Consider the following 118,803-nt stretch of genomic DNA (forward strand, 5'->3'; position numbering starts at 1 on the left):
AAAAGGCATTGATCCCCCTGCAGATTTGTCTTGACTGTTGGGTTGGAAGACAGTATAGATTAGGACAGGCATAAGACAGAGCACGAACCTGAGGTCATCCTTTGGGTTTTCTTACTAGGAGCTAGATCATCAGGTAGGGAAGATCAGAAAGGGACTGGTGGGTGGTAGCTGCAGGGTTATCAGGCACTTCACCAGTAGGGCAGAGACACAGCTGAAGGTGGGAGGACAGGCAGAATGGGAATCGTCTGGAGCTCAGCTGGAAGAGGGCTGGGGCACACGAGCCAGGAGGATAGTGGTGGATGGAGCTTGGGAAGATAGGTATAGAGGAAAGGAAATGGAAACAACATCTGGACAGCACAACCTTACACCTGCCATCAGTCACTGGAGCAGGTGGCTGAAAGGATGTCGGAGAGACTGCTGAAGTCTTCCCTTGCCCTTTAATTCTGGCAGGCCTCCCTGGTGAGACATGGTCTGAATGTACCAGGCTGAGCAGTGGCGCTGGACTGTCCTGGGTCTCTTCTGACCATACCACAAATGCCATTCCTGTTTGAGGTGTGCTTGAATATGCCCAGGGCAGGGCTGCATTATCAGCTGGCAGCACCTGGGGTATAGGGTATAGGGTCTTCAGGACAAATACACTGAGCCCTTTGGTAGCCCCTGGATAGGGGACCCAAACACTCACCTCATGACCCTGTCCCAACCAGTATCTGTCCTTTCCTTTTTGTCTTTCAGCTTCTGCCTCCCCTTTTCAGCCTCAGACTCCCACTGCCTGGAAAAACCTCTGGACAAGTGCAAACCTGTCAGAGAGGAAGGCTTGGACCTGCTGGATGGACACAAGGTGGGAGGGCAGGGGAAGGCTGAAGAGTGACCTGCCAGGGAAGAGGAGAGCACTCGCTGTCCAGCCTGAGACAGTTCCTTTTCGGTTATCTAGGCAGACATCTGAACAAATGGATATGTGTTCACTGAGAGTGCACTGAGGTCTGTCAACCTTTTTGTGACCCCCACAGGCTCTGTGGTGGCTAGCTGAAAGCTTTACTCAGAAGAAGATGCTTCTTCTGCCACTGCTGTAGCTAGCCAGTATCTAGTTGTACCAGCACATTGTCTCACACTTGCCTTAGTGAGGACATATGAGGCCCTCGAGGCGGAGGGTGGCTGGGAAAGTGAGAGCCCTTCCCCAAGCTGTGTATAGTGAAGGTGAGCAGTGACCATGAGGAGCTGTGGGCACCCACTAACCTGAAAGAGCTGGCTGCCAGACTCCCTTCCCCTCCTCTGTGCTGTCCCACACCCGGAGAGCAGGCCCATGCCCAAGAGCACCGACGTCTAGATCCAGTGATGGGATGAGTGTGTGTCACTGCCCATGCAGGCTGGGAGCTATGTGTGCTGCATCCAGCACAGGAGAGCGTGCAGAGATCAACCTGTCTGTGCTGGTGTTGATGGGAGAGCAGTGTCCCAGGGTGACCTAATGGGTAACCCGTCTCTGCTCAGGAAATGGAAGAGCTGAAGGCTCTGTCTGGATGTATTGTCCTGTTCATGAAAATATCCACGTGTCCTTGCAGTGATGAAAGCCAAGTGCAGGCTGAGATGCACTGGCAGACCACGGCCAGCAGGAAAAAGGATGGGATTATTCCCTCTACCCAGCACTGGCAAGGCCACATCTGGATCCTGTGATCATATGGGACCCCCATAACAAGAGATACATCCATCAAGTGGAAGTCGTCCAGTGCAGGGCCACGGCGATGGTGGGGCTGCAGGCCAGGGCAAACGACGAGAGGAAGCAGGAGCTGGGCTTGTTCAGCCAGCAGATGGGAAGGTGAAGGTGATCCCGCTGCATCTTTCACTGCCCAGAAGGGTTACAGAAATGATGGGGATGGTCTCCGCTCAGAGGGGCACAGTGAAAACATCAGAGACAGTAGCACAAGTTGTAACATAGGAAATCCCAACTGCACATACCAAAACAGTCCTTCCCCTCACTGTTGGTGCAGCCCTGAGGCAGGGCCCTGAGCAGTGGGGGATCTCCATTTTCGGAGATCGCCCAGACTGGCCAGGACGTGGCCCTGAGTAACATGCTGTAGCTGCAGCATTGGCTCTGCTGTGAGCGACGGTTGGACCAGAGACCTTCACCCAGGGGTGCTTCCAGCCTGAACCTGCCTGTGTTTTTATCTTTTTTTGTGCTAGACTGACAGAGAGATGCCTTCGGGCAGAAAAAACGGTGTCTCCCTCCAAGGTCCCTCTGCAGAAAGGAGGTGTGCAGAAGTTAGTCTGTCCAGGGGAGAAAGGCAAAAGGTTTCTCACAAGCACTACACAGCTCTCCGCTGTGAAGAAATTCAAGACAAACCTGCAGGGTCTTAGATAGGTGTTATACATTCAGCATGTGTCCCACTAAATTTGGAGGGGATTTAGGCACCTGCTCCAGGTGCTTAAATTTTTTCTCCTCATGAAAAAATGCACAGAGCTAAGTGCTCATCTTGGGACAAAGTGAATCCCAGCCTTGCTCCAGGCTGTCACTGTTGTACCCCTCTTGCAGGGGGTGCAGGGGAGACTTTTTTGCTGATCTGGGAAGATCCAAAATAATTGGGTTGGGACTGAAGGTCAAGTCTGAGTCACGGAATCCTGTTTTACTACCACTAAAAAAAATCAGTGGGGAAGAATTGTTTTCATGGTGGCTATTTCCGTTCAGTGCTCCTGTTTCCCAGCCAGTGGTGATTACTGCATTAGCAAGACAGCAGGCTATGTACAGTGCAGCCAAGTGACTGCATCAGTCATACAAGGACAAGGCTGTTTGCTCAGCTTTTATAACTGAGAAATAATTCAGGTCATAATGAATTACTGTTATGCAATGCCTTCAGCATAGACTGGCTCCATGACATGTATAATTGTGTTTCTGCCCAAACCTCCTCCAACATCACACTGTAATCAGGGTCACTCCTCTATAGTCTCTTCATAGTTGACAAAAATAGTTAGTGTTTAATCAAAGAGCCTTTGCAGATGGCCCTAGGAGTCCAGTTGACAAGCACAGGCCCAAAGAAAGCTTCACAACTCCGGTCACAAGGAGTTTTTTCAGATAGAAGAGAGACTGCAACAGTGTGTTTCAGCTGGCCCCCCATTCCCCCCGCCAGGAAAGTGCTTGCCTGGGGCACTGGCATTTCTACGTGGAAGACAAGGGTGGAAGTAGTTTGATTCATAGCGTCACGGATTCATAGTATTGAGGTGAAGGGACTTCTGGAAGTCTCACGTCCAGCCTTCCACTCAGAGTAGGGTTATCATCAGCACTGGATCAGATCAGTTCACGAATGAGTAATGTTTAAAAGGAGAAAAGAAAGAAAAAGAGAAGAAAAGCTGTATCTTTGGTCTACTGACCTCAAGAATCCTTTCCCAAGCCACTAACCTTGCCAAAACAGAGAATAGCAAATTGTTTTTGAGTGGCTTTTTAAAGCCTATAATTATTCAGCAACAAACTTCTATTTCATAAAACTTGCTGCTCTCATCAGGCAACATCCCAGTGGGAGGCAGGAACTGGTAAAGGCTCAGGGCTGTGTCCTCCGCTCAGCCTCCGGCCCTTTGCCAAGCAAGCCTTCCCAGCTGAGAGCCCCTAAAATCTGCTAATTACAGGCACAAAGAAGTAGTCTGGGTGAGGCCTGGGGTCCAGCCATGACCTGTCCGTGGCAGTTAATAGCAAATGGTGCAGGGGACCCCAAAACCCTGGAGAATCTGCCTCCATCTTTGGACTCACCACAGAAATTTGTCAGGGGCGAAGCCAAGGTTGGGTATCCGTACATATATGTTTCTGTCAGTGGTAACAGTCAAAACACTTCTTATCTGTGAAGCAACCTATGTCCTTATCTATGTACTATGTCCCAACCTAGTGTTAGGTCCTAATCTCCTAGGTTTTCCTCTTGGAAAAGAGTCCGTTACATTCTAGAAAAATCTGTGTCCATTGATCGTATTACAATCAAAGCTTCTTACCCATTGCTCAAAGTCTGTCCCCGTATGCTTAAGTTATGAAGGGGAGAGAAAAGTTCCTAATGCATCTTCTCTAGCATTATTTTCTACTTGTAGCCTATAGATGACTCCACAGGAAGAACTGGATAAGAACGAGACTTTTTTCTTTTTTTTTTTTTTGACAAAACAAGCATCAAAGCTCCCATCACATTGCAGTTCTTATGGCCTACCTCCTTCCAGATCAAAACCAATACATCTAAAGACTAAAATCAGTGCTGGTACAGAGAAAAACGTTTCTTCTTTCCCTCTCCTCCCCTCCCAGCACGCCAGTACAGTCTTCAAGGGTCTTCTGTTGCTTCCAAAGACAAAAACATCTTTCTGCTAAAAAACACACGGTTTGGGTTTCTGAATGAATCACCCTGGCACAAGACAAAAAAAAAAAGGCTTTAAATAACAGAAAATTACAAGGTAATATCAAATGGAATGATTAACTTTGCAAAACTCTTATCTCCACAGTCTTCGCCAAGCTATCACAGGTCTCTCCTTAAAAAAAGAATAAGAAACTTAGCTTTCCTTCCCACATCCCTAAGGAGCAGTAATATATCCTGCTCCTTCCCCACAGACGAACATCGAGACTCTTCTCTCCTGGGCTAATCACTCCTGTTTTCCAGCCTGCTTACACCCCCAGGGAGTTGCCCGCTGAGTGACCCAAGGGCTGCTAGCCCAGCTCTTTGCATGAGCGTGGCCGCTGCTCAGCCGCCTCTCCCCAGATATGTCTCAGCTCCCAGGCGCTGCAAGCAGCCTCGTCCCACTGCACTGTGGGACAGTCTTTCCCTACCAATGACCATGCATGTCTCTGTGAAGGGGCATCTGGAGGCAACTATGACCTTCCCATCCAGTTCAGCAGGTCTGGGCTTGTTGTGCCTTTTATGCCGCAGCAAACACTGCCAGGTTTCCTTCTAGGAAAGTTTGTTCCCTTCTCCTGCCTCCGCAAACCAATGTCAGTGAGTCCATCTCACTTCCACGCACAAGAGTGTCCAGTGTCACAGCCTCTTCTGGTAGCAGGAATGTAAGTTTTTCCAGCGTTCCCACCCTGGGAAGAGTCAGTGCCTCCAGCAGCATCCCTACCTTGGGCAGCAAGTTAACTAGCAAGTTAACTACTACTCTGCGTGAAATTTCTTCCTTTCATTCTTCTTCCCCTTGAACAAAAGCTCTTCCAGATTTTCTATAGTTCTCTTCAGCTGCCCAGCCAAAACCCCTCAGGAACACGAGTACTCACATCTTCATGTCATACACAGGGATACTGGTGCTAATAGGAACTGCATGCTGCAGAATAGCTCTGCTCCCAGAATCCTTTCCCTTTGAAATGAGGCTGATGGTTTCAGCTCACCTCACAGCTACACATCCCATGTGCAGCATGGTGGTGCTTCCAGAGGAGCAATTCATCCATGCTGGCTGCTGGGGAACTCCAGCCCTCCCAGGAGCTGGAGCATGCAGAAGTTGGAGCTCATGTGACTCCTCATGGCTAGCCTCATCAGCCCTTCCTGCTGTTGCCTACCGGAACAAGTGGCCTTCCAGCCTTGTGCAGTGATTGGTGACACTTCTTCCTTTCCCGAGAAAACAAATCAAGCAGGACCTAAACCCATGTCAGGGCTCGTTGGAGCGGGTTTTCAATTATAAAGCAGCAGTCTCTGCTGCCTGTGCTACAATTGCAGTGGTTTTCTAATCAAAATTTAGGAGGCATGATTCAAACCTCTTTAACCTTTTAAGCTCCCTACAAAGACACGAGGAACGTTCTTGTCATACGGGAGAGAGAAGCTATGAAGTACTTTCAAAGAAACTGCATAAAAAAGGAACCTATCTATAAGCACTGTGGAAAGTGCCTCTGGGCTCAGCATTCAGGTTCCTTAAGGCAGAGCCAAGCTCTGCTGTCACCTACATATGGGAGACACATCTCCAAGCCCTTTTGCTGCCTGACATAATTCAGGCTCAGGTTTCAAGGGGAAATGAGCTAAGAGCAAGGCTCAAGACCATTGCGGCATGCCTCTGGTGGAACACCGAGACGGTTGTGGTAGTCGCCCTAAGCCAAGCAATGCTCTCTTTATGGAATAGTCATTTGGGCGAAGAAAGAGAAAGCTACAGCCCTTTTCTGCTCTGGCGTGGTGGGGCCATCTCAGAGAGAGAGGCCAAAGTCTGGACCTCTTCTCCTTGTTCCCACTCTCTGCCATCCTGTACGAGAAGAGGATGCTGTATCTCCTAAGTTTTGATGGGAAAATTCAGTGCTGTTCGTCTGTCAGGAACCTGAGCTCTGCTCTGCCTCAGTATAGGTCTGGGCAAATCGGAAAATGCAGCCTCATTACACACCGATTGCTTTGGAGAGCTGCTGTGAGATGCAATTAGCCATCATCTGCATGATGTTACATTCAAAGGGCTCTGAACTATCAAATACCCTATCCTGTGAAGAATCACAGCTTTTCTGCCCTTCAGTCACTGAATCACCCAATATCTCAGATGAAATAGAGCCTTGTTCTCCTTATGCCACGTTCTCCTTGCACCATGGCTTTCACACCTGCAATGTAGGTCCAAGAACAGTAAAATTTTCCCCTTCCCCAGCAGACTGTGGAAATAAAAACACTCAGAGTGAGGCAATTTATTGCTGAACTCTCAGCAAGACCAGCTCATGCTCAGACAGAGGCTGTAAATATGCAAAGGCCATGCTCAGGAAAGTGAGGACACTACTAAAGGTGAAGAACTACTTCACCTTTAAATCCTGGCCCTATGTTCATGCAATAACAGATGTGTCCACAGCACATGTGAAGTGAAGCCATGCCAAATCCATCATTTTTTTAAGCAGGTGCTTGGCTCCCTTTTTGTATCACATTTTTGTATCAGAAGCTCTATTCCAGCAGCACACAGAGGATCCCAGTAGACCTGGGTCTCCATGAACTAGATCTGTCCAGATGAAGGAGAAAATACAACTCATCCTACGTAGAGTCACCTCAGTCGAGAGAACAGCTTTGATTTAAATTAACAGTACACAGTATTAGCTCTGTGAGGATACATGTTCCTTTGTTTGGACACATGACAAGTTATTACTCTAATGATATTTTCAATCACTAATTTTCTCTTGAGCTGAAATGGAACAGAAACCTTTTTTCCCCTAAATGATGACAGCTGATGTCTATCCGTGCACAATGGTTGGAGTGCATCCAGAACTGCCCTGCAACTCAGAAACCTCTCCAACTACTCTCTACTGCCTCCAAGAACCATTAATTCTACCTGCTGACAGTGAAAAGAGATGGACTCTAGCATTTGGCGGCTTTGATGGTGGATTTTTTTTTTTCCAAGCTGCACACTGGCAGCATATCTGAGTCCAGATCAGAAGGTTTTGTGTTCAAGCCGTAGAGGGGTCAATGTGTCTTTAATGCAATTACTTTGTGATCCAAAATAGGACTGCATATAGCTCAGAGAAAGTTCAATTGTTTTCAGTCAGCTTTGCTTCTTTAAAATTGCTGAAAAATCCCAAGTCTGGAGAGGCTGCCAATCTGCAGTAGCATTCCCAGGAATACATTGCTTCCACCCAGTCACGCTTCCCCCCAGCAACTCCCATGGGCTTTGGCTCAGTGCTGGTCCTAATCCCTTTTCAGTCATGTGCAGCACAGAGAAGCAGGTTTTAGCTGTCTTATGCAACCTTTATTCCTCCAAATTGGCCCCCAGAGTGATGGAAGACGGTGGAGCTGTTCCAACAGGACAGGCAAAATTGTCTTTCCGCCATAAGGAAGAGGATGGCTGGATCATCAACAGGTTTACCTAATCTAAAGAAGTGCAGCTGTTCTCTGCAGCAGAGCTTTTCCCCACTGTGCTTCCTCTCTTCTCCTCCATCCTCCCCATTGCCCCACCAGGACACTGCAATCTCACATCTCTCTCTCTGTACACAGCTATCACTTGTAACCAAAACAGATAGTTTTAATCAAGTGAAAAAAGGAAGGGATGAAAAGCAGATAAAACTGTGGAGCCCAAGCCTGTGTTATTGCTTCTCAGCATGAGACCTGCCCGCTCCAAGATACTAGAAGTATTCAGTGAGAAGAAGGCAATGTCATTGTCACCTCCTAAGGGCAGGGCAAATGGTTTGCCTCTGCTGGCCTTCAAAGCCAGCAATTATATGTAAGTGAAGCCAAGGTACAGCTGCTAGGAAAGCAGGCAGGCCCTTTGAAGGAGGACGGCACCTTTGACAGTGAGGTGAAATGGCAGCTGAGCGCTGTCGGAGCATCTCGATACCCTGGCTGGGCTGGGCTGCCTGTGGCCCCCACTGGGTCCACCAGCACAGCAGCCGCGCTTGGTTTGAGATGCAGCTCGAGCGAGGGCTTTGTGACAGCGCTGCCAGTGGTGACACATCCACAGTCAATTTCCTGGGGACGCTCTCAAAGAGCCTTTGACTGGAAATGGCTTTGGCAGAGGCAAGGGAGGGCTCACCTGCTGGGAGAGGACTATAGGCCCTTTTGAAATCCCAGCAGCTGCCAAAGCTGTAAGTCTGGGCACCTGGTGGGAGAAAGAATGGGAGATGGGGAGCCTTTGAATGCAAGGCCACTTAGTAACAGAAGGCATGTGCCAAGACTGCAAAATAAGAAAGGAAATGGCTCTTTGGAGTTTACTAAATATTTGACGGAGACTTTTTTTTCCCCCTTCAGCTATTCTGTCCCACTCATGTGAATAACAACGCAAGCTACAAAGCTGGGGGACCCCAGAAATACACAAACAATTGGGCAGTGAAAAGGGCAAAGAGTTAACTGGAGTGTGGAAGCCGTCGATTAAGCAGAGCAAAAGCAAAGGCCCCAGCAGGAAGCGCACATTTGGATGCAAGGTTGCAAAAGCGTCTGCAGGCGGATGTCCTCAGGCAACGAGTTTATATGATGGATCACTGGGAGGGCAACAGCAAAAGATTACAGCCTTTTGCATTTGCAGCTTAGGACTGCTGGCAATTTTTCGGGCAGCCTTCATTCCCAGTCCATTGTGTTTCTCATGGCAACCCAATTCATGTCAGCTTTCTATAGTGCAGCCTGTGTATGAAGGCTCGGAAGGTTTTTGTATGAAATGGAGAAATGGTCATGAGGGATTCAGGTGGTTAAATGCTGGTGGGATAAGGGTGATGCTTTACACCATCAAGCTTGAATAAAATTAATCTGAGATCATTCTGTTTGATTTTATTAACACCTAGTGTACCACAAATTCCATTTAAAAGGAGGCTCCAAAGTATGGGATCAAAGCTTCAAGATCAACAACAGACCAGGGACTTTAAACATTTGCGCACCCATCATTTTATGTACTGACGTTTCAGCACACACTTAAGCGCTTTAAGTAGGGTCTACGTCCAGTTACAATCTAGCCATAGGTTTTTATTCCTTGCCAAAGGGTCTCCTCCTAGAAACAGGGTGCCACATTTCAGTGCAGCTGAGGCCTTCATCTGTAGCTGGGTGATGCTCTGCTTATTTCTCTTGCTGCTCTCTTCAGCCAGTGTCTGTGGAGAAATCTGACACTGGAACTGGAGACAAGCAGAGAAGCGGCTCTAGTGGCAAGGGAGCTGAGTGTTGAGTTGAGGCTGCCATCATACGAAAACTGTAGTGGTTATCTCACTGCAACGTGAACCCATACAACGAGACCATAGCTGTAATGAGCCGGGTTTTGTGCATCCCAGCGGGAAGTGAGCCTCTCCAGAAGTGCTGGCAGAGGGAGCTGACTCATCCCCAGCAGGAAGAGGTTTTGTGTTTCTGGTTCCTACTGCCCTGCAGACCCGGTGTCCGGCCCAGGAGAAGTGTTACGTCTGCTGGCCGTTCTTCCAGACTAGGCTCATGGGATTTCACAGGATAAAGACCTTGCCCCTGAACATCTTTATAACTGCTGGGACTGTAGTATCATTGCCTGTTAGTTAACTAGATGACCTTAAAGGCAAGTTCAAGGAGATAAGTGGTTACAGAATGTCTGTAAAACCAAGATATAATCAGAGGGACACAGCAGAAGGATCAAAGGCCACAGCACAAGATGCAATGAGGGAAAATTTGGTTGGACCTAACAAAACCATCCTTCCACATGCAAGTGGTGCCACCCTAGGACAGGACCCCGAGCAGTGGGGGATCTCCATCCTCAGGGATTGGCCAGACACATCTGGACACAGACGTAAGGAACCTGCTGTAGCTTTGACATTGGCCCTGCTGTGAGCTGGGTCAGACTGAAGACTCTCAGCTGGTGTATCTCCAGTCTGAGCCTGGCTGGGATTCTTTGAATCTCGTAATTTATTGCCTTTTTTTAATAGCTAGTTTTATTTTGGTGTAGATGAAACCATGTTGGTGTAGACGGGCTTTCTCTTGTTGCAGTGCATTACTCACTTATTCTTACTCTCTTACTCACGAGTATAGCATTGCTGCGGATGATCACCACAGATGCTATGTAAGAACACATATTCTTCTGCAGAGCTGTCGTTGGGGGATATCTGAAACGTGAAGCTAAATCCAGACATTCAGTCTGACTTTGGTACTGGCAAACTTGGCTGAAGAAATACATGTGCCAGTGAAAAAAAACACACAGTTCTACAATCAGAGGCATTAGTAACTCATCTGAGACCTATCACAATACTACTTTGCATCTCTGGGGTTCAATTAGCACCAGACCAGCACGCACCCTACCCTAAAGCAATCTGCTGCACCTTACGCCTTCCAAGTTTACCCTGTTCACGTTGTTCCCAGCCAGCTGTACAGAAAAAAAAAGGGGGTTAATCACAAGACAAAACTCATGTCACTTGTGAGATTTGAAAAAACAAAACAAAACAAAACACTACGGGTAAAATAAAGCGCCATGATTCCAGCCTGTGATTCATAAAATGTTTTCAGTTTTCATTTCTTGGCCAAAGACTGATGCAAGTTTGAACATGGTCTTCAGAATAGGCATTCTTAAGGCAGCAATGCACAAACAGGACATATCAGTTGTATCTGTGCACATGGCATCAGGCAACTCTGTTAAAATTGCAAGTCCTCTGCATGCAGGGTGTTCAAACTAAGCTGATATTCAGTGCCAGCTGTCAAGCAGTCATTTACCAGTCTAAGTAGAGGAAAAGCCTCTAGAAAATTCAACCTTGCCTAAGGGAAGCCTCAGCTGATCTCTGTGAAGACCTTGCGGATGCACAGATGACCCTCAGCATTTGAGGCGCACTGAAATTTGCAAGCCCACTGCCCCGGAGGTTTTCAACCCTTCATGGAAATGCACTTCCCAGAGTTCAAGAAGGTTTCCACCAATTCAAAAATCCAAGCTTTTTTAAGAGTGGGAAATGCCAAGTCGGGGCAAATGGCATCGTTTTTCTGGGACACCACATCATTGACCCCAGCAACCGTCCAGTAGAAGATTTTCTAAGAGCATTTCCTGATGATCATGAACTAAAGTCCAGACTCAAAATGCAATCTTCCTGCGATGCCTTGGCTTCTACCTCAGCTTCCCCCAACAAACCAGGAATTACTCAGCCTGCTGGAACTTTTAGGAGTGATGTGGATGTGCAGTTGCCAAAAAAGCAGATGATTCAGGAATGTCAATAATTTACTGGTATCAATAACGAGGCTGTCTACAGCAATGAACAGCTTGAACAGCTTGGTAATTATGGACCATGTGGCTTTTGCAAAGCTAGTCTCAGTCACTTTGCATATGAGTTTAAACATTTCTGCCCTACACTTCAGGATAGTGCATTTTACAACTTCACACTTGAAGACAATGTTTTCTTTCACACCACACGCTGCAGGTGACAGCTGATTAATCACCAGAATTGGAGCTTGACCCTCGGTTATACTGAAAAATGCCTTTTCTGTTCATGTGGGGAGCCAAAATGTCATAGAGAGCATGGATATGTTTTGATGCAGGAAGAATCCACTAAGCAGAGTTCAACCCATGTAAAAGCTGGACTCACCAGCATTTTGCAAATGGGGAAAAAAAGGAGGTTAAAATATCTAGTCAATATTTCTGATACTAGGAAATAGCCATGGTTACACAGAGAGTGTGAATCCAGTAGAGCATGACAAGAAGGAGCTCACCTTGAAACTTTTGCAGATGTTTCTATTTGTACAAACTAGGATTAAAAAAATATGTTCAAATTAATCCCTCACCAAACAAATAAAAATTCTGTACTACACTGTCAGTCCAGTTTAGGTCTCTCACCCATCTTGGATTATAAAGCACTTTTCCACCGCAGAGGACAGCCAATAACATGTTGTCTGCAACTTTTGGAAATAGATTCATCCCTTTCTGAGAGGTGATGAAAACACTGCTGAGAATCAGCGATTGTTTCTTCACATCTGGCCTATTTCAGCCTTTTCCTTCTGACTTAACATCTGTGCAAAGTTAAACAGTGCCTTCAAAGACTTTATCTTTGCAAGATGGGGCAATCCTTGATAATATTGCTGGACCGTCATGCCCAAAGAATCCATAAATCACCTGAACGAATATAGCAGGGAGCTTGTAAGGAGACATGACCAACACAGCCAAAGCCTTTAAGGTCCAAAGAGCCTTGTTGTCTGCTCTGCTGCAGAGTGATTTCTGCTACAAGATTACAAAACTAGTAGATTGCAAAAATAGTTAAACTCAGAAATCCCACCTAGAACAGCAGGTGGGCCGGATAGAAGACACAAGAGATGGTGACTGGTATACCATCCTTGTCCCCAAAATGTATGCTGTTTTTTGTTTCTGATTTTCCCAGCTGCCAGAATCTGATTTTATTTATTTTCAGCCAATAAAGTTACATCATTTTGTCTAGTACCAGCAATCCTTTCCCCTTGTAAGTTAATATTCACTGGGAGTGATAGACTTTTGGTTTGTTTGCGATACACTAAATAGATAGATCACCTGAAGTCCCTTGCTTTAAGGTAATTTTTTCCTTCATTCAGAAGTCTGAAACACGGTGATTTTGCTTTTGCTATAGAAAATTTGGGGAGGAATTGCAGACATTTGGGTGGAAGGGAATTAGAAACAGGGGTGGCTGCACCAGGTGTGACCTACTCCTAACCTGCTGCTCACAGCTGGGTTTGAAACATGCTGCAGGGATAGCAGCTTCTGAAAGAGGGATTTTTCTTCAAATGAGGCATTTCAACACCTCTGCTGGGATTCTGACTTGCCCAGTCTCCCAGAAGAGTAAACACACACTTAGTTCACACTTTCTTTCCCCTGCAAAAAAACCTTCAGTGCCAGCCTTTCGCAGCAGTTGTTACGATGCCTGCAAAGCAATTTTCACCATGAAAGCGGTGCCGTTGGTTTTTCTAGCTCATTAACCCAGCTGCACTGCCATGAACTTGTGAATGTCCCGGTGCTTAAGGGATGGTGGAGATCAGAGAGAAAGAAGAGAAATCCTTTTCCTTCTCCCCCCCCCCCAAAAAAAAATCTGTCAATTAACTCTGCCCATTCCACAAATCCCTCCCCGTTTCTGAAACAGTGGCCACTGCTCATGAAAAGGGAACGCACGGCCTGTTTATTTCAGGCGTTTTTGCATTCTTCTCACCTATTATGCAGCAGGCATGGGAGGAATCCCAAACTACTATTTCCCAGCAGCTGAGCCCACGTATTTGTTCTGGTCCCTCTCTGGGGTAACAAAAGGGGACTTCTAACCACACAGGCATCTGTCACAGCACCAGCGAGGAAAGAAAGCTTTATGACTTTCTTATGGAGATTCCTCCCGTGCGAATGTGGATGCTTGAAGAGAAAGCAGCACCACGCACTGGGTGTCTCACAAACTTCTCTGCTCTGTGTGTACACAGAAGGCTCACCATCCTGCTCAGTCAAATTGCTTTAGAGACTTCCCAATGTCCCTTCCACTAGTGTTGCTGTGATGCCATGATTCATGTGCACAAAACAGTAGAGATCATATTGCCTACAGCAGAAAGAAGAAGCAAAGGACATGTCACTGCAGCCAACATGTAACTTTGTTTGGATGTGCATGTGGTTTGTGGTCTGTGTGAGGAACATCTCACCTCTGTCCCCATCCCAAGGTGTATTCACAGGGCCCAGTGAGGACATTGCAAATCCTTCATGAATTTCACTATACAGAGGTCTCCCGAGCCTGCAGTGTTCTCTAACTGCAAATAATCCACTTCTCATTGCCTGTCTGGTGAAATTCCTCTCTAGCAACATGTCCTGATTTTAGCTTTTTGGTATTTTCCTGATACTGGTACTCCTGCAGCAGTAACAGTCTTGCAGTCCTTCTCTTCTATGTCTTCCCTGGGCCCCTTTCCTGCTGCTTGTAAATAATGTCCTTTTAGACACATTCCCTTCTTGAATGCTAGTCATTCATATCTGTCCAGAATGCCTACAAGCAGACATCCACAACAACAATTATAACATGGAACAACTCTGTTTCCCCAGGGTGCCCTGGCTTTCTGCTTGTGGAGAGCAAAGCCTTGCTACAAAGATCCAATATTGAGTCTGAAATACAGAGAAACAGTAGGGTTGGTTCTTGTCCTTGACCTTGAGGAGAAGATAAAGCTCTCCCTGGAGGACCCTGAGACCATCTGGAGGACCCTGAGACCATCTGAAATCACTGGGACCTTGAAGCACTGTCTGATTGATTCTTGACTTTGTCATCTTGGCCGAACAGACGGTTCTGGTGCATCTCTACACATTTGGTACAGGGAGAGAGGAGCCATCATACACCTCTTTGGCAACATGTGCACTTGGGACAGTTCTCCCACCTCCACAGCAGGCATCAACATAATTAACTTTGCTACTATGCTATGCACGGACTTCCCTCTTGCGTTTCCCTCTCCTGAGACCATCTCATCCTTCCACTCATCCTACAATGACTGATGCTGTTCCTCTTCCTGAATTCATTTCTCTTGCTGTTGCTCTTGCTCCTTTTTCTGCTTCTGCTCCCAGCAATCCTTCTGCTCTGGCTTTGGGCTCGCTGCCAGTTCTGCCACTGTCCATGTTTTCTGGGGCAGCCATCACCCCTGTGACCACCAGCGTTCCTCCTTTTTTTGTTGCTCCCACTTTTGTCAGTTCCTGCTCTTGTTCTTGCTCCTGCTCACTGGGTGACTGGAAATCTCCGACAATAGGCTAAAGTTCTAAAAATCTCCTGAGCAGCCTTTCTAGATGGAGGATTGGATAGGTCCAGGGAAATCCCAGTGTGTGTTAGTCCCAACCCCACCAGGTCTGTACCTGCCCTGTCTCCAGGGTGGCATTTAACTGCACCCAGAGGTGGTTCTTCTGGAGGGGAATCTCCAGTATAACCTCTGCCTGCTTTAGGAGACTGCCTCTGCCTCTGCCATCCCTCCTCCACTTCTTTGTTCCCCACCATACACAGTTAGGTAGAGAGTCTGGGCTTTTTCCCGGGCAGGGGCTTTGGGTGTAGTTCCAGCTGTATCTTCACAGGAAATGGTGCCTGGATGCCCAAAGTGAAAGGGGTTTCCAGGTAGTGCGGTTGAATAGCAACAGAGTTTACTGCTGCAGTCGGGAATAGTGTGATAGATGTGCTGTGACAGCCTTGTCAGAGGACTGCTTGTGTTAGGACAAGTTACAGGACAGTTTGTGCACTTCCAAACCACCCAGGGAAGTTGGCCAAACTCAGAGGCATAACTCTGGGATTTTGCTAGCAGGACTCAAAACATGAGTTTCTAGGCTGACAATAGGCCATTTTCTATCAGCACGGGTTGGACCTGCGGCTCTTCTTTCCCTGATTCTAACCCCATCAGATAACATACTGCAACCCTCTTTCGTCCCTGTCCCTTCAGCCGTGATGGCTTGTACCCATCTCTCCATGCTCCTACATGGATCATACCAGACAGTACAGGTCCTCCTTCAGAACAAGCCTGGCTTACCATAGCATCCGGCAGCACTGGTGGAAGGGACCTCGGGGGGTCACCAGACCAATCTCTCCCGCAGAGCTGGACTGTTGCCAACATCAGATCAGGGCAGCCTGAACCAGTGCTGTTGACTTTGTCTAACTGAATCTTGAAATGGCTCAAGGATGGAGATCCTTCACCTCTCTGGTGGTCTGTCTTGAGGACGCAACATCTTGCAAGCGCCAAAGCTTTGATAGGAATGATCAGAAGTAGTTGAATAATAACACTGATGGATACTTGCTTTCACAAATCAAAGGGAAGTAATTATTTTGCTCAGAGTTCTGGAGCCCTACAGATCTTTGCCAACTCTCCAAGGTAGGCTGCAACCCTCAAAACTTTGTGGAACTCAGTAGAAATTAATATTCACCAAAGATTCTGATGAGAGGTTACATTTCTTATTTGTCTTCCTAATCCTCATGCCTTACGAGTTTACACCACTGACAACTGACAAATCCAGAAATAGGAAACGTGTGACCTGCTGCAGGCAACTCACCAGCAGTAGCCGTCTGTGTAAGTTAGTGTCACTTATAAATAATTAGCCCATAACAGATCATTTGACAAGCTCTAATTGTAAGGTACAATTACAAGGTCCATTGTCCTCCTCCAGAAACAATAAGGTCTGTCTTATACTGCAGCATCCATAACCCTGAAAGCTCCAGCAATTTGAATTAAGGAAGATCAGTACTGAGAACACAGAAAGGACCTGGTTTCCCAGACGAGGGCTGGGTGGAGATACTTTGGCGAGAAATTTCAGTCTCCTTTTCCCAGTACAGAATTGTCCTGAGAGGCGCTTGCAGGAGGGGTGCAGGCATGTCACAAGCACACTGGAAATAACAGGCACTGCCCCGGACCGTCTCTCCTCTCTTTTTTCTCCTTAGCTAGCTGTCAAGCTTTTACCAAGGTTTCTCTGGGTCCAGCAGAGGCCTGAGATGTCCTCAGAGAGCTCTGTACAAGTGGGGCTGCCATTTGTCCAAGCAGCCACACTCTCATACCACAGACCTGCCTGGAAGGACATGCATAAATGAAGCATCTGGGAAAATCAGATGGAATTTCAGTAGTGCCAGGAAAGGGTGGACCGTTGAAAAACACATTACACCCTGTATCTTATCAAGACAGAGCTCATTAGAGAGCACAGACCAAAACAGCTGAGAAGAGACAGGGTGCTCTGTGGTCCAGTACTGCCTGTCCAGGCTCTGAGGGGAGGCTAAGAAAACCGGCACCAGCTGGGGATGAAGGAAAAGTCCCAGCAGGTTGGGAGGGGGAAGTCCCAGCTCATGAGAGGAGGAAGAGAGGGACATTTTCACACACTCAACTAAATGCTGCTTGGAAGGGACTTCTGGAGGTCTGGAGCCCAACCTCCCCTTTGAGATTTTGTCTGCATGTACCCCTAAATACCAAAATTATTTAAAATGGAACAGTTTTCATTCCTTCCCTTGGTGTACCTGCTGGTCTCTGGGGGCAGTGAGCAGAAGGCATGCATTTCTGGCGTCCCTGGGGGAACTCACCGGTTCATCCGGCTGCAACAGGGAGGATGCCAACTTATCACTCGTTGCATGGCGCATGAGGTATTTGCTTCTCAGCTTGGGTAGGATGGCATGCCCAGAAGCTGCTTGGGGAAGACAGAGCTACTGGGATGAAGTGAGAAGCCAGCTGTATCCCAGAGAAGCAGGAATCTACCACCTGAGTGAGGAGCTTTGCCAGCGAAGGATGGACATGAGGCTAAACACTTTAGGGACAGAGGGGATGGACAGCTCTTCTTGGCAGCAACAGGTAATATGACAAGGGGCAACATCCACAGATTGCAGCCTGGTGCATTCAGGTTGGACATGGGGAAACACTTCTTCCCCCAGAGGGAGAGCAGACCTGGGAGGACAGATCACCAGGGAGGTGTGGCATCTCTGTCCTGTGAGGTGGCAGGGCTCAGCTGTGCCAAATCACAGCTGCCCTTACCCAGTGCTGGTGATAGCCCTACTTGAAGTGAGAGTAACCTCCCGAGGTCCCTTCTCATCAAGACCTCTTAGGTTTGCTGAAATTCTATTTAATGCTGCCCTGAACAATCAGAAAATTCAAGCAACACTGAGATTTCCTGAGCACAGCCAACAGAATTAATATACTGGTCGTGACTGTCTGAAATTCTGCCCTGGGAACACTATATGTAGGCATATAGCACCATTGTTTTGCCTTGAAGGGGAAAATGGGTGCTGAACTGCCTTTAAAGTGCTCAGGAACAAGCTATGTTGGGGCACATGTTACTAAATGCAGATCCTATAAGAGGACTGACTTCTCTCTGAGAGAGCAGTTGGCCATGAATAATACATCCTGGCTCTCTAAAATCTAAGAATCCTAGCCCTCTCTTTTTATTCCTTTAAAGAAGCTAAAGTCTGTTTCTTACCTCCTACTCACTAAGAGGACAAATACCTTCTTCTTGGGTCTTACCCAAGGTTGTTTGCTTGTCTGTGGTAAGTGGGAGGTAAGTAGCACTCTTCTTTCCTTCCCAGACCAAAAAAGTTTCAAGGAGGACATAGGAACCTGCTGTGCATCCACCCTGTGAATATACTCAAAGCTACTGAGGGACCCTCTTTGCCCTCCAGGATGTCAGAAACAGACAGACTCCACTATGAAGAAAAGTAGATGTGGAGGCTGCAACAGTGATTTCCCCCTAGCTGAAAAAAGTGGAGAGGATAGTTTGAAGCATGGAGCATCACCAAACAGACATGAGGAATGCACAGTAATCTGGTCTTCACAGTCAGCCACAGGAAAGCTACTGCTAATCCTAACGTTGCCGGGTCGTGCCTACACTGTGCTCTTTTTGGTGCATCTGCTTGTCTGGATTTAAGGCTGGGAGGATTAAAATATACATTTACTAAAAAAAGGGCAAAGGTTAGGGGAGCGAAAGATTCCAAGGCATGTCTCCAGTTTGCAAAAAGCCAGATGGTTTATCGTACAGCAGGAGCTGTGGGAATGTGTTGCTCTGAGTACCAGAATGCCAGTGGTTTCTGATACAATGCCCCACAACGCGAATCTCCAAATACAGCACAGTCCACGGCAGAGCTGCTGCCCTCAGAGGGCTCTTTTTGGCAGAGAGCATGCCGCTGCTGTGCAGACTGGGGAGTCACTCTGAATCAGAGGATCCACTCGGCGCACACTGCCGTCACAACAGGCGCCTTTGGTTGAGAACGGGGGATACTGCAGGATGCCACCCTGTGCTACAAGGGTGTGAAAAGCACACAAAGTCCTCAGAGGCTCTCTCCTGTGCACCTCGATGCTGAGCAGAGCAAGGGAAGAGCTAGGATCTCTGATCTCTGCAGGGAAAGCAGCCATTATGCTTCACAGTGGGACCGATGAGAACAGGAGCTCAGAGGTCCCTGGAGACTTCTGGTCAGAGTGGGTAATCAGCACTTGAGAATGATAGAGTGGATGAAAGCAGCTAAGTCATATTTACCACTGGGAAAATGAGACTTTCCCACAGTCTCTGTGCTGTACTCACAAGAAACTGAGCTTTGTAATAAATAACTTACTCCACTCCCCAAACAACCTTCACAGCATCAACTTTCCGTCATCTACAAGGCTCAAAACAAAACAATACTGAATAAACCTGGGGAAAGTGTCTCTTCCGGGTTCCCTTTATTCCAGTGTTATTTGGTCTGGATTATGTAAGAAGAGACAGGCTTCAATACTGCCCTGGACGTTATTTTATTAAGAACGATCAGCTGCAATCCTTATATGCAGAAATTCAAATACTTTGTGGCTAAATGTACCCTCTTGCCAATTTGATTTACTGGAACATGTTATTGTCACTGTTCATTTGTGACTGGTAAAGAAATAATATCCGAGGAGCCACGAGCCAATCTAACATGAGTCACTGATCAGACTGTCTTTATACTTCAGCTACGGTTGGACATTATTCCTGTCATCTCTTAAAGGATAGCACCCAGGATCCAGAAGTGGCCATTATTGAAGAATATGAAGAATTTTGGGCAATGGAAGATGCAGCCGGATCCCCCTTCCCCTTCTCATCTCCTGGCTGAACGAGCCCAAGTCCTGCATCCTTTCCTGGGCTCCAGCCCCACTGACTCCCTGGACTTGCTCCAGTTTGTTGATGTCTCTCTTGTACTGGGGCCCCAAAACTGGGTAAAGATCTGGGTGTGGCCTAAATATGTGGCCAGCGGTGATGAGCTTTAGCACTCAGGCGGAGATTCACAGACAAGTTAATCAGAGCTCTATCACTTCAGGTAGCAAATTCGACACAGCCCGAACGTACTGTTTGCAACAATCAGCGCTAGTATGCAGCTTTAATGCATACGGCAGTGAAGGGGCAGAAAACAGCTCCTCAAAATGTGAGCAAGCCTGAAGGAAATAGAAATAAGGCAGCCGTCATGCATGCAAACCAGATGTTTATTTACCTCTGCAGAAAGCAGAAACCAAACAAGTATTCACAGTTACTGTGTTCAGCTCATTCCCCTAATGTTCCTGTGTCCTGGATCCCCCTGTTACACCACTTACACATCAGGTCTTCTGGCCAGACAGGGATGTCTGAGGCTTTAGTAGTTCTGAAGTGGGCTTACAGGAAATCAGCCAAATAAATCCAGCCCATGATAAATAAAACCTCAGGCTGAACCAAGAGCAAGCAGATGGCCCGTGTATAGACCATAGTCAAAACAGTCTTGCAAAGCATGATTCATCTGTATCTTGGGAAAATAAATCCATATATCTGTAGCCTCCACCTAGAAAAGCTACAAGACTCAGTTTTTTGTTCCTGAATTCCCCAGACAGACAAGACAGAAAAAGGACTTCAGCTCACCTATTGCAGATGGCATTGTGTACTTCCCCCAGACCACAGCTGATCAGAAACATCTATCCAAAGGGACTGGAAACACTACTAAAAAATGCTTCTAAGCCTAATCAGCCATAGTAGCCTGGAAAAATGCAGCAGGAATAGGCATAGGGCAGCATTGCCATATGGTGTTTCATAATGTGACTCCTGTTCATTTCAGTAGCGTTAAATGCCAGGAGACAAAGTTTCATAATCTTGAGAAGGAAACATTAATTAAAAGGGACCACAATATAAGTTTATGAAATACCTAGTAACTGGCAAAAAGGGGCATGAGTCCCTGCCTTAGAGCTCCAGGCTAAAAGATCCCAAGGTGGCACTGTACTCGTCCTCTAGCTCATGAAGTCTGCCATGTATCTCAAGGCCACTGATTGCTCTGACTGACCTAAGCCAACTGAAAGAGCTCTCTGAAGGCCAGATAGCCCCAGTGGCACTGATGGAGAGGAGCAACTTGGAGACCAAGAACAGCCCTAGGGCCTCTTTCCATTGAAGACCCACTCTCCAGGAGCACCCTCTGTCCCCCAGTGCAGGCCAAGATGAATCCCACCACAGCTGGAGATGGTGCCTGGGAGCACAAACTGCCAAGGTCATACAAGATCACACTGTGGTGACCTGCAGGAACCAAGCCGAGCCTAGAAATCTTCGTTTACTACAAAGTCCATGAGGAAAAAAAGGAAACTCCAGGTTTCCTTTGGGGAAATGGAGTTTTGGCCCCATTTCATTGTAGGGCAAGTGTTTACCTTACTAAGGGTAGAGAAACCCGTGCAGCAGTTGAGCTGGTAGGATGCTAACAAGGAGTGCCTCTTTCTGGTGGATGGGGAGCTCTTGTGACCATCAGACATTTGCCAGATCAAAAACTTTGTTCTGAAACACCACAGCTGCCTCTTGGGAGGCAAAGGGAAGCTCCCTCAGAGGTTTCACCTCTTAGGTGAGAGGGGAAGGCAGGTAGCATCCTCAGTAGTTCCCTGGCCAGAAGCCAGGGATGATTTTGTCCTTTGTTTTTCTACTTTATTCAAGTGAAGACAAAAGTTTCCAGATGGAAACTTAGAATATAAACGTATAAGGGAGAATATCGTTCTTCCTTCTTAGAGGAACTGAATGTGATCTTTACACGGCAGCGTGCCGTCGTCTGCAGGCAGCTGGCTTCAGTGACTCTGTGGTTGCTTACAATTTCCAGCTATTCCAGCAGAAAAAAACTCACTGGGGTTTCCAGTTTTTGAAACTATTTTTTGCTTATTTCCTGACTCTGCTGCTAGGAAAGCCTCAGGATAGCCCCAGTGGCAACGGCATAGGAACGCCAGAGGATGTACAAGGTGGTCTTCTTTATTCTGTACCATGGCTGGTCTTCTAAGGGACCCATATGGAAGGTTTCCCAGGTTTCCCAGGTAAAGGCTGTTTTTTGGAGCCTATCTATGTCCCATGCTTGCCTCTGTTACGCTGTTATCTTCCCAGTTGTTCTTCGAGCAGACTGGAGAGATCTGGTTGGTGTTTAACATTTGTGAGAAAATTGATGCTTCCCTCATGTAGCTATTAAATATCTCAAATTACAGCTCTGTTACAAACTGCATTACTCTGATTTACAAACTACTCTGATTTACATACTCTGATTTACAAACTGCACTGGAAATCACGGTAACACCCCATATTTCTGAACAGGTAGGTGACGCAAACCCTTGCACTGATGCCTGCTCAATCATCCCTGTGCCTAGAGTGGATGAAACAGGGTATGAGAGAAGATATCAAGAGGTGTCACAGTTAGGCTTCTTCAGTCACAAAGCTGGAGGGTATCTGTAAAAATTGACAATGAATGGAAAGACACTTGGGAAAGCTTTGTTCATTTTAGAAAGGAAGTAAATCCAAAGGATGCAGCAACAGAAGTAAACACTACAGCCTTCTATAGCGTATTGTCCATTCCTGCAAACAAATCACACCTCGACTCCGTGAACTAATTTCCACTCATTATTTATTGCGTGCAGTAGTGCAAGCAATTTCCACAGGGAGGATTCCTCTGAAGGTGGAAATACTTTCCCCTGAAAGGCTGGATGAGTTGTGGCAAGTTGAGAAGCTGATACTTCAAAGCAGGGTAGGTAATTTTGGGGTAATAAGAGGACACAAGATGTCCTTGGCCAACCAAGAGCTACTAAGAGGAAACTACCAAACTGTAATTTGGGGATGGTCACAAACATCCAAATTCTGACATTTCATGGCTTACTTGTGTGATATTACAGCTCATCCATGTGCCTAGTTCATCCTCCTGCTGCCAATCCCCACCATTTGTCTGCAATTGCACTGCTCATTTCTGTTTTGAAAGGGAAGGTTTGCGTGGGTTGTTATCTTCCAACAACTTGACCACAACAGTACTGTCCACACAAAGCAGCTGGCTGCTTCCTCTCCCCATACTTCTATATCCTGTCACAGTGAAGCTCAGGCCATGGCCAGGACGGCAGAATCAATTTGACGCTGTGGAGCAGGATCCAGATTCAATCAGCTGGTACAAAAATGGAGACGGAGTCTGGCCTCTGTGTACTGTGCACCTTAGTGTCTACTCACTCCAGGCTTACACCCACCACCCCTGGTCTCCAAGAGGTATCCCAGGGAAGGACCCATTGCACCTTTGATGATCACCGGGTGGTTAATAAGTATGAAGTCATGCTGCCCTTGCAGGACAGGTGGATATGTTTGTGTGCAGTGCCAAACAGCTACCACCTAGGGGATGTGGAGAAGAAAAGGATCTTCACAGAATCACAGAACCCTAAAGTTAGAGAATAATTGCACGTAGGAAGGAACCTCTAGGGATTGTTTGGTCCAAACTCCCAGTCACAGCAGGATCAACTACAGCCGGTTGCTCAGGCTCTTGTCCTGACAAGCTTTGAATATTCCCCAGGATGGAGATCCCACCCTGGTATCCTGGTCCAGTGTTTGACCACCCTCAGGGTAAAAAAAAATTTCCTTATACCTAATCAGAACTTGTCCCTGCGGCTACCTGTTGTCTCCTGTCCTATCCCCACACACCTTCACAAAGGTTCTGCTTCCATATACACCTTCCCATTAGGTAGTTTCTGCTTCCATATACACCTTCCCATCAGGTAGTTGTATGCAGCAATAACATATCCCCCATCTCACTCTTCTCTTCTCCCGGCCAAACAGGCCCAGTTCTTCCTTTTACATCCTGAGCTCCAGGTCCCTAGCCAGCTTGGTGATCTCTGCTAGACTCAGTCCAGTATGCCAATGACTTTCTTGTGATTGAAAGCATCAAACTGAATGCAGTACTCCAGATGCAGTCTCACAAATGACAAAGAGAGGAGAACCCCCTTCCTAGACCTGCTGGCAGCAGTCCTACCGATAGCACAGAGAACAAAGTCAGCTTTCTTCGCCTCAAGAGCACGTTGCTAACTCCTATTCAGCTTGTTGTTTACCATCTGCCAGGGCCCTGAGGGTACTAATTGGCCCTAACTGCCTAACTAGGCTCACCTGGGACCCCACCCGCTTCCTCTGTCCATGGATCCCGGAGCTGCATTTAAACTCAGTCCTGGGCCTTCCCTCCCTACCTGATCTATGCTGTAGGGTGCCCATCTTCAGTTCTGTCTCCTGGGTGGCCCTCATGCCTGTGCTGTAACGTTCTCTCCAGTCCTGTTGCCAGCCCAATCTCCTGCTGGACCTGGTTAGTGAGGGCACTGCCTGTGCTGGGTCACCCTCAGCTCCCAGCTCATCCTCCTTCAAGAAGCTGCCCTGCTCTTGCTGCTCCCTGACAGCACAACCTCCAGCTCCTCTTCTACAAAGTTGTTTTCTAGCCTCCCAGCCCATTGTACCTCATAAAGATGCTTGGCCAAAAATTGCAGCAGATAACTACACTCACAAAAGAGTGATGCTGTTTATGGGATTAAGGCCCTGTTGGGGGTCAAAAGATAGGACAGTTCTGAAAACATCAAAGCCACAAGGCTTTCAGACACTTGAAGGATGAAAGGCATGAGTAGTTATCTTCTATGCAAATATCAGCAGAGCATCCAGTGGAACAAAGCCTGGCTTCTCAGCTGGCCCCCAAGCAGTACCATGAGTGACTGAAGTGTGAGTCGATGCTTGTGCTAGCAACTAGTTTTAGCTGATAAAAACATAGATACTCCTTCCCTTACAATGGCCTTGCTTAAATAAAAGATGATAAAGACTAGGTAACCTTGGCCTGGTTCTCATATTTAAAAGGCAACTCCACGCAGCTGCAAACCAAGTGTCCTCACTGCTTGACAGGTGGGGAAACTGTGCCCAGCTCTGTTCCTTTCCAGTTGTTCAGCCCTCATCCGTTGCCACTTCTCTACCAGCTGAAACTCTTGCTCCTCTTCTGTTCTTCAGTGGTGTTTTGGGTTTTTTAGCGTTTTAACCCTGGGACTAAGGAAAGACCCTGTACATAACTTTGTGGCATCTCTGCAGTGACAGAGACCTGTGAGCATGCAGAGGTTCTGGAACAGAAAAGGACCATACGGACTTCCTTCACCACCTTCAGGAAATGAGATGTTGCTATTCCTACAACAACCTAGGCCATACAGCCTCTTGCCTTGCCCACGTGCTCCCAGCTCCCATGCATAGCAAGACCCCAGGTGGCACCCAGTGCCCATATGTGCTCCTCCAGCAAGGTAAGCGGCACTCCAGCCACTGATGCTGTGGCACAAACCACGAGCATGACACAACAGCAGTTGTTGTTAGAGCACTTCTTGGGAGAGGATGGGGACTGACCAGGTGAGCTGCAGCTCTGCTGAGAAGGACCCCAGGCCACAGTGGACACCATGCTGAACGTGAAGCGACAGTCAGCCCTGTGAAGGCAGCCCACAGCCTGAGCTACATTAGGAGTGGGCTACACCTGCAATACTATATCCAGGTCTGGCTCCCAGTTCAAGAGGGATGTGGAGACCTTGGCAAGGCCTCTTGGAGGCTGCCAAGCTGGTGGAGGCCTGGACCCCCAGGGAGGGGTTTCAGAGCTTGGCTATGCAAAGCCACGGTCGCCCGGATGGTGACTCCTGCTGTGAGCAGGAGATGGAGTAGAGACCTGCAGAATCCTCTTCCACTAGCACTGCGGTGAGCTTATGCTGAGAACCTGCTTACCCATGCAGCTCCCTTCTCCTTGATGGGCCAGCTGCCCTGTGAAGGATTCCCAGCCTCTAAGAAACCAGTTCCTTCCACGGCTGGGCGGAGTGCAAGACAGGCCAGGAAGGTAAGCTGGCCCTGAACTAGGAGATGAGCTCTACTAACAGGCCTGAACCAGGCGCACATAGCGAGGAAGAGGAAGATGCCTGATGAAGACTTGAGCTTTCTATCATGGAGAAGACCACCTACTGCTATCCTCAGCATGGGCTCATTCATGCACTGGCATGTTCTGTCCCTCCCTTACAAATCTCTTTTTCTGGCCGATATCCCTCCAGATGGAGGCCAGAAAGGAGCCAAGCCACCCTCACCGCTGGGGGGCCTGTTGGCTGGGGCCACCAATACCATTTTTTAGGGGGACAGGGGCTATATCTGTCTACAGGGCCTGAGTGTGACAGATGAAGTTGGGGGTGTGGAGGGGTATTTGTGTGTGAGGGATGCAGGGAGAGCACAGCCGGGTGTGGGAGTGCAGCGGGGTGCGGGTGTGTGTACAGGGAGGGCGAGGGAGGGTATTTGTGCAGAGCCTGGCAGGGTGTGGAGACACCGGGGTGCCTACACCCAGCCCAGGGATAGGAGTGTGGATATGAGGAGAGGGTGTGAGGAAAGAGCCCAGGGTGTGCTTGAGTGTGTGGGTAAAGTGCAAGTCTGGGTGTGTTTATATTGTCTGCATGTGTCGGAAGATCCTAGGGATTTGTGGGTGAGCGGTCAGGGACTGTGTACAGCCCAGCTGCGGTTTTGTGTGTGCAGTGCAGCAGGGTGTGCGTGTCTGTGCGCAGGGGTGTGTGTGTATAGGGCAGGGGTGTGTATATGTGCACGGGTGAGCGCGTGCATGGGGGTAAGGGGTGGGTGTGCACATAGAGGGTGTGCGTGGAGGGTAGGGGTGTTGGTGGGTGCACGCAGGGACAGCGATGTGTGTGCATGGGACTGTTTGAGTACGTGGGGGGTGTGCAGGGATGTGGGTGTGTGGGTACCTGAGAGTTTGTGGGTATGGGTGAGTGTGTGCAAGCGAGGGTGTGAGGGGATGCAGGTGTGTGTGCATGGGGTACAAGAGTGGGGGGGGGGTTGTGCATGGAGTAGAGGGGTAGGTGTGGGGGGTTGTGCATGGGGTACAGGAGTGTGGGCGCATGGGTAGTGAATGGGATACAGAGGAATGTGTGTGTGCACGGGGTACAGGGGTGTGGGGGGGTTGTGCATGGGGTACAGGGGTATGGGGCATTTGCATGGGGTACAGGGGTGTGGGCGCATGGGTAGTGAATGGGATACAGAGGTATATGTGTGTGCATGGGGTATGGAGGTGTGGGGGGGGTTGTGCATGGGGTACAGGGGTGTGGGGGAGTTGTGCATAGGGCGCAGGGGCGGGGGGGGTTGTGCAGGGGCGGGGGGGGTCATACACGGGGTCCAGGGGCGGGGGGGGGTTGTGCAGGGGCAGGGGGGGGGTCGTACACGGGGTCCAGGGGCGGGGGGGGGGGTTGTACAGGGGCGGGGGGGGTCGTACACGGGGTCCAGGGGCAGGGGGGGTTGTGCAGGGCCGGGGGGGGTCGTACACGGGGTCCAGGGGCGGGGGGGGGGGTTGTACAGGGGCGGGGGGGGTCGTACACGGGGTCCAGGGGTGGGGGGGGGGTTGTACAGGGGCGGGGGGGGGGGGTCGTACACGGGGTCCAGGGGTGGGGGGGGGTCTTGCAGGGACGGGGGGGGGTCGTACACGGGGTCCAGGGGTGGGGGGGGGTTGTACAGGGCCGGGGGGGGGGTCTTGCAGGGGCGAGGGGGGGGGACCGTCCGCGCGCAGCGGGAGCGCGAAGGGAACCGCTCCCCCCCCCGGCCCCGCGGACCTTGGTGCAGCCGCTCGGTCAGGCGGCGGCCAATGGGGGCGCCAGGGCGGGGCGCGTCACGGGCTGCCGGAGCTCCGATTGGCGGGCGGCCCATGAAAGCGCCGCGGCGCAACTTTTAGTGCCGGGAAAGTGGGGCGGCGGCGGCGGACGGTGGGTCCGGGCAATGGAGGCCGCCGCCGCCAGCAGCGGGCGGGCAGCCGGCCCGCGCCGCCGCCTCGCCCGGCCATGAGCGCAGCCCCGCCGCCGCCGTCGCCGCCGCCGGACGGGGCCGCGCCGGGGCCTGGGCCGCCGCTGCCCTTCAGCGTGGAGTCCCTGCTGGTGGCGGAGCCGGCGGCCGCCGCCGCGCCGGGGCCGCCGGCGGGAGGGGAGCGGGAGGCGGGGCGGCGGAGCCCGGCGGGCTGCCCGCTGCGGCAGCACCGGCACAACCGCAAGCCGCGGACGCCGTTCAGCGCGGCGCAGCTGCTGGCGCTGGAGGGGCGCTTCGGGCGGCAGCGGTACCTGTCGCTGGCGGAGCGCGCCGAGGTGGCGGCGGCGCTGCGCCTCTCGGAGACGCAGGTGAAGATCTGGTTCCAGAACCGGCGCGCCAAGGCCAAGCGGCTGCGGGAGGCCGAGCTGGAGCGCCTCAAGCTGCCGCCCTGCCCGCCGCCCGCCGCCGCGCCGCCCGCCCTCGCCTACCGCCTCTTCTACCTGGCCTAGCCCCAGCCCGGGCCTCCAGCCCGCTCCCGTCCCCGCCCGGCGGTCCCGTCCCTTCGCTCGCTCTGTGCTTCCCTCCCTCCATCCCTCAAATGCACGTCTCCCTCCATCTGGACACTCGCTCATCCCTCCGCTCCATCCAGTCCCTTGCTCCTTCCTTCCTGCCTGTCTTTCCAGCCCTCTCTTCCCCAACCCACCTCGTCCATACCTTCTCCCATCCCTCCGTCCTGGCAGAAGATGCTCCTCGGTGCCCTGGCGTCCCTGTTTGGTTGAGTGCAAGGCTGCTCCTGGATGTCTTCCTTCCCTTTGAAACCGAAGTGCGTTCCCCAAGCTGGAAGGCTCCCGGCGGCTGTCGAGGGGAAGGGCTGCGCGGTGCTCGGGCCGGGCTGCAAGGAAGAGCGAGCGGTGACAGCCTGGCGAAGACAGTGGCATGCCCCAAGCGGGGCCGATGACTGACACGGGGGCTTTCGCAGGTCCGTCCTCCCCGGGAGCTCTGCACTGCTGTACGCTTGGATTTACAAACCCTAAGTGTAAAAACTCTCTGGCGTATGTAAAAACTTGTCTTTCCCTAGGCCGGGTCGCAGCTCTCCGGTGCGTCTGCCAGGGAGACGGCTGCAAGAAGCAGCTCTCCCCCTGTGGAGGTGCAGCACAGCCCACGCGAAGCAGCGATCGCAGCACCCAAGCCAGTGATCCTCACTCAGGGAACTGAGGCGACTGGGCAAGCGCTCCGCATCGGAAAAATACAATTTCGCAGCAAAGAAAGAGCCTCGCACTTCTCACAAATGCTGATCCATGTGCTAAACGTGGCTCCTTTCCCTCTTTGCCAAGAAGGACTAAACATGGGGCCCCCTATCCCCGCTCAGCTGCCGTCAGGCAAGCAGCAGTTCTGGCTAGCATGTGGGCCAGCGTCCCCCACGTAAATCTGGGTGCAGGAGCAATAGGGACACTGCTGCATGTTAAAAGCTGTGAGCTTTCTCTATAGGGTGAGGAGTGAGGATTAAAGCTGGACGAACTGGCTGACTTTCAAAATGATAACAGAATGAAGCATTTTAAAATGCACACGGAAATTTCCTGCACCCCTATAAAAATTACAGCCAGCTCCTATTTGCAAGGGTTTTTTTTTCCAAGCCCTTACATGCTTTGTTAGGTTTTTGGGACGGGAAGGAGGGAAGCAATTACAGATCCTAAACTTCTTCGATGAATGCTGTACCATCAACCACCCTTCCCCCCCACCCCCAAAATGCTTCTCCAGATCCACACACGACCGCTTGCGATTCCCTTCTCGTCTTTATGGACAAGTCTCTAAGTGCCCCCATTTAATGGGATTTCAAGGACTGGCCACAGAGTGCTTATGCTGGCTCTGTGGTCTGCAGTGTGGGATGTGAGCAAAAGGGTATGTGTTTCAAACTGCATGTTTTTTGTTTTTTTTTTTTCTCCCAGTGGGACAAGTCTAAACAAGAAGGAATAGACAAAGGGGCAAAATAACCTTCGTGATTACCTGGTTTTGGGGGTATTTGGGGCAAAGGGTGGTCCAATGTGTGTGTCCAACTCCACTTCATCCTCGTAGCATCATTTAAACTGTCTGCAAAACAATTCATTTTTGAGGTCTTTTTATTTATTCACCTACTGGGAAATCACTTTAACTCAGCTTGGAACTGTGTTGCAAGGCCAGGTATGCTTTCCCTGGCCTTGGCAAACCTTTTACCTGTGGTTCCTGAGTGGTTGCTGGGCTGTGGAGCAAACTTTGGTGACGTGGAAAGGGTTGGAATTAGGGACCAACGGTTTTACTCTAAGGGGTTTTTTTTTTTTGTTTATGGTTCCAAATAGTTTCCATACAGTCAGCACGTTTCATCTTTGACCTTCTTGAATCCGTTTTTTCCCCAAAGAGGCAAAATGAAAAAAAACTTTTGTAACTTCAGCTCCAGCATTGCAAGACAGTTGATTTGTTCTCACCTCCGTGTTGCTGTGCCCTGCTGCAGTCCTAAACAAAGATCCTGCTCTTTTTGCTAGTGATTCATGCAAAGAAGTTGCAGAGATCAGCAGCTGTCAACAGGGCTATTCTCACCGGCATCTTTTAAAAATTCTCCCAGAAAATAGAGGACTGACTTAATTAAGGGCATTGTAATAACTGAGGCAGTAAGTGTTGTACCTGCTGATCCTGGGGTTTGCAGATATAGTGCTAGTCAGTAAATTTAAGGCAAGACCTCTGCAGATCTATATCTTGTAGGTTGTAGGAATTAAACGGTTTTGTTTGTGTGCGTGCTCTTACTCAGGAGCAGCACTGCCCTAAGCTACTGTAACAGCAGGAGGTTGTTGCAGCCCTTCTCAAATGCTGTGCCTCACAAATACATTCCTCTGTATTTTATTTTAATTCTTCCCTACGCAAGCAGAGCTGGCAGGAAAGTGTAACACCATCACACCCGACTAGGTGGTGGAGTTGGGGTTTCGAGTTGGGTGAAGCTTTTGCAAACACTTCACAGGGGTTATCTGTATTAATCTCTCACCTGGTCTGGGGGAAAAGACAGCTGCTACCTAAGCACAAGTGCAAGGTCTTACCACAGGGAGAGAAATACACTCTATTTCCCTCTGTGTTATCCCTGCTACATTTTTGGCAGTGATTCATAGCAAGTTATTCACAAACCATCTGCACGATTCCTGTGCTTGTCTGGAGTTCGTAATATCATTTACCATTTCCAAGCTCAAGCAAGATATGAGCGTCTAGAAAGCTGATGTTGCCCAGAGCAGTACTGGCACTGATAAGACATAAAAACTTACAGCATGAAGGCAAATACATTTATTTGTAGTTTGATTTCAGGGAGGATCAAAGAGAGTGATGCATCTCATGACAGATAAATGTAAGCATGGCTCTGCCTTGAGATCTTGTTGAAGGGATGCAGTACAGAGACATGGCGGTAGCAATGCAGTTCCCAAGATATTTTTTGTAACCCAAACTGCTGCAGCTGCACAATCCCTGTCCTCCCTTTTCCGCTTTTTCTTTATGGAGTGAATCCTTGCACGCAGCTGCAAATACTCCAGCTTGGCCACAGTGCCGTCACTAATTTTTGCTGGCCGCAACCGCTGGCGTCATTTCATCTTGTGCAAATCTGCTGTGTTGACCTTCAGACTTTCTTCTTTGGGCCTTTAAATCCTCGGGTGGCGCCTTGTCCAAAACAAATTGTGGATGGGATCCTAGAAGGGGAGGCACCATTTAATACACATTTTTGAGGTCTTTCTTTGTGTATCAGTAGAGGTTCTGCTACGTCAATTCAATTAATAGGAATAACCACACTTTAAAAGACAAAGCTGGTTTAGTCCAAAATGCAAAACGACAGTTGCTGCTTTATACAGAAAGCATTTGCAGACATTTTGCTTAATGGGGACACAGTCAGCGTATCATTTGTAAGGAGGAGGGAGATCCGAAGATAACTTTCACGTCCTCTCTTCAAATATCTATTAGTTCTCCAGGCCTGATTCCCCAACAAATCTCTAGCTCTTCCAAACATAAAAATAACTTTCAGAAGGCAAACAGGTTGGGGATATTGGGGATAACCCGCTTGCGTGAACGAACACAGCTACACAGGCACAGAGTCTGAGAAAAATACAACCCTGATTAGGCATGCATGTCGTTTACATGACTTGATCCCAGCTGAACAAGTTGTTGGAGCTAAGGGAAATAAGCCATCTTTCGGGGGAATTCATCTCAGTAGAGAAATGATGGTTTGATAAAGCAAGACTTACAGCACAGGGCTGAGTTGCAGCCAGTGCTACAAAGCCTTACAGAAATGTTCACTCGTTATCTGCTTGAGCCAGTGTTAAGCACTGCGGGAGCTCTCTAATATACGTGTTGCCAGCAGGAAGGTCTGGTTGCATACAGATTCATTTGGGCATGCTTTCAGCGTGCTTATATCCAGCCCCGTGCCCCCTGGGAAGAGGAAGGATACCTTCCTGGGAAGAGGAAGGTATCATAAGAACATAAGGTATAAATCACCAAAATGTAATTTGAGAAATATGGGAAATATTGTTCTGCTTTTACATCTGTTTGGCACTTTTCGTTTATATTCTGGGGGCTTCTCCTCTCTTTACAACCATGCGAGGGTAAGATGTCACAAAATATAAGTCATCAGACAGTTGTGATTTTTTTGCGGAGGTGTATCATTGTAAAAGGGCAGAAGAGCAGATGTAACAGTGACAGCATGGCCTTTCAGTAACAAATTTTTCTTATGATCTGTAGTATCATGCCAAATTCATCAGTTTCTCTCTCGTTTATCAGCTGTTATTCCTGAAAAAGCAGTGAAATTTAAAATGTCATCTTGGCAGCTGCTTAGCATCTTCTTAACCCCACTGACAATTAGAGGGACAGTTATTTGTTGGACGGATCAGCCCCAATGCGCTACCATCAAAAGCGGAACCAATCAGCTGTAGCACTAGCACGTTCAGACATGGCTTCACAGCTCCTTACAGAGCTGTGGAACAGCAGCATTCACCTCATTTTAAGGAGGTAAAGCGAAGCATTGATGAAAGCAGGAGGGAGTTGAGGGCAGAACCGCGCTGCTGCCAGGATGCCACTGGGTTACTGACGCAGCAAACCAGGGGCCACGGCATAACGGCAAACCCAAAACAGAGCTATCCCTTTGCTAACTGGAAGAGTTAAGCAAAACCGTATAAAACTTTACAATGAAAGACCATTAAAACAGTTAATAAAAATATACCGATCCAAGTGCTGGGAAGAGGACGGCACAGTCTGTCTCAATGATGAATTGATTAGAATGCTATCTTGTGTCTTATTCAGGTTTTACAGCATAAGAGTTTTTTCAAAGGTAGGGAAATGCAATTTAGTTTCAACTTTTTGTAAAGATTTTATTAAAAAAAAAAACCAACAACAATGCTCATCTGGCCTTGCAAAAAATAAAATTCAGAGTAGGACGTTCATCTGCTTTATTTATATCTCATCCCATGAACATGCATGGGAGCACAGAAAGTTACAGTGAAATGCACCAGCTCAACCGGCAGTCAACTAAGATGGGAAAATGAAACCAGAAAAGACGTTTGCATAGGTATTTTAGGGCTCTGACCCCAACAAATTTCATGTCTTCAGGACCCACGCCATTCGACAATACTACAGGAAGAGATCGCAGCCTAGCAGAGTTACGGAAACAGCCTGTTGACAAGGCTTTCACAGCGCACACATGCTCTTTTCTTCCTTACACTTTCCTCATCCTGCAACAATGCCCGGTATGGTTGCAAGGACCACAGAAATGCTTTTCTGAACTCAGGTCCTTGAGCTTCTTAGTCATAAATCCGTTTGCTACTGGCAAAGCAATAAATGCTCAAATTGCAGCTTGCCAGGATTAATAAAACAAACACTCCTCATAATAACTAAGCCTTTCCTTTGAGACTTGGCAATTGCTGAGCCTGGTATTTTTGCATAGATGCAGGTTAAGTGAGAAATCGTGGGTTAGAAAATTCATCCGCTTCATGAAAAGGGCTTTAAAAACATACAAGAAATACTACCTCTTTATGTCTTCAACTCAGAAACACACTGAGCCACGGTACACTAGGTATTTCAAAATGCAATTAAGATGACACAGTCCCAGCCCCAGAAATTTTTGCCTGTGAGAGCAAACGGTACAAACCTGGATTTATAGAGTCGTTTCTCTGGTACCAAGGGGGCTGGGTTGGGTGCGGGCAGAGGGATCTCCACGTTCTCACTGGGGCCTATTTCCATGGAATCTGCTTGCAGTTGCTCCAAAGTCTCCACACTCACATCCATTGGCACCCCTGCATCCTGTTTCATGGGAGATCTCTCGTGCTTGGTGCCACTGCAGAGATAAAATTTTATATCCTCTCTCAGTAGCTGCCACGTGAGCTCAGAGCAAAGGAAATGAAAGGTATTTAATCAGGAAGCTACGAAACAAGTCGAGGCACACTTAGGGGAGTTATCGCAAGAAGGAGGCACAAAAATCCAGCTGCGCAGGCTGCCAGGAGCAGCCAGAATGCCTCTGGAGAGCTAGGTGACAGGGCTTGGATGAGCTCCTACTAGAGGATTCAGGGTCACTGCTTTATAGCACATGGCTTAGTCCATCCTTTTTTTTCTTATATCCATAAAGTATAACTCATACATGTGCTTGAGTGCCAGGACAGGACTTTCTTTCAGCTGATGTCATGCCACAGCTAAAGGTGAACATTAGCTTTTAATCCCTGGCTAACAGAGTGGCAGTAACTGCAGTACACAGTTTCTTTCTTTCCTAAACGTGGAGCCATTGTAAGCAGGGCCAGCTGCCTGCTAATGCAAAGTCTTTGACCAACTCTCTCCATCTCTGCCCATATCCGTCTCGAGTAAACTGAAGTGTCTGGAGCAGAACAAATTTAACCTTTTGTTGCCGAACCTGCCCCAGGAATATCACGCCGTGATGTCATGACAGTGATGCACAGCCTGAGTCTGCTTCTGTAACCAGCTGTTTCCTTATCCAGAGCAGCATTACGTCACTTCTTACCATAGAAACACAGAAAGATTTAGGTTGGAAAGGACCTCTGAAGATCTCTGGCCGGCCCCCCCCGCTCCAGACAGGGTTCACAGCTAGACCAGGATAACAAGGCAAGCTTTGAAAGTCTCCGCAGACCCAGTCCCCTGTCCCTCTGTGCATCTGTCCCAGGGCTGCACCACACTGCTAGGCAAGGGATTTTCTTTCTCTCTCCACCCTATCACTCAGCTTACCAATAAAGGTGTTAAACAGTATCCCTTCCTATATTAATTCTTGCAGTGAAAAACAGCGCTTGGAATGAGTGGCCAAATCGGAAAGCCATATACCAAACTTACAAAGCCTCCCTCTGCTCTACTCCTGCTTTTGGAGGATGGGAATATTGCAAAGGACTAGGGAGAAAAGCAGAATGCACGCAGAAAATGATGCGGAGAGGTGCTGGGCTTTGTGTTTAGACTTGAGACAGCATGAGGGGAGCAGAGCCTGCAGCTGCACGGGAGAGAGACTACTTCAGCACTAACATATGGTTTATCATTGCTGTTAAAAGATGTTCTCGTTCACCTGCTTTTACGAATGGCATAAAAATTTCCCTTCTGGCTCCTGAGCAGCCTCTTAAGGTGTAAACTTGTTTACTTTGGAAAGGGAATCAAACAGCAAAGCATAACATCTCTAAAAACATTAAGGGAAAATCAGCTGCACTACTGCAATTCTGCAGTTACCTTTTAACTTTTTTTGGTCTATCAAATCGAAAGTCTGCAGGATAAAGGTGAACGGTGACCAAGTGATCCTTTCTGTCTTTGCTGCTCTTGAACTTCTCTGCGCAGCCTTCTACTAAGCACTTGTACTGAAAAGCAGGAAAAAAGAAAAATGACTGGGAAAGGTGAGCGGTGTCAGCTGGCTGCATGGGTGTGCTGCTCCACTGCACAACCCAAGATCGGGGCAGGGGCGCGGCCGGAGCGTTTTAGTGGGTCCCCCAGCATTTGCTTGCAAACGTCAGGAGAGAGAGTCCTCTCCCTCATAAGGTCTCAATGGAGCAAAACTAAAAGCTGGATTAATAAAACTACTCGGCTAGGACCTTACTAGCCAGCATCCAGCCGTGCACAGAATAAAAATCGCCATTTATATGTGGCAAATCAATCTCCAGACCGGTGGTGTCAGTCCAGAAGGATGCCAGCCCGTGCCATACCCACTGGGATGTGATCTGACACTGCAACCACGAGCAAAGGGCTGTTTTGTGAACGGAAGGCTGGGGTACAGTCCCACTTTGCCATGACTAGCGGTTCCCTCGATCTTTGCTTCCTCCCAGTGGGACATGAGCCGCACTTGCCCACTGCACAGTAGGCTGGAGAGCCTTACTGGTTTCAAGTGCACATGGGAAGATCTGGCAGTCACAAAGACTGCAACGCCAATCTGCCTGCACATCTGCAATTATTTTTCGGCGTCTCTTAACTGCACATTAAAAATCAGAAGTGGCTGTACCAACCAGGGGGCTATCGCTAAGGAAAAAAAGGCAAAAATTGGATATTGCAAGTCCTCAGACAGCACATGCCTCCCGTTTGTTTGTGACTCACCATGTTCTGTTTCTCTGCCATTATCTGGAAGAGCGAGTCGTGCCACTCCAAGATGTGAATATCCAAGAGATGCCCGGATGGAAAAGAGCGCTTACAGAAGGAGCAGACATTCCTGTGCAGCGTGTTGTAGTGGTGCTCGTAGCCCTCCAAGGTATCGAAGACCTGGCAGCACCCAGAGATGTGACAACAGAATTCAGACACCCTGCAGGGAGATGAGGACCATCACGCTATGTTAAATGCCATCCCCAATATATAAACCAGTGCTTCAATTTAACTTGCATATAATTAACACTTCCCTTTAGGTGACTTTACTTACTTGCGGCTTTTTTTTTCTTTTTGTCAAGAATAATAAATTAAGTGATATGTAAATAACAATAAATTAAATCAATGATTAAGATCATAGTGGTCTTTTTAAAACTCTTCTGCAACACTTTCCTGCCTTCTCCCTCTTAACTCGTTTCTGCTTCTCTGCCCTGACAGTCAATGCACAACAGGACTGTGAAACGCCCCAGCCCAGCATCTTTATAACTAACAGGAACGGGCAGGATTCACACAGCGTCTCTGTGATGGCATCTTCTCGCTGGAAAGGAGACTCTGTATGACTCCAGTTGAAAACTAACAAACCATTTGCTAATTAGAAAGACGCTGTGATAGTTTGCACGCGCTGTCTCGCTCACTTGGCTCTTTCTGCCACCTCTGCAACGCTCGTAAGGACATCTTGGAGGTACAGATGTCTGTGAACGTCTCCATCCTAGGAGAGGAAAGAGAGAAAGAGGTTACGGCCAGACAACAACAACCCGCATCCACAAAGGAAAAGGCAAGGGTTTTTACTGAGGACTGAGCTGTCAAAAGCGATGTAACGACGGCGTTACAAGAAACTCAGGGGACCGGCAGATTCTGATTTATTCCGCTTCGCTGAGGGGCTTCCCCTAAGCCCAACCTCTTCTCTCTTCCGGGGGCGGCCTGAGGCCTTGACTCGGCCACGCTTGCCCTGCTGCGTCCCTCGCTGCACCGCCCGGGCAAGGCGCCCATCACAGCCGGAACAGCCGCGGCCGACGCAGGCCGCTCGGGGAAGCGGGCGCGGCCGTTACCTCCAGCAGCGGGTGGTGGCGGCGCAGGCGGAGGCGGCGCGGGGCGAAGGCGAAGGGCGGGCGCGGCGGGGCGCGGGGCGCGGCGGGCGGCGGCGGCGGCGGCGGCGGCGGCGGCGGGCGGGCGGCGGAGGACGGCGGCGCCGCGCCCAGGCGGCCGCGCAGCTCGGCCGGCAGCAGCATGGAGCCCGCTGGCGCCGCCCTCCGCGCATGCGCGCACTCCGCGCTTCCGGGCCGCGGCGCCGGCGCTTCCGGGCGGGCGGGCGTGCAGGTGGGAGCGGGCGCGGCGGCGGCGGCGGCGGCGAGGCGAGGCGAGGCGAGGCGAGGCGAGGCGGCCTGCCCCCCCCCCCCCCCCCGGGAGCTGTCCGTGCCGGTGAGTGCCCGGCCCGGCCCGGCGCGGGGGACCGGGAGCGGCGAGGCGGCGCGGGTGGGGGCTGCCAGGCCAGGCCAGGCGTCGTTTCTCAGCGGTTTTCCGTTATTTATTTTCCGTTATTTTCCGTTACCGCCGCGCGGGCCTGCGCCTCTGGCGCTTTCGCTGCGCCCCTCTGAGCAGGGTCCGGCCCCGACGTCTCTGTAACCGCTTTGGGCAGCGGCAGATGCAGCTAGACTGCCCTTTGCCTCCTCGTCTCCTGGCCGGAGATCGTTTTGCGGCGCGCCGCAGCACAGGGGCCCCTTTTGCCGCCGGTGTTTTTTGGCAGTCGCGGTGATAGGATGCCCTGTGCTTTCATCCCGTTCACACGTGATGCCGCCACGGTGAGCGCTTGCTATCCTGGGCACCGTTCACAGGGACCTTGACGGGCTGGAGAATTAAGCGCGAGGGAACGTTAGAAAAAGGAGCGCAGGCCCAACGTTGCATTACCTGCGCCGGGGACAGGAGAACCCAAGCAATTGCAGAGGCTGCGGGATGGCCGGCAAGAAGGCAGCTTTGTAGAAAGGGACCTGGTGGACGGCGACGTGAACAAATCGGCAGCGGGCCCTTGCAGCAGCGAAGGCCGGTTCTTGGCCTGTGAGGAAGAGCATAGCCCAGCAGGTCAACTAAAGTAGGTGTTACAGTCTGCCTGGCCCCTGCGAGGCCACATCTGAAACATCACGGCCAGTCTGGGGGGACCCTCCACGTGAGCGAAATGTAAAGAAACTAGGCAGGGGCCACTACGAGGCTGGAAGCCACGATGTACGAGGAGAGGCTGTGGGAACTGGGCTTGTTCAGCCAGGAGACGAGAAGGCAAAGTGGGATCCAACGGCATCTTCCACCGCTAAAGCAGTTAGAGAAGACATAGCCAGATTTTGCTCAGAAGTGCACAGCGAATGTGCAAGTTGCAAGAGCCCAAGCTGCGACAAAGGAAATTCCGGTTGGATTAGGAAAAGATGTTTCCCTGTGTGGATGCAATCTCCGTCTTTGGAGATATTAAAACTTGGATTGGACAAGGCCCTGGGCAACCTGCTTTCATTTGACTTTGTTTTGGGTGGAGAGTTGGACCAAGACTTGCGGAGGTTCCTTTCAGCCTAAATGGTTCTGTGATTTTGTTTTTTACCATGAAAGCAGTGCAAACCGAAACTGTGTCTAGATGCTTGGCGTTCTGCATATGTATGGCTTGAAACATTAAACTGCTTTGCATGATGCCTCACTCTGTTTCCTCTGCAGCCATCATTTAAGTAACTTTGCGGAATTCAGTTCGTCTGTTAATGAAACGAGTAGTAGAATATAAAGACACATAAGCTCGGAAAACTGCTTGCAGATAACTTCAGAGGCAGCAGCACAGATGGGCTGCTGAAGCCAGTAATTCCAGCTGTGTCTGCACGAATCAAAGGTTCTTATGAAGACGCAGCTTTTGTAACTTTTCCACCACTGTGACTTCCAGGATGAAATTTCTCTCTGCTGGTATACCTGCACTTAAGTTAGCATTTGTGCCATTATAGTTAGACCAGACAGGATGACAAAGTTTTTTGTTTTGTTTACTTTCTTGTCTTCAAACAAAGAAACGTGTGTTTCTTTGTTCCAGTCAAATGTTTTAGCAAACCTTGTAGGCTTATAAAGCATATAGGAAATGTTACTTGTATGTGTACGCTTTCATGTTTAACAGTATAATCATGACGTATTGCCTTTGTTTCTGCATCCTGTGGAGTTCATAACCTTAGGTGGAAGTATGAGCGAGTTCCGCATACACCACGATGTCAATGAGTTGTTAAGCCTGCTACGTGTTCATGGAGGCGAAGGAGCCGAAGTATACATAGATCTTCTGCAGAAGAATCGAACACCTTATGTTACCACAACTGTCTCCACACACAGTGCTAAGGTGAGTGCTACTGTACTGTAATCATAGTTTAGATGTGTTTCAGATCTAATGGGAAAGCTGGTAGGACTCCTGAAGCACCTTGCTTCCTTTGCAATTGTTGATAGAAATTCCATTGGCTCTCAGAGCACAATCATCTCTAAAGAGGAGTTAAAGCTAAACATTCCTCAGTGTGATTTCTCTTGGCTAGTGATGTGAACTACCTTTTGCATACTCTTTACAAGTGCTGAGATAACTTATTTCGTGCCCTCTTTTATGAGATAACTTGTCTTCTGCAAGTATAGAGCTGGGCACATGTCGGGGGTAACAGTTGACTTTGAATTTTTTCTGAGAATGATGGTGAAGTCCTGTTGACATTGGTAGGAAAGGGGTAATCGGATCTGGAGCCTCAATCTTGCGTATAAAGTAAAAGCATTATCTCAGGAAGAAGGTACATTCCTTGACTCTTAGAAAGACTGGTAGAAGAACGTGAGGAAGATTGTTAAAACTGCAGGAAAAAGCTAAAACAAAAGCCTTATATTGTGACTACAAGAGTTGTTTCAAGTTTTAATCAGAAGGGCCAAGGTTTAGAGAAGAATAAAGCAAATGAAAAACAGAAGATATGTATGAAATAATATGGTGTGACCAATACCTGACTTTTTTTCTGAATATCACCTAGTTTTAGGGATTTGAAGCCTAAAACTTGCCACGACCAAGAATACTTCTGGGGTCATAAGACTGCTTTTCATTGTCATCTTGAAAGTCAGTTCATCAGTCAAGTTGTAAACAACAGAAAGTCTGAAAGTTCAGATGTTTGTAGCCTGGACTGCATGTTTTCCCTAGCTCCAGTCTTATGTATCATTTATGCTGACAGCTACAGATCATAACATTGTAAAAAGATTTAGGCCGGAGGCACACCTGGAGGTCTCCAGTCCAATCCGTGCTCACAGCAAGGCCAAAGGAACAGCTACATCAGGCTGCTCAGTTAAGTTTTGAATATCTCCAAGAGGTTCCTTGATCTCTCTGGGCCCTGTTCCGTGGCAGCACTGCTCACATGGGGAAGGACTGTTTCCTTAGAGCCAGCTGGGATTTCCCGTGTTGCAACTTGTGCTGGTGCTTTTGCTGTACCCCTCTGAGCAGAGCGGGCCTTGTTATCTCTGTAACCCCTTGGGCAATGGAAGATGCAGTAGCATCCCCCTTCACCTTCTCATGTCCCAGCTGAACCAGCCCAGCTCCTACAACCCTCTCCTTGTATGCCCTGGCCTCCAGCCCCACCATTGCTGTGGCTCCGCACTGGACTCACTCCAGTTCGTGGATGTCTCTCTTGTAGTGAGGGCCCCAAACTGGATCCAGATGTGGCCTCAGCCATGCCAAATAGAGGGGAATAATCCCTTAATAATGTTGCTGATGGGAAGTTATATTGCTTCAAACTGAGCAGGTACAAAGTGCGTCCTGCTCCAGCTCTTGTTTCAGTTTCTTCCTCTTTTCTCTCCTGCAATTCCTTGTCCACAACTGAAGTGCTAGGACCCCCCATTATATTGTCTCCTCCACCAGCGTAATTATTAGTGGGAGACAAGTGCTGCATCATTCAGTCCAAAACCTATTTCCAGAAGTATTTTGGCAGCAGCAGCCTGCAAGTTGTCACCTTCTTTGCACAGTGCTCCTCTCCTGAATGATGTGGTAATAATAGTATATTAAACATTTAATATTAACCTGGTGTCTTATAGGTAAAAATAGCAGAATTTTCTCGAACTCCTGAAGATTTTTTAAAGAAGTACGATGAGCTGAAGTCTAAAAATACAAGACATCTAGATTCCTTGGTATATCTACTGTCAAAGCTCACAGAAGACAAAGAGGTTTGTTTCTGGATTAGAAATGAATCTGTTCTAGATATTCAGTAGTAGCAATAATGCAGTGACTTTAAGTACGGCACATTTTATGATGACAGCGTTCAGTGAAACACGTTGAAATCAACAGAAGACAACCAGTTATAATTAAAACACTAGTGCGAATTATATGGCTGAGGTTGTACTAAGACGTTCTTTTTAATCCTTTGGTTTCAGCTTCTTGTGAGGTTGGGAGGGGAAATCTGCATAGGAGATGAATTTGCAGATACTTTGGCTTATGTAAGGGTGAAAAAACATGGAACTAGCACCAAGGAAATAGCTTGAGATGAATTTTTAAGTAATGTGACAAAGTTCAGGTTGTTTAAACCTGGCATTTATATGTTTTACATACTTAGACGTATGTAGCATTCTGAGGAAACAAAAATCATGAAACCATGTTAATTTACAATGGTGCCTTCTTCGTGTTTCCAGTTGTTAAAACCAACTCACAAAGTACTTGAATATTAAAAGTGAAGGGAAAAGTACAGCCATAACCTCAAGAGGAGCTGAAAGAGAGGGGAGAACCTTTAACCTCTAACAGTATAGCTGCTTTTGCTACATTTTATGTCTGATTCAGTGTTGGGAAGGGTCTGCAGCACGTGCTCCTTTCTTGCCGAATTGAGAAGGGCTGTGGTCAGCCCAGTGGAAAGGTTAGATTTTGTTGATCCTGACACCGTCATAACCACGGGAATTTAAAAACTGTGGTGTGTGTGACCTGTAAGAAGTAACTTGCTCACTCCTTCAAGCACCATCACAATGGAACACATTTGATGGTACGTTGATTTGGGGTTTCTGTCTTCTTCCTTCTTCATTTCTAAAGAAAAAAAGGGATTTAAGTAAAAAACGTGCCTTGTCACTGCATATTTAATGCTCAAATCAATATTTAATGCCTTAAATCAAATTGGGAGTTAAGGTTGACAACAAGCAGCAGGAATCGTTCTGTGTAATTAAGCTGTGGATCGCCTTGCCCCAGGGCGCTGTTGCTTCTAAAATTTCATGTGGGTTCAGAAAAAACACCTGGACAAATTTGTGGTACAAAATTTGAAGGATGTTAACTGCAAAGAGAAGTCACTGAGCTATAGATTACTGGAAAGTAGAAAAGTATTCGGCAGAAGTAGTGTTTCACACTTCATCTGCTTTTATACTCCTCTCGATATAAGCCACTGTAGGATGCAGGAGACTGGAACAGAAAGACCTTGGGTCTGACTCAGTGTAACCATTCTCATGATCTTATGTCTTTTGCTTTAGTTTGTTCTGTGTTCTGTTCAGTGTTCACAAAATCTGTTCTTTTTCATGTATGCACAGACACTCCAGTACTTGCAACAGAATGCTAAAGAAAGGGCAGAACTTGCAGCAAATGCAGCAGTCAGTGGTAGCACAAATTTTTCCATTCCCTCATCTACTTCCAAGATATCCCTGCAGGAGCTTGAGGAGCTACGCAAGCAGCTAGGCAGCGTCACAGCCAGCTCCAGTGTACAGCAGGTACTGTCTCTTGTATAGCCTTGGGCACAAGATCTTTCTCTGCTGCTCGTGAATATAGCCGTGCTCTTAACTTTTATCCTCTTGTGCAATTATAAATGTTCTTATCTGCACAAATAATGTAAATCTAAGCTAACTCTCAGATTTGATATTTTTGAGTTATATTAAATCTTTGTCTATTCAAAATTGAAGTGACCTTTTCTATTTAGGTGAATTAAGGCAAGCCAAGTTTAGGCCACTGCGGTTCTAATTGGTGGGGGTTAATTAATTCCATTTTCCCCTTTCAAATGACTGCTTTAAGCTGCGCTGACGTTTCCTCTTCTGCTTGTAGCTGTGCTTGCTCAGGAGTTCAGCAGTCGTCGTGGCTTGTCCTCATTCTCACTAGAATTTCTGCTCTCTGATACATGGTTAAAATGTGTCACGTAATCATTCTCTAAGTGAAGGCAACCATTCCCTCTGTTTAGCTGTTTACACAAACGTTCTTGAAACAAATGCTGCAAAATAATTCTAGTTAAAGTCAAGAAGGAGGAAAAAAGTCATCTAAAAGTTTAGGTAAAACCGAATCATTGCACAAAACAGATTTAGAAAACATTTTTTTCTTTATTTATTTCAGTATCAATGGGCAGGGAGGAGTGGAAAGGGATGAGTATTACTTAAATACAAGCTTCCATTTTTCTGTAGTCATTTGTATAAATAACCATACCTAGCTACCTTGGGTCATTTTGGCTGCAGAAGATAATAGGAGCAGTTGTCTGGACAGTTACATGGACACAGCTGAAAGAGTAATAGAGAGAGGGGGCTTAGAGGTCCATAATGAGCAACCGGACAATATGCACAAATACTTCCATTTAGAATTTTGAAACTTAACTTCATCCCAGAGGCTTGCTCCTGTTCCCCATTCTGATGACTGGTCAATAAAGTCTATCAAAGGACAGACCTCCAGGCTCCGAATGTGACTGACTGTCTCTGGAGATGTAGGCCTACTTGTGAATACTCAGAAATCATGTGTTGGGGTCTTCTCAATCTGCAGTGTCTGTTGTAGCAGCTCTATATCCTCATTCAGTGGAGGCCTTTCTATCTCTGGACAGGTTCCATGCACTGTCCTGTCCAAGTTGGTGAGGTGTGTGTCTTACTCAGCTGCCCACCCTACAGAACTTTCTACCCTATCGGGCCACGTGGCAGCATTCACATTCATGATGTATCACATCAAACTTTGCTGTTGAGGTCTCCAGCTGCGGCTGTATATGGTTTATTGCCCATGCCAACTCCCCAGCAGATGTGTAGTTATGTTCAGTCTGCAGAGATCTTTCTGTCTCATTGGCTGAGCAGAACTAACACCTGTTAGGGAGTGGCCTTCCGTCCCTGGTAAGGACAGTAGATGAATCTGTCACCAAGCAGGAAGTTTGCTGGAGTGATCACATCACTTCAGGCCATGAATGGCTAGAGAAATGGATTCTCCATGTTCAGTGTTTTGAGACACAGAATCACAGAATAGTTGAGGTTAGAAGGCACCTCTGGAGATCATCTAGTCCAATCCCCCTGCTCAGGCTGCGTCCTCTAGAGCACATTGCCCAGGATTGCGTCCAGGCAGGTTTTGACTATCTCCAGGGAACGAGACTCCACCACCTCTCTGGGCAACCTGTTCCAATGCTCTGTCACCCTCCCAGGAAAGAAGTTTTTCCTCAAGTTCAGACGGAACCTCCTGTGTTCCAGTTTGTGCCCGTTGCCTCTTGTCCTGTCACTGGGCACCACGGAGAAGAGTCTGACCCCATCCTCTCTACACCCTCCCTTCAGATACTTGTACACGTTGATCAAATAACTTCTCAGTCTTCTCTTCTCCAGGCTGAACAGGCGCAGCTCTCTCAGCCTTTCTCCAGCCCTCTAATCATCTTGGTAGCCCTCCGCTGGACTCTCTCCAGGAGTGCCATGTCTCTCTTGTCCTGGGGAGCCCAGAACTGGACACAGGACTGCAGGTGAGGCCTCCCCAGGGCTGAGGAGAGGGGCAGGATCACCTCCCTCCACCTGCTGGCAACACTCTGCCTAATGCACCCCAGGAGACCCTTGGCCTTCCTGGCCACAAGGGCACACTGCTGCCTCATGGTCAGCTTGTTGTCCACCAGCAGTCCCAGGTCCTTCTTGGCAGAGCTACTTTCCTGCAGGTCAACCCCCAGCCTGTCCTGGTGCATGGGGTTATTCCTGCCTAGGTGCAGGACCCTGCACTTGCCTTTGTTGAACTTCAGGAGGTTCCTCTCGGCCCAGCTCTCCAGCCTGTAAAAGGCCCCTCTGAGTGACAGCACAGTCTTCTGGTGTGTCAGCCACTCCCCCCAGTTTAGTATCATCAGCAAACTTGCTGAGGGTGCACTCTGCCTGGAGGACACTCACTGGAGGACCAGGTGATCGATGACTCCATTGAACAAGACTGGACCCAGGACTGACCCCTGGGGGACACCGCTAGCTACAGGCCTCCAAGTTGACTCTGCACCACTGTCCACTCATCCAACCCACACTTCCTGAGCTTACCTGGGAGGATGTGATGGGAGACAGTGTCCAAAGCCTTGCTGAAGCCCAGGTAGACAACATGCACTGCTCTGCCCTCATCTACCCAGCCAGTCATCGCATCCTAGGAGGCTATCAGCTTGGTCAAGCATGATTTCCCTTTGGTGAAGCCATGCTGACTACTCCTGATCACCTTCTTGTCCTCCAGATGCTTAGTGAGGACCTTCAGGAGGAGCCGTTTCATCACCTTTCCAGGGCTGGAGGGGAGGCTGAGAGGCCTGTAGTTTCCTGGCTCCTCCTTCTTGCCCTTTTGGAAGACTGGGGTGACATTGGCTTTCTTCCAGGCCTCAGGCCCCTCTCCTGATCTCCAGGACCTTTCCAAGATGATGGAGAGTGGCCTAACAAACACCTACAGGGCTTGTCAGCATGAAGGACTGTGTATGTGTGTGATGAGGGAGAGTTGAACTTCTAAGTGGAGAGAGACCAGTGCCTCCTCCTTTGTCAGGCAGTGATAAAACTGGCCATGTTCCACATACACTATGAAATAAATGTTTCCGCGAGTCGTCTGCCTAACTCATCCAAATCCTTCACCGCTGATCTAAGTCAAGTGGTTGATGTAGATCGTGAAAGGAAGATAAATTTGCAGTAGGATAACTGATCTCTTTATTACAATTTGTGTGCAGACTTTCTCAAGGAAGAAAGAAAAGTGTGTTCCCTGGCACATGTAGTTCAAATAGATAAGTTGATTTCCCATCCATACTTCTCCTTTGAGTCACAGATACCGTTCTGTGACTGAGAGGAACTGAAATGGAAAAGCAAGCACTCTATTATAAATTTGCTGTGCACTGAACAGAAAGAAGGGAGGAGCAAAAGCATGTTTTATTTTCACTGTTGACCACCTCTCAGCCTTAGTTTACTGTGCTGGCTGGATTCTACAGATACTGCTCACTGGCTATCTTCTATTGTTTCATTAAAAAGATTTGTGCCTCCATGCTTTTCCATTTGTACTTTCTTCAGGCCTAGAGCTTGAGAGCGGGACCTCTGAGAAAAGGCCATAAAGGCCTGGCACTCAGGCCATTGAGTCAGTGTGGCCATATCAGATCACATGTCTTGTTGCAGAGTTTCTACTACAGCTGTTTCCCAAGAGGTCTCTCTCTAGGAGGTAATAGTTGCCATTGCACTTACCATTAGCTCTATAAGACAACAGTCAGACTGGTAAAGTTGCTTTCCCAGTGCTATCCTAGCCATCTGTGACTCCAGTACACCCACTATTACAATTAAGTTTCACCAGTCTGACTGGAATTTAGTTAACTCATTTCTCCAGCACCTGCCAAAATCATTCCAACTACATCTCCTTTCTAGAAGCCTGGTTGTGTACTGGCAGAGTCTCTGGAATGATCCTTGTCACCATAATTGATACTGAAGGATGCGAGCATCTCCCTTGAGCTTCTGTATTTGTGATCCTCATGGCAGTATCTTCACCTGGCCTGGAGGATAAGTGCTAGTGTTTCCACGGATTTTTAGCAGCGCTGGTAGAAGGAACTTCTAGGGGTTTCTAGTCCAGCCTCCTGCTCGCAGCAGAACTGTCACCCACCCTGTGGCTTTGCCCATCTGAGTGAGGCCTGAGGCAGCCCAGGGCAGAGATGCCTCACTTCCCTGGCCTGTCCCACAGGTGCTTCCGGCTCCAGAGAAGACTTGTTTCCTCTTGTCCAGTCTGAATATCCCAAGGTGCAGCTTGAGTCTGTTGCCTCTTGTATCACCTGTCACTGCAGACAAGAGTTAGGCTCCATCTATCATCTTGGTACTTGCTGTTTCCATAGTCACATGCTGTTCCTAGATCACCCCTGCACCTTCTCTTGGCCAGACCCAGCAAAGCCCAGCTCTCTCCACCTCTCCTCACTGGCTTTGTGCTCTGGGTTCGGTATAAATCCACTTGTTGTCTGCCCTCCTTGGCACCAAGGCTGTGGCGCAGAGACACCGCATTCACTGACTCCGTTGACATTCACTGAGCGCAACGATGAGCTCTTTCTCTCTGTTGATGGATGTGGGCACTGTCATTGCTTAAGATACCAATGCCTTCATCGGCCTGACAGTGGCAAACTGCCATCTTATCATGTAGGCTTTTAAGCAGCTGGCTGACACCTGAGGGCCAAGTTTTCAATCCTAGAAGTTTTATCCAGGCTGTCATTGAATCCTGTACTGACTAAATTTTCGGTTGCAGAGAGGAGGTGATTCATGCCCTTGAGACATGTGCCTTATCGCCAATGCCAGAAGTGCTTGGCCACCTGCATTGTGATTACTCATCCAGTGATCGCTCGCTGCTTGGAGTTGCTTCTTTTGTGTACTGAGGAGGACATTGGGCTGGTTTTGGCCCAAAAATCACTGAAATGCTGAAATGGTAAAACTTACATACTCCCTTTCACATAGCGGTATCCTTAATAGCCCATACTGTCTCAACGTTTTTAAACTCTGCCGGTTAACAAATTCACACTGGAGCTAGTTAAACTCCAGTAGAAGATCCCTGCCTCTTGTCATCCAAGAGAATCACTAGGAAATCAGGGTCCCTAAAAATGAGAATTTCCTCTATGAGCTATGTCAGCTGTATTGGTGAAAGCTCAATCCTGCAGGTTTGTGATAAGACCTTTATGTATCTAGTTGTGGGAGAAAGGGTATGTTATTTGCTTCACACTGTTAGTTTGGAAATTGGAGCCCCTGACAAGCTGCAGGACAAAATCTTTTGCTAACTTTTTCCCTGCTGGTAGCTAGCATGATATTTCTATCTTTTTCTCAAAAGCACAGCTGGTTTCAGGAACGCGTTGCTCAGTTGCAGTAGATGTGACCAGTATGACTTCTCTATCTGTCACTTTAAAGCAGAGATCCCTGGCTGAGCTACTGTATCATTTGAGGATTTTGGATGAGTAAGGAAGAGTCAGTTGCTGGATTAAGAAGGCTGTGGGTCCCTTTCAGGGATTCTCGTTGATCCTTTTCATGATCACTGAAAGGAATAAGCCTCAGCTCCTGCCTTTCTGTTAGGGGCTACAGCCACAGCCCGATCACACTGCAGCCCGTAGACTGTGAGCTCACAGGGACAGAAGTTCCAGCACGCCTGGGTCACAGCACGCTGTGACACTTTGTCGAGAACCTCTGCACATTCAGTCTGAGTGAAGGTGAAAGGATCTGATTTCCTTTCAGCTGTTGGAGATGGGAATTTCTTCATGTCTCTGGACCTCCGAGATGCAGCTTTCATATAGTGCATTTCACTGAACTAGCTCTGTTTTGTAGCGCAGTCTTCAATTCAAACACCATGTCAAGATCTTACCTATCTCTGTTAGATTGTATGGTCTCCCATACTTAACATGATACCTCAAAAGGTTTTGGACTTAGATGTTTTCAGTCTCCTGTCTCGTAGGTGTGAACTATTCGTGGAGATGTTGTGATTGTGAGATCTATCCAATTGTTGAGGAGTTTTTCGTGCAACCTCCTTGCCATTTGGAAAGGTGTGATAGTGGCTGCCCTTCTCCTGAGGAGAGGCATGTTCATGCAGCTGTGTTCAGAGGAGCAGCACAATTGGGAGAGCTTCCTTTTCAGGTCTTCCTTTAATGGCCTCAATGAAGGTCATCAAATGAGCTTCTTAATGAAGCACAAGGTGGTACAGAAAATTCACATGATGTTTTCATCCTGTAGCCAATGCCTGTGAGTCCAGATCACGATGGACAAATCAACCGCTGTATATCGCGTCAACAAACAGATGAGTATTTTTCCCACTATAGAGGTTTAAGATTTTTTTTTTAAGGAGCCCTAAACTCGACACCTCTGAGTCGAAGCTCATGTCAGGCCATGAGTGTGGGTGCCTCTCTGATTTAAGGACCTTATACCAGTATTCTGCTGGCATTCAGGCTGCGACAGAGGTGCCCAAAACTGGTGTTGCTTTGGACAGCAGTTCCACAACTGATGCTTGTTTGGAGGATTTTAAGACCAAACTGTGCACAGTTCTGAGAATATGGAACGTGGTTGGGGTCAGCCATAGCGTGAATAAACTCACACAGAAGAGCACCATCCTTTAAGATGCAATACTCGCATGTACGCTCGCTTCCTTCCTACACGCCTCTCTCCTCTGGGACATATGAGGAGAAAGTAAAATGACCCTGTGCATATCTGATTCCACGTACACATCTATGGAGCTTAGAGAATGACATTCATAAGCGTGTCTCCCATGCTTGTGCGCTTGTGGCTGTGGTTGTTCGTGTAGATTATAGCTCTCATGGGCCTCTGCTGCCTGGTAATTAACCTTATACTCCATTTATTTTACTGACTGAGACCCAGAGCCATTTGGTTTTTTGAGAGCTCACTTCATTCACTGACTCCTATTCAGAGTAAAAACCACAGTCATCTTCCAGCTATCTTTGGGTGGATTATCTGGGTTACATTTCACATGCATCTACACGATAGACACTGTGTAGAAACTGAGTTCAGGGATGTTTGTTAGCTTGTCTGCAAGCGCGTTTTGCATGAGGTTTTACTGCTGCTGCTTCTAGAAGTATTTGCTGGCTTTAATATGGTACTCTTCGTAAACTATGAAGCCTTCCTAAATTGAAGCTTGCTGCTTAGTTCTTGTGAATGTCCCCATTCGGCTCTTGTATGTGTCCTGTAGCACCTAGACTGCTGGGGAGGATTGCAGAAAGGCATTGTTTGATGTATCCCCCAAACCATTTTTTTAGGTAAAGGAAGGACAACTACGTAAAAAAACCAGTGAGCTCTGCAGCACTGGGACCAATAGACTAGATGGTACTAGAAGATCAAATCCTATACCGTGCTACTAAAAGACCAGCAATTCCACTTTCTGTTCTCAAGTGATCAGTTTACAGTCAATTTCCGTTTAAAACCCCAAAAATTTCAATTTGGACTTCCAAAGATGTCTGTATTTTTCCCTCTTTCTTTCTCTCTCTTTTTCCAACAGCCTCTTGAGGTTACACGAAAAATGCTCCGAGATAAACAAAACAAGAAGAATTCTGGTCAGCCCATTCCAGTATTTCCATCGTGGGTGTATGAGAGACCTGCACTTATTGGTGATTTCCTAATTGGCACCAGTTTAAGCACTGACACAACGGTACCTATAGGTATGTGATGCACAGGGAAAATTGCAGTAATGTTTCATTTTTTGTACTTGTTCAGAACTGGCATTTGGATTTCATCATACTCCCGAGGAAAGTAAAATTTGGCTCCTTGGATTCTGCAGAAGTAGTGCAGGGCTCAGAAAAAAAAAAGCCTTGTTATTTTCTTCCCAGTTTCTTCTGTAAAGAATTCCAGCCCGATATCCATCCGTGAGATCTAATGTGTATTTTGAGTTTCTCCGTCCTTTTCCTGTCTTGAGTCATAGCCTTCATAAAGCCCTACTGTAGGAGTATCACATCTGTCTCCTCAGCTAAAAAATCTGTAGTAGTACCTGCCAAAAGAGCATTCATCAATCCAGCCTGCTTCTTTGCAGCTGGTTTGTAGTTGATTGCACCATTCAGAGAGTCTATAGCTCGACGTTCAGCTGTCGCATTTGCTGGGCTAATGTTGCTTTGTTTCTGTACTTGAGTTGTATTCTTTGTATTTGCAATATTTCAGCGGAGGAAAAATATGGGAAATTGTTGAGACAAGATTGGATCTCTTCAGATCTAGTATAAATGAGCCCATTTCGATGGAAGGATGAGCCGTGTACAAGCAGTGGGTGACGTTCCCTTGGTCACAGATGTTGGAGGTATAACCCTCTCTGCTTGGTTTACTTCCAATACAAATGAACAAAGGATTCTGTTCTCCTAGAAAGCAAGGCAGATGATTTTGAAATTGACCCTAACTCAGGTTTATTTCTCTGTATCTCGGTTCAGCTTTGCATAATCTTCTTTTGAATGATGGTATGTCTTCCTTTCAAGTTTCAGGCACTAGATCAAAAGGGAGTGAATGGAAGTGCTATGGCATGTTCAGATTGTGTTCTTTTTTTGTCCTCTCTTTTCAAATAGGTACTTTACCGTTAGCATCCCAAGAATCCATGATTGTGGAGGACTTGCTATACGTTTTGATTGGTGTGGATGGAAGATACATCACAGCACAGCCTCTCATAGGCAGGCAGAACCGAGCATTTTTAGTCGATCCGAACTTGGACTTGTCCATCAAAGAGCTGGTGACCAGGATTCTTCCTGTAGCAGCAAGTTACTCTGCTGTCACCAGGTACCCAGCTGACATTTTTTCATATAGGAGGATATTCTCTTCTCAGCATTGTGATGTAGAATGGAGCTAGAGAATCTGTCATTTGTGCATGTGGTAGCTTCAAAGCTTAATTTAAATCTGTTGGGATATCAAATAAAAATGACAATTCTTCAAAATGGTTATGGTTATGGTTCTTGTTGCTGGCTTTCTCCTCTGTGCTGCCAGTTCATTTTTGTGTTCACCTCACCTTTGTTTTCTCCAAGCTGTGTCTTGGTACATTAAGGCAAGTGGCAAATAGGATCTGTCTGTTTATTCTGGCTTATAGCTTCCTATTCTGCTGTGGTTTTCTTCTTGTTTCCTGCTTTTTGCTTTCCTCTGGGTGTCCAGGGCTGAAACAACTTTCATGTATGCTGCAGAGCAAGAGGACTTACTACTCCTTAGGGGCTGGTACTGTGAGGCGCACCTCACTAACAGCAGATACTTGTAATATAGATGTATGCATCTGATCTAAACTCCCTAAAAGGTCAGCAAAAAGACAGAAGCATTTTTAGGAAATGACTTGTCTAATCTTTTACCTGTGTTCCTCCAGATGAGATGAACTGTATTCAGCAGCATCTGTCTCTTTCCACTAATACAGATGAAACCATCTAAATCTAATCAGGTGAAGCCCCTCTGTGGCATATTGAGTAGTGAAGCTAGCAGTAGTTCTCCAGCAGCTGGATCTACCACATTGCTTCCTTTTGAGATCTTTTCCTGTCCTCTAATATGTTGCATATGCAAAGGCAATCAGCTTGCAAAACCTGACTCGGACTTTTTGTTTACTGGTTTTGCAAATAATTCAAGATGCCCTGTGATTTGAGAGGAAGCATTTTCATGTAGCTTTCAAAACTAGGAAATGCAATGATAAGAAATAGGCAGGGAGACAGAGAGCAAATATGGCACCTGAAACTCCTTTAGAAGGCTGGTGTGCTTTCCAATACATGGTTGTACTCTCAAGGCTTATGCAATATCCTAAAGATAAAGTTCCTGAAAACTATAGAAATTGCCTAACCCAAAAGAGTTTCCATTTTTCATTTTGCAGGTTTGTAGAGGAAAAGTCTTCCTTTGAGTATGGACAGGTAAATCACGCTTTGGCTGCGGCTATGCGGACCCTAATCAAAGAATACATGATACTTATTACCCAGCTGGAACATCTTCAGAGACAGGGTCTTCTGTCACTGCAGAAACTCTGGTTTTATATCCAACCCACAATGAGGACCCTGGAGATTCTTGCCTCACTTGGTAAGTTCCAAAAACACAGTCGTTACATTTTGGCGGGTGCGTGACAGGAGCTTCTGAACACTTTATGGAGTAGTCATTCAGACAGGGCATGCATCAGTTTCATTTTGTGTTGTATTAAAGAAGAAAGCCAAGGGAAATTGTACTTGTCAGGGCACTGCTCTAAGAGAGTTCACATGTACTTTATCACACTGTCTGTGTGTGTGTGTGTGTGTGTGTGTGTGTGTGTGTGTGTACACACCACGCTACGTCAGACTGGAAATGTTTCCTTTTGCAGTGTCTATAGACAGCAAACTGCTTCCTTCCTCCCACATACAGATGATTTCCATTAGTGTCCGCTCTGTTAACCAGCAAGAGAGAACATGAGGAAGCTGGTTCTGTCAGGAGATATTGAAGCCTTGGAGATTAGAAATTACCAATGAGATATAGCTCAGTGATTCATCTTAGTGCCTTCAGTGATCTTGCAGATTATTTCACCAAGTCTGAGATTCTGGATCATGAGTCCAAAGTCCAGTCCACTGTTCTGGGGGATTTTTTCCTCAAGCAGGAATAGTCAAAATGAACTTATTTGACATCAAGGAGCATCACAAGTTCTCATTGAGATTAGGCAGCAGCTTGGGATCCCTGAGATCTCGTGTCTTCCTGTAGTCAGCAGACTTCCGCCATATATTTTTCTTCCAATCCCTTTGTTTCCATAGAATCTCTTCACATTTCAGAGAGAGCGCTGGTGATTTGGATTTGTTCTAACCTGTCTGTGGCAGTGCTGATTCCAGGATCTCCTTCACTGTCTGTTCAGTATCTGAGTATTCTGACTCTTCTGGATCTGCTGTCTTCAGAATCTGGCTAAGTCCTTCAGCGTGCTCTCAAGTTCATCATTTTTCAGTATAGATGACAGATGATTCTTGGTAATGGACCAGTCGCACTCCCTTGTGTTGTAAATTGTTCTTGCCAGTAACTAGAAGGTGTCTGCTAGATTCGCCCTTCCTCTAGCTGTATGAAAATCTATCTGGCAGCTGTGTCAGCTCGCTATCCTGCAGTTGTTCAGATTTCTGTTTTCATATCCCACTGTTGATAAGTTATTGACAGGAATTGATTCAGTGGAGACGTACATGAATACAGTGTACAGGGGGATTTAAATTTGTTTGTAATGAGTCAGCTGCTGGATTCTTACCCCTTTCTTTTTTCGATTTCCTTGTAGCTGTCATGTCAGCCAGAAGAGTTGGGGGAGATTGAGACATCTGTCTCTATATATTGTCTTCCTCAAAGATAGGTTATCCTGCAGATTTGCATAAGCATGTGCTACAGATGGTGTAGAGTACATCTTGCCAAGAAATAAAACTTCCATTACCTGCTCTCAGAATCTTCATTTTCTAGGGATGAATTTGTCCTTCAACCCCTTGTCATGAGGAAAGTCTGTCCTTTTCACCTTCTCAGTCCAGGCCTTTCAGATCAGTTATTTCTGCTGCTGCTACCTCTGCTCAGCTTCTTTCCAAATGCATCTCCAGCTGTGTGTGGATGTATGATTGAAAAAAGATTCAAGTAGAAGGAAAATCTGGAAGCCTCTAGTTGAACTCCTTGATCACAGCAGAGCCAACACTGCATCTACTGCAGTTTGCTCAGGGCCGTGTCCAGGTGAGCCTGAGCAATCCTCAAGGCCACCACTCTGGGCCCTGCCCCATGGCTTCACCACCCTTGTTGTGAGGTTTTTTCCTTTATCTCCAACTGGAGTTTCCCTTGTAACTTTTGCCTCTTGCATCTTGTACCCTATCTTGCATTGTGCTCCTCCAAGAGGAGTCTCATACCATCTTCTCTAGAACCATCCATTAGATGGCAGAAGAATGCTATTAGATACCCCTCTGCTTCACTTTTTTTTCTCACGGCTAACAAGCCCAGCTCCCTCCGGCTGTGCTTGTATTCCCTGGACACCAGCCCCACATCTTAAGTAGCCTCTGCTGAACTCTCTCCATTCTGACAACGTCTCTTTTGTATTGGGGTTCCCAAACTGAACACAGTGTTCCAAGAGCAGTCTCACCAGTGCTGAGTAGAGGTGAATACATTGTGGATCATTTCAATTTTCATTTCAGGATGTTTCAGGATGTTTGTGTAGTGGAATGGCCTTGTACCTTCATCACAGTGTGCTCTCCCTACGGGAGGGATCTACAGCTGACTTCAAAATTTGTGACATAAGGTGGTCAGCTAATCAACTGCTAGCTTCATTACTTTTACCTGCATAGCCTGTGCGATTAATCTATGCGTTTAAATGAAGAGCTCTAAAATACATCTATATTTTTAAATTTTAGCTACTTCTGTGGATAAAGGTGAGTGTATGGGAGGATCAACTCTGAGCTTACTCCATGACAAGACTTTCAATTACACGGGAGACAGCCAGGCCCAGGAGCTGTGTCTGTACTTAACCAAGGCAGCCAGCGTGCCTTATTTTGAAATTTTGGAAAAGTGGATATATCGAGGCATCATTAATGATCCATACAGGTAAAGAACAGTTAAGGATTTATTTTTCGTTTTGGCTTAAACTCTTTAGTGTACATATCCTCTGTAGAATCTGCATAGCCTAGCAGGCCTGGACTAGGCAGCAGTATATAGGTGAAGCAACGTTGCCAGGAAGGGGAGCTGTTGGAGCGTGCTTAACTGCCTTTCTTATTTGACTCATTGGTCATACATTCAGAGGTGTTGTCACTTGCTTTATTTGTCCAAATTAAAGGAAATTATATGCAAAAGTCCAAAACACAACTGTTCAGATACCTAATCCACTCCAATTCCACCTTCCCATGCTTTATGTGCATTCCCCTCTAACATCCTCATCCGTGTCAGGACGGAAGTGAGACCTGTTCTCATAGAGCATGAGTGCACTAACTCACTGGCTCTATGCTAAATGTAATCCACTAACAGAATAATCTGATAGGAACTAATGACACTCTCTGAAAGAGTTTCTTCATTTTTATAGAATAATTTAAAGCATTTTTCTGTGTTTAATAGATTATGCAGCATTTCTGTTTCCCCCATTTTCAGAACCCTATGCAGGGGGAGGAAACTGAAGTTAAAATAGTTAGAAAGAATTCCCTCCTGATGGAGAGAAGGCAAAGAAAGGCCATCTTCCTCACCTGTGCGCTGACAGCTGGATATTTAGACTTGGTTTGCGGGCCCTATAAAATTCTGTAGTGATGGATTGCAGATTAACACAAACATTGAATAATACTTCTCCTGTTACTACAAAGACAGGCTAATTTCAGTTTGAATGTATCTTCTTGAAACCTTATTTCTGATAGATCATATTACCAGTTGACAGGTTAAAAGTAATCCTCATTGTACCAATTCCTGCCTCTCAACACATGCTTTAACTGTTCAGTGAGTTCATGGTGGAAGAACATGAGTTGCAGAAAGAGAAGATTCAGGAAGACTATAATGACAAGTATTGGGATCAAAGATATACTGTTGTTCAGCAACAGATTCCCTCATTCTTGCAGAAGATGGCGGACAAAATCCTAAGCACAGGTAGGTGAAAATATGTTTCTGATGTAAGAACAATCTGAGGTAAGTGTTGTCATTCTTTATGTAAAGACTCGGCAAATGTTATCGTTGTTTGCCAATTTATGGGGTTGTCCAGCTGCAACTTCTCAGGAGAACAGAAAAATCAGATTAAAAGAAAAACCAAATCCTGTAAGTAAAACAAAATGTGGGAAAGGAGTCCAACAGGAAGGAGAATTTTATGTGTTACTGCTCTGTGTTTCATGGGTACAGCTAGCTAGATGGAGCTGCGTGACTGATGTTTGAACATGCTGAGTTTTAATTTGGACACTTGAATGAAACATGCCACCTGATGGTTACCATTTTTATTTGTCAAAAGTACTATCGGGTAGCTGCTTCTGAAATGCTACCGGATTTTTGAAGTTTCCAGATAGCTGCAAAGGTGTTTTACCCCCCCTGGAAACAAAACCATTTCTAAATGACTCTTTAAGCCTGACTTTAGGAGCGTAAGTTAAAATCCCATCTTTTCTTAAAAGACATCTAAATCCTTTCCAGCTTTCGGTACAACTTACTGTAAACATTTCTAAATATCTCTTCTGCTTGAAAACAGTGAACTGAAAGTTTTCCTGTCGGAGAGATGCGCCGTTGGTATGCAGTTGGTATGAATATGGGTCATTCTTTCTTTTTGCTTCTAGGGAAATATTTAAATGTTGTGCGAGAATGTGGACGTGATGTTACCTGCCCTGTGGCTAAAGAGGTCATCTATACTTTAAAAGAGAGAGCGTATGTGGAACAAATAGAAAAAGCATATAACTATGCTAGCAAAGTTCTTCTGGATTTCCTAATGGAGGAGAAAGAGCTGGTGGCTCACCTGAGGTTTGATTTATGTTACTAAATTTATGTTTAATAGTTAGGTTCTAATAGTGAACATAAGATTTTAAGGTTAGCTTTTTTCTCCATGGGATATTATTATTGAGTTATCTCCGTTTCCATTAGAAATGTTGGCCGGCAAAAAATAAGGTTTGGTTTTTTTGCTGAGGAAAAAAATAGTGTAGAATCATAGAAATATTGGGTGAAAGGGACATCAGTTTCCCTATGTAAATCAAGCTTTTAGTTTGTTATTATCTTCAGAAAATGGTAAAAAAAAGGGAACCTAAATATCCAGAACACCAAGACAGCAGCAAATAGGTAGAAAATTGCAATTGATAGCTGTCTATAAGGTAGTTTGCAAGTGGGCTGTGACCTGGTACTAGAGATTCTGCTTCAAACCAGTCACACACGGTGTGAAAGAAAGTGATCTGAGCTTCATGGAACAAACTTTCTAAGGAACTTGCAAGAGAAGATGCCTGTTGGGAGACATAAGCTGTAACAGTAATGGCAACTGAAGTGAATGTGGCTAGCAGGCCGAGCGAGGTGGCTTTGGGCCTGCTTTTTGCTAGGCCTGAAGAAGTTGTAGCCACAACAGAAGTATCTGCTCCAAAACTGGGAACACAGTAGTTCCAGCTGAGCTAGTGGGATAACAGGCTGAATGGAGGAGTTGAATAGAGGCTGTGGGAAAATCTGAAGATCCGTGTTTCACTCCTTTGAAACTGATACCTGCCTTCCTAGCCTGTGCAAGCCACCAGACATGTCCTGTTTCATAACAGGTCATGAAAGCCACCTGAGACATGCCAATCATTAAGAAGATTCTATGTAGCCTGTATCTGTCATCTCTCCAAACACCCTTTCCTTTAATAGGACTATTGAAAGGATACTGGTTTCCAAGTTCTAACAGCGTCTGCCCTCTGCTGGGCGTGGGTAGCACAGTATAGTTTCAGCTTAAGCTGTTGCTCAGCCTCTCCAGCTGGGATTGATGTCTATGACCTCCTTACCTTAGAAATAGGCTTCTCTGCTGGATCTTTCAGCAGCTGTCCTATATATATATATCGTCTGTTGGGGGGCAGCAGCTGGTTGAGCTTCCAGTGAGTTTTGAAGATTGAGATGGTATGGCTGTGATGAAATCACAGAGAAATGTGACAGATAACCACTTCTGATCAGTAAAATGAGAGTATTGACTCTCTCCCTTCAATACCTATTTCACACCATCACAGAAATCTTGGTTGGAAGGGGTCTTTGCAGGTCTCTAGTTTGATCTCCTGCTTGAAATGTGATTATTGCCAACACTACTAGATCAGGTTTTTATTTAGGTTCTCACTGAGTGACCAGAGGCTTTGGGATGTGTCCACAGCAAGTATCTTGCTTCCCTGCCTGTCTTCTCTCCTCAGTTAACCACTGACATTGTCGGAACTTCCTTGTGGCTGCGGAAACTATCTTCGTTCAAGAGAGTAATGACAGGGAAACTGAGGGGCTGAGCGCTATCCCAACCTAGCAGTGATCAGCAGTCTGCAACCACTTAGTTTTATGGCTGCGCTGATCTCATTTTTGCTCTGAAAACTGCAGGTATCATTTGTGATCTTTGACCAGATGCTATTTTCATCCTTCAACTTTTCTGCGAGCTGTTTCAAGCTCCTGGTCCACTGCAGTTCACTCTACTTCATGCCAACTGAAGACTGAAGTTGACACAGCATGTTGCAGCAAAAGTCAACACAGATACCTGGGATACTTCAAAAATCAATACAGATACTTGTTCATTCACAAGAGACCAAGATCCTACTCTGAACTGGCAACTGCCTCTTGGGTGGACCTTTGCTCCTTGGGAGTTGCTTTATTGTTCAGGATAGCAGTATGATCCTTTGCTCAGCAGTGCAGTGCGTGTTTTTTTTTTTCTTAAGGTACATTTTTAAAGGAAAAAAAGAACAGCAGCAGCCCTGATCTGACTGCGCGAAAGCATCCTGACTTTGAGATTATGGAGGAAGAGGGGGCATGTATAAAAGATTAGGATCCAAATGGGTTATTTATCCTGTGTGTTTTGTGTAAAGAGAGGAATATTTTGTGATCAAAACCAGCAGGCTGGCTGGATTGATTGCTTTTGTTCCTGTAGGTTTAGTATTATGCATGGATACACTTGGTCTTTAAATACTTAATGAATTGTCTCTTCATTTTATGGAGCAGATCTATAAAGCACTATTTCCTGATGGATCAAGGGGACTTTTTTGTTCACTTCATGGATCTCACAGAAGAGGAACTTAAGAAGCCCGTAGACGACATTATACCTACTAGGCTAGAGGCTTTGCTTGAATTAGCCCTGCGAATGAGCACAGCCAACACAGATCCTTTCAAGGACGATTTAAAGGTAAGAGTACGTGCAAGCAGAATATAATTGAATTTGAGCAAAAGGCCTGCTATGTATTGGGAAAATCTGTGTGCCTTTAAGAACTTTCTGAAAGTGCACTGAGAGAAAACAGAGCTGATGACCGTGCTTCTGTAGATCTTCTCTGGGTAAGCTTTTTCATCCAGGTTAGCAACTGGAAGCACACATGCTGGACAAGGGGCTGCATTTTCTTGGTGATATCTGAACACAGAGAAGATGCTTTTGGGTGACATCAGGATGAGATGGAAGCAGTAGCGTGTCCATCATGCTTATTCTCACCTTGGATATCCTCTTCAGAGTACAAGAAAATACCTGATTAGAGGTCCTGCCCATTAGTAATTACTGCAGCTCAGCTGAAAGCCAAGCAAAATGGTCTTCTGCTCCAGTATTTTATGGATATGAAGCTGCCCAGAAGCTATGCCGGGGGAATGTGAGATCTCAATAGACCTGATAGAGGCTGAGGGAAAGGGAAAGCAGTCAGCTGAGTGGTACGTCGCATGCTGGCAGTTAAACGCTTTCCACTGCAGTGGTATTGAGAGCATACCTTTCACTATTGCTTCCTGGGTTGATTTGGTGACTTGGGAGTGACTCTGATAATTTGCAGTTGGCACAGTTGTTCTGTCACACGTCTGTTGTAGTAGTTGTTAAGTACTCTGTGGCTTCATTTTTTCCTGCTCTTCATTTCTTTACAGATTGACTTGATGCCCCATGACCTCATTACGCAGCTCTTGCGAGTTCTGGCCATTGAAACGAAACAGGAGAAGGCCATTATTAGTGCAGATCCCACAGAGCTCACTCTCAGTGGTCTGGAAGCATTTTCCTTTGACTACATTGTTAAGTGGCCTCTGTCCCTTATTATAAACAGGTAATGTATCAACCCGCTGAAGGAAAACAAAGCCCAAGCTTTTGCCTGAGGTTGAAACCTGTTTCCAAAAGCCAAAATACTGGGAAGTCTGTACCTTTCAAGTGACATTATTAGTTTCTAATTAGCAGAAATTGCTTTGGGGTTGTTGAGCTACACTTGCTCTTCTTGTAGACTGCGGATCGTCCTTTCAGTAAAGCCCTACCAGACCATGTCTACGGCATTCAGGCTTCCATTTTAAATGGTAGGAAGACATAGATCTGTTGATGCTTTCTCAAACGGATTGCTGCTTTTCCTTGTGATGAGTTATCTGGTTTTCATTTGTGCATGCCTTCTGAAATATCCCCTGAACCTAGGTGAATATCCCCTAGGTTACATCGTCACTTGACAGTGAACTGTCTTGAGAGGGTATTTATGTAAGAGCCAAACATTTCTCAAATGTGGAGGGCAGAAATAATGCACTTTCTCGCAGCCCTGATCCCAAACTGGAATGATACAGGCTTTTGCTCAAATTGCTGTAGCAAACGATTTTTCATTTGATTGAGTTATGAGAGACTGAATGTTTCATTTTTCTGCAGTGCCTTGCTCCCTGCTTCCCCAGAGAAACACTGGCAGTCCTGCCAATGTGAGCCAGGGCAGCTGAGCCAGGCAGTGTTATGTGAAAAAGGTGACAGATGTTAGTTGTTAAATGCCAACACTTAGTTTAACTCTTAACTTCACTTTAAAGAAACCAGTCAACGCTGTGCGACTTTTCTAATGACACGATCCTTTTGAAACGGTGTCTCTTTCTTAATAGCAAGATGGGTGTATTAGCTCTGATGGTAACTATGGTAGTGAAAACACTATATGGTGAGGTTTCATAAACTGTATTGACTGGAGCTCTGTAGACACCTACGCTGAAGTGTCTGAATGCAGACCTGATCCCAGTCTCGGCAGCTATAAATAAGCATCCCCATCTGCTTCTGACTGTGCGTTGCTGGCAGAGTAACTCTGCCTGTAGCTTAGTTACAGTTTTTCTTTATCTTTCTGGAGAATCCTGGTGAATTGTTTAGGCAATCCTAACAGTCTTAGCACAATGGGGACATGACTGCAGGCTTTCAGCCCTCCCTCCAAGCAGGTGTGAGTGACCTTTTACAAATGTAGCCCAAGAGAATCGGAGATGGAGGCTGGTGATGTACCTGGTGGCAGGAAATACGGAGGAGGGATGCCCTGGAGGGGAATTCTTTGGGACAGTTATGAATGTGATTTTCTTCTTTGGTTTGCATTGTTTCACTGCAGAACTGTGCGTGTCTGAAGGCGTAAGAAACACACTGTGCAAAGTCTCTTTGCTTTTGAGCAGCCTCAGTCTTCACAGCTTCACCTGTCCATCAGAGCAGGACTTAGTCTGAAATGGTTTTCTCCTTTCTTTTCAGGAAAGCACTAACAAGATACCAGATGCTTTTCAGACACATGTTCTATTGCAAACATGTGGAAAGACAGTTATGCAATGTTTGGATCAGCAATAAGACTGCCAAGCAATTCTCCCTGCATTCAGCTAAGTGGTATGGCCTTTTTTCCTGCTGGATCATTTTTCAAGCTTTGGTTTTCCTTGCTACTAGATAGATAGATCGTGACATGAATCGAATCATTTTCATGTGAAACCGATCATTACATGCTTCTGATAGGCTGAGATGTACAACTTTTATATAACCTTTCAGATTTAAGTACAAAGCATCTGCTTGATGAATCTTTGTGCTGCTTGGCTTGTTCCTCTTTATTGGCACAAAGTTTCAAAAAGGAAGAGATGGTCTTTAGGACTAGCTCGTTATACGCTGAACAGTTACAGCAGAGGACATCTGTGCATGCATCATCTTGCTCAGTACTTTAGCATGAGCAAGATTAGTAAGGACCCTGCTAGTTTAAGAGCAACACCCTTCTCTTTTGACCAGACTGTAATGATGCTGCTAGCAAGAACTGGTGACCAGCACACAATTTGGCTAATGTTAAGGGGTTTTGATCTGATAAAAGTTGAATAAGGTAAAGTTGGTGGGCTGTTTTCCTAGAGAATCCTTCTATCTTGTTCCATCTGTGAGGGTGGATTTTCATCTTTGGATCTGTACCCCAGGTGCTGTAGATGCTAGTGTGAAGAGCGAGACAGGTCTCCCAGTACTGCAAAGCAGTACCTTCTGCCTCACCGCTGGCACTTTCTTGTCATGTGGTAGTTTCAGCTGCCTTGGTGCTGACCTCATAAAACATGGCCTTAGTGCTGATTCTCCTGTAATTGTAGAGGTGTTAGTGGATGGGACTTTTGGGGGTCTCCAGTCCAACTTCCTGCTCACAGTAGGACTGTCGCGAGCACTAAGTCAGGGCGGTCATGGTTTTGTCTAGCTGAGTCTTGAAAAGTTTCTAGGGTGGAGATCCCCCTGCTCCCTGGTGACCTGTACCAGTTTGTCGATGTCAGGTTTCAATCTGGTTTCACAGAGCCTAAACCAACTATCGTTGAAAGAGTTTCTTATTTAATCCCACCATTTGATTTTAAATGGGAAATGGTATTACATTCCCTAGATAGCAGATGGTTTGATTAAATTATTTGGATCCCCAGAATGTATTGATGCAATAAACAGAATCTTTTAAAGTGTTCATTTAACAAGTAAATGCTTATAACCCAGAAAGAAACACGAACCATTTATCGTGTTATATTTTGTCCTGTTAACAAATATATGTCTCACTAAATAATTACACTAGTAAAATGGCTTTAATACTGTCCATTTGTAGTTGAGTATAAGCAAACATTCAAAATAATTGTCCCCTGCACAACAGGTTTGGAAAGCTTAACCTAGTAATTGAGGGAAAGCCATTTAAATATATTGAAAATAATCAGCGATGGTTTGCATTAAATTTACAGTCCCTCTCACACTGCAGCCGTGAATTTGCTAGGACAGAAATATTTAGCTGTGCTTTGCTTCACTGTGTAAGTTTGGTGATAGTTCTCAGTGGCATTTGCTATCCCTGAGTTGTGTGGGTGTAATATCTCCCCTAGGTTTGCTGGTGCTTTCACACTGCGGCAGCGGATGCTGAATTTTGTACAGAATATTCAGTATTACATGATGTTTGAAGTGATGGAGCCAACATGGCACATTCTTGAGAAGAACCTGAAATTGGTGAGTGTGTGGTGGAACAAAAATCTTACTTCTTAGGGTGACTAGTCCAAATGTGGGTCCCTGCTGCAGGTGGGAAAGGCGGGAGAGCTTTTCTGCTCTTGCAGTGTTTGGGAGAGGCTAAGCTCACTTCCCACTGCTTTTTGTGCCTGACAAGGATGTAACTGGACAAAATATGTCTGGTAACCATTTTGATCCCTTTCATGGAGATGGAGTGTTCTGAGCTGTGGGTTTTCCTGGGTGTATAACAGACTGTTCCTAGTTCACTAGTCCACATCAGTGACTTCTTCAGAAGGTACCTTTTGCCCTAGATGTAGGCTGTCTGCTCCATGTGACATAGCATCTGTCTCCCCTTGTTCCTGTATGGTCCCAACGTATAATACTTTCATCCTCTGTTCAGAAGAGACCATCCCCTGGTTCTGTTTTTTTTCTAGATTGTTTTTCTTTTTGCAAAGACTTTCTTCTAAAGGTTCCTCTCTTTCTAGCCTCTTTACCATTGAGTCACTGTGCTCCTTCAGAGGCATAGAGGCCACCCGACCCTCTTGGAGCATTATCCTTTCAGCTCCAAGAAGCAAGTCTTCAATTTGTGCTTTCTCTCAGAGGCCTCAGAGAAGCCCATTCCCAAGCAACCTCTGCAAACTAAACATTTCAGATAACCCAAGCAGGCAGAGTTTTCCCTTCCTGTATAACAGCTGTGAGCTCCGGCATCTTTAACCTGGCAGAGATGTTGAGATAGCAAGTGCAAAGTGACTTTGCTGGCACTGGGGAAAGATGTTTCCATTGCTGCCCTCTGTTGTGTGGCCAGGGGGAGGTCTGTCCATGTCTTCACCAGACGCTTCCTCATTTCTGAAGCCTCGAGGATTGCTGCAATCTTTGGTAGAGTATTTCTGTCATGTTCTGTACATGAAGGGGTGCTCTAGGTAATAATATAGTAGTACTGATTCCAAGCTGCCCGTAGTATGAATATGCATACAAGTTGTCACTTCAAACAGAGGAAGTTTTTTTGCAAGTGAGCAAAGTTCTTTAAGACATACTCCAAATGTATGTTTGGTTCCCGTCCTCCTTAGAATCCTTCAGGGCTTTTAAATCTCTGGGAAGGAGGACCTGGAGCATGCCCTCTACCAGGGCTGTAACAGGAGAAGTCTAACCACAGGCAATGTTGCAATATAGTAACCCACAAAGTGAACATCTCAGCACTGCCAGCTAAGTCAACTGTCTGTTTCAGCAATCACTTTTTTGCACAGTGTTTTAAAACTGCTCAGCAGGGGTGAGATATCCACAGCTTCTGGCTGAAATCTTCCTTGATTTAAATAAAAGCATCATTTCTTCACAAACAGAGCATGCAGAACTGGCTCTTTACCCTCCTTAGGCAATGGACTGGGGTAGTTTTTCCACTCATTTACATTTTAGGACAGAAAAGGATGATCCTTACCAGTGTGATGCAGTGCCTTATGCCACTTTTTCCTTTGTGAGAGTTCTTTCTTGTGAACTTCCACTTGAAGCTGTGCTGCCCTCTTTCTAAAAATACAACTAGTATCTTCATCTTCACAACATCTTTGCCTTCATCAGCACAACTACTGTCTTCATCACATCGAGAGCAGCATTTATCCCTGTTCTGTACTCCTTGTTGGAAAGTTATGTATGTTTGTTTGTTTGATCACTGTTCCTGATGAAGCCGAGCCTTGGGAATTTTAGTCCTATGGCTCTTTCCTAAGCTTGACTTGTACTCTCAGCCTGTGCACATCCCACAAAATTATAGAGTGGGAGGATTTTTTTATCTAACCTTGTTTAAAACTTAGGACTGAAACAGTCCATTGAAGTGACAGAGATGGACTAAAATTTTACAGGACCCTTCAAAAGTAACATTTCCCAATTCTTCATTTTGTTAACTTGCATGTTTTAAGCCCTGTAAGCGTACCGACCTTTCAGGTTCTCTGATTTCATTTCCTCTTTTCCATTCGTTGTACCTGACTTTACTGAGATCAAAAAGATGATGATAGGTGGGCTTCAGGGAGTGGGCATGACGAGCAGATTTAAAGCCAAATGATCATAAAACAGGTAACTCTATTCTGAGCCTCATTGCCAAGGGAAGGTTTGGATGTTTGAAGTAATTTGATTGAAAAGGTGATGTGACAAATCAAAGATGAAAAGCCTGTGAAAGGCTGTTGAATACAGTAATGCAAATACAGTTTCCAGCTCAGGAGGTTTCTGGAAGCTGGAAGGTGTATAAGAAGTACCTCTACATGCCCTAGGGCATCTCCTACAGGTCGCTGTCAGGGACAGAATGCTGGGTTAGAGCTTTGGTCCAGTACAGCACAGCAGCCCCTGTGTGTCCATTTTGCATTGTTGTGTTATCCTGTAACAGGCTTCTAATATTGATGATGTCTTGAGCCACCACACAAGCTTCCTGGATAACTGCCTGAAGGACTGCATGCTAACCAACCCAGAGCTGCTGAAGATCTTCTCCAAGCTGATGTCTGTCTGTGTCATGTTCACAAACTGTATGCAGGTGTGTACAGCATCCCCGTATTTTTCTGCAGTAATGCCCTTCTGACTGTCCCTTCTTTCAGATTGACACCTCTTGTCCTCAATACACTTGGAAGAGCTTCTGTGGAGGTATGAGGGTGACTGAGCACTGGAATAGGTTACCCAGAGAGGTTGTAGAGTCTCCAGCCCTGGAGATGTTCAAAAGCTGTCCAGACGCAATCCTGGGTGACCCTGCTTGAGCCGGGGGGTTGGACTAGATGATCTCCAGAGGTCCCTTCCAACCTCAACCATTCTGTGATTCAGCCAACAGGAATTATGAGCTTGACCACTTAGATCCACACCCTTTCTCCAAAGTGTTTTTTGAGGCATCTCCTCTTCTAGGCGCCACTTTGTCAGTGTTGGGATCAGGTTCAGATGAACTTCAGCCAGTCCTGCAGCAGAATTTGAGGTGTGAGTTGTAGGGCCTTTAGTTTTTGGCATGATCTTGTGAGGACCAGGTTAGGACTGGTAGGACTCGTGGAGACCGATCTCCTTTGTCAGGCTCTAATCAGTGTCTCAGGGAGCCCATAGCCAAACGTTCCATTGGGTTAAGTGAGGTTTGTCTATTAACATTTTAAATCTAATCTCAGAATTAGCTTTCGTGGTGATTAGCTCATTGCAGGGCCAGCAGAATCAAGTCAGTCTCTTGCTTTGTCATAATGATAAAAATGGGCTCTGATTTTCCCACCCACTGCTGTTCCTAGAGGTTCACCCAGAGCATGAAGCTGGATAATGAAATGGACCGGCTCACCTTAGAGCATGGCACAATGCTGGGCCCACCGACAGAGGAGGAGCGTGCTGAAGAGACTGCAAAGAAGAAGCTGACTAGCAAGGTGCCACACTGGGTGGACGGCTGGGCCCTTTCTTTTCTGAATGTTGCCTGGGGTTTCAGTCTGGTCGGGATGGCTGTTTTACCTCCTAGGGACTGACCTATCTGGTCTCCAGGGCACCTCTGGCCCCAAAAGCAGTATCTTTACAGAGTCGTGGACAATTTTTGAGGGCAGTGTAGAGCTGATGCTACTCTCAAAAGTCTGCTTTTAAGACCCTCTCTTCCAAAGCACTCATTGCTCTCATTTTTAAGTTCTTAGCAGTATTTTCAGCTATGCGATGGGTATCTACACATAGGCTTTCTGCGACTCAAGAACTTTCCAATTTCCCTAATGTTTTATGATGGGTGAGCCAATTAGCAGCAGACTATGACTCCTTCCAGACTATCCCTTTCATGACTGGACAATTTGCCTTGCTCATATTTTCCCCTCTCTAGATGTGTACTTAATAAGCAAATTGTTTTGTGTGCTTTGCTGTTAGTAGGCTGCCTCCTATTTGCTGGAGCCTCATTCTCCACTTTGTCAGACAGCCTCTGGGGCAATCCCGCAGCCAGGCAATCAGGGTACTCCAGAGGTTACAGCCTGCTTTAGGGGACACTCTCTTTCTCTTTGCTAACTTTTCCTACTGCTTGAAAACAAGCAACAGCAGCATATATATAAAGATAACTCCACTCTGCTAGGATGTACTTTTTGGGGTTCTCCCAGATAGGCAGGGCAAGGCTTTTAACTGCCCAGGACCTTGCAGTTGTTTCGAAAAATGTATTTCGTGGCTAAACAATTGTCAAGTTTTATGGCAGTATTTTTGTGCAGGTCTGGAAAAAGAGGAGGAATTATTGCATCTCTCTGGCAACTGTGAATCAACACATGGGGCCACTCTTACTTTCTTTTAACAGCTTTTAGCAGAGCATGCCGACAACCTCCACCTGACGTCTGGCTTTGAGGCAACTATCAACAAATTTGATAGCAATTTCTCAACGCACCTCCTGGACCTGTTGGACAAACTGAGTGTTTACAGCACTAACGACTGTGAGCACAGCATGCTCAACATCATCTACAGGTGAGCCAGTAGTTTTCTCTCAGTAATTTCCTCTCCTGTATTACTCAACTCAGGAGGAATGATTGCTATTTATAACTGTGCATGTCTACCCCATCAATGAACGCACGGAAGTAACAAGAAGCATTGCTTTGCATTTCAGCCCATGGCATTAAAAAAAACCCAATTATTTGAATTAGGTGAAATTTGTCTATTAGTGTTGTAAATCTAATCCAAGAGTTAGTCTGTCTGTGTAGACAGACTTTTCCTGAATAACTTATTCAGAATACAGTATAAATAATCCAGGATGAGAGAACCGTGCAAAGGATTCATCAGAAATGGCTGGGTTTTTTTAAATTCACATCTTGCACTTATTTAAATAAGCATCTGTTAATATCTTTAATACTTATCAGCCTTTTAGGAATCAAAATTACTCAAGTAGTGTCTAGAAGTCCAGTACACAGGATTTTCTAACAAGTATACTGTAAGAATCAAGAGATCTAGGATTTGCTGCTACTCAATAACCTCTGTGTTTCTTTTTCAATAAAATGGGGAGCACAAGAACTTCTTTGAAATGATTCATATTTATCTATGAAAAGTTGCTATAAAAATGCTACATATTAGCATTGTTGGGCTTTTTAAGATCTATGTTATACTGTGGTGTAGCATGAAGGGACCTACCTTGGTATTTCTAGCTTTGATGAGCCACAGATAATGCTCTAGGACCATTATCTCCAATTGAGCAAGCGTGCTGCGCAAACACAATGCTTCTCGCTCTGTGATCCTGCTACCAGCACTTTATGAGAAAAACTGAACTAATTGCAACTATGGAGTTTGCTGCTGGTAGCAGCATTTGGTATTTGTGACTGGGATATGTTTTTCAATAGTTAAACACCAGTAAAACGTAGCAGCCTGCAGAATGGAAATGCTCACCTGAGGCAGGCACATGACTGCAGAAGAAGGAGGCAAATGAGGGTCAGGAATTGACATCTCAAGAGTCACGTTGGTGGAAGTCATGTGTTAGAGCTGTTGGACAGTAACCATCCCACACCTGGCAAAGGTTATAACATGTCAGAATTGGTTCTTGCAGACTGTTAGGCATGTATGAGAAACACAATTTCTTTTTATGATTACTTATTTTTTCCAGTGAGAGGCTTGATATATATTGCATATAGGCATAATTTATATGGTAAGAGTTTACGGTATCTAAAATATTTAAAGACTAATTCTTTTTAAGTGCTCATTCTATGTTTGTACACATAATAAACACACTAGTACTGTTACTGTGCGTGTGAGCCCAGGACACTCAAGACTGACCTTTTTTATCATTGGTGTCAGCTAGGCACACAGAACAAAGCTGTCTTAACCATCCATTAGTTTCTTGGTGCTGTCTGTAAGTCAGTGTGTAGCCTTATTTTCATGTGTAAGCAATTGTAAAGAATTCTTACAGGACTTGCTAGAAAGTAAGGTCCTTTTCAGGTGTTGATTGTTTCCTTTCATCTTTTTCTGAGGAAAGCCACTTGGTTTACCAAGGAGATATTCCCCAGTTTTAAGAATATTTTCCATCTAAATTTGTAATGCTTTCAATGGTATGTATGCTGGAGTCTGCCATTGGTGGTATGTCATCTTGTTCATAAATGTGCCTGATAAGTTGGTAATCAGATGAAATTTCTTTTTGCCCTTGTTGCTGTAGGGATTCATGTCTCAATCTCTTTTATATTTAGTGCAGAACATACCAGGTCCTTATTTACTTCTTCTTAACCGTATAGGAATATATAGGGATAAACAGTACTTTGACCAGTCTCCTAACTGTGCTTCGTCCTGTCTCCTGTTTTCTTCAAGTATAATCTTATTGTTCTCTGCTTTATTTGGACTTTGTGAACTGGTCAGTCCCATCTTCAGCTTAATCTTCAGGAATCACAGAATCACTGAATAGTTGAGTTTGGAAAGGACCTCTGGGCCTCTGGTCCAAAGCCCCTGCTCAGGCATACTCAGCTAGAACAGGTTGCCCTGGCCGTGTCCAGTCGGGTTTTGAATATCTCCAAGGATGGAAACTCCACAACCTCTCTGGGCAACCTGTTCCAGTGTTTGGCTACCTTCACAGCGAAGAATTGTTTTCTTAAGTTCAGGTGGAAGTTCCTGTGTTTCAGTTTGTGCCCATTGCCTCTTGTCCTGTCGCTGGGCACCACGGAGAAGAGTCTGGCCCCATCTTTTCCACACTCTCCCATCAGATATTTATAAGCATTGATAAGATTCCTCCTGAGTGTTCTCTTCTCCAGGCTAAACAAGTCAGCTCTCTCAGCCTTTTCTCATATGAGAGATGTTCCAGCACCTTAATCATCCTTATGTCCCTTTTCTGGACTCGCTCCAGTACATCACAGAATCACAGAATCGTTTAGGTTGGAAGGCACCTCTGGAGATCATCTAGTCCAACCTCCCTGCTCAAGCAGGGTCACCTAGAGCATCTTGCCCAGGATCACATCCAGACGGGTTTTGAATATCTCCAGCGAAGGAGACTCCACCACCTCTCTGGGCAACCTGCTCCAGTGCTCTGTCACCCTCACAGGGAAGAAGTTCTTTCTCAGGTTCAGATGGAACTTCCTGTGGTTCAGTTTCTGCCCGTTGCCTCTTGTCCTCTTGCTGGGCACCACGGAGAAGAGGCTGGCCTCATCCTCTTGACACTCCCCCTTCAGATACTTGTACACGTTGATGAGATCGCCTCTCAATCTTCTCTTCTCCAGGCTGAACAGGCCCAGCTCTTGCAGTCTTTCTTCAGAGGAGAGCTGCTCCAGCCCTCTAATCATCTTGGTAGCCCTCCGCTGGACTCTCTCCAGGAGTGCCATGTCTCTCTTGTCCTGGGGAGCCCAGAACTGGACACAGGACTCCAGGTGAGGCCTCCCCAGGGCTGAGGAGAGGGGCAGGATCACCTCCCTCCACCTGCTGGCAACACTCTGCCTAATGCACCCCAGGAGACCATTGGCCTTCTTGGCCACAAGGGCACACTGCTGGCTCATGTTTAACTTGTTATCCACCAGCACTCCCAGGTCCTTCTCGGCAGAGCTACTTTCCAGCAGGTCAACCCCCAGCCTGTCCTGGTGCATGGGGTTATTCCTGCCTAGGTGCAGGACCTTGCACTTGCCTTTGTTGAACTTCAGGAGGTTCCTCTCGGCCCACCTCTCCAGCCTGTCCAGGCCCCTCTGAATGGCAGCACAGTCTTCTGGTGTGTTAGCCTCTCCCCCCAGTTTAGTATCATCAGCAGACTTGCTGAGGGTGCACTCTGGGCCTTCATCCAGGTGATCGATGACTCCATTGAACAAGACTGGACCCATGACTGACCCCTGGGGGACACCACTAGCCACAGGCCTCCAACTTGACTCTGCGCCACTCACCACAACCCTCTGAGCTCGGCCATCCAGCCAGTTCTCAAGCCACCTCACCGTCCACTCATCTAGCCCACACCTCCTGAGCTTACCTGGGAGGATGTGATGGGAGACAGTGTCCAAAGCCTTGCTGAAGTCCAGGGAGACAACATCCACTGCTCTCCCCTCATCTACCCAGCCAGTCATTCCGTCATAGAAGGCTATCAGACTGGTCAAGCATGATTTCCCTTGGGTGAAGCCATGCTGACTACTCCTGATCACCTTCTTGTCCTCCAGATGCTTAGTGAGGACCTCCAGGAGGAGCCGTTCCATCACCTTTCCAGGGCTGGAGGGGAGGCTGAGAGGCCTGTAGTTTCCTGGCTCCTCCTTCTTGCCCTTTTGGAAGACTGGCGTGACATTGGCTTTCTTCCAGTCCTCAGGCCCCTCTCCTGATCTCCAGGACCTTTCCAAGAGGATGGAGAGTGGCCTAGCGATAACATCCGCCAGCTCCCTCAGCACTCGTGGGTGCATCCCATCGGGGCCCATGAATTTGTGGATGTCAAGTTTGGACAAAAGATCTCTAACCTGATCCTCCTCGACCAAGGGAGAGTCTTCCTTTCTCCAGCTAATCATCCATGTCTTTCTTGTCCTGGGGAGCCCGGAATTGGACACAGCACTCCAGGTGTGGCCTCAGCAGGGCTGAGTAGAGGAGAAGGTTCACCTCCCTCAGACTGCTGGCAACACTCTTACTCATGCAGCCCAGGATCCCCTTGGCCTTCTTGGCCACAAGGCCACATTGCTGGTCCATGGTCAACTTGTGCACCAGGACCACCAGGTCGTTCTCTGCAAAGCTGCTTTCCAGCAGGTTGGCCCCCATCCTGTCCTGGGGCATGGCATTATTCCTCCCTAAGTGCAGGACTTCGCACTTTCCCTATTGAACTTCTTGAAGTTCCTGTCTGCCCATTTCTCCAGCTTGTCAAGGTCCCTCTGAATGGCAGCACACCCATCTGGTGTGTCAGCCCCTCCTCCCAGTTTTATATCATCTGTGAGCTTGCTGAGGTTATATTCAGTCCCATTATCCAGGTCGTTAATGAAGATGTTAAACGATATTGACCCCTTGGGTATCGACTCCTGGAGGACACCACTAGTCAATGATCTCCAGCTGTACTTTGTGCTGTTGATCACAACTTTCTGAGCCCGGCAGTTCAGCCAGTTTTCAGACCACCTAGCTTTCCATTTCTCTAGCCTGCACTTCATCTGCTTATCTAGGAGGATGTTACAGCAGACAGTGTCACAAGCCTTACTAAAGTCATAGTAAACGGCATCCACTGCTCTCCCCTCATCCACCAAGCCAGTTATCTTGCTATAGAAGGCTGTCAGGTTGGTTAAGCATGATTTCCCCTTTGTAAATCCATGCTGACTACACCTTCCTGTCCTTCACTTGTCTTGAAGTGGTGTTGAGGATTAGTTGCTCAATCACTTTCCCAACGATCGAGGTGAGGCTGACCGGTATGTAGTTCCCCAGATCCCCCTCCTTGCTCTTCTTGAAGATAGGGGTGACATTAATTTTCTTCTAGTCCTCAGGAACTTTCCCCCATCAGAGTGACCTTTCAAAAATAACCCGAGAGTGGCCTTGCAGTAACGTCGGCCAGCTCCCTCAGTACTCATTGGTGCATCCTGTCAGGTCCCACACGCTTGTGTACGTCCAGTGTGTTTAAGGGTTCCCTTAGCTGATCCTCCTCCACGAGGGTAAGTCTTCCTTGCTCCAGACTTCCCCCCTTGTCTCAGGGGCCTGGGATTCCTAAAGGCTGGTCTTAGCACTAAAGACTAAGGCTAGGAAAGCATTTGGTACCTTTACGTTTTCTGTGTCCTTTGTTACCAGGGACCCTGCCACACTTAGCAGTGGGCTAGCCTTCCTTTTGCTTATGTATTTGCAGAAGCCCTTCATGTTGCTCTTAACATCCCTTGCCAGTTTCAATTCCAGCTGAGTTTTAGCTTTCCTAACCCCATCTCTGCATGCTCAGACAGTGTCCGTATTCCTCCTGGGTCACCTGCCCCTGCTTCTCCCTCCATGGGAGGAGGTGGCCTCCCCTGAATATAGAGAGAAAAAAGGTTTCAAGAATGTCTTCTGAAGTAGGTTGTTGTCCCTGCCTCGTACCATGGCTCTTTAAGCTTTCAATTTCCTTTTCTAAAAGTATCTGACAGTGCTTTCCAGGATTCCTGGCACCAGTTCTGTTCTGTGAAGAGTTCCAGCAGGAAACTGAGCTTTCAGTTGTCCTTTACTTCTCCTGAGAAATTCCTGACCAGCAGCTACCATACATTTACACTGACCTCCTTGGTTGGCACCAGTCTACCTGAGATGTGGTCACAGAACTGAGACCAAAGATAAACACTGAAACCTTTCTTTCCTGTTACCATTGGTGCTTCCAGGAGTGGAGTCTAGCCTACCAACTCCCATATAAAGAATTACATGTTTTTCTTCTTTTTTGGATTGCATTTGTCATGAAAGGGAGGAGAGTGGTAGTTGCAGACATCTGAAAGGAGATGCAATGGCACAGGACTGCTTGTTGCTCTGAACTCTGCTGCTTCTTTCCCCTGTCAGGGTTAGAGCTTGTCTTCCTACCACCAGAACCGCCCAAGCTAGTTGATACTCAGCCCCTGAAATGGGAAGGTGGGTGAAGACCCCTCCTCCCTACTCCCAATAAACCTGATTCAGTCCACTTCTGAAGTGACCGGAGGCTGAAGTCTCCTTTTCATCTTGAAAACTCTACAGAGACTTCTCTGTGGCTGTGAGGGGAGGTCCCAGCTGTTCAAGTGATTGCTATTCCTTTTGGGACGAACCAGAACAACTAAGTCTGCAGAGCCTTTTAGAAAATGATGATGCAACTTATCAAGGTCTTCTGGGTATTTTACCTTAACTTCCATCTGCCTGGGCATTACTGATCACCAGTGGAACTGTTATTGTAGATGGAAGGAATATCCATTTGTAGAAGGATGAACTGGCCAAAGGGAGTAAACTCTTGTGTTCTCCTCACTGCCATCATTCTGAGGTGTCACAGCAGCATCCAGATTCAGGCTAGATTCAGGGATCAAGACTGCAAACAACTGAGTTGTCCAGGCAAGAGCATTTACTCCTCAGTGTTCCAGCTCTGTCTCCTTCGTTACTGAGCCCTTACATTTTTATCATTACCAATACAAGCTTCTGAACAGACTGGCCTTTTTTGTGATGCTTCCTCCAGGAGACATCTGGGATGACCTTAATAGCAACTGCCTCCATGATCTAGCCTCTTGGACATCGTTGCAGGCAGCACAGGGCATGGCCAGTGCAATGTTGAAGACCAAATGGGCTGCACTCTTAATAGAAGAACATCATGGCCCCAGGGTCCTTTATAAGAACATGTGGAGATCCTCCCGTTGGTGGGATCTTCCAGCTCGGTCTGAGGCTTGAGTTGGTTCTCAGCTCACTGAGGAATTCAGAACAATGTCAAGTCCTTGACCAGTCTTTCCATGACAGTAGAAGTCCCACAGCCTTATATCACACTTTATCGCACACAATGCCAGGGATTACGTCAATGTAAGGCCATTTCTGGCAATAACTCAGCTGTTGCCTGCTTTCCAGCACTATTCCTACACTTAGCATCAAGGATTTACCCCTTTATCATTGCTTCCTCCACTCTTCTGTCAACTGTTTATCCTTCCACCAGGGTGGTGGGACAAGCTAATACTGCACCATGGAGACTGGCTGTGCATCCTGTTAGACTGTGGGTCCCTGATGCCATGAGCTGGAGCTACCCACAGGAGTGTTAGCTCTAGCAGGAGGTGACTTCTAAGCTGTGGCGGCTGTGGAGCCAGTTCTCCCAAAAATGGAGAGCTAGTTTTTACGTTGAATACTTCCTGCTTCAGAAGAAAGGAGAAGTATGGTTATTCACGCAGTACATGAGAAAACAAAATGCTTCCGGAGGTGGTTTACGTTGAGGATGTGACTTAAGCTTCAGTCAGCTGTTCAGAACAGGGTGTCCATCCTTTGCCCCCAAGTATTTTCATGTCCTAGTTCTTCTGATGGGCTGCAGAGGTCTGGGTCTTTGTGCTGTCAAGACTATCATCACTCTCAAGTCCTCCTGTTTGGACCCTCCAGGACCACGTGAGCCTTCGGCAAGATGCTGGACATGGCTGAACCTTTCATAACAAAGCAAATGTCCCCATTTCTTTAACTGAGATACTGTATGATAACAGGCCATACAAGGGAACACGTCTTCACATTTCTACAGGCTGCTCAATAATGTTTTAAAAAGTAGAAGTCCCGTGGTGTATGCCCAGACCTAACGTTTAGCTCTCATGCAGTCTGTAGACATTATTGGATTGAGTCTTGGACTCTATAGCAACAGGAACCCAAGAACCAGGATGGATACTTACAATCTGAAATAACACATTTGAGAAAGAGATGGAAGTATTTGTAAGTTATGCTGGTCTTTTCTTACATATGATAACCTCTTTACATGATTACATTTCAAATATGATGGTCACAATGTAAAACAGATAAAATATACCTTTTGTTCGTAATTCTGATACTGTGCTTTTTTTTATGTGATCGTGGTTAATATTTATTCAGTTGACGGTACTGGTGAATTTTTACTGAGTGACCGAGACACAATGATCATGTTTGTAGCACTAAACAGTAGAAAAGGGGGATCCAGAGGGTTTCCTTCAAAGCAATGTGCACACAATTCACAGATCTTCAGTATGTGGAAGTGCTGCTCAGATGTCCTGTCTTCATCAATAGCGGTAATGGCAAAGAGTCTGCAACTGCAGAAAATCTACAGAGTCACTCTTTTTCACATCCCACTACTGAAAAGGAGAGGAATTACAGCACAGTAATGTCAGATGTCTCTTTAAATATTGTAACTGTCAGCTGGATGACGTGATTGCAAATACTCTAAAATGTTGCACATCAGTGCTGTTAGCATTCATCACATATCCTTCCTGTACCACCAGTCTGAAGCAACAGCAATGACTGAGCCTAAGAGGAAGACCGCTAGCACGTATGACGTGATGCAAATGTTAATAAGCAAAAGTTCCAGCCACAAAACAAGAAATTGAAGTTTAAGCTGAATTTGAGGAAGCGCCACACAAATTCTTAAGACCAAAGATAGTTTGAGCCTAAAAATGAAGTTGAAAGGGAGCCAAATCAAAATCAGAAACTCCAGCAGTTTGGCATAAAGCAACTTTAGAAGTGGAGGAGACCCTCAAAGCAAAGATGTAAATGAGTCCTGGTGTTATAAGCCCTAAAGTTTGAATCAAAGTTTGGTAAATAGGCCTGCCTTAGTGCCAAGTTGTCTTTGTACAGCATTTACAGAACAAAAGAGATGTAAGGTTTTCAGCCAGGAGAGAGCAACAGATAAATTCCATCTGCTGAGGCTCTGTTTTCTGCAGTCACAGAAAATGTCAAGGAACAATTTGTTGCCATTTGTGTAAGGTTGTTAAGCAACATGAAGCTCAAATATTGTACCCATTCATTTAGCATTGGAACAACTTACTTGAGAAATGAAGAGAGTAACTTTCACGTGATGCAGAGGCTTACGTCTACCATTGCTGAATGTTCGCAGGGTACCTGTCTGTAAGAACTGCACATCTATTAGCTGGCTTCATAGTCCAGAGATCTGTCTAAGAAAGGCCACAACAGTAGTGGAAGTGGGTGTTTTTATGGAGGATTTTTTGGATTATTGAGGAAATAGGACTATGATATTGCTGATGTTGCCCACTTTACAGATGCATTTAAATGTATCAGCAGTACTTGTGATTTTGGCTGAGCACCTTGCAACCAATTACTTATTTTCTTGAATCGTGCATCTGTTTGAAGTGTTCTCCTATTAGCAAGGAGATAGTAGTAATGGAAACTGCAGCATTTTGCAATAGTTACACTGATATGGCGGATTACACACTGATGTTGATACAGGAGTTCAATGTTTAAAGAGGTCATTTAGGAGGGAAACTGCCCCACACGCCTTTTCAAGACATAGCTACTGCTTTTGGAGTCTGGGGGAAGGTGGAGACAAATGAAAGCATACCTTTTCTTGGGCAACATGGACATGTAGGGTTACTGCTTGGTCACTCAGGAAAAGGTACCGCTTACTCATACAGTCCTTCCAAGTGCCTGATCCATATGTATATTCTTACATTCTCCTCCTCCGAGTCTGTCAGAGAAGCTGTGTGCACTGAGATCTTGCTGTTGGGAGGGAGCCATTGTACCGAGTGCCCCTGCCACAAATGCTATGTAGGATATGCGGATGAGCACAATCGGAGACAAGGGATTAAAAAAAGTTGGGTGCGGTGTCTGCAGGACAACAGGCATTAATTCAAGGGTTTTGTTCCTTGTAGCTGTAGCTCTTACAGCTTCCAAGAGCTGTAGCTCTTGGTCTGTATCGAGAGGCTTCCCTCAGAAGCGTGTTTCAACATGCATGATATCACACTGTGTGTTGGTTGACATATCCCTGCTCACCTAAGGTCTCTTTCTCCCAGAGCACAGTGACTGGAGAAGTATCTACTGTGGTTAGCACTGAGCAGTTATAGCTTCAGATCCCCCTACCCAGTACTACTAGGGAGGTTTTCAGAGCTCGCAGAGGTTTGGGCAGCCATGTGCTGCTTCAGAAGTGTTGCTTGCGCTGCCCTCCTGTTCAGGAGTTGCTAGCAGTTTGTCCACACGCATGGGAAGTTTGCAGTTTGGTAGATGTGGCCAGGAAGGTACAGTGACTTAGCAGCCCTCAGCCCTGGGCTGAGCTTGTCCCTGAGTTACACATCTCCAAAGCTGTGTCTCCAAAGCTGTCAAAGCTGTGTGCTAGCAGGGACACAGAGTGGTACTGAGGGAGCCCCATCCTTCCTGGCAATGGCAGGAGGACACTCAAGAGACAAGCGCAGGAGAGATGTCACCGACAACATGCCGTGGCACAGTACAAATGTCCCAACCTCACTCTGAACAAGCTGGTCTGTCTACCCAGCCTGGGGCAGTCCCATGTGGAGACCCCAGCTCAGGTGCCTGATGCAGTGTAGCCACATTAGCCCGCTGCTCTGACATGAAATGCTTTGCTTTGGTTCAAACCCCTCATTTTGACAAACTTTATCCTGAAATTCATCTGGCCCTGTAAAAGAGTTTGTGTATTTTTGGATGCCCATGCTGCCTGTGAGCTGTAAAGCACTCCAATGGGCGAGTGTGTTGCAGTACTTGCAGCGCTGACCTCTCGGAGGCTTTTGGCAGCATTTTCAGCTTGTTGTGTACCCCTCTATTTGGGGGTGTTGAACAAGCACCCTGCTGGAACTTCTTTTTTTTGTCTCTCAGGTTGGACTTCAATGGATTCTACACGGAGCGTTTGGAGCACATGTCTGCAGAACGGAGCCAGAAAGCAGCTCCCCTACTTCCCCATGTGGTTTTACCTGCCCAATGAAGCCCTGCTGTTGCCTGTTTTAGCTGCTGTCTCTTCTGCACCAGCAGAGAACGGGAAGTTCACTTAGTTCTAGCTAGCAGTACTCAGCCCTTTACATTCACCGTGCAAGCTGAAAGCAAACCATCAGGGTCTCCCAGAGGGACAGGGGAATATTTAATCTCCTGAAGTGTATGTAATGGAGTTTCTCTTCTGAGAGACTTTTGTTAAGTCCTTTTTTTACTGCATTGTAAAATGATGTATTTGTGTGTTGTAAAATTAAAAAAAAAAATCAGGTTTATTTTGTCTGTTAACAGAAACTACACTGCAAATTAGTCTTAGGTAACTAAATTTTGGTCAGCTCACACAGATCTGGCTCAGCTGGCAAGCAGTGTTATTTTGTGAGGAAAGTCTGATTTGGGGTATGCTGCAGTGAGGCTGATCAGCTGCTCTAACCGTTGAGATGTTCGCAGCTGATGATACTCACATCACATTGTCTGAGTCCTCCACATGTTATTCCAGAGTATCTGCAGGGTTGTGCAGCCATAAACATTGCATGGGTCAGATTGAGAGCTGGTATGGTAAAGGGTAAAAGAGAAAAAAAGTGTCTCCCAATAATGAGTGACAAACCAAGACAAATGCCAGAGACCCAGGATCCTCAGTGACAAGTGTGTAAATACATGCAAGGGCTGTTGGATAAAAGGCTGGGTATTCCCATTAACAACCTGCCCTTCCTCTCCCTCACCTCCTCCTTTGAAGGACCCTCTTTTAGAGTGTGGTAAGAGGTAAGAGACAGACTCCCTTTTGCTCTGGTGGCCTAAAACTGGTCTGCCAGCTTGACAGAGGGAGAGATACCCAAGGAGAAGAAGGGGACAGCCAGGCCTGGGCCTGGAGGACAGAATTCCTTCTGAAATTTGAGGTTGAGGACAGAGACTGCAGCCAGCATCATCTGGCTCCTCAGGGAAAGGACTGCTCTTCAGAATGGGCATTTTCACATCACTACCAGGGAGTCTTGCAATACTAAGGCTTGGGGCCAGCACAGACCTATGTAACACTGCCCCTAGGTTTGCCAGTGGTGATGCAAGCTCACAGAAGAAGGGCAGCAGTGCTTATGCAATTCATGGGGAAGGGGAAGTTTCCTATTTCCCTTACTGAGGTGACCTATCAGTCCCAGGAGCCTTAGAGAAGCCTGTCTACCATTACCACTAGGTTTCTGTGGATCCACACGCTTCACAGTGACCTGTGTGTCCCTCCTGGGTGGTGGTGCGCTCAATTCGAAGAGGCAGAGAGGCTTTGGAGAAACCTGTTTGGGTCTCATTGTCTGACATCTCAGGTGCAAAAGATTCCCCCTCTGGATGTATGTCACCATTGATCAGAAACACATTTTTATACCAACAAGCAGCATGGTGGCTGTTGCAGGGAAAAACTGCTCAATTCACACAGTTTAAATAAAATCAGGATTGATTAAATCAGGATTGAAGCCTGATTAAATCAGGATTGAAGTTGATAACTGAACACACCATTTTTGATTAATGACATGTAATTAACCTGTGATCAATGAACCATACATTCAGGATCAGTAGAAGTAATGCAACAGATAAACTACAATACCAGACACTTGTGTTAATTTCTAAAATTAAAAAATTTCTAGGCACCTATCTATAACTAACCCCGAGAAGTTCTGACCACACACAAACAGTCATATGCACAGACAACCCCTCTCACAGGACCGGTGGGTTACCTGTACACCCCCCCCCCCCCTTGGTCGTACTGGTTCTTTTCCTTGCACATCCCCCCTGCAGGAAACGTGGATGCTCTACCTTTATGGGAACCATGGTGCTCCCTACCACCCGCTGCTCCGCACACCAGAAGAAAGCCTCCCCGCAAGGTAACATAAATGCCCCAGCTGTGGGTCCCTGCTTCTCGCACCCTGCACTGATGGCCGGCTCGTTGTATGCAGACTCCTCTTGACACTTGGCAGGGATGCTGCTCTACCTGGCCCAGGCAGAGGTTGTGATGCTGATGGGCAACTTCTGGCAGCGGCAGACCAGGTTTTCACTGCAGCTCTTTCTACTCCATGGTCTCTCCCTGCCTTGTTGCACAGTTTTATTCTTCTTTTCAGGCTCACTGCTTTACTTCAGAAATCTCTTCGAAGCTCCTTGGGTTACTGTTTAATCCAACTGATAGACGGCTTCCTTGTGAATGCCCTCCAGGGTTTTGTGCATCTAATTTCACACACTCTACATTCTTACATTCTTATCTTAAAAGGTGTTGTCATCCTAGCCTTTTTCGAGGGTTGGGTGACGGGAGGCCCCCTCCCCCCCCCCACACCCAATGGCAAGGTCCCTAGCACTAGACCACTAGCTAATAACCTCAAACACCCAAAGACAGTGACCCACAAACAGGATGCTCAGCTGGTTGTGAGAGAGTGCTTTTGGTGGTTGGGGTACTTTGACAGGTCTCCACTTAGATATAGCTACTCTTCTCTCCAAGAGCAGACTTGAGTCCCTCAGACTTGATGTCTGACATCTTCCTGATAGCTTGGAGCCGGAGGTGGAAGTATGTGTCACCACCACTCCTAGCCTTACCAGGAATGAGGTCAGTAGAGCAAGGCTAGTGTGGTGCTACTGCAGAGAAGGAACACACAGTCTCTTGTGCCAGGAGAGGAGCAGGAAAAAATTCCATATTCATATGCAGCAGTCCTATATCCCGTGGTGTGGTAGCTGGGTACCTCGTTGTCCAGAAGATCTTATTCCTCCGCAGTGAAGGAAGAGAAGCCCCACCTACGTTTCTTGGCTCTTCTGCCTGCCGCTTGTCACTTGTCTAGTATGAGTATCCCCTAAGAGCCAGGTTTTCTGCTGTGCATTGTAGAGCATGGGGTGGTCAGTAGTTCCTACAAGGACAGCTCAGCTCTGCACACCTTGCAGGAATCATCACCCCATGGAGGAGACTTGCAATATAAATGTTGTTATGAACAGGCACAAATGGGTGTCTTAGGGCTGCAAGCACCAGAAGGAACGAACAGCAGGAAAAGGGCTCTACCACTGGCATGTGTTGATAGCACCAAAATCAAGAGGTCACCAAGATCCCTGCAGCTTCCCAGGACATCCCGGCCAGGAGACAGAGCACTGTGAGTAATCCTGGTGACTTGCAGAGGTGGGACAGGATGGAGTAATCAATCCCTGCTGGGGGAAAAAAGGGCTTATCCAAAAGCAGCATGTGGTCACCAACCTAAGGAGAAGCCAGGAGAGGATGAGGACGACTTTCTAGGCAGCACCCCTTTTCCTCCAGGTCATGGCAAGGAATCCTGGCCAGACAAATTGGAGACATACATCTTGGTGCCTGAAAAGTGCCCAGACCCCTTGGACACAGGCTTCTTGAGGCCTAGGACCCTTTAGGTGTTAGACAGCAAACATGAATGAATGAAATCAGTTTTGTTCTAAAACTAAAATAATACTCCCATCTTACTGAAATTTTCTGCATTCCTGGCTTTCTTGCAACATTATTTCCTACACCAGAGCCCCAGGCTTATGCAGGGCCTTGCTGAATTGTTTCCTCCCTGAGTGAAATCCTGTACATTACTAGGTCTGCATTTGTCTTTGGTCTTTGATGGATGACCCTTTCCGGTCTTTCACTGGGTCTTCACACTTCCCTGCCACTCTATGAAAGTGGCATTCCTGGTTGCTAGTGTATCTGATGGAGCAATACCTGCACATACAGATATAAATATATGTCTGGCTGGAAGCAGTGCAGTAATTTAGCTTTGAGATTCACCATTCCTGTGACTCAGGGCTTCTGAAAAGTAACAGAGCTTGAGAAAAGCTTCAGAACTGCTCTGTGTCTAAATGCAAATTGTCTAAAGCAGGTTTGGGCTTAATTTCTCTCCATCCTGCCCTCAGTTCACGCACAGAGCAGACTGAGGAGACAGCTGGCCACGTACCAAGGTGTGCATGCTAGCCTCTAACCGATGGTATTTTTAGTGTGACACCTTTGACACTGTATCTATTGAGCAGGAAGGGCAGCAGACAGAAAGAGCAAGGGCAATGCAGAGGCACATGTTAGGGACCCAGGCAAAGAATCCAGTTCCTTCCCTGGGGTGATCAAAACTCGGTGGTTGTGCGTCACCATATCCGGCACCAGCTAGCTCACTTCCCACGGCTCGTGGCCCCAAGAGCAGATGCGATGTGCGCACGTGGCAAGAGACGCTTCCAAACTTCGGTGCTGAATGGCAGAGGCCAGCGACCAACGCTCTGCCCTATCTATGCTATTGCTTTGCTAGTTTGGTGTCCCGCTCCCCAGCCATGTCACAGTGCAGTGGGACCAGCAGTGTGTCGGCTGGGCTGGTCCTATCACCTGGTCCTGGTACCTCTGTGTAGCCCTGGCCATTCCCGCCCTGCTACCGTTGTCCTCAGGGATGTAACCCTTTTGGAAACACAAGCCCATTCCTTGTGGCAGCCTGGCCAATGCTACATCAGTCAATATTTCTCCTCCCTGGGCTCTCTGCAGTGTCCTGGGACATCAGTTTTACTTGCTGATGCCCTCTGTGCCCAAGCAAAAGTGACCGATTGGGTTCACTGTGGTCAGCCCTGACTAGAAACAGCTCTCCGGCTTCAGTCTCCAGCCTTCCACCACAGCAGTCTGGCTGAGAGCTGAAAGCCTGCAATGTGCAGGGCAGGGACCGGTCCAGCCTCGAGCCTGTCCTTCAGCGCCATGCAGTTCCTCTTGGGTGCCTCACTAGAACTCAAGCACAGCTGCTCGCTTCCTGCAAGGCGGCAGTCCCGATGAAATCACTGTCTTGCATCCGGTGTCAAGCAGGATTGAGCAGCGCCCACACATCCGTGCAAGCTCCCTAGCCGGGGTGGAGATCTGAAGCCATGCGTAGCAGAGAGCTGCAGCTCCAAGCAGGAAATGGGGGTGCTTCCTCTGCTGGGTGGTGACTCAGGGGGTCTGGCAGGGGATGGGATGGCCCCTCGCGATCCACGCCTGCCTGTCAAGCCCTGAAGAGGGTGCAGCCGGCTGCAACGGTTGCTTGTTCTTAGCTCTGGTTCCCTGAGTTGGCAGGATGTCTACATGAGGACTGGGCTGGAGCAGCACGCAGCACTATGCTTTGCACACGCCTGTGAAGAGGAGCATAGAGAGGGGCCCCATTTCAACGTCAGTACTTCGGTTGATGGCTTGGGAGCTAAATTATCTTGAAGGTGTCCACTTCCTGCTGACAAGACTGATTGACCTGAGTTTTCTAGGCATGGATGTTCATCCTTGGGGCTCTCCCCACTGCTTCGACTGTCTCTGGCAAAGGGCTGTAGCAGACCCCAGCATGGGTGCACATCCCAACTGGGAACTGCAAGAGAAGCATGTTTCTCCTGGACAGGTTGTGCCAGTTCTATCTATACCAGTAAGTTAAACAGGGCCAGTGTCCAGCACCCCCTCTTCAGTGCTGCGTGCATTTTTGATCAGTCCCTGGCCACCAACCACCCAACAACTTCAAAAGCAAGGTGGCCATTCCCAGGTGGCACCTTGGGGCACAGTCTACTAGTTTGCAAGTTAGAACCTATTAGTATGGGGGAAGGCCTCAGCATCAGAGACCAGACGTGTCCAGAGCTGACCCTCACTGAGGCAGACTGGTGATAGGACACTGGCACTCAGTGGAGCTGCTAAGTCATACTTTACCCTCTTCTCTGCCTTGTGCCTGCAGCCTCGCATGGCAAAATGGGAATTTGGTGCAACAGCAGTTCTAGCTCTGCTTTCTGACTGCTCCTTCCTCTCTCTCTATCTTCTGAAAAAGGCAACGAACAGCAGAAAAGGTATGTATGCTGCTAGGATTGCAACAGGATGCTGGATGCCTCCCTCCTCCTGGAGCTGAGCGTGGCTGCCTTGGGATTTTCCACTTACTGTTGTTCTGCTAGCTGTCAGCCCCCCCGTGATGCTGTTGGTGCTCTGCAAGCTGGGATTTTTCTGAGTTAACACTGGGCTAATTCAGGAGGGATCGTCTGGAAGAAGCAGGAAACAGAAGAAAAGTCACCCTTTGCACTTGCCTAAGTTCTCTCCCCATCTCTTATTTGTATTCTTCAATGACCTGTGATATCAAGAGACTGTGTTTCAGTTTTCTGTCCAGAAGTATGGAGTTTTCTTTTTCTCTTTTTTAATAAATGTCTATACTTAAGGGCAGAACTACAGAAAAGCTGCAGACAGAAATGTGGAACAAATTCATAGTCCACTGGAAAAATCCCTTTTCTCAAAATCCCTTTTCTCATTCTCTTGGTACATGAACACAGGAGTCTTCCTGATCAGTGGTCAAAATGGAACTGTCACAGTCTCATGACTCGGCCTTTCATCCTGCAGGCTCTGATCGCAAAGCGCTAAGGGGGGGGGGGGGTTATCATACAGCACCCTGTCCTGACTGCTGTCGCTGTGGTACAGCTGCCTTCTCTTCCCATGCCTGCAATGTCTTGCTGCATCTCTGTTAGCCTAACTCAACTTTCCAGGAAGTGGCATCAAACAAACCCAGCCTGCAGCTCAAGACCAGATGACACGCAGCTTCTAGCATTTCTTCTAGAAGTGTTTCTTCTGGCCCTTTGTCCTCTAACAAGTGGAGCCCATGTCTTATGGTCTAAGCAACCTTCTCCCTTGTCTTCTGACTGACAGATTGCCTCCTCTCTTACCACTTACCCGCATGTTAATACTCCTCACAGTCAGTCATTTCTTGTGCTCGATAAAGCTCTGCTGCCCCATTGCTAGCAAGCAGCAAGGCATTCCTGGAGCACGTCACCCTGGCCACCCTCGGCTTTTCCAAAACCTGTAGCTTCAGGCCCGCTTCTGAAAGGGAGTGAACTGTGCAATCAGTATAAACTGGGAGGCCACATAAGCGGCCATTCCCAAGTGACAAAGAGCCAAAAAGTCCCTGAAGCTACCTAAGGGCTCTGCCAACACTCGTGGAGCATTATAGGATGGTGGTGGATCCACAGGCTCTGGCTTGACTTTCTGCTTAGTCCCACTGATCCAAACCAATGAATACAGAAGATCAAGAGCACTGTAGGCTTCAAAACTGCTTGCAGGGAACAGAAGGAGCCAGCTAGGGCACCCTAACGGAGGCACATGTGTCTAGGGAAGCCCTGCTTGCCAGACTGATGTAAGCACAGACGTTGACACATCAGCTGGTAAAAAGGCATTCTGGGCTTGCTGGTCTCTTTGGTGACTACGTCATTGCTTTGGTTTGTAAATCATATCCTTTTGCGCCAGGAAGCTTCATAAAGGCGTGTTCAGCAGTGAGGGTTTCAGTGTGATTCTGAGGTTGTGCAAGGGTTTGAAATTTTTTTGTCCTGTACTTGCTTTTAAAATAGGCGCTTGGTTTGCTGCTTCAGGGAGCTTGCTTCCTGGTGAAATGCAGCCATACCTAATTACTGCAACTTCTGCACTGTGTCCAACCCTCTTTTCTGTTAAATGCAAATGCTGCCTTCAGTCCTCATGGTCTCTTCTGCAGCTGCTTGATCTCCAGTGAGATAAACCCTTACCTGTGGCTTCAGGGAAGGAAGCTATAGCACATAACCCTGATTCAATGGCAAGATAGCAGCCGAACAGCCAGTAGGCGCCCTGAGCAGTGGTAGCAGGGGCTCAGACTGAGATGGTGTTTTCCAGGCAGCACAGAGCCTTGCAACAGCTTCATTTCGTGATGGGTCTTGGCCTAAAACACAACTGAAGTGTCATAAGTCAGTTTTTAAGAGGGGTCTTCCTGCACACTGTCCCCATGTCTCTGTATTACCCCCTCTGCTAGCTAGCCTGTGGGTATGGGGAAAACAGGAATTAGCCGTATGGTAAAGAGGGCTCAGTGAAGTCAGAGGTGGAGAGCACAACAGGGTGAAACCCATACGGACTCACCAGAAGCACAGGAAGACATTTAGGAAATATGACCTAAACAAATGAATGAAATGAATGAATGAAGAAATAGGGTTAGTGTAGAAGGAAGACAATATGCAGAGGAATGCTATGGTCATCTACCACCTAAACCACTGTTATAAAAGGATGGTGACTTCCAAGTGCTTAGGGGCAGAACTTACAGAAGAGGAAAAGCACTGTGATGTTTACAAGGCTGGGAGTAAAGGGGATGGGGAATCTCCCTCCTTGGAGGGTTGCAAGGCTGGAAGCTGGACAAACCTCCAAGAGTGAGTGTCTTTGTCACAACCCTCCCCTCAGAGACTTGGGGGGGGTCTCTGTTGTGGTCATTGAACTTTGCCCCCTCCGTGTCTGGAGCACTGGCTGTGCAGTACAACCCCATGGGTGTCCCTCGGGCTCAGTCTCTCCTGGAGCCCCAGAAGAGAGCTGCCAGGCCCCCTTGCTGCCTTTTTCCCATCCTCCAGTGCCCTGCCCTGCTGCAGCCCCAGCTGGCACCTATGACCTGGACCCAGCCCCTCCATCACCTCGGGACCAGGGAGGATCCCTGATGCCCCACTGATACTCCCCAATGCCCCCTGGTCCCCCCAGGGCCCCTTACAGCCCAGCCCCCATATAGTGTCCTCAGTCCTTCTGTCACCTCAGGGTGAGGCAGGTTCCCGGCAGTGACCAGTGGACACACTGCCCTCCACCGCCACCATGGTTACCCCAGACACTCCGCAGCCCCTCCACTCCCTCAGGGCCCCCCAGTGCTCCAAGGGCAACCCCAGTGCTCCACAAACACCTCCTCAGTGCCCCATGGACACCCACCCGCAGCACCCCACGGACATCCTCCAGTGCCCCACGGACACCCACCCGCAGCGCCCCACGGACATCCTCCAGTGCCCCATGGACACCCACCCGCAGCGCCCCACGGACATCCTCCAGTGCCCCATGGACACCCACCCACAGCACTCCACGGACATCCTCCAGTGCCCCATGGACATCCTCCAGTGCCCCATGGACACCCACCCGCAGCACCCCACGGACATCCTCCAGTGCCCCATGGACACCCACCCGCAGCACCCCACGGACATCCTCCAGTGCCCCATGGACACCCACCCGCAGCACCCCACGGACATCCTCCAGTGCCACATGGACACCCACCCGCAGCGCCCCACAAGTCATCCTCCAGTGCCTCATGGACACCCACCTGCAGCGCCCCACAAGACATCTCCTCAGTGCCCCACGGACACCCACCCGCAGCACCCCACGGACACCTACCCACAGCGCCCCACAGACATCCTCCAGCGCCCCATGGACATCCTCCAGCGCCCCACGGACACCCACCCGCAGCGCCCCACGGACATCCTCCAGCGCCCCACGGACACCACCCTCCCCCCAGCGCCCCACGGACACTCACAAGTGACCCACGCTCACACACCTCCCGTGCCCCACGAACACCCCCCCTCTGGCGCCCCACGGACACCCCCCCCCCGCTAACCCCACTGCCTCCCCAGCTGCGCCGCCGCCCGCTGGCGGCCGCCGCGTGGCCCCGGCCGCCAGCCCCCAGGGCCGGGGGGCGGCCCGTCCCGTCGCGGCCCGCCCCGTCCCGCGGCGGCGGCGGCGGCGGCAGCGCGGCGGGCAGTGAGTCACGGCGGGCGGGGGCTGCCGGCGGCCGGGCACGGTCGGGCGCAGCGGGCCCAGACATGGCCCCGGCCCTGGCCCTCCTGCTCCTGCTGCTTCGCCACGGTGAGTGCGGGACCCGGGGAGGGGGGGTCCTCGAGCCGCCTCCGCGGCGCGGGGCTCGGCGCTGCCGCCGAAAGGCACCGGCGGGGGGGGGGTGGAGTCCGCCGCCGCCGCCCTCCCTGCTGGGGTCCCTCCTGCCCCCCGGGCTCGGCGCGGCCGGGCGGCTCAGCTCTTCCCCCTCCGCTTACGGACACCCTCGACGGGAAAGCACCGCGAGCCGGTCTCTGAGAGAAACGATGTATCTTCTCCCAGAAACGCCTCGGGCTTAAAAATGAGCTTTTTCGATCGGGTGCGAACTTTTGGGCTACAGGCAGTGAAACCGTCTAGTGACACCCGAGCTGCGGGAGCTGCCTGCCCTGCTCGGCCGCTGCACCGGGACTTTCCCAGGGCCGGCCCGGTGGAGCCCGAGCTAACCTCGTGGTACAACCTCCAAGGCATCGCAGCCTGGTTTTGTGCCACAAAACTCACTCTCAAGAGGAGAATAAGGCTGTACTCTGCTGCCTGGAGGATGCTTTCCTGAAGAGTGCTGTGGCTGGAGAGTCAAGGGACTGTGGTGCAATTTTCCCCGTAAAAATTAATTGGAATAGAGGGGGGGTGCATGCAAGGACTTGCTTGCGCAGGTTAGATGCGCAGGGCTAGTATCAGTGATGTGGCGTGTGGAGGACTGCTAACTGGAGGAGGTGTGGGCTGTTCGGGACAGTCGCTGCTCGGAAAGATTTCAGCTGCTTTGTCTATGAGACTGCACTCACCATCAGGCTGATAGGGTAATTACATGCTCATCATTGTCATCCTCTTCCTGAGATCAGTTGAGGGCAAAGGATGGAAAAACGGGCTTTGAAGTGCTTCCCCCAGCTGTCCAAGCACCAGGTTTGTCCCCTACAGCCAGAGAAAGCCTCATCAGCTGACTCTGCTTGCAGCGATCCTCACTGCGGAGGGATGGGTGCTCCTCATTGCAGTGGGACCGGTGTGGTGCTTTCAGAGACCTCTCCTATGATCTGCCGTGCCCTGCTGCCAGCCTGTCTTGACTCCCGTTGTTCGGCGAGGGTCAGACCTGCAGAGATCTGATGATGGATGGCCTGATGATGCCAGACTTCAACCCCACAACCCGAGCAGCGGCAGCGAGGAGCAAGAGCTGTTTTTCATGGGTGCTCTTGAGTGCAAGGCTGTATTCATCTGCCCAGCCGGTTTTCAGGGTGACCCCTGTAGCCCTGCTGGGGCAGCCAGGCGGTACAGTCGTGGTGCAGCTCTGGAGCGTGGCGAGCAGATGGGGCTTGCGGAATTATGTAATTGCACCTAAATCAGTCTGCAGCGAGAGAGGGAAATTTGTCATCCCCAGTCTGTGCCATGCTGGCAGGGGGACCATGACTCAGCCCGCCGAGGGGGTGGTGACAAGGCTTTTGGCTCCCACTCAGGCACTGTGGGCGAGGGCTGCCAGGCACCTACAGATGGAGCGGTCTGCTCTGGCCCGATCCCTGCATGCTACCTTGCCATCGCCGGGGGGCTCTGCCAGCTGCCTCTAACCAGCTGATGTAGGTGCTGCTGGCCACGGCTGGGTGTCTGGAGACGGCTGCTGGGCGAGGTCCCAGGTTGGGGGTCCCGAGAAAGCTTGCCGTGGGTCTGCATGGTTTGTCACCCTGAGGAGGGAGAAGTTTCTGACTTCTGAGGTGGAAAGTGGGGATTAGAAATCCGGTTATTTACAAATAATAAATTGGGAGTGATGAACTGTACCTAGCAGAGGTATAATTTGGATCCACAGCCCTCACCCTCAGCTGAGGCGGCAATGCCAGAGCTTCTAGAGAAGACTGAAGCTGGGCCCGCCTGATCTTGCCTTATCCAGCTCTGGGCCATTGCATTTGCCTGCCTTCCCTTGCATCCACAGTATGAGCAGAGCCAGAGAGCTGATCAAGCGGCAAACAAAACCCCCTGGGAAAAAAAGGAGCTGTTTTTCAGCTGGATCAGCTCCCTGCACTGGCTCATGCAATCTCATTAATGCCAGTGTTGGTGCAAGCTTGGGGGGGGGGGGGCGGGCAAGAGATTAGACCCTAGCAACCCTGATTTAGACCAACAAAAGCTACAGAGGAGAGGTGCTGTAGAGGATTTCTTTTTTTTCTGTTGCATGAACAATGTTGGGGGAGGAGGGGGCTGATCCAGCTGGAACACAAGCCGTTCTGCAAAACACAACCCAGAGAGTTGCCAGACCCCAAATCACACACCGTGACGTCGAGACTGGGAGCTTAAAGCCTCTATATTTATTAACGCATCAGGGTCTTTGTAGGTTTTTCAGCCTTTAGGGGACCTGCTTTTTTTTCTGGAGCTCCAGAAGCTAGACATTGACTGAAAAAACAGATCTGAGGTTTTCCTGTAAGTGCCTGGGGCTGGAGGATAGCTGGAGATTTGGGGTAGGATCCTAGGAGTGGGTGATGCTGAGCGCCCCTTGGGTGCCAGTGCCAGGCAGCAATGCTGGGGGCTGGCGGGGAGCACCTGCGGCAGAGCAGAGAAATCTTTCCGAGCAGCGCAGCTAGAGGGCACGCTGCAGATTGTCATGCAATCGTTTGCTTCTTCCTAAGGTTTTCCCCTTAAGTTTTTCCATTTAATGTGCCTTTCCTTTTGCCAGACTTGCCATGGCCCCGCATATATCAGGCACGAGGTGTCCCTGGAGCCAATCAGCAGGCTGCATTCCCAGTGGATATTTCAGTCTATTTGCTGAAGCACACCTACAGAACCTGACCTACTTTTTCTGCTCTCCCCTGTGCGTTCATTTTGGCCGTCTTGGAGACACCTTTGTCCCCACTCATCACAGTTATTTCTATGCATCCCAGCTCTGAGCATGACCAAAGCTCTCACCCTTTGAATTTTTCAGATGTCTCTGCCAGCCTAGAGGAGAAGCTTGCCCATGTGGAGAAGTACGAGATGGTGATGCCTCGCAGGGTGCCAGCATCTCGGGGGAAGAGGGGCCTCTCTGCACAATCTGTGAGTAGCGTTGCCTCTCAAATGCCACATGCTCAGCAGCCTGCCTGGTTGGAGAGGGGAGCCAGCACCCCGTTGTTTTAAGGCTCTATTTAAGCTGATGGTTTGAGCCAGCCCAGATGGCTTTTTGTCCATGGTCCCATCCTGAAAAGCTCTGCCAGGGAGCTAAACAGGCAGGCAACTAAGCCCAAGCAGAAAGGAAAGTTTTCTGCTGGTTCAGCTCTGTGGACTGGTTCATGGTAGAGGCAGTGCTGATGTGAGGAATGGTGAAAACTGTGGTGGGGTCTGTTTGGCTTAACTACTGGGAACTGCAGCCTGAATCACATGCATCCCAGCTGACCGTCTATACGCAGCTGCCCTTGCTGCCTTGCAGGACGTCCAGCTGATGTTTAAATCAGCCATGACCTGAGTGAGGCACCTTGGCCCACTGCTGGAAACCTCTTCCTCTGCAGCTGCCGGTGAGGTGTCCTTGGCACGCAAGTGGCAGAGAGTGAGGCTCAGAGCTGGACCTCCTTTAGCCTGGATGAATGGCATGGTGCAGACTTTCTGCATTGCCTCCATCCCAGACGACCAAGATTTCAAGCATCAGATCAGAGCAGCTTTCATAAATTGTTTGGGGTCAAAACAGGAGCTGCTGATAGCCAGGTGAAATCTCAGAGAGGGGAACAGCCTACTTCATGCTTTCTTTGGAGACATTTGACAGCGTTCCCTCTCCTGCATCTTGGACTGATCTTGTGATGTCTGCTCCTTTCTTAAATATTGGTTTGTGGAGTCTCATTGAGAAATAAGCATTTCTCTTTTTTTGTTTTCTTAAGTTGTTTTTTCATCCTTTGGGGGAGGGAAACATGAATCAGAAAGTTTCAGACACCCACATGAAAGAACCACAGTGCTTTTTTTTTTTTTTTTGGAAATGCTGTAATTTAGGGGAGGGAATGGGGTTTGATTCACGATTTTTGAGCACTCGGGGTTGGCCTTCCTGGGATTGTGGCCTTGACCTCAAGGATGCTTTCCTCAATGCCTTAAAAGTGAAATTCAGCTAAACACATGGATTCATTTCTTTTAAGACTTAAAACTTTAGCACCTGATGGGACTGGGAGGGGACCTGATGGGGACGTTTATTTCCTAGTGAACTCTTAGTACAGTGCGTTCGTTTGGGATTCAAACGCTTTCTGATAAAATAGCTTCAAAAACATTCCCTGAAAGCATCTGTTTTCTCTGCTCTAGAAACCTAAACTTGTCCACGAGCTAAACATTCTCCCGGCTATTTAGAGACACCATCTGTGCCAAGCGTGTTGAGCGTCTCTCTCTCTCTCTGCACTGATCCCACGGCAAAGAGAGCTCATCGAACTGCACGTCCCTCTGCCTTCCATGGGCACAGTGCCCTGTGGCATGTAGATGGCCATGTGACAGCGTGGGAAGGGACCTGCCGTCTTGAGCTGTGCGTCTCTGGGATCACTGTTGATGCTGTCTACCTGGTCTCACCTAGATCTGGCCTAGGAATGCCTTGGGCTTCCCAAACCTGATGTGTTAAGGGTAGAAAGTCTCCTGCCATTCAAACCGTTTCCTCCCTCTTCCTCAAAAGTGGAGGTTGCTCTCCTAGTAACATTGGCTGAGAACGTGGTTCTCAGCCGGGTTTGTCCACCAAAAAGTCCCTCTCTGAAATGGAGATGGGTGACTGGAAGGGTGTTTTCTGTGCCAGCTCCTCCTGTGTAGCTTGCAGTTAAGTGCCTCTGGCCACCTGGTGGGACAGGCATGGTCCGAGAGCTTGTTTCTGGTGCAGAAGGGGTCAGAGCAGTCAGAAAATGTGGGGTGTGGCCAGCAGGTGAGGTTTTAAGTAGGCTGGCACTCTTTGGGCTTTACTTAAATCAAAATGTTCAACTCTTCGACACATTCATGCAGGGCTAGAGATGAAATAAATATTTGAGTGAAACCTGGTTTTCACAGCACAGGATCTCCTGAGATACCAGCCTTCAGCAAGGGCATGGTTTTGCCCTCCCACCCTGAGTCATCAGCCTTGCTTAGCAGGGGCACGATAGGGTGTGATAAGGGTGTGCTGGAAACCTAGGTTCTCCATGTAAAGGGACCTGAAAACAGAGCAAGAGTAGGACCGTCACAAAGTGCTAGGTTGAAACAGTTTGTTAAATCAGTGTTACTCAAGGAAGCTGAGTGAAGGTGACTTCTCAGGTTTTGTAGTTAAACGCTTCTGTCTGTGGAAGAGGCACCTATCTTTTCCTCACGCTCTAGATTTTTAGAGAGACGTATTTAAATGAGAAGGTTATTTTCAGGCATAGGACCTGGTGTCACAAGCTGCTGACTTCCCCCGAGTGAGCCTGCGCTCACATATCACTGCTGATTTTCCCTCTCGTGTCCAAAAGCCAGCTGATGCAAAAAGGAAAGTCCTCTACCTGGGTGGAGGCAGCTAGGCTCTTGCCAGCCCCAGCTCAGTGCTTTGCAGGAATCACTGGGACTTGGCAGAGCAAGTGGAGCAGTAGCACAGGGCGACAGGGAGCTGTGGGGTCCCTTTGATTGTCCAGCTGGAGCCTGAGTATAGTCCAGGGTCATGCGTGCATCCAGCCTTCCCAGGGAAAGGGGATGGGGTGAGGAGACTCTTTGGGCAGGCAGACACCTGATGGGAGTATTGGGGTCAGAGGAGCTGAGATGGTTCCTCCTTGCTGAAGTGGATGTGTGCGGCTGGAGCAGGGGATGGCAGTGGCACAGTGATCCACTTTCTTTTCCTCTTCTTTAGTGACACAGCTCTGCCGATACCCAGTATGAGGTAGGTAGGATCTGCCTGGTGTGGTGAGCCCCCATCTCTGTTGTCCTAGGGAGAGAGATCTGTGGACTCTTACCACCAGAGGAAGAAATACCCTTTGCTGGGCTGGGACAGAGAAATCATGTCCCAGTCCTCTGCAAGCTTTTTGGGTCTCCTCTTTATCAGACTAGCTAGAATAAAACCCTTGTCTCGCCCCATTTGCTGGGGCCGCAGCTCTGTCTTTGCTTGCTCAGCACTGTCATGGGGTTAGTGAGGCTTTGGCAGAGGCAGGACTGAGTTGCCTGTGCTTTCAAAGCCTTCCCTTCTGGAATGCTTACAAAGCCATGGCTAATCAGGAAGGAGGTGCTTCAGGGAAGCTTTATCAGAGGTTTTTTTTTTTTTTTTTTTTTTTTAACTTGCACTGCGGTTCTTTCCAAGAGACAGTTACTCTTCTCCCCTCTGACCTGCCACCCCCTTCTAAGTGCTTTTCAGCAATTTCTTAGGGCCTCTTCTTGCTCTGGCGCTGCCAGTAATAACAAAGAATCACTTTGCTGGCGGACAGTAGAAGGGAAGGCCACGTCACACGTGAGACACTGTTCATAAGAGAAAAATGTGTCAGGGACCCACAACAGCTCCTCGCAGCTGCACAACACGTTTATGCAGCCGGCTGGGCAAGGGACAGGCTTGTCTGCAGCCTGAGGTGCCTTACCTCTAAGGAAACCTGTTGCAGCTCACTCAGCATGCAGAGAGGATGTTCTGTGGCCAGAAGCCTATTGCTCCCAGCACCGCTGCAAATTGGAAACACAAACGGGTGGAATTTAGAGCAACTGACTCACAGGAAAACCCTTTTTCCCTGACCTAGCTGGCTCTGACTGCAGTGCTGAGACAGCAGGACTTTCCATTTAACCCCAGCTCCCATCTGGTTGTAGATTCCCTCCAGGGAGTGCTGAGCCTTCACATGGTAATAGGTACCGTCATCCTCCTTGGGAGAGGCCGAACACCTCACCCAGGAGGCATGCCAGCCCTGTGGGAGCTGTTGCTTTGCCTTTTGCCTGGTCCCTCACCTTAGGATCCTGTAAGAGCTGAGGAGGTGCCCTCAGGGAGTGTCCTTGCCCAGGTGGTAGGTGAGTAGGTCCCGCATGGTGCCAAGGATACAGCCTGACATGGAGCACCACACGAGGGATCATAGTCTCTTCTAGTGGCCCCACTGAGATGGTATGGCTGGGAAGTCTCTAGTCCAACATCCAGGGATGGGGATCACAAAGGATCACGGACGGGATGTGATCTTCTTCCCCCAGAGGGGGAGTTAGCCCTAGGGCAGGTCACCAGGGAGGTGGGAGGTCTCTGTCCTGGGGATTTAGCCTGGAGAAGAGAAGACTGAGAGGCGATCTCATCAACGTGTACAGGTATCTGAAGGGGGAGTGTCAAGAGGATGAGGCCAGCCTCTTCTCCGTGGTGCCCAGCAAGAGGACAAGAGGCAACGGGCAGAAACTGAACCACAGGAAGTTCCACCTAAACCTGAGAAAAAACTTCTTCCCTGTGAGGGTGACAGAGCATTGGAACAGGTTGCCCAGAGAGGCTGTGGAGTCTCCTTCCCTGGAGATAGTCAAAACCTGCCTGGACGCGATCCTGGGCAATGTGCTCTAGAGGACGCAGCCTGAGCAGGGGGATTGGACTAGATGATCTCCAGAGGTCCCTTCCAGCCTTGGCCATTCTGCGATTCTGTGATTTCAGGGCTGTGCTGGGCCCTGACCCAGTGCTGGTGATGGGAGGTTGGACTAGAGATTCTTTGAGGTCCCTTCCACCAACACTCTAGTGATACTGTGAGGTATCTGACACAAAATGGTATTAAGCCTACTTCAGTGGAAAGATCATGATGTTAGATCAGTCAGAGATAAGGAAGTCTCTGCCGAGAAAAGCATTTGTGCATCAGAGAGCTTTGTGGTTCTGCCTGTGAGTAAGTGTTGAACAGTCCCAAAAAAAGGAGCTCATGTGACTGATGAGTATGAAATTTCTTGTGTGCCTGTCTGTGGCCATGTGTCAGACACGGGAAACAAGCCTTTGCTGACTGTTTCATTGCTGGCATGACTTGTTCTTTATCTCAGGATGTGTGGGGGATTTGCATTGTTGCAGATGTACTTTCTTCCTTTCCTTCTGATTCCCTGTGTCTTTGCTGGATGCCTCTGGGATGAGTGTGTACATTGCCTCTGGGCAGTGACAAGAGGGGCTCCCCATCCCTCAGTCACCTTCCTGATGGTGTGTGGGCAGACCCTATGTGCTTTCTGGGCAGTATCTAGGCAAAGAGGCCTTTTGTAACTTGTGCTCCTGGTAACGTGGGTTTATGCTGTCATTTTGTTTCATGCAGAGCATCTATCCGGACCATGTCCTCTACAGCATCCGTGCTGAAGGCAAGGACTACGTTCTGCATCTGGAGAAGAATAAGTGAGTGCCAGTGGGCAGGGAGGGCTGGGGCAGCTGGGAGACTCGCTTTACACTAGTTTATAACTTCTCTGAGACCTGGTGTCATAGCATCAGGGCCTGCACTCACCCTTGAATGAGTGAGTCACCTGGCACTGAAGCTCTGGATTTCAGGGTCACTGCATCTAAACCACCCCAGGGATCCCTTCAGACAAGATCCTTGCTAGGAAAAATACCTCATTTTTTCCTTTCTTGAAAAACACAGCCTGGGAGATCCTGGGCCCGTTGTATCCAAATAGGGCCCGTTGTATCCAAATATAACACTCAGGAGCACCTCAGCCTCCAAGCCCAGAGCACACTGTGCTGAAGGTGAGGCAGGCAGGATTTGGCCTGACAGGTCCAGCGTGATGCTGAGCCCCCCCTGTACATCACCTTCCCTTCCTCTACCTAGAAGAGTTGTCACTGCTAACACCCATTCTTGCAGGGAGCTGCTTGGACAGCATTACACCGAGACGCATTACTCGGCCAATGGCACGGAGATAATGGAAAAGCCGAATGTTCAGGTATGTGGTTTGTATTGCGACAGATTCCTGGAAGAGTGGGTTTTGGGGTGAGGGAGGCCCTGCTGACAGTGAGGGACCTGCAGGACAATGTTGCAAAGTGCCAGGTGCTGCTGGCACATAGTGTGGCATGGTGGGTACATCTGGAGGGGCTCTGCCTTCTCTCCTCGCCAGCATGTGCTTCAGCCTCAGCTCTTCCCTAGATCCACAGGCACTGCTGGCAGGTCAGAACCTCATGAGCCAGCCTGCTGAGCTCAACAGGCATTTTGTCCTGCACCCTGTGCCAAGAAGATGGCCAACAGTTTTACCAGCCCCAGCTCACACCCTGACACAGCTAGGGACACCTATTTGCCACAGAGTCTGGCTATGCCTAGAGCAGACCACTTCCTGCCAAAGAAATGGTAGCAGGAAGGTCAGCGATGATGTAGATTTGGCTCGGAAAACAGTGTCACAGCCCCTGGGAGGATGGCTTTTACTGTTAGGAGATATTACTCTGGTTGGGTCTTATGGCCTTCAAGATGCTCAGGGTGCGTTTTAGCTTTCACAGGCTTTCACACTGAATCACGATGGCTCTGGGGACCTGAGGAGCTCCTGCAGGGTCCACTGGGCCTGTGGCGGGACTGATCTCCCTGCCTTTTTGCTTTGGCAACAGTGTTCCCAGGCCCGGCAGCAATCTCCCTCTTTCTACACCAGTTGCACAGGAGTTTGCCAAGAGGGGAGATTTTTACTGACACCTCCCCTGGGGGTCACTGCCCCTCATCCTTCAGGATCTCTTTGTCTCTTCTCTCTGTTTTCCGCATGGTATAAATTGCCTTTACCCGTCTGTTTTTCCTGTTGCAGGATCACTGCTTTTATCAAGGCCATGTTCGGGGGTATGCCACTTCAGCAGCAAGCATCAGCACCTGCAAAGGGCTCAGGTAGGCCCTTTGATTTACCCAGGAGTCAGAAGGGCATCGCAATGGCTCGTTTTCTCTGTGTGTTGCAGTGCCACTATTAAACAAGTCAACACTGTGTAAGGGTGGGTCAGTGGGACAAAGCCCTGCTCTTGACTGAGTCAACAGTGTGTAACGGTGAGTCGATGTGACAAAGGGCCAGTTCTCTGGGACCGTACTAACAAAGGCGAGAACTAAGCTTTCGTAAGAGGGGGGAAGAAGAAGGTCCGTTTCCTCTGGGTGATGGGAATGCTGAATATGTGACCTCAGTGGCTTAGAGCCCAGAAAGAAAAACACACTGCATTTTAAAGCTTAGCCTATCATTTTTGGGGAGTTGACTCATGCCACTGGGGTAGATGAAAATGGAAATTGGAGCACAACAGGAAGTCATGGCAAGGGGTACCTTCCCTGGCTGGTGAGATAGCTTGTCCTGAGAGCTGCCAGGGCTGAGGATGGAACTGGAGCTATCCTTTCTCCCTGGGGCAGGTCAGAGCGGACTTGCCCAGGGTGCTGCGACCTGCAGCACAAAGTGTGTGCTCGCAGTCACAAACCTGCTTGCAGGCATTTGAGGTTACCTTTGGGTGACCTCCCAAGCTGAGCTCCTAGAGTAGATGGCCCAGCATCTATTTAAAGGAAAAGTAAAGCAGAAGGTGCGTAAGGCCAGCTATGTCTCACCATCAACCCCCATCTAGGGAGCTCTGGGTAGGGTGCATGGGGGCCACGCAGGCTGAAGATGTGGTCATCTTGGGGAATCACTGGTCCATTCATTGGCAGCCACTTCAGCTGATGGAGAGCTGAGGCTGTAGATGAGCTCTGCAGAGGAGAGCTGAGTGTGGAGGCCCCAGAGGGAAAAGGAGAGAGTCCTCACGTGGAGAAGCTATCAGCCTGCATGGATGTAGGGCATGTGAAATGAATGCTCGTGCACAGAAGTGGGTCAGCCACTTGTACTGTGCTCTGGGCATAGGAAGAGGAGAAGCTGAGCTGCATTGTGGGGGCACTCTTGGCTCTAGAAGAGTTAGTGAGGAGCTATGGAAGATGCTCCAAAGGGTCTGGCCAGTTCTTGGCCTTCTCATTTCTTGTAGGCCAAAGAAAAAGTCATTTGGCACAGACATCTCCTTGGCCATATCCCCAGGCAGCCTGCTGTGGGACGGCTCCCCAGACTCTGGCAGGCCCATGCCTCTTGCTTGTCAGCCCTGCTTCTTTCACGGCCTACCGCGGGCTCTCGGGGGGGGGGGCTGTGGACATATAGTGCAATCAGCACTGCTGCTCATTCCTTGAGAGCCACCTTGGGTCTGCCTTAATTTAACAAAAGAGAGCATCCTTGCAGAGTAACCCAAACCACCAAGTCCGTGGAAGGTTGCTCAGTTTGTCATGGAAGATTTGTAGTCTGCTGTTTTCCTTCTTGTAAGATCAGCTGACAGCCAAAAATTACAAGACATCATGTCTAGTAACCAGAAAAGAGGCAAGTCCCTCTCTCAGAAAAGATGGCAGAAAGGCAGGTAGTGCCTGAAGTAAGGGAGGAGTTTAGAAGCAATGATGTCCTGCAAACACCACTTGTCAGGCTGCGGCTTTGTGGCAGCTATTTCCTCATTTTGAACGTGTGGGTTGTAGTCTCTGCAGAGACCCTGGCTCAGCACAGCATGTACACACATGGCATATATGCTATGCATGTGTCGTAGGAGGACAAGATGTGCAATGGCAGGACAGGAGACATGTACAGTGGGGCCAGGTGATACACACAGAGGACATGGGATGTGTAGGCATGCGGGTGTAATGCAGATTCAGAAAGACACAACAAACTATGCCTGCATATTTTCACAATAATGTAGCTGACATATCTTGACTTTACAGGCTGCGAGGGCAATTTATTGGACTTGTGATGGCTGATATTGCAGATTTTAAAATAAAGTCTTTCAGTTTGCAATGCCTTATGGGAAGCATCTTGAAGATCAGAGCTGATCAGTAGAAATACCATGTTAAACATGACCCAGCAGGATTGAGCATGTCTCCTTGCTGCACCTCATCAGGTTTCTCCTGCCCGAAGTACTGAACCTTGCTAGCGTCCACGGATGCTGAGCCATGGATCACTCTCATGACAGCCCGGTAGCTCAGCCGGTTTCCAACCCCCTAACTGTCTGTTTGTCTAGCCTGTAGTTCCACAGCCTCCAAAAGTGAATGCTATGAACATGTTTCCTATTGCTCCTTGACTCCTGGCAAGTCCAAGAATGGCTCTGTTCTGCAGCATCTCCTTGCTCTGCCCTTGGGGGCCGGGCAAGGTTGCAGGGAAAGAGGCCTGAGGTATCCAGTCCCTGGCTTTACCTTGTGCTCCTGCACCTGCTACCTCTGTACAGCTGCATGGGGCTTAATGGACCACCCAAGGGCTGCTTAGGGCTTTCTACTGAATGTAACTAATGCACAAGGCCAGAAGGACCTGACTGTCGTGGCCTATACCTCATCCTGTGCCATCCTGCCTACAGGAACCGTGAATGGGTAGGAAAAGCAATAGATGATAGTTTCCTAGCTGGGATTTGGCAGCAATGTTTTGTAGCAGAGGTACTCCCAGAGGTGCATGCAGTGTTCATACATGTCCTGCCGGTCCGTGCTCAGAGCAGCATCATGTGAGGTATTTCTCTCTTCGAGGCTGTGTGTGTAACCCCTACCTGACCTGATGTCTACCCTCGTTTTTTGGCAGTGGATTTTTCCGAGTGAATGAGACTGCCTATGTGCTGGAGCCCCTGGCTGAGGATGAGGCCGGATGGCACGCAGTGTACAGAGCAGCCCACCTGAGGATGAAGCGCGGCACCTGCCAAGAGTCTGGTGCCACCCTGGAATATGACCACGAACCAAAAATTGCTGCAGCCATGAAGCTCCATCGCTGGGTTAGGCACTGCATTGCTCCTCTTTGCTGTAATTGAGTTTGCAAGAGCCAAGATCCTGGCACTTGCCTGTGAAAGTCTGGGAGAGGAATTGGGCCGTACTGCATCTCTTGATGATGCTCCCTTCTCCCCACCCAAGTGTTGCTGATCGGGTGCCCAAACACAGGTTCCTACCAGGCTCACTGGCCTTGCTTCAGGTGTGAACAAGTCCTCAGATCCTGTACCATCAGCAGGAACAGTTTTCTACCCCATGACCCTTCCCCTGCCCTGTGCCACCCCGTGTAGGTGCTCCCCGTAAGCCGCTGACACCTGCAGAACCTCTCTAGTGCCTGCAGCAGTAGCAGGCTGAGGGATCTCCTTTGTATGTTGGAAGATACAACATTTTGCTGAAAGACCCAGCAAAATAACATCAGAAAACAGAGCTAGGAGAGCTACTAACCCTGAATAAGATAAGAAGATGCCCCAGGATCCAACAAATCCATGGAATGGTGAGCTGCAGAGCTCCTCTTTGCATTCATTTTCCTCTTCCTTTTCAGAAATCAGCTCCATTACACAAAGGGCCTCGGTATGTGGAGCTGGTCTTGGTTGTCGACAATGAGGAGGTAAGGGAGGGTGAGCCGATTCTTGTGTTTTCATTCTCTTCCACTGTGGCAGGAAGGTGGATGGCAACCTGGAAATCTCTCAATTTCCTTCCCACAGTTCCGGAAGTACAAGGACTTGCGCATGGTGCAGAATCGCATGAAGGAAATTGTGAACCACGTTGACAAGGTGAGTTCAGGGGGCCTGATCTGCCCTCCTTGTATGCGCACAGACGCCACAGTGTCAGCAAGGTTCCTGATCCCTCCAGGGGAAGGCTTCCTGCTGTGGAAGTGAAAAACATAGTCCGTGAATGTGGCAGTGGAGAGAAGAGGAGAGAGTAGAGCAGGTTAAAGAGTGGAGCTGGAGCGAATGTCAAGCTCATTAGGTGGGCTACCAGATGATGACCAAATCCATTGGCCAACAAAGTGTGCAAAGCAGATATTAAAAGGAAGTCGGGTCTCCAATGGGTCCTCAAGGGCAAGTGAAGGCTGCCTCTGAGCTCTCTGTTAAGCATCTTCATAAGGGAACAGGGAGAAAATTCTTCTTGTAACCACTGGGCAGCAAGCCCCCCATCACAACCTGTGAGCTGGAGTGCGTGCCAGCACAAGCGAGGTCTCTGCAAGTGAATGACTGAGCTTTCTGCTCTCATTGCTTTAGCCTTGCTGTCCTATAGGCAGCATGGGAACTGCCCCTGCAGTCACTGTGGCAGCAGAGGAAGGACAGCACCAGCTGCCCCAGGGGGCCATTGCCAGCAGGAGAGGGCACTCCTGGGTAAACCCTCTCTGCTTGGTCACCCATGCTCCTGTTGTTTTGTGGCAGGGCCCTAGGGTGTCAGACTGGTATTGCACGACTAGGTGAGCTTGGGCTTGAATCAGCTCCCCGGGGCAGATGGGACCTTTCCTCTGCTGTGCAGCTTAAATCCAAGTGCTCTCTCTGGGGCGTCTCCCATCTCAGCTTTATCAGCCTCTTCACCTGCGTGTGGCTTTGATCGGCTTGGAGGTGTGGAACAACAAGGACAAAATCACTGTGAGTCCCAACCCAGAAGTGACTCTGGACAACTTCCTCCATTGGCGTGAGACAGAACTGCTGAAGAAGAAGAAGCATGACAATGCCCAGCTGATCACGTAAGGGGATCAGACAGGACTTGGTCCACCCTCACGGTCCCTGGGCACCCAAGCGCCTTTTCTTCCTCTTGCCCCTGTTGGCATGTGGGTCATGCGTTCATGGGCATATCTGCTTCCCACAGGGGCATAGACTTCCATGGCACAACTGTAGGCCTCGCGAAGAAGCTTGCGATGTGCACCAGGGACTCAGGCGGTGTCAACCAGGTAGGTCGCACTGCCGGGCCATGCTCCATGATGGCAGCAGTGATCCCATGATCAGGCAGGGGCAAATGTGTGGTCAGAGGTACTGGGCTCTGCCTAACAAATCTGCAGATCTGCATTCCCTGCTTTTTTTTTTTTTCTTTTTTTCCAAGGCAGGTCTCACCTCCACTTGTCTCCAGCTTTCTTCATCCACAGTCTTAGGGCTGGCTCAGAAGACCTAAATCCTGCCCCTGGCATCTCTGAACCTTGAGAGACTGAGTCTGAGAGATGTGTTGTCATGGCCTTGGGGAAAGGGTGGTTGTGGAAACACAACTGGGCACCTGCAATGTGCAGGCCTGTGATATACCTGAGCCATAAGGCGCGCCTCCCAAAGATAATCCATAGACATGGGGATCTTCCCATTGCCTTTCAGATGGTTGGGAAATGATTTGCAATCGCTCTTCAGGCATCCTGACTGTGCTGCTCAGCAGCTCCATCGCTCCCCAGGGATGGCATCCTTTGCTAGGACATAAGCTGTTGGCTGGAGGACCTGTGGCTGTCCAGAACCACCACAAAAGCTTAATTTCAGGGTAGCCACTATATATGTATATGCATATAAATGCATATACATATACACACACACACACACACACACACACACACACACACACACATATATATATATATGTGTGTTGACTTACACCCCTGAAAGCCCAGCCTGGAGGTCTTCAGAGACTGTGGGACCAGGCCCAGCTTCCATCCTCATTTATACTAGCATGGTAGCGTTAGGGGATGAATTACAGACAGCAGCAAGTCCTGGCACCGAATTTTAAAAAGCAGCAATGGGCCTCTCAGAGATGCTATGGAAAGGAGGCATTTGAATCTCATTCACTTCTTGTTCCACAGGACCACAGTGTGAATCCTATTGGTGCTGCATCCACCATGGCTCACGAGATGGGGCACAACCTGGGGATGTCTCATGATGAAGACATTGCTAGCTGCCGCTGTCCTGTCCCCAAAAGTGATGGAGGATGTGTTATGGCAGCAAGTGTTGGGTGAGTGAAGGAGAAAGGGGAATATCCCTGGGTAGTGAATTTCTCTAAGTATTTCCCTGCACTGTCCCAGTAGGACCTGGGGCGAAGTTCTTGACACATTTGGGGCGAGGTCAACATTCACCACTTCAATAATCAACACTTGGATCTGGAGAGGGTTTCTCCAGTTGCTCTCTGGGATGATGACTGCAAAGGCCCTACGGCTCTTATCTCTGCTTGTGACCACCTATTTTTCTTCCCCCAAGCTTGGTTTACCCCAAGCTCTTCAGCAGCTGCAGTGAACACGACATGTGGCAGTTCCTTGGAGACCCCAGGACCAGCTGCTTGCTGAATGTCCCCAAGGCCGATGAGCTGTATGGCGGGCCTGTGTGTGGGAACCAGTTTGTAGAGCGAGGAGAGCAGTGCGACTGCGGCACGCCGGAGGTACAGTCACTCTTATTGAGAGGTTGGAAACAAAGGAGTGCAGCAGGGACAGGAACCCTAAACCCTATCATTCAGACTCAATGAGGCTTGTGCAAGCATTTTCTCTGTACATAGGGAACTGCAAGACCTGAGGAATAGTTCTTCCTTATGGTCCTACCAAAAGATGTCTTGTGGAAGATATTTGATAACTTTGAGATGTGCTGGCTGCGTGTAGCTGGCTGTGATTTTAGTAGGGGAGTTTCTAGGAAGACTATAGCTGGGAAGACATCCCCCAGCATATCCTCTGACAAAAGGTGATCCCAGGAAGGGGGTCATCATGGCATGCCATTCTTTCAAAAGCCATGCTCAGCTTTTCCTCACCACTAGAAGCACCAAACCTGAGGCCCATCATTGCATGGTGAGAGGAAGAGTTGAGACGAACTGCCAGGTGATTTCTCTGGGATAAATCCCTCAGTTACAGCTCTGCTCTGGGGGGGTCTGAATGAGGGAAGCTGTTTCTCTCCCAATGCGGCTAGGCACAGAACACCTCATGTTTTTTCCCTTCTTGGAGATTTCCAAAAGGTGTTTCCAAAGACCAGGGCCCATGGGGCCTGTTTACCCCCAAAACCTACTTCTTCTGAAAATCCTGTGTAGTCCTTCATTTTGATGTTCATAAATGGGTTAAAGAGGCTGCAGGAACAGTTTACACCTGGAGTCTGGCATGGCCATGTTTGCATTTGAAAGTGTACATTAGAAAGAAGTAAAATAGAGAGCCCTTTCCCCTCCATCACCCAAACGTGTCCCAGAGGAAGAGCTGCAATTTGCACCTCTTCATTTCCCAAATGAAAAGGTGACAGCAACATGGACACACAGTATTCTCGTCCCTGATATAGTGCAGGGTCCCCCAGAGTGTCAGTGATACAACACTGCTGAGTTAGGGACTGGGAAGATGCTGTGTCTTTGCCCCGTGGTTCAATCTGGAGCCATTTCATGCCCACAGCTTCCACACTGCCATCTCTATCAGATGATGGGTCCCCCTGAAAAATGAAGAAGGAAAGGGACTTTCAGGAGAGCTGCAAGATGGTTTCAGTCACTTCCTCTTTCAGGAGATTCTTCCTGCTCTCCCTGCAGCATGGATTTGTGGCAATGGGGTTTTCTCTCAGGAGCTTGCAGCTAAAGCAAGGTCAATACTTGTTAGTCTTGTGGCTACAGAAGGCCTGATCCACATGCAGTTCCTCTTTCTGCAGCACCTTTGCAGACTGCCTGGCTCTGTTGTCTCAAAAACAGAACCAAAACAGGTCCTTTTTGGTTTCGTCTCAAGAACAGGTCTGTTTTAATGAGGTTTCCTTGGAAACAGGCTCTTGGGTGATTCCCATACCAAAACCAAACAGCCATTAGATCTTACTTCTGTAGTCATGGCTGATTCCTCCAGGGACTTGTTCCCATCTAGTGCTGAAGGGCCATTGAACTCAGAGTTCAATGCCTGACTGAGCAGCCCCAGTTTCATTGCCCAACAGTGTGAAATTTAAGCTATTTGCTGTCCATGTGAGCGGCCCATGGAAGGGTGGGAGAGCTGCACCGAGCCCAGACAGTGCTAACAGTTGCTGGTCCCTGTCCCTTCCTGCCTTGCAGGAGTGCACCGATCGCTGCTGCAATGCCACCACTTGCCAGCTGAGAGAGGGAGCCGAGTGTGCCCGTGGAGCATGCTGCCAGGACTGCAAGGTATCTCTGGCTCCCGTTGTGGGAAAGGGGATGAGTTTGGCAAGGAAAAGGGAGCTGACAGGTCCTGCCTGGAGCTCCCTGATAGAGGCAATGCGTATCCATAGCCTGATGGAGAGCCTGAAGGACCTCATGAGCCCTGGAGAGCTGCAGAAGACCATGCTGCTCTCCAGCTGGTGTGTCATCTGCAAAATCATCTCTTTCCCTGGGCTTGTAACCAGTTTGTGATCCAGTGCAGAAATGCTATTTTGTAATCTGATCAGGTAGAGATGCAAGAGAGAAAATATGGTAGTTAGTTAGAACATCACAGAAGCGCTGATGAGAAGGGATCAACCATTGCCAACACCAGATCAGTGGGGCTGTTGCTTTCTCCAGCTGAGGCGTGAAAATACCCAAGGATGGAGCTTCCCCTCTCCACCACCAGCATCTTGTCCAAGGCCAAAAGCACCCACCCGTTTTGGGGGAACGTCACTCTTCCTTTTGATGCTCTTGCTACACTGACAGTCACCATTCTGGGTGGCCGTTACTGTGCAGCAGCAGATGAGGTAGCTTCTGTTTCTGGCATCCTGGAGTCCAGATACCTCAACTCTGTTTGGTCTGGAGCAGGGTAAAAGAAGTTGGAAAATGGGGACGTGTTCAGAAAAGCTATGGATGACTCACTTTTGGTCTGGGACACCTACCTGCTTGTTCTGTTTCACTTGTAAAAGAGGAAGTTAAGAGATATGTGCATTAGTTTCTAAGCACAGATGTGGGAAATGCTTTGACTTGACCGGACAAGGCTGTAAGAGGAACAAGGGCAAATCCAGACTGAACGTAAAGCACAAGGTGTTTTGAGCAGGGAGGTCCCTAAACACAAGGACAGCTTGTCTGAGGCCTGGAGGCATCTCCATCCTGTGCAGTAGCTCAGTCAATAGCAAATGTTTTTGTGCGAAGGCTTTCATCTGGTTTCGCCACCAGCTGCCATGCCCGAATCATCCTCTCTGGGGGTGCTGGAGGATGATTTGCACTCAAGGCAGACCCAGGTGCAGGCTGAATCGGGCTGGAATGTGGTGCAGAGTTGAGGTGGCACTGACTTCCTGGTTTTTGTGCAGGTGAAGGCTGCTGGCATGCTGTGCCGGGCCAGCAAGAACGGCTGTGACCTGCCTGAGCATTGTACTGGCCTCAGCCCTGAGTGCCCAGAAGATGTCTTCCAGGAGAACGGCATCCCGTGCCAGAACGGGAACGGTTACTGCTACAACGGGGCCTGCCCTTCACACGGCGAGCAGTGCCGTGTGCTCTGGGGAGCAGGTAATGCACGATGCACCCTCCCACTGCCTACCCTCATTGCCCCATGCACAGGGAGAGGGGCAGTCATGCCCAGAGCTGATTTCTCCACTGCAGGCCGATCCCATGGCTGGCTGGCTCTCACGTAACTAATGGAGATGTTAGGGCTGCTGTCTGCCCACTTTGGGAAGGTGGCCCTGGCTGGGAGAGTGGCTGTGGGGTCAAGCAGATCTTGAGACCAGGGGTGGAAGGTGTCTTCTGCTCTCATGTTGATGCTGAGCCGTGTGGTTTTGCACTGGCTGTTGCTGGCTTGCCGCAGGCTGTGGCTCTGCATGATCCTTTGTTCTGTGTCCTGTAGCAGCCCAGGTGGCTCCTGACATCTGCTTTAAGCACAACAGTGAGCAAAACATGTACCTCCACTGCCTCACTGAGTCGGGGAAGAGGCCCTGCAGCCCCAAGTAAGTCTGGTGATGGCCCTGGGGGGCTGGAGCAAGGTCTCCAGCCCTTGCTGCCTCTCTTGTGCTCCAGATGAGAGCCTGGGCTGGTGGCTGGTGCTCCCTGCATTAACAGCTGCTTCTGCCTCTTCTCGCAGGGATGTAAAGTGCGGCACGCTGCTGTGTCTGAGTGAGAACACCAGCCCTGTCATCGGCGGAGGCTCATACTCCCTCTCATTTGGCCGCTTCAAATGCAAAGCAGCTATCACAGATAACGATGCCAGTGGGATGGTGGCCGACCACAGGCTGGTGCCCACAGGCACCAAGTGCGGGGAGGAAATGGTGAGTGTGCAGCCTGGCCTGCTGGAGCAGCTGGAAAAACACCCTGGCTGGATGTGGTACCCAATGGTGGGGGACCTGTCCCCGGGAGGCGGCTTGCTCTGCTCTTAGAGCCCTCTGCCTTCTTCCAGGTCTGCTATGCTGGACGCTGCCAGAACGTCCTGGTCTATGGCAACAAGAACTGCTCTGCAAAATGCAACAACCATGGGGTATGCTCAGCCCTCTAAAATGCTCCTGTATCACTCCTGTTTGTGAGTATCCAGCCACTCTTCCCTGGATGAATGTAGTGTGAGGGTAGGAGACACCCAGCTGAATTTGGGGCTGATGCAGGTCACTTGTGCTTGGTGGTAGGAGTGTGAGTGGGTCTGGGCTGTGTCATTTCATGGGTCATGCCTCCCTGCTCCCTGCAGCCACAGCTCGCAGCAGTCATTGTCTTCAAAAGAAGGCATAAAGCTCGGACAGCCGCCCCAGCTTCTACGGCACACGCAGGCGGTTTGCACGTGTGCTCTGACTTTGCCCTCTCTGATCTCAGGTTTGCAATCACAAGCGGGAGTGTCACTGTGAACCAGGATGGGCAGCACCATACTGTGAGCAGAAGATTTCAGAGATCACCACAGGTATGGCACCCCACATGCATAGCCAGCAGGCAAAGCTTCCTGGTGCACATGGTGGGACTGGGAGGTGGGCAAGAGCTTAGGGGTGGAGGTCAGTCCATTGCCCTAGGTGCCCACAGGCACCTCGTTGTCCCAGCGCGGTGTGTGCTCAGCACTGGGGGTGCCTGTTCTCATGCCTGCTGGGTCTTTATAGGGAGCAGCAGCCTGGTCGTGGCAGCTGTGCTGGCTGTGTTGGCAGTCACCGGCATCCTGCTTGGTGGAGGCTTCGTGCTTGTCAGAGGCGGTGGGAAGAGGTACTTCCAGAAAGGGTAAGTCTCCAGACTCCGTCTGCCTTTCTGAGGTAGATGATAGGGGGCTTTCGCCATGGGGGCTCTATGGGCCATGCCTGAGGCTGGGCAAAGCTACTGATCCCATGTTGGCCTTTTGCATTGCAGGCGAATCTCCACCAGTCCTGCCCGTGGCCTCACCAACCCACTCTTCCAGGAAGGTGGCAGGAAGCGGCCCATGCACAATGAGTTGTCCCAGCATGACATTGGCAGCCCCAGCCTGCTCAGCACAACGTCTGCCCTGCAGGGTGCCCAATCCATTAGGCCCAGCCGCCCAGCCCCAGAGGTAGGAGAGCAGAGCGGACCTGGGTGGCTGTGCCACAGGCAGCCTGCAGCAAGTGGCACGAGAGAGAGCGCACCTTCATGGTGCCTTAGGGAATGCAAGGTCTCATCCTTGTTTTTGCTGACCCTGTAGCATCCTGTGCCAGTCACTCAGATGATGTCTCCAGCCTCTCCTGGCCGGCCTTCGCAGGTAACCACCCATCCCTGCATAGTACCCGGTGCATCCAAAAGTTACTCTTAGCCAAGCTTGAACCAGCCAAGTGCTAGTGGGAGGCTGGTGCCTGTCTCAGCTCTGCCGCTAAGGCGTGTTTCTTTATGTGGGGGTAGTCTGTCCTTCCTGCAGACAGGGGTCTTCTCGCAGACCTCCTGGCTTCCTCGTGGCCAGACCGGAAAAGCCCAGATCTCTCCCATCTCCTCGTGGGTCAGGCCCTGACCAGCTTGGCAGCCTCCGTGGGGCCTTGCCAGGGTCTCCATATCCATCTTGCACAGCTCGGGACATGGTTTGCCATGTTTCCATTGTCACCTGGCCCTTCCTACCCTGAGCCAGAGGCTGGGTTGCCCCAGGGCAGTACTGGCCACCTCTTCTTACTGGACACCGGGGTTGGAGGGGGGGGGGAGGTTTCTGCTGCCTGGTGTCCTGAGCTCTCTGGCCCATGGCTCTGCCATTTGCTGTCAGCACCTTTCCTTGTTTTGTAACACGCCCTCCCCCCTCCCCCCCCCCGATGCATTGGGGTGTGTTTGTGTGATCCTCTATATTGCTGATGAAGGTGTTGAATGGCATTGTCTTGGCGTGCTATACAGCAGCAGAGGTCCCTGGGTAAAACTACCACAGAAATCAGCCTGTCAAGCCTATTCCTGGCTTGCTGTCAGTTGTCAGTGCCTGTGACTGTGGTAGCCACGGACAAAAGCTCTCCAGGTATTTCTGTGGCCACTGGCCTCCCTCTCTCCTTCAAGTCAAGACAGCAACTCTTTGATTCTCCTTTGCTCTAGGGTGCCGCAATGCTCTGTTTACCACCTCTGCCCCCAGCCTCTGCAAAGCCTCTTCTGGCTCCTGGAGAGGTAACTGCAAATGTGGGATTTTTGGGAAGTGGGAGGACATGAAAACCCCACTCTTCTGCCCTGCTGGCCAAAGCCAAGGCTGTGGCGGGGGTGGGGGGGTGGGGGGGGTGTCATCACAGATCTATCCAGCAAGAAACCAACCATCTACCTAATCCCCTGCAGCCAGTTGGGTCCCTGGGGTGGGGGGGGGGGGGGAGGGGAGGGATCCTCTCCCCTCCCAATCTCCTTAACCCACCGCAGGGAACCCATCTCTGCTTTGGAGGTGGAACCCAAACTGCAGCTCAGGACACATCTGCCCCCTGCACAGCATGGTCTTGCTGAGGATGGTGAGGCTGCCTTGAGAAGCCATGTGGGCAGTGTCATCTTGCCCTCTTCCATGGTGGGGGGGGGGTGGTCTTTCCTCTGTCCCAAAGCCGGGTTTGCTTTCCTGTCCCTGATCTGCATCACTCAAACAAGGCAATCAGTTTGCTCCTTTCCTTCCACCAGGTGAAGCCGAATCCACCTAGCAAGCCTCTCCCAGCACTGAAGAGAAAGGAGGTAGGACGCAGTTCCCATCAATCGGTTTGGTGCCGAGGAGAGGATTGGGGACGGTGCCTGGGAAGCAGGGTAGCTCCTGGCGCAGCCGAGCTGCTGGGTTACAGCCTCAGGGAGTCAGGCCAAGACTGGGGCATGGCCAGGGCAGTATGGCAGGGCTGGGGAGAGGGACAAGAAGGGGGAAATCTATCTTGGGAAGGAGCCTGTGTCACCGTGTCTTGTCCTGCCATTTGTTTGTTTGCCAGCTTGCCCGGCCCCGCTGCACCGCAGCAGAAGCGCCATTGCCGCCAGCGCCTCCCGTCCCTCCTGCCAAGCCCGCAACCTTGTCATCCCAGCCGCGTTCAGACCCCACCATGCCCCAGGTGAACTGCACTATGGCCTTTCCTGCAGCTCCAGAGCGTGCTGGGCATGAGTGGCTCAGCCATCACCTTGAGTCACTCCTGTCCCCACCTCAGCTCTGCGCTGGCTATAAGGATGAGGGGAGCCTGTGAAGCCTAGGGCTCCCTCATTCCCCTGCCAACACCTCTGTTTGTGTTTCAGAGGAGTGTCACCCCAAAGGTGGCCCTGAAGCCACCCACAGCTCGGAGATGACCTGGGCTGCATCTGCCACAGCAATGGAGGAGTTGCTGGCTCCGGCACTTTGGGTGGGACAGCAAGAGCGTCTGCATCTTCCTTCAATGGTACTTGAATCACTTGCTGGACCCTCCCTTGAGGCCATCAGTGTTTACAGATATTTGAGTTGTGCCTTAACAGACTTTGTAGCTTTATAGTTTGACCAGAAAGAGTCATGAGCTGGGGGCTTACAATCATAGGGAGAGACCAGGAACATGGACAGTGCCAAGACCACTCTCTCCTCCAGGAAACCCCCAAACAAGACCAGTCTTTTCTTACTGCTCTTTTCCACCAAACCCCTCCTGATCGTGCTCTGAGTCTTAGTTGCTAGGGAGTTGCCTGTACCCTGGGTGCTGCTGCCTCTCTCACGCTGGCTCCGCACCCAGCCTAGTGGCTTGGGCTTGGCCCAAAGGGTAAATGTGTCCTGCTCCTCATGGCCCTTCCCTGCTGGGGCCACAGCGCAGAGCTGCCAGCTTTGCCGTGCAAAACCAGGCCAGGCTCAGAGCTCTCCACAGCAGGGACAGTGTCTGCTGTGGGGACAGGGCCTGTGGGCCACCTCCTACATTAGCCCAGCACTGCAACTGGGGCCAGCTGCACAGTGTGTCTTGCCAAAGGGGCTGGGGCAGGTCCAAGCCAGGTTTGGATTCAGCTCTGAAATTACAACTCGGCTAACTCACTCATCTCCCGAAAGGGGGTTCCTAGGAGGGTTTTTCACCGCAGCCATTAATTTATGACCCTTCCCATGACCATTTTGAGCCATTTGTTGTGAAACTGGTCCTCCCCATTTTGATATCATTCCAGTTGAAGGCTTTTATACAAATAAAGACTGAAAGTAACTGTGTCTTGGGATGTTTCTCTTAGTAGAGAGCATAGCGCAGGCAGCAATTGGCAGCCTCCTCCTGCCCCCCCCGACCCCGGGCTCTCACAGGGCAGGAGTGCCACAGAGGCTGGCGGAGTGGGTAAAGGTGTAGTCTTCTGAGGGGAGGTGGTCAACACCCCCATGTTGAGCTGAGGCCATGGCCAGGGGGGATGCGGGGCGGGGGGGACAGTTCTGGCCTGCAGGCAACGTGCAAGGAGCTGGAAAGTATGGATTTGATTGATAGGAGACGGCTGGGGGTTTGGGGGGGGCGGGGGGGGGGCTGAACTCCATGCCAGAGCCTTGGGAGCTGAACAAAAGTGCTTACGGCCCCCAAGGGTAAGCCCCTGTCACTGTGGCTAACGGCTGCTGCAGTGGGTCCCTGGCAAATCCTCTGGAACAGAGCACTGCAGGATCCCCAGCCCTGCTCTGAGCAGCCAGTTCCCCTCCTTGGCTAGGCCCTTGGACAATTTGTCCCATATTTGTCTCCTCCTCTTCCCTGCTGGGGTTGCAGGGAGAAAAGGCACTGAAAACCTGCAGGTCTTTGCTGCCAAAAAAAAAAAAACCAGCCCTGAACCCTCTCTTTGGTCTTGAGCATGGCCACTGCAATTCCCAGTAGAGAGGAAGAAAAAAAAAAACCCTAGCTCCAAAGCCCTGGCTAGAGCAGAAAGGAGCCCAACTAATGTCAGTGCTGGGACTGACATTGTCTCCCATCACATCCTCCCAGGTAAGCTCAGGAAGTGTGGGCTAGACGAGTGGACAGTGAGGTGGCTTGAGAACTGGCTGGATGGCCGAGCTCAGAGGGTTGTGGTGAGTGGCGCAGAGTCAAGTTGGAGGCCTGTAGCTCGCAGTGTGCCCCAGGGGTCAGTCCTGGGTCCAGTCTTGTTCAATGGAGTCATCGATCACCTGGATGAAGGCCCAGAGTGCACCCTCAGCAAGTCTGCTGATGATACTAAACTGGGATGAGTGGCTGACACACCAGAAGACTGTGCTGTCACTCAGAGGGGCCTTTTACAGGCTGGAGAGCTGGGCCGAGAGGAACCTCCTGAAGTTCAACGAAGGCAAGTGCAGGGTCCTGCACCTGGGGAGGAATAACCCCATACACCAGGACAGGCTGGGGGTTGACCTGCTGGAAAGCAGCTCTGCCGAGAAGGACCTGGGACTGCTGGTGGACAACAAGCTGACCATGAGGCAGCAATGTGCCCTTGTGGCCAAGAAGGCCAAGGGGATCCTGGGGTGCCTGAGGAAGAGTGTTGCCAGCAGGTGGAGGGAGGTGATCCTGCCCCTCTCCTCAGCCCTGGGGAGGCCTCACCTGGAGTCCTGTGTCCAGTTCTGGGCTCCCCAGGACAAGAGAGACATGGCACTCCTGGAGAGAGTCCAGCGGAGGGCTACCAAGATGATTAGAGGGCTGGAGCACCTCTCCTAGGAAGAAAGACTGCAAGAGCTGGGCCTGTTCAGCCTGGAGAAGGGAAGATTGAGAGGCGATCTCATCAACGTGTACAAGTATCTGAAGGGGGGGTGGCCTCAAGAGGATGAGGCCAGTCTCTTCTCCGTGGTGCCCAGCAACAGGACAAGAGGCAACGGGCAGAAACTGAACCACAGGAAGTTCCACCTAAACCTGAGAAAAAACTTCTTCCCTGTGAGGGTGACAGAGCATTGGAACAGGTTGCCCAGAGAGGCTGTGGAGTCTCCTTCCCTGGAGATAGTCAAAACCTGCCTGGACGCGATCCTGGGCAATGTGCTCTAGAGGACGCAGCCTGAGCAGGGAGGTTGGACTAGATGATCTCCAGAGGTCCCTTCCAACCTAAACGATTCTGTGATTCTCTGATTCTGTGACTGAAATTAAGTGCCTCAGCAACTGGAGATGTAGAAGGGAGATGGCCTGTGAGTGGGGCCTTACACATTTCTGTTGTGAAATGGTCACCCTTGACTAGCTCCCACTCAGAGCTACTGAAATGAGTTTATGCTTAAGCCCAGCTCCCTTTAGCCCGCTCCAGACAAGCAATAGTGTTTGTGGGTCCAAATGGCCAACAGTCCCGGCACATCTTGTTGCAAGTGCATGCAGGTGTGCTGCGAGGTTCCTCTTCCCTCCTCCTGCACACCCATGGCCCTGCACAGCACCCTGCAATGCCAACAGGCAGCCCTGCCTTCATGGGCACACCAGCTGCCCAGTGCTGCAAGCTGCCAGTACTGTTCACCCCACCAATCCACAATGGCAGAAGGCCCTAGCAGGGCCCCCCCAAAGGCTTTTGACCTCAGTCGGGGCACTCTTGCAGCCCCACAGGAAAGGCCCCCAGTCCAAGGAAAGGTGGGCATCCAAGTGAGGCTCTTCTCCACTGTGACAACCAGTCCCTGTTACAGACATCATAAAGGCACAGCACACAGCTCTGCTCTGTGCATCTAACTCCATTTGACAAATCAAGCTCACCCACCCTCCTCCCCCTGAGATTAGGACACCAGACCATGCCATGAGCCTTGAACCACCAAGAGCCTTTAGGCAACTCACTTCTGTCCTCCTGCCTGCACACAGCAGTTGTGCCTGCTTGCAAAACACACCCATGCTGCAGCCCTGTGAGTCAAGCACTGCTGTGCTGGCTGCATGTGAAGGATGGAGCAGCTTAGGCTGAGGACCAAAGGGCCAATAGGGCTCAGCTTCCAGCAAGAGCTTTGGGAGGAGCAGGGCACAAACCGAACAAGGATGAGCTGTAAATGCCACCCAGTTTACCATGCTACAATTCTTCCTGAGCCTGGAAAGGTCTGGGACACTTGTAGGGCTCCAAGGGTGTCAGCTGTTGCTGCTTTAAAGCACACTAGATGTAGTGTTACTGCATGTTAAGAGGCACAAATATCCCTCCTTCCCCCTGGAATGACACTGGCCTCAGAACACACAAGCCCACTGAGGAAATGGTATCAAAATAATTTTATTCTATTTTATCAAAAGAACGTAACACTGTGCATGTAAACTTGAACATATGTATCGTGTTTCCTTAAAGAAGGTGCTGATCCAGTGGTCAAACCCCTTTAAAAAAGAGAGCACAGGCCTTCAGAAGAGAGAAAATAGTTCAAAATCAGGTTTCAGATGCATCCACATTCCCAGCCCAAGCTACAGCTCTTGGTTCCAAGGTCAGAGAGGAGCAATGCTCAGATGAAGGTGTTAAGAAACCCATGGTCATCTGGCTGCCTGGATCTTTCACATGTATTCAGGCTGCTGAAGTGCTGTCCCCAGGGCAACGGCTGGAGGAGCAAAGTAGGATGGAGGATCTTTCTGCACAAGGCACTGGGCATCTTGCAAACCTTGCTGCAGGACTTCAAGCCACAACAACGTGCCAGGAACGTCTCTAAGACCACTCAGGCAGGAGATGGAGATGGAAGGTATATATTCAGCTAGGGGAGGAGGATGTTTAGCCAAAGAGTGACAGCCACTAATGGCAAATCAATGCATCCACCTGGAAGGCTACAGTGGCAGGAGACAGCCCTGCAATGCTGCCAGCAGCTGAGGCTCAGATCTGAAGGGAATCAGCCTGTCCTATGCTGGCCTGGCAGGCTTCTCTTCTCCATGCACAGGGATCTTGCTTTGATTGCTGCAGGCAAACTGTGAGCTGCCCTTTTACTGCTTCTAACAGGCTCCCCTCATACCCTCGTTTCTTGGCACCTCTAGGCTGGCATCACCTACTCCGTCCCCCTGCACGCAGCCTAATCCCCACAGACGGATGCTGGCACTTGCTAGCACCCAGGCCGGATCCCTCTTCTGCAGGATGGAGGTTGCCCTTCCACAATGCCGTGGCTCTGCTGAGGCCTCTGCCACGCAAACTTTGCCTTCATCAGCCTGTAAAAGATACCTCTCACCTTAAGCTGAGGACCAGGGCGGCTCACCAGGCCCCAAGATCACAATGCAGCATGTACCACACGGAAAGAGGACTATCCCCTCTCCAGGAGTGTTTCTGTTCTCAAAAAGCCTGTGGTTGGTCTCAAAATTCAACCCAAACGGCTGAAGCCATGTTTCTGCTTTGAAGCTACTGCTGCAAGCCAGCAATATCGAGGTGCTGGAGGGTCAAACAGCCACAACTCCACTGACTCCTCAAAAACCACAGGGGAAAGGGATTCTTGCTAATCAAACACCACTTCCAGGAGACACTTCAAGTACCACACCTAGGAAACATGCTGCCTGGCCTGGTATCCTTCCCTGAAAAGTACATTGATGGGTTAAACAGTACAGGTGTTCACGCAGCTAACGCTGTGCCTGCCCCCTCCTATCTTGCCATCAGCCACAGGTTTCAGCTCTGCCCTTACTGCTGGCTGATCTGATCTTTCACATGCAACATGCAGACACCTTCCCTGCTTCCCTGCCTCTGAGGGGAGGCCTCAGGGCACTCAACAACCCCAAGGCATCAGCATCCTTTGACTACTGCTCGGACCCAGGAGGGTACCCTTTTTTGGCAGGTGAAAACACGAGCTCCTCTTGCAAAAGCCCAGCTGTGGGGCTTTGCACTCCCCTTGGCTTGGATTTGCAAGGTGAAAGGCTGCTGCATGATCCATCTGTGTGTTAGATGTGTGTAGCACACACTGGAGAAACCTCTCCTCCTGCCTTTCACTAAAGCTGGTAACAGCAGCACTTTTCCTCTCATCATGAGGGAGCATGCACACCTCCTGACTACAAGCTCGAGGCCAGGAGAGGCAATTGGCCCCTTTAGCTGGCCTCTCACTGTGGCAGGTCAGTCGCTGTTGCTGAGCTCTTGCCATGGCTGAGTTCAAATAACCAACCACAGAGAGCAACCAGGGAGCCGCAAGCAACCACAGACTATGCATTGAGTGCCTTGAGGAGACAGCATACTGACTAACAGGTTGTGCAAGAAGAGAGAAAGTTGCTCACGGAGCATGCTGCAGGCAGCTTTCTAAGAGGCACCCTGCGTTCTTGCTGCAGTAAGCTGTCTCCAAGCTGCACTTCAAGCCCTTTGCTAGAGCTCAAGTGCTGGATTTCAGCAGCTGTAGGGGGCCTGCAGCAGGGAACAGCAACTAGCTACAGCGCAAGCTAACAACCAAGTAAGGAAGAGCTGCCACATGTCAGGGAAAGAAAAGCTTGTCTCATGGGGCCAAGCATCAGCTGGGCCTTGGGATTTTGCAGAGAGATGGAGGATAGACCATGTGAAACCACTACAGGCCCTCTGCAAGTCCCACAGGCATGTGTCACCCATGTGGCTGGCAGAGGAAGAAAGAGAGGAAGGGTCAAAACATCCCCACTCTGCCCCAGAGAGGGAGAAAAGACAGCTAGGGCAGGAGCTGAGACAGAGTAAGGCACCTTCAGGACTGTGTTACTGAGCTTCCCTCTAGGAGAGGTACTGTCATCCTCCAAGTCGAACGAGCCACATGGGGTACAAAACTAGCACTGGAAGGCCCAAAGCGCACACAACTCTTCTAGGGAAATTACTAAGAGAGGTGAAGTTCAGGGCTGTTCACTTCAGGCTGAATGTTTCACCATGGGAAAACCTCCAAGCATGTTCCTCCACCTGCTGTGAGACCACAGGTAACGCTAGGGACAGAAGCGCTCAATACCTGTCATTGGGTGAGTCACCACCAACTGGCCTTTCTGGTGAATCGCTGTGGGGCTGAGCACTTCCCCTGACCGCATCAGAGAGGACAGAAAACCAGGATGAGCATACAGACGTCCAAGCTCATGGAAGAGAGGTGGTCTCTGAACATGCACCAGGTTTAAGAGGCAAGCGGGGCTGTAGTGCTGCTAGCTGGGGGCATGGCATTCTGGATCAAGCCCCTGCCATGTGCTCCTTCAGTCACCATCTTCTGGGACTGTCAGAGAACGCAACGAGAAGCAGGTCCTAGAAACAAGCACGAGTCCCGACAGGCACAGAGGAGCATGACGGGGAGGAAGAGAGCAGATTAGCAACAGACTTCACCCACCCCTACTTCCCCCTCCAGGAATTCACCTTTTTTCTTCTCTCGCCCCACAATGGTGCAGGGGGAGCAGGGAATGGACACGATAGGATGTATGCCAGGAATAAAGGTCATCCTGCCAGCGCGGCTTGTGAGTCAAAAGCCCTGTGACAAAGCAAAGCCTGGCCAGCAACTGTAAGACTGCTGACAGACTCTCCACTGGAACTGCTTGAGGATGCACAAGGAATTTCACAAGGCAGGTTCCCCTTCTTCCGGGATCCATGGACTTTGCACTGCTGTATTTAATCTCAAGGGGAGTAGCGATGCCTCACCTACTTTGAGATCAGGCATCAAACATCTGTTCTGCTGCAGAGCAGGGTCAATTGCACGAGCCAGGTGGAGAGTGCAGGGCAGCGCTAGCCTGGGCAGGCTGGGACCAGGCACCTATTCTCTGCCCAGTGGTGGTCCACAACAGAAGGCGGCCATCTGAATAGCAGGATAATACTGAGACTCCTTC

At 48.9% G+C, this 118,803-nt stretch overlaps 3 protein-coding genes and 2 long non-coding RNA genes across 10 annotated transcripts; 3 read left to right on the forward strand and 2 right to left on the reverse strand.

The window, feature by feature from the left end:
* Positions 1–27,971: 27,971 nt before the first annotated feature.
* On the forward strand, positions 27,972–29,873 carry LOC138067858 (uncharacterized). The gene is made up of 2 exons (XR_011142310.1): positions 27,972–28,753; positions 28,853–29,873. It is a non-coding gene; the product is annotated as an uncharacterized lncRNA (long non-coding RNA).
* Positions 29,874–31,059: 1,186 nt separating this feature from the next.
* On the reverse strand, positions 31,060–37,601 carry ZNF511 (zinc finger protein 511). The gene is made up of 6 exons (XM_068951178.1): positions 37,422–37,601; positions 37,008–37,081; positions 36,331–36,532; positions 35,479–35,603; positions 33,914–34,099; positions 31,060–31,469 (listed from the first exon to the last, which is right to left on the reverse strand). The coding sequence occupies exons 1-6, from the start codon at positions 37,599–37,601 to the stop codon at positions 31,400–31,402; spliced, it is 837 nt and encodes a 278-aa protein (XP_068807279.1). The 3' UTR covers positions 31,060–31,399.
* Positions 37,602–37,671: 70 nt separating this feature from the next.
* TUBGCP2 (tubulin gamma complex component 2) lies at positions 37,672–79,206 on the forward strand. 3 transcript variants are annotated; one of them, XM_068951136.1, is made up of 18 exons: positions 37,672–37,791; positions 39,542–39,712; positions 41,416–41,544; positions 42,880–43,056; positions 50,507–50,666; positions 51,552–51,759; positions 52,820–53,019; positions 55,317–55,506; positions 56,381–56,526; positions 57,195–57,375; positions 59,551–59,731; positions 60,442–60,614; positions 62,024–62,152; positions 63,631–63,751; positions 66,114–66,257; positions 66,979–67,107; positions 67,995–68,158; positions 78,824–79,206. In XM_068951136.1, exons 2-18 carry the CDS (start codon positions 39,563–39,565, stop codon positions 78,927–78,929), a joined length of 2,688 nt encoding a protein of 895 aa, XP_068807237.1. In that variant the 5' UTR covers positions 37,672–37,791; positions 39,542–39,562; the 3' UTR covers positions 78,930–79,206. The 3 variants fall into 3 exon arrangements, with proteins under 3 accessions (XP_068807237.1, XP_009681495.1, XP_009681494.1); XM_009683199.2 differs by lacking the exon at positions 37,672–37,791 and adding an exon at positions 37,822–39,297; XM_009683200.2 differs by lacking the exons at positions 37,672–37,791; positions 42,880–43,056 and having other exon boundaries at positions 37,821–39,712.
* A 1,188-nt stretch (positions 79,207–80,394) lies between these two features.
* On the reverse strand, positions 80,395–90,503 carry LOC138067859 (uncharacterized). Of its 2 annotated transcripts, none has more exons than XR_011142311.1 (4): positions 89,270–90,503; positions 85,575–86,597; positions 84,798–84,895; positions 80,395–84,022 (listed from the first exon to the last, which is right to left on the reverse strand). It is a non-coding gene; the product is annotated as an uncharacterized lncRNA (long non-coding RNA). The 2 variants fall into 2 exon arrangements; XR_011142312.1 differs by having other exon boundaries at positions 80,396–84,022; positions 86,417–86,597.
* Positions 88,398–112,380, forward strand: ADAM8 (ADAM metallopeptidase domain 8). 3 transcript variants are annotated; one of them, XM_068951138.1, is made up of 25 exons: positions 88,398–88,523; positions 91,381–91,490; positions 96,605–96,681; positions 97,142–97,220; positions 98,058–98,134; positions 100,842–101,028; positions 101,562–101,627; positions 101,725–101,793; positions 102,559–102,728; positions 102,851–102,932; positions 103,815–103,963; positions 104,206–104,383; positions 105,995–106,084; positions 107,173–107,368; positions 107,703–107,802; positions 107,937–108,120; positions 108,249–108,326; positions 108,650–108,734; positions 108,925–109,039; positions 109,166–109,343; positions 109,473–109,529; positions 110,330–110,398; positions 110,885–110,935; positions 111,178–111,294; positions 111,473–112,380. In XM_068951138.1, exons 1-25 carry the CDS (start codon positions 88,481–88,483, stop codon positions 111,521–111,523), a joined length of 2,658 nt encoding a protein of 885 aa, XP_068807239.1. In that variant the 5' UTR covers positions 88,398–88,480; the 3' UTR covers positions 111,524–112,380. The 3 variants fall into 3 exon arrangements, with proteins under 3 accessions (XP_068807239.1, XP_068807240.1, XP_068807241.1); XM_068951139.1 differs by having other exon boundaries at positions 107,706–107,802; XM_068951140.1 differs by lacking the exons at positions 88,398–88,523; positions 91,381–91,490 and adding an exon at positions 96,358–96,495.
* The last annotated feature ends 6,423 nt before the right edge of the window (positions 112,381–118,803 follow it).

The sequence above is a fragment of the Struthio camelus genome, chromosome 7 (genome assembly GCF_040807025.1).
Source record: "Struthio camelus isolate bStrCam1 chromosome 7, bStrCam1.hap1, whole genome shotgun sequence".
NCBI classification, from domain to species: Eukaryota; Metazoa; Chordata; class Aves; order Struthioniformes; family Struthionidae; genus Struthio; species Struthio camelus.

Excerpts from the sequence above, each read along its gene's own strand:
- ADAM8 (XM_068951138.1), top strand. The coding sequence starts at position 88,481 with ATGGCCCCGGCCCTGGCCCTCCTGCTCCTGCTGCTTCGCCACG. Across the intron at positions 97,221-98,057 it reads TGGAAAAGCCGAATGTTCAG|GATCACTGCTTTTATCAAGG; the intron begins GTATGTGGTTTG and ends TTCCTGTTGCAG. Across the intron at positions 110,399-110,884 it reads CTCTTCTGGCTCCTGGAGAG|GTGAAGCCGAATCCACCTAG; the intron begins GTAACTGCAAAT and ends TCCTTCCACCAG.
- TUBGCP2 (XM_068951136.1), top strand. The coding sequence starts at position 39,563 with ATGAGCGAGTTCCGCATACACCACGATGTCAATGAGTTGTTAAGCCTG. Across the intron at positions 39,713-41,415 it reads TCTCCACACACAGTGCTAAG|GTAAAAATAGCAGAATTTTC; the intron begins GTGAGTGCTACT and ends GGTGTCTTATAG. Across the intron at positions 53,020-55,316 it reads GGAGATTCTTGCCTCACTTG|CTACTTCTGTGGATAAAGGT; the intron begins GTAAGTTCCAAA and ends TTTAAATTTTAG.
- ZNF511 (XM_068951178.1), bottom strand. The coding sequence starts at position 37,601 with ATGCTGCTGCCGGCCGAGCTGCGCGGCCGCCTGGGCGCGGCGCCGCCG. Across the intron at positions 37,082-37,421 it reads GCCACCACCCGCTGCTGGAG|GATGGAGACGTTCACAGACA; the intron begins GTAACGGCCGCG and ends TTCCTCTCCTAG. Across the intron at positions 31,470-33,913 it reads AAACGACTCTATAAATCCAG|GATCCCATCCACAATTTGTT; the intron begins GTTTGTACCGTT and ends CTCCCCTTCTAG.